The 144179-nt window shown below is 38.6% G+C and overlaps 3 protein-coding genes across 12 annotated transcripts; 1 reads left to right on the top strand and 2 right to left on the bottom strand.

Annotated features, from left to right (window-relative positions):
- Positions 1-33638: 33638 nt before the first annotated feature.
- On the top strand, positions 33639-88399 carry PKN2 (protein kinase N2). Its single transcript, XM_064720147.1, has 22 exons — positions 33639-34064; positions 57659-57959; positions 65679-65830; positions 70027-70144; positions 71734-71879; positions 71975-72188; positions 74975-75160; positions 75447-75556; positions 77462-77605; positions 77744-77819; positions 78143-78317; positions 78562-78691; positions 79151-79287; positions 79380-79455; positions 79538-79629; positions 80618-80794; positions 81373-81435; positions 81532-81608; positions 82779-82921; positions 84162-84269; positions 85842-85922; positions 86003-88399. Exons 1-22 carry the CDS (start codon positions 34017-34019, stop codon positions 86204-86206), a joined length of 2958 nt encoding a protein of 985 aa, XP_064576217.1. The 5' UTR covers positions 33639-34016; the 3' UTR covers positions 86207-88399.
- Positions 88400-90820: 2421 nt separating this feature from the next.
- Positions 90821-113074, bottom strand: GTF2B (general transcription factor IIB). 3 transcript variants are annotated; one of them, XM_064720158.1, is made up of 7 exons: positions 112992-113074; positions 110527-110633; positions 100381-100514; positions 94009-94155; positions 93742-93871; positions 92883-93164; positions 90821-91320 (listed from the first exon to the last, which is right to left on the bottom strand). In XM_064720158.1, exons 1-7 carry the CDS (start codon positions 113006-113008, stop codon positions 91187-91189), a joined length of 951 nt encoding a protein of 316 aa, XP_064576228.1. In that variant the 5' UTR covers positions 113009-113074; the 3' UTR covers positions 90821-91186. The 3 variants fall into 3 exon arrangements, with proteins under 3 accessions (XP_064576228.1, XP_064576227.1, XP_064576229.1); XM_064720157.1 differs by lacking the exon at positions 112992-113074 and adding an exon at positions 112554-112683; XM_064720159.1 differs by lacking the exon at positions 112992-113074 and adding an exon at positions 111958-112074.
- A 290-nt stretch (positions 113075-113364) lies between these two features.
- KYAT3 (kynurenine aminotransferase 3) lies at positions 113365-135173 on the bottom strand. 8 transcript variants are annotated; one of them, XM_064720150.1, is made up of 15 exons: positions 135040-135082; positions 134367-134493; positions 130683-130774; positions 127535-127593; positions 126199-126343; positions 125170-125319; positions 123889-123975; positions 122444-122566; positions 122232-122352; positions 118277-118353; positions 117389-117478; positions 116627-116813; positions 115481-115554; positions 114961-115047; positions 113365-113650 (listed from the first exon to the last, which is right to left on the bottom strand). In XM_064720150.1, the coding sequence occupies exons 3-15, from the start codon at positions 130770-130772 to the stop codon at positions 113597-113599; spliced, it is 1344 nt and encodes a 447-aa protein (XP_064576220.1). In that variant the 5' UTR covers positions 130773-130774; positions 134367-134493; positions 135040-135082; the 3' UTR covers positions 113365-113596. The 8 variants fall into 8 exon arrangements, with proteins under 8 accessions (XP_064576220.1, XP_064576221.1, XP_064576218.1 ...); XM_064720151.1 differs by having other exon boundaries at positions 134367-134429; positions 135040-135077; XM_064720148.1 differs by lacking the exon at positions 134367-134493 and having other exon boundaries at positions 135040-135173.
- Positions 135174-144179: the final 9006 nt, after the last annotated feature.

Below are 144179 nucleotides of genomic sequence, written 5' to 3'. Positions count from 1 at the left end.
ATGACAGTTATCTGATCATTGCTTTGAATAATGATCATTGCATGGAATAATGACAGTTATCTGATCATTGCATTATACGAAATATGCATGTCAGTAAACTTTTAGAACCCTTTGTTGCATTTTGTGCCCTTGTTACATTGCTTCCTCCCTTCTCTGTCTCCATTGGCATATCTTGTGTTTATCAAAATACTTAATAAATTAATGTAGGACCAAAGGACTGTGACAACAGGCACTGTATATGTAGCTGATGAGAACTAGGGACTATTGCTCATACTAATCTGACAGACTCTGGTTTTTTGGCACCTTTTTTTTTCATCAATTCCTCTTCATTCTTCTCTCCCTTCCTAGTTTTTCATTGTTTCTTTTCAGCTGACAGCTCATTGCTTATTTATTTATTCATGGACTCATTTTTTGGTTTTAAGGATTCTTTATTCAATGGTAAGTTCAGAGGTAAAACAGTTTGTTATTCCACACTGCCACTTCTCTGTACTAAAGCCACCAAATGATGCAGAGAACTTCTGTATGGGTGTGTAGCTTTACCCTTCTTGTGTCACAGTTTCCACTCTTACATTGCTTTTTCCCACAAAAGGTTTTAGCTTCTTTTTCACTGTATATGCTCATGTAATGCTAATTTTGGTAACTGCCAATGGTTAACCAACTATACATGAAGCATAACAGACTTCCTGCTGGCTCCTATGGCATGATCACCACCAGCCAGAGTTTGCAGATTATCTTCTTGAAATATTAGAGTAGGACAGTGCTTTTTACTTAGTGACCACAATAGGTCACTAAGATAAGTGTATTGTCAAAAAGTAAGTAAGTCCATGCATCAAACATTCATTAACTTCTGCAGTAGAGATATCCTCAGCTGTTGGAGGATATAGGGATTGAGACTTGGGACTATAGATATTCTAGGCAAAGACAGAAAAGCAGACCAATTTCAAAAAGCAAAAATATTTCCAATACCAATTTATTGGTATTATCACCACATTATTACCAATTTATTTCCAAAATACCAATTTCAAAGCAAACTCAATTCAGATCTAACAGCCCTAGAGAAACATGTATTTCCTTTGTATATCTTGTCTTACCTACATAAAAGCAAGAGGTAGGAATCTAACAAGGCCTAGCACTGAACTTACATTGAGGGGATTACTGATCTTTGTTTACATTTGCTGCTCTGTAGCAAATCATTAGGGACATAGCAAAACAGTGCTTATCAGTACTATTATACTAAATGGAGGTGCTTGAATCAGGTCTAAAGCATACAAACTGCTCTTCCTTTCCTCAAATATATGTATTTCCTCCCAGAGCACAAAGCAGGTATTTGTTAAAACTGCATTTTGCTCACTAGAGATTTTTGAAAGTATAATCAGAACTACTTTGGCAACATGCAGTCCTGTGAAAATATGTACAACAGAGAGAATTACGGTGGCACCATGTATTTTAATGCAAAACTAGTTAAAAAAAAAAAGTTATGAAGATATAAGTCAATAAAAAGTGTGGAAAGCAACTGCTTTTATAATACACATCCAGCTTTAAAGAGAAGGGAAAGATACTATCTTTACAAGTATGTCACTGTATAACTTATAGGAAAATGAAGATTTTTCATTTCAGCTACTAATAGTTTCCAGAACATAAAGCATAAAAAGTCTGAGTACTCCCTTTTTTCAAGCAGTAAAGGTCTCAAGTTTTTACCCTATTCATATTTGTTATCATGTTCCAATCATTTGTATTTCATTGATTTAAAAACAGAGAAAATGGTCTATCAAAATAATGCTTTTTATAGATGTTACAAACTGTATTACAATTCTTCTACATTTTTCACCATGGAAACTACAGTAATTTTCAAGTAATAAAACTTCATGCTTACTTTCTGGAGTTCTAATTCTAAACATTTCATTCTGTTCACTTATCTGGTGGTACCACACTCAAAAGCATTCATTCTTCTCAAGTGAAAAAAGCAGAGTTAGAGATGGTAACTGATATTTGCATGAATTCAGGAATCTAAGCAAAACTAAGATATTGGATGGTTGTTCATTAAGAAGTCAAGTCAGCATTCAACCATCCCTTAAAATATTTCTAATATTAGTAAAAAAGTCTTCAACTCAAACTTATAAGCATGATTTCTTTCCCTAGTCTTTCAACAGATGAAATTAAAAAGGCATCTTAAGGAAAGACACATGCATCAAATCCAGTATGTGGGAAAAAACTTGCTGGATTACTATCAAACTCATAGAGTAACATTAACTGCTTGCCTTCAAACTTCAAAGTGGTCCGTTAATTTTTAGCTCTTTCTTCTACTCCAGCTTTGAATTTCTTCTTTTTGCCTGCCAAAATACCTGAATTGATCTGTGGTCATCTGTGGTCATCATGTGATCTGAAGGGAGGCTGTCCATAAAATCAGTTAATCCAATTCATGAACATACTATAGAGTTTTATGCTGAAATAATTAGAAACTTATTTAGTACTCTTTAAAACGCTCTTGAATCCTGCGGGCGCCCGGCTGATGCGCGGGGAGGGCTCTCTGTGCCCTGGAGCCCCCGCCGGGCTGCGAATGCCAGGGCGGCCTCCCCTGCCCGGCCCCGCCAGCGCCAGAGCCGCTCGGGCACAGCTGGGAACGGCCGGCTAAAGCTCAGCTGGGGAACGGCCGGCTAAACTGAGCTGGGGAACGGCCGGCTAAACTGAGCTGGGGAATGGCCGGCTAAAGCTCAGCTGGGAACGGCCGGCTAAACTGAGCTGGGGAACGGCCGGCTAAACTGAGCGGGGGAACGGCCGGCTAAACTGAGCTGGGGAACGGCCGGCTAAACTGAGCTGGGGAACGGCCGGCTAAACTGAGCTGGGGAATGGCCGGCTAAAGCTCAGCTGGGGAACGGCCGGCTAAAGCTCAGCTGGGGAACGGCCGGCTAAAGCTCAGCTGGGGAATGGCCGGCTAAAGCTCAGCTGGGGAACGGCCGGCTAAACTGAGCTGGGGAACGGCCGGCTAAAGCTCAGCTTGAGAGCAGCCGCCTAAACCTCAGCTGGGGAAGAGCCGGCTAAAGCTCAGCTGGGGAAGAGCTGAGCCGGCTAAACCACAGCTGCCAAAGGTGCACGGCTCTCGCACCGACTAAAAGGCTCTCGCATCTTCTACTAGAAACACTCCCTCTTCATTTTTTCCCAGTGCTAGAAGTTTATGAGTCTTTTATCCAAACTAAATAATGTTCCTAAAGAAAGTTTTATATTCCTTTGAGAAGAAAGAAGTAAAATGAAGAGTTGGATAAGAGTCTCTTACACAAAACAAAGCAAAATATTCAAAATATGCAAATGTGTAACCATCATAAATATCTACTATGGAATTAAAAATGGGTTCATTTTGAGAAACTTCCCCATTCATGGGAAAGCACCCACAACAGAGAGAGAAAGAACAAATGCAAGTAAAAGGAATCAACCAAACACAGAATCTGAGAGAATTTTCAGGGAAAAGCATTTTACCACTTCTAATATGATTGAATATGCATCTTGCAAATAAATAGTCTAAAGAGTGGGAGAAAAAATTAGTAACAATTTCAGATCAAATTGAAATGAACCACTGGATGGCACTGAACTGTGAAACAGGAGAATTTGGATTCTTCTTGCAGAGTTTTGTCTGACTTGTTATGAAATTTCATTTGCTATCCCATCTCCCTCAGTATCCTCCATTCCCTTTCTCAGCTCTGGTGATTTACAGGAGTTATGGACCAGTTCTCACAGTGGACACATCTATGCTAAAATCAGAAGATTGATTGAGGGGGGTGATGAAAACATTCCCAGACTAGCTTTACTCTTTACTCTCACCGCCCTGCTCAACAGACTTTAATTGTCCCAGTAAGTATCCATTATGTCTTTCAGATCTGCATCCTGTGCTGTAGTCCATGTTTCCTGTCAAAGTTCCTTGATAAAGCTTCTTACAGCTATGCCTACCAGTCCTTCACTCCCACCACTTACATACAGTGCACAATAGTGATTTTGAATAGGTGACACCTGGATCTCAATGGGCTCTCTTAAGCACTACTTTATAATGCATAAAACTAGGTTCTGCTGAAATACAAGCAACTTCCTTGCACTGATGATGTGTTGCTGGACTAGCCCTGCTTTTCACCCAGATTGCTTCTAACAAGCATTTCCTGCAAGTCGGGCAATTCATGCCCCTGTGCCTGGAGTGCAGATCCCTGCAGCTGGTGCACTGAGCAGTCCCAGCCGGTGCAAGCTCCTGCACCAGGCCCTGCAGGCAGACAGCCTGGAAATGCACCAGGGAGCAGATGCATCCCCTCCTCCTGCAAGCACTGCAACAGCCACTGCACGGGTGCTTGCTTCATGCCAACTGTATGATGCGTATTTCCTGTGCTGAAGGAAATTGCATCTTTCAGAAATTGCATCAGGCTCTGGCAAAAAAATAAAGCAGCTAGGGAGAACATATTTCAATATGAGTGAGCTAATTATAATTTTGGCTCCTAAAGCTTTTTAACAGCCAACATATAAGGTCCAGCTGGCATGTCCTTCCGCCTGCCTGAAGGAAAAAAATCCCAATTTATAGCATAATCAAAAATCATGTTTTTATATTTTTGGGGTTTTTTTTAAGTTACTGCCAATACATCAGCCTATGGAAAAGCCTCAGATTGCTTTCCAAGTGATACAGTGCCAGGAAGAAAAAGTTTCAATGTATACACATTTTACTGCCTTTACACTGGTTTAAAAAGCACACAAGATTGCCTGGCTGGAAGTAAGGGGAAAAGAAGTATCAGGTAAGTAAGGAATTTGTGAATCACATAGCCCTGTGCAAGTAAGGGGCCATTGTTAATTTTCAGATTGTCATAAAGCCAGTGGTGAATTTCAGACAGTTCAAAACCAGTTACAATAGAAGGAAGAGGGGATTGCACAATCTGCTGAAATGAAATCCAGCCCACAGAAACAAAATCTTGCAAGAACCCAGCACTGAAGTGTGCTGTGAGAATAAAAAATATATGAGCAAGTGTACAGGTATAGTCTTTTAAAGACCAATGTTATTTGGTATGAAAGCAGAGGGTGTTGCACAGCTCTGAACACAGGTTTGCTAAGTATACCAGGCTCTTACTTCTTTCAGTGAATTGTACTCTGAAAACTTTGTAACTACCACAGATGTACAGGGAAGCAGCTGAATTGATTTTCACTCACTATACCTGTAGCAATAAATCAATCACCATCTCTCAGAAAAATACTATAGTACTACTTGCCCTGAAACAGCATTTTGAGTATGCACCTGCAAAGGCAGATGAATTTTTCTACATCTCATAACTGAAACACTGCACTGCAAGTAGCAGTTTGCAATGATCAAAACAGCATTTATAAGTCTATTTTAAAGTGATGTTTCTTTAGCAATATAATTATGATTTTGATTACTTATGCATCAACGTAAACTAAATGAAACATATTCTAGGTTGTATTGAAAAAAATGTAAGTGACCAAATCTAGAAACTTTATTAAAATGCACAACTCTTATATGATCAACAACATAGATTTCAGCATGACTCTTTTTGTATGTAACAAGTTTGTGTAGTAACCATAAGTGAATTAAAGCCCAGGAATGTGATTTTGGTTTGTAATCTTGCAAACCAAGGATAGGGAACAATATTTACTCTTTAACTGATGGCATCTGTAGCATATGAAGGCTGAAACGAAACATTTACCCAGGTTCTGAAACTGGAAGTTGAACAGGGTACACCTCCTACATTCTGTGGTGCATTGTGACTTGAATGCAATCTTCTATGCCTTCCTTACTCATCCACTCTACATTTGTATGCTCAGGTATTCAAATTCCCTCAGTCTAAGTCAATGCTTGTCCAAGCCAGCCTAACAGCAGAATCTAGATGGAAGACTTTAGGTGTCTGAAGAAACAGACCATTTCAGCAATTTTTTTTCCAGTTGTAGAAATTCTTTCAGTAGTTAAACAATATGCAATCTTAAAGCATGCTTGGGATGGAAATGAAGGCAGAATGGAAACTTGCCTCCATATGTTGTCTGTTACTTCAGCCTTTATAACACCAAGCCCTTCAACTGCTCCTGGTGCCTCTCCTCAGCATGCATTCCCTCATTACACTGTAAAGGATGTACTTTGAAGTACCTACATTTTATGACTCCTAGTTCAGTCTGTGACAATTGTCAAGCACCCATCAGTCTCCCAGTACTAATAGCTAGTTGTTTACTAGCAACTACATCCAGAACCCTGATTTTCTCTCAGGACCCCTGAGAATTTTCCTGTCTTATCAGTTAAATACAAAATTCCACACATCTTTATACCTTGTCTATCTGGGTATCTTAACTACATGTCCTTTGGAGGTAGCATTTGGGTTGTATGAGCTCTTGAGGAGAGGATGCCAGTCCTCAGGGGCTGCAGGGATTGCCAGGATCCATTTCTCGGGCCGGGGCAGTGTCCTTGCTTGCAGCAGTGAGCTCACATGATATCTGGTGAAGAAAGCACCCATCATGCTGGACTGTGGGGACACCATAATCAGTAGACTGAGGGAGGAGAAACTCATCACTTGTTAGACCACATCTGTAATAGTGTATTTGGGGTTGGGATCTCTATCACTCAAAAGACACAGGTAAACTGGTGTGTTACCAACACAGTCAGGGACAACATATACATATGTATGTCCAGAATATATGTATACATCCATATATATGTTATTCAGATCAGCAAAAATCCACATTTTCAACTGGCTCAACACTTGCAAAAGCTGGAATTCGAAATTAAATGAAATGTGGAATCCCTTTCCTTAGGGCAACTTTTTTCAGAAGAGCTGTGTAAAATTTATAGATCATAGCTTATACAAACCAACAGTCTACATTCCTGTGAAAAAAGTTTTCAGTACTTTTTCTCATTTTTATATATACAAATACAAAGATAGAATACACACACACACACACACACACACACACACACATATATATATATAAAACCAACCAATTTATTGATTCAGTTGGCTATGTGCTCCAAAAGCACTGAGGTGATATACTTGATGTATATTTTCATATCATTCCCTTTTTATTTAGCTACTACTAGGAATAGGATATTGGGCTAGACAAACCTTTAATGTGATTCAATATGAAAGTTTTTATAAAGATTATTTTCAACTGTTTCAGCAACATTTAAAGTTTACTATTCCAAATATCCACAAAGCATAATTGAAAAAAATCCAAATAGTTTAGAGGGGTTTGGATTAGCTCCTGTTTTCCATAAAGTATGAGGTTCAGGAGAGTGGAAGACAAGATGAGCCACAAGAGAATCAATCTGCAGCCATGGTCCACAAAAGTCTGAGAACTACCAAACCACTAAGTACTCAAAATTGTGTGCAAAATATGAATAAAATATTGATTTCATTAAAAATGTTAAGGACTACTTAATTCAACAACATTTTATATGTTTGCATATTTATTTCCAAATTTGCATATCTGTTTGCATATATCTTGTAAAGCTGAACGTTAATTATACTTTAAAATCATGTATAAATTGTAACCAAGAATGTTGTATGAATTTTTGAAATAAGAGATGCTCAAGTACCATTAATTATAAACTGCCATTTAAAGCACACTGAAGCAGACCTCATATTGAAAAAATATTGAGCCCTTGACAAATAAAAAAGGCAGCAAGAGTTATTAACTGGTCTAGCTGATTAAATGGTGTTTCCTACAAACATAGCATAGATTTTTTTCTTCCTATTTCTCCCTTCAGACCTTTCTCCCTCCTGGGTTTCTTTTACTTAGAAGTGACACATGACAATTGCTGGCCAAGGTAAAATTAAGACCACATGATTCACTGGTTTATAGTTTCTGTTTAGGCCAATTCTCTTTTTGAATCTTTATTCATGTAGCACTGACAGTAATATATAACAATAGACAAAACTTCATGAGTTACTTTAATGAACTAATGTCAAATGAGGTGAGTTGAAGTGATTTTCTCACACCCTAATTAGATCTGTGAAATTATTTAAATTAAACTAATTTAAAAAGCAAGGTCAAATCTCAAGCAGCTTCCAAAAACTTAGACTTGCTAAATATACATGTTGATCTGACTATCACTTAAAGTGGCAATCAGAGACAGTCAAAATTCTAATAGCTTTAGATATAAATCCAAGGTCAGCTGTCCCAGTAATCATTAAGAGCCAGGAGTTACCTAAAAACTGTTTCTTAAGAATATTGCAGAAGCATAATTTGCTCTTGTTAATTTTGAGAAGATGTGTTGAAGATCCTTTAATAGTTAAAGAAAATAATTCAAATGTACTGCTTGCATAGAGAAGGCTCCACAAGTTTATTAGTGCAAATCAGTGTTGCTGCCCTTAAAAGTTACCTATCTCTGCAACAGGCTGTTCCCTGAAGCAAGGACAGCAGAAAGATAAAAGTCCACACCTCTCTCTAGTCAGTCCAACTCTGATATCTTAATTTACATGAACAATGAAGCTGAATTTGCATTAGTCCATCAGGCTGAAAAGTATATAAGTAGAGATGCAAACTCACCTATCTTGTTGTGCTAGCTTTGTCTCAGAGGTGGTAACACCAGTGCAAGGAGCAGACTGACAGCCAGGAGCAGTGAAGTCTAAAACTTCTGCATGTGTTATGCAAATGGGACCATGTCCATCAGCTTTAGTGATGTTGCACTACAGATTGAATTTGGCCTGCCTAGGTCTGGCCTAACATTGGCATGTTATCAGCCATTCACACTCCTTGGTCAAGCAAGGGAACTTTCTTCAGGTCTATGGAAGCTCTTTGCCTGATCTGTATTTCCCACTAGAAATACAGACTACAGCGAGAGGGAGAGCCAAGAGATGCACTATGGAAATACAGCTCTGTGGTTATCTCTATGGGGAAGTGTGGTTACAGGAAAATAATCACACACAGGTGGCCACAGAGCAGCCACCTCAGAGAGAGAAACCTCTCATTTAATCCTGTCTTCTGAGAGACACCGATTCTGCCTGCACATTCTTTCTTCTTCAGCCCACACTTGAGACTGAGCAAGTGGTTCCACTAGAGGACATGCAGACTCCAGCACAGAGGCCTGCTGTTAATATTTCTTCCACCATGCAAACACTGTTCACACTTGCAGAGCTGAGTTAGATTTGCACTAAACTTTAATAGATGTGAATTCATAGTATAATGTGTCGGTGGTAAAAATCATGGCAAATTTTCTTGCTCTCTGTAGGAAAATAATGTGAAACGCTATGAGTTCTGACTTTTGATTTTTCAAGATTTCCAATTTTTTTATTTTCCTTTCCCTTTTTACAAAACAGTCTGCAAAGGAAATAAATGCTGCAATGCCCATGACCCTTCATAACATCACATGTCATTACTTCCAGTAGTAACTGATCCTCAGGCTTGGTTCTTTCTCCTGTATCAGTGTACTGAGAGAACTGAAAGCAGCAACCAGCACAGCTGTGTAGAGCAGGGAACTTCCGCAATGGCTAAAAATGCAATTAATAAGTTACCAGCAGCCATTTGATGCTTTTCTTCCAATGTGCATGCCCTTCACCTACAACCATGGGGCATTTATTTTAAAAAGAGGGGAAAGAAAAAGATGCTTCTGTTTCTTGAAACTAAGACATTGCTACGGCTGTAATTTTCCGTTCTAATGAGGATCTATAAGGAATGAATTACTAAAGCACTAGACAAGCACCAAATAGTTCTTCCTCCTGATTGATTACACTCTAAAGGCAACAAAACCTCATGGTTGAGTCACTAATGAGTCTTAGATAACCCATCTGTTTGTAATAGGAGCATGCTATTGTAGTGCCTGTAACAGAAGGACTTTGTATTGATATTTTGTTACAGAAGGGTCTAGAACTAGATTTTTTTTTAAGAATTGGGATCCAAACAAAGATCTTTGTTGTAAAAATGCCAGTTGCAGGGATAAGCCAAAATCCTGTCTCAGTGTTATGCACTCAAACTTGTATGATTTTAAGTATTTAAGTACTGAATCAAGTTCTTTTGCTGAGCTTTCATGACTAAAGTTATCTATTTAGCTAAACGCAGAAGTAATTTGGCAGCACGATTTAAACACATGCTAAACTAATACAGCTTAAACTTTAATTTCCTCTGTTCCTTTATAATGGTTTGCTACTTTGATATGAAACAGCAATTGTATTAGATTTAGGCTTCAGTAACTAATTAGTAGGTGGTAGTGGAATTAGTTCATAACGGTTCAGAAATGTTAATATAGCAGTTCATACTTTGTGTCACCTTTGTTTCATTTTAGTGCAGGTAGGTAGTTCAGTAATGCTTGACAATAATCATTGTAGTACAGCATATTCAAGACTTGCAAGACTGATACATATAAGCTATTGTCTAACTTATGTATTTTTCTTGATTTTTCAAGTCTAATAATCTTCTCAAGTGCTTTATCAGCAAATTCATTTCTTAACTGAAAGTAGTATACACAAAATATATCTAAAGATGCATCCACCAATTCTTTGTTTATGAAAAAACTACGAGTACCAGTGTAGTTGTTAGAGATTTTCATATGCAGCATGCTTTAGATAACTGCTTTAAAATGGATGAGCTGATAAATGAACTAATTCCTTACTACTTAGCAGCCTATTATCAGTGTGATTCCCAAAGAGAGGCAGGCAGGCAGGCAGGCAGGCAGGCAGGAAGGAAGGAAGGAAATGTAATTTTGTCCTTTTTCAAATTACAATAAAGAATAATTAATACAGGAAAAAAAAAACCCCTGTGAGAACATAAAGGGATTTTTTCAGATAATTGCCATGCCTTGTATTGTAGTCTTACTAACAGACCATATTCTGATCACATTTCATAAAGAACTGTGCAAAAGTAAGTTCCAAATTTCACTTTTTGATCTCATTGGTTTTCATTAAAAAACAAAACCAAAACACTGTACTTTTGGAAATACACCTGTAACCATTAAAATGTAGGTAGCTGCAGCTAAAAAGGAGCTATTACCTTATGCTTTCAGGTGCTCTATCATGTGGCTCCTAGTCTTGGTTTCCCCAAAGATGCAAAAAATTACCAGGGGCCTCAAAAGACAGCGCACCAACTTTTGGACTTGTCTACTGCCGTTGTAACCATGAGAAAAGAGATCTCTGAGCATAACAGTGATCCACAAAGGAAAAATAGGGGTTGTGTCTTTTTGCTGCTTTTATAGATTCTGCAGAATGCCAAGATGAGGTTGTTTTACAAGTTGATTAAAAGCTTACTTTTTGCCTTTTGAAATACAAGGGAGACCAGGTTTTGCTCAGCACTAATTGGAGGGGATGGAAGTACTGAACTTGTGTCAGTTTTTTTCTCACAACTGCTGTTGATTAGCAGTTGAGACATGCTGAATATACTTTTGTTATGCTTGTTGTAAATTTGAAGACAGCATTTGCTGTAGTCTATTATCAATTACTTCTGCTCAGTTCTGTATACTCAGCTTGAGAAAGAATAATACATAGACAGGTTGTGGTGACAGTCCACATTTTCATGCACTCTTACATGCACAGAAAACAGTAAGACAACAAAACCTCATTTGATTATGTCAGGAAAGGAAGTCTCTAACCTTCAATAGCTTGATTTTTGCAACTACCAGGCTAATCTACTGTTACAATACGACTTCATCTTCAAAAACTCAGTTCTGTGTGCAAGCAGTGATGTCAGCACTGCAAAGGAAGGACTGTATGACCATTTTAACAAGCCTATCACCCACTTCCTAGCCAAGTGATACTTTTTTAATGGTTAAAGAAACTCTCACAGGAGAGCCTGTCCAAAATCAAGCAGCAGTCAAGTGTATCACCTGAGATATTTAATTTTGTGCAGCTTTGGGGCTTTTAAACTGGCCATGTCTTTCCCTCTAAGATGATACTAAGAATGAGACTTATGCAGAGAGAGAGAGGGAGAGAAAGATAGAATATGGGCAACAGAAATAATTCATTAACTGGATATATGAAAACTTCTCCTGAATGTATACAGTGTTGGCAGACTGAGAAATTCCTATGCTGAGCAATCTGATCAAGGAAGAGGTAAAATTAATGCCATCTCTGTATATAATAAAGTCCAAGTCTTAACTACATAGAAAGAGGTTTTCCTTCTTTTCTTTCTCTACATTAAAATGTCCACTTAAATGAAGATGAAACCAAAGCTATTGGCTTATTCAAAGTTCAGTCAATTTACTAAAAGAAAAAGCAGAGCTCTCTTGCTTTGAGAAGTACCTGCAATCTGTGACACCAGAGAAAGCACAGAGCTCTATGATACTTGTATTTGTAGGATTGCTTTATTTGGCTCTAAAGTAGGAACACATCTATGCCAATCTAGCTTTCAGATGAGTTTTGCAAGCACAGCCTCATATGACCAAATTTGTACCAACTTAATTAACAGGAACAAAAAATGAAAATTGCTTTTTTAATACAAGACACATTTCTAAAATGATCAGTATATGAACTAAAATGTATCCATCCTTAGAGTAACTGCTTGGCTGAGCTGAAACCAAAACACAAGGAAGCTTGAACGTGGAATTCCTCCCAGCTTTATATTGAAATCCCCAGGAAAACTGTCTTAGCCATGTTCTGAAAATTATTTCAGCTAGGGGGCGTTCAACTAACATATTTTCCATGGCTGCACTTCAGACATCAACCTGTTCCCAGGAGCCGTGACAGCAGCCTCCTGATGAGACCTGTAAGTGCAAAACCCTGATATTGCAGGATTTTAAATTTCTCCCTTACTCTGTAAGCAAGGGCCTCAAAATCCCTGTGAAGCTGTAACCAACACGAGAAAATAAGAATCAGAAAGGTGCCTGCCACTTGCTCATTCTACAGGCACTCCCATGCAGGGATACCCCAGCACTCTCCTACTGTGACTGTTACAGGGGTGTGCACTATACCAATACAGCTGGGCCATAATGCACAGAACAGATTACAGCAGTGTAAGTTCATGTTCATAAAACTCCTACTGACATAAAGCAGAGATCATACCTCATGTCACCCCAGCTTTCCCATTTCCTTCAAGTGACAGCAGCAGCATAACTACAACCTCAAATACTTACCAATGCAACTATTTTGAAATACTGCATTTGGGGTGTTTATGTGGGCAAAAGCTTTGTATCAATTAAAGCTTAGCTTCCCTGGCCACATGTCACATCTGGCTTCAGGACAGCAGCACCTCCACTTTTCCTTGGTGGACAGAAGTCAACCACCCACCAGGGTCTTAAGAGAACATTTATTCCTGCCTCTTCAATGAAGCCAAGACATGAGCATCAGCACTTTTTTACTGGTTAAATAAGGGACACAGCTTTCAAAGCTTTGAACCAACAAAGATAAATATAGATCTATAACCATGGGTTCAAGAAGGGTAGCTAGACACTGAAGGAAGGCTAAAATTTTCCTTCAGAAACTGTCACGTCTTCTGCACTGATGCTTCTCTGACATGTCATAGGCTTAGAAGACTGTGCTGGGGCAGGGGGTCTGGTTAAGAAAATGCTATAATAACTCTTCAGTCCGTATTGCATGAGACTTCTTTTGCTGTTATCTCCCTCTCTGCAGATAAATAACAGAGGAAAACACACATTGCAGTTGGTGACTCATTATATTAGTAGCTGCCCCGTGTTAAACTCTATATATGAGAATTTCCATAATTTCATGGGTGCCTCTTTAAGAAACAAAACAAGCTGAAGTTTCATTGTGCTGTGGGAAGTAACAGCACATCAGCAGTTATGGCATTACATATGGACTTTTGCTTCCTCCTGGGAGTTGTTTTCCTTAGAAGCAAAGCTGATTCCTATTTTCCAGTTTGCTGATAGCTCTGTTCCTGCATAGTTTGTACTACAGTGGGAACTATTATGCACCCTTCCCTCTCCCTCCCGCCCCTGCATACCTACACACTTCCTCTTTCCAGAACAAAAGCTTTTTCCAGTTACTTAAGGAATCTCACAAAATTATACTTCCTATCCTTATACACTGATCTCAGTTATTGGTCCCAAAACATACTTTTGAAGGGAAAAGTATAATTGTTACTCAGGAGCTGAGGCTTAAGCCTCCATTACCTTTGTATTTAATGTTAAAATAGTCATGGGAGAAAAGTTTTTTGGGAAAATGGGATTCCCTGCCCAGTTCCGGTTGCACTACCTGTGTGAAAACAATTTGATTTCAGAGGATTACTAATGCAAGGGTTCCAGAATCCAAACTTACTAAATTCTGGTAACTTTCAGATATTCCTAGTTACTGTTTTATGGAACTACCATTTGGGATTTAGTTTACAGTCTGCAACCAGTAATGATAGAAACTCAAGACAGGTCAGGTTAGTACAGCTTAGCTATCAGACCCCTTGAAAATACACTGTACAACCCTTAGAAAAACAAGCTTCTAATAAACACAAAGAAGCAAGTTCCAGTCTCTGATTAAGAATTCTCTTATCTCTTAGCCCTGGTTCCCAGGCTAATGAGATGACTTTGAGAAAGCTGTCTTTAAGTGTCTCCCCTTTATGCTGTCCAGAATTCTGCAGGCTGTATGGCTCATTACATGTTTCTTGTAATGCTGATTTGTCTCTGCCATAAGCTGTCTCTGCTGCCTGAGTGCAGGAATGTCTCACATGAAATTAAAGGGCCAGAAGCACAGGACATTTCAAGAAGGACAAAGAGGTGGCAAAGCTCACTGATTCTGCAGGGAAATTGCTTTCTTGAGGAGAGTGCTTCGTGTACTCAGGAGGTCTGGAAGATGTACTTTCTGGGAGAAGGTGGCTCAGTGCTGATAGGGGTGCTAATATAAACTGTATATGAGACTATTGTGATCATTTTAAATTAAAGAGATATACAGTCAGTCCTTCAGCCTGTCTGTTCCCCCAAAGTCAGTATTTTATTGTTTTTAAAGCTTTGCGTTGACACAGTGCCGACCAAAGGCAAACACTACGAAATACAAGCACAGACCCAGCGTGTCACTTTGCAAAACAAAAACAGAATGGGGAAGAAGTGCTATGATGCCATGCCAAACATCTCTAGGCCTAATTTTAAAAAAAGACAGTTTTATATGGAATGGATTGCCCTTAACCTAGAAAAAGAAATACATTCAGAGAACTGGAAGAAAAACAGTGCCATACACTATTACATAAAAAAATGCCTTAGCTAAACTGTAGCATTCTATAAATGATTGAATTCAGATTGAATGAAGAACTGCAAACACCTGAACACTGAAAATTACTGTCTTTTGTCACAATCCATAAGAAAATAGCCTAAAACTGGAGGCAGAATTTTTTTTTGAAACTATGATATTTTGGAACTTTGCTTAAAATATTTAGCCACACACAGAGAACAGGAGTGGTGTACTTGAGATTGGAGGAGTTGTGGGGCACTGGACTACAAAACACACAGGGCCACAAACTGATCTGGGATTAGCACAGGGCAGTAGAACAGCCTTTGATAATCAAGCCTCAGAACAGTATCAGACTAAGAGAGAGCTGCTCTTGTCAGTAACAACTTTATTAAGCAAACCATTGACATTTCCCCATATCTAAACAGAAAAAAACAAAACAAAACCACAAATAAACAAAAAAAAACAAAACCCGCACAACCAACAGACAACCTTTTTATTGATTATGCCTTTCTTTTTGAAGAGCAAACTTTCAAACAGCATGGGGCAGCCTAAATAGTACCACTATAAGCCTAGTTCAGACTTGCAGTGAATTCAAGAAAAGAGTTTTCCATTTACATCGCAGTTGGTCTCACTAGGCCAAGTTTACAGAGAGCACATCCCTGCAAACGTAGGCAAGTTGAAAACAATGGCCCTGTTCACACAAGTCCAATTTTGTACAAGTAATGTGGTAGGAAGGAAGGTGTCCAGGATACAGTGCTATTGATAACTTCTGTGGCACAAAATCACCTCAGCAAAAAAGAATCAGGCTGCATGTGCTAAAGGTTAAAAAAGAGGAGAACATACTTTACTGTATAACAGACAAACTAGAGTGCCTTTTTATATTTCCTTATCACACAACCCCCAAAATAAGGAAAAATTCACTCAGCAGTTCCAATCACCCATCCAGCATGAAAATAAGTGTTTCATAATAATTTGTGATGGTTCTGAAACAATAAAGAAAACATGCAAATTACACCAATACAATAAAGACTTGATTATGCAACTGTTTCGCCTCCTTCACTGCAGCAATAAGCAAGCAAATAGAGACTGAATTGAACACAATTTATACTGCAAAAGAATATTCACTTGTCTTACTGCTTCAGCTACTTAAAAGAAATAATTTTGGTAAATCATTATAATTAGGAGACCCTATTTAAAGTTTATATCAATGATTTTGAGACTAATTTCATCATGCTTGTGCTCCACTTCCAGATTTTCAAGACACAGTTGCTTTGCTCTCAAAAGACAGCAGAATACTTTTTACAAATGTGTTCAATAAATTTTTAAGACTGTCAGACTGAGGATTAGTACCTTGAAATTATCTTTCCTAAGTATTTCTACATGAGAATACCTACACATATTAGAATTTATAAGCCTTTTTTTAACCTCATTACAGTAAATGGAAGTTAAGTACACGCTTAAATGTACTCTGCTATTTTTCATCCTGAACCAGGATATTCCATTGAATTTTAGACCAAGAAAGAACAACACTGAAAACTATGTATCAGGCAGCTTTCAGAGTACACATACAGGATATGCTATACAAATCGTGGCACTATGCTAATAAAATCAGTTATTTCTTTTCTCATGCTGTTGTAAGACACCAACAGTGTTGTTTTTGGGGTTGATCAGAAGAGAAAGACTCCTTTTATTCAGCTTCTCAAAATCTAAATTTAAGAGAATGTTTCTCTTTCCTGATTTCTTCTCAGAGCAATGGACTTTGTCACACCACTGTGGATGAGAATCCCCATTTAAAATTTGATTAATTAAAGGTGCCAGAAGCAGCATTAACTCATCCTGCAGCCCCTAGGAGCTGTGTCAGAAGGGGTCACAGAGCCCTGGTGCTGGCCAGCAGCCAGTGACAGCATGGCGAGCAGCCAGCCATTCTGCTATGAACTGGAGGGGGTTCCTGAGGCAATTTTAAAGTTTTTCTGTATTTCCACCTTTATTGCAGCTCAAGATCTCCTGCAGAGTTTGCATCTACAGCTTATGGATACTAAAGGCTATGCTTTTATTTCACTGAATGCTTTCATAAAGAAACCAAATCAACAGTATGATTTTTATACAGCTTCAGGAAGCTTAGGTGCATGAACTTCTTTTGGCCACATCACATCCACATCTAAGACTTTGCAGAATTGAAAATTTAAGGTAATTCACGCTTTCCTCACACACTGAGAAAAACAAATAGAGGAATTAGTAATACTATCTTGTCTAAATTCTCTATTTAGGAGAAAAATAATCTTCTTTGTTACAGTTTCCTGTACTTTAACATTCTTACCAATGAATTACCGGATTTGGTCCTGAAACATTCTGCAGCAAGATTTGGAAAATTTGTACATACCTTATGAAATGAAACCAAGGTACACATGGTTTCTGAGGAAATAAAATAATAATTAAAAAAATAATTAAAGCTTGTACAGAACCAAAAGAGGCAGTATGGGTTATGGAGAAAAAAATGCACCTCAGCACACTACAGCAGTAGGCAATATCACCCACACATCACTTTCTCATACATATTTATAAAGGTCCATACATAGAAGCACCTGCCCACAAATACAAATGCACAACACACAAATCCACAGCTCTTTGGGAAATGGACTTTGTATAATCTGATAGAAAAACTTTACTGCAGCATGCTTGAAAATAGATTGAAAATTATTGCCCCACTTTGAACATTTCCTGAAATACACTGTAATATCAGTACAAAGCTGACTGCATCAATCAGGTATCTTCAGATGTTTCATTTGATTTTTCAGAGAGATGAGAAAGCAACAAAGTGACTAGACCAAGCAATTCCAGGTACTTATAGCACATTAATCAATTTCAAATGAACTCCTTTTGTCTGCTGCTGCAATGGTTTAGAAGATATTTCCTAAACAAATAGATAATACTTTCTTTTCTATTACAAGTGATCAAACTCTGAGACTTCTGTAAGAATTTTTTTAAAACCCACAACACAATACTAGTGCTTTTCTTTTTTTTATTAAAGAGCATGCTTACAATTGTGAAATCATGGTTACAGAAGTTCAAATAAAGCTTATTTTTTAAATTCTATCTGACCTTGGATTTGACAAAATTGTATATGGGTCAAGATTATGAAAGGGCTTTCATTACATGAAGTTATCTAAGTATTGTTCAGACTGGTTTTCAGGATGAAATACTAGCTGAAGTTTGTATTTACTTCATGTGCAATCACTTTAACCTTGCTATTTGCACAGCAGATGTCTTCTTCACAAGACTACAGAAGCTATTGACTATAAATCTTGATAAGATAAGCTGTTCATTCCTTCCTTGTCAGAGCACTCTAAAAAGTAGCATAAAAGAAAACAATTACTGAACTGAGGCAAATAGAAACCGTTGATCCTAGAGTTCTTATGGGGTCTTCTATACAGCAGCTTCTGACCAAGTCAAACCAGCAGAATTAGAATCCTTGCAGGAAGGTCATTATACAGAATTTAACTCATTTGTGACATTTCATTCATATGAACGCCAAGACCGCAGTTACAATTTTTCCAATTGCCACTATTCCTGACATCTCAATAGTTAAAAGAAGATTAAATAAGCATAGTAATTCAGCTACTTCCTTTATCCTTGCATCTTACCCATTCAGTCATCAGTGACACAATGTGTGGTTATAGCAGGAATGGAAAAGCTTATATTCCCCATCCTAGTGGGGAAGAGAGTGGCCAAGGCTGCCAACTCCGCAGTTTAAATTAACAAAAGCCTCCACTGAGTGCTTTCCACTATCTCTGGAAATAGTTTTGGAAAGCAAGTTCCATCCATTTTTCTGATTTGCTGATTAAAAAAGTTTGTTCCACTTACAAAAACAACATCAAATCAACCTAAGAAAGTCTGAGGACCCCAGCTTCCTATTAAGAGCAGAAAGGTAAGAAAAATACACAGCCGGTGATATCTTGGCCATGAGTGTCTTCACCAATAATGGTTTAAAAAAAACCAAAACTGGATAAGGTGAACTGCCCTGCAGAGAAGGGAATATTGTTCCTTCATTGGAGAGAACTATTAACATGTTCTAGGAAAAGTTTCTAATTCAACCCAAAAACTTTGGCATTTTTGAATTGAAATTAGTGGCCTTCAGAGAACTCACTGTAAGGACAAAAGTATTATCTTTTTAATCTATCTACATAAGGTGAAACAAAAAACCACCACTCCTGTTATTTCAATTATCTTCTACAAATGAACCTTCTTGAAATACAAACCTGATTCTGCTTTTAGTTACATGATGCTAATGAGCTAATTAACAGCCAGGTTATTTCCTGTTGACTTTCTGTGGGCTAACAACTCATTGATGCTAAGCAGCAAAAGATGCATTATGACTGAAGTCTTTTTTTTAGATAGGATTCCATGCTTTGACATAAAATATTCTACAACCTTTAGACATCTGGGAATCTCAGAACAAACAGGAAAGTTATCTGCAACCCTACCTTCAAAGATGACTTATTGGATGAAATAAAAAATAATTGGCAAAGCACACAAGAATGCCGTAAGATAGTCCCATCTTTAAAGCACATGTGCAAAGGGACAGGCCTCGAGAAACAACAGTAGCATTACTATACATAAATTAGTCAGATAATCTGTATATACTTAGCCTAATAAACTGGATTTACTCAATTCAAACAGGATTCTGCAGTGGTAAGACCATAGTCACCATTTGCATGCTGCAGTGCAGCCTCCTTTGCCTGTATGCTGCTGTTAAATCTTTCTGAAAAGCAGAGATTCCCTACTGCACTTTCTGAATTAAATGAAACAGAAATTGCAAAGGTATACAACCCTTTAATACTTAATTAGCTTCCCAATCAAGGAGTGAAACCAAGCAAGATTATATGATTATATACTGATGATATGACTGATCCATTTGGATTGTTATTTGTCACATTATTCTTCTCCAAGTGACCACAGAGACTTAACACAAGTAATGAGGAGAGCTATCCTTTGGTTGCTTGGAATCAGTTTAACACATTTGCTGGTGATTTTCCTGGCTTCCCCATCAGCCCTGCCAAATTTCTTTTCAGCAAACTAATACCCAGTTATTTTTGCCAAGTCTTCAAGCTTTTAACTCAGTTAGAAAAGTATGATCTATCTGTTTTCAGAGGCTGAGAATCCACAATTTTCCATATCCTCACATGAGTGGCAGACCCTGTTATTTGAGCACCATAACCCCAGTGTTCTTCCCTAACTGCCACACACAGTAAAGCAATTGTTTTAGGTCATTTCAAAGTCACCTCTTGTGTGGAAGAAAAGAAAATAGTCATAAGATCAGATATGCAACCTTGTGAGGATGGCAAGTTACATGGAGACAAGGTGGGTGAGCTGTAGAATTACGTCTGTAACTGGGAAGCACTTCAATAGGCCTAGAAGCAGCAAACAATAAAGGGGATGGTGCACAGGAAATTCATGATGCAGACCTGTTTGCAGGAGAACATGCAGAGAGTGATTACTGTCTTACAGCAAACATGACATAATACTATGTTTAAAGGAGATAAATTTCAAACTAAGTTCAACATAATCTATCCATTCTTTTTAGCAAAACATCCTTGCACCTTAGGAAACAATCTCATTGCTAGAAAGCCACAGATGTTGTTTCTGTTTCTCAGTAAGTCAGGTGCATTTCCTATAGCCTTGTGGGACACTGCATCCTCCTACAGTTTTGTAATGTAACACAGGCCTGTTACCTCTTCACACACACAAAATTGTATGATCCAGATGCATCAGCCTCCCAGACTCTAAATTTGCTCAAATACAGTAACTACCAAATTTTAATTTTGGTTTGCACAAGACATTCTGATACATATAGCAGCTACATCTGCACATATATCTCAGCTCAATTCCCACAAGAACTTTTTTGGGACCTTTAATCAGAGATTGAATTACTTGTCTTGCTTGTTGTGGGCACAATATACAGACTTTTTCCAGAAAAGCGTTGTTAAATAAGATCTATGTGCTTCAGAAGGAAATCCTGTCTTTCTGTTGGAGCTTTCTACAATGTCCAGTTCTATACTCCAACACACAAATCTAATGCTAAACCCAGAAAGCAGACTGAAAAATGCCACTTCTAGGGAATGTTTGCCTCCATTGCAATCCCTTATTCTTGCATTCTTACAATATGCAAATCATCTCACATATCGCAACCCACTTTTTACTCCCAGGAGAGGAGGGAAAACTTAAACCCCACAATTCTACTTTAGGAGAATAACAGGACAAAATTCAGTTTAGAAACACAGAAGAAAAAAAAAAGGGAAAAAAAGAGAAGCAGTTGAAAAGATAAGAGAGATCTAGAAGTCCTTGAACACCAAAATTTTTCCCTGCTATGCCTGGTTCATATCTCCAGCTGCCAGTCTGTCAAGTCTGAGAAGAGCTGCTGTGACTGGAATCTGGTAAGAAAATAGGATGCTCTGAGCAGCCATGTTTAATTAAACAGTGGGAAGTTCACATTAGCAATAAACAGGGGAAGTATCAGAAGTCTTGGCAAAAGCTAAGTACAGTGTCACTTCTCTGCTCTGTACTTAAGTAATCCTTTTTACTGCTTGTCTTTACAACAGAGCAGAGACAGTCAGGACTTCTACAAAAGGATCCTTAGGTATGCTAATGAAATCCCATGTGATTCCACCTGTCCAGAATAAGAATGTCTAATTCTGTTTCAGATGTTCTGCTTCTAAAGCTTTGATTCCCAATTTCACAGAAACATGGATGCAGACATGGAGAGCTTGATGGACTGAAAAAATGCTTCTCTGTCAACTTCTGCTTTGGTGGCAGTAAATCTGGAAAGAAGCACCCAAATAGTCCACAATCTGTTCTGCAGTCATTAAAGAGATGGAATTAAAATAATTTCAGATTAGCTACAATAACAGGACTGAAATTATTCCTGAAGATCATATGGTATCAGAGGTTAAAAGCCCAAACCTGAGTAGAACAACTGAGTAGAATGTTTTTTACCTGTCAGCATGGAAATATGCAGAAACGAGAAGCCACACGCTGGTTTTCTTTTTCACAGTACATGCCACTAAAACAGACACTATTTTTGATTAGAGGGGAATGTGAAAATCAGTTAATTTCAATTAGCTAAGAGAAGGCCAACCATGGAAATACCACAGAAGTTAGAATATGATAATAAGAATCATAAGAAAGAAAGTTTAAGAAGGAGTTAAACCTGAATGAACTACAAAAATCATCAATGGTAAGAATGTACTGAAAACAAACAAACCAAAAGAAAAGAAAAAAGTGTGGCATTTATTTCTTTCAGGGAGTTAACATCTGTATGATCAAAAAGGGTTGAATAATCAGTAAGATTAGATTTTATTACAATCCCAAATGAAAGAGGTTATCCATGCTTGGAGATCTAGAATCACTTTTTGATGAAAGAGAATAAGTTGTTTGCCCAATTAAGTCACACAATCCAGCACTAAGCTTACGAAATAAGCAATCTCATACAGTAAATAACGTAAAATGCAAAATGCCACAAGACAGATTGACAGAATTAAAACTTCATGGCATTGGTCTAATGAAGAAGGTGCACAAGACCAAAATTTCAGAAACTTAGAAGAAAAGCAAGCTCTTCAAGTCCAGGATAATGCCAAAAAACTCCAACAGTCCAGGATAATGCCAAAAACCCCAACAACTCTGCAGGTCCTGCACTGTCCTATGGAAGTTGTTCAGAGAAAAGGCTCAGATCAGATGGATCAGCACCAGTACTCTCAGTAACCTGCAAAAAGACAAACATGCTCACCATTTTTGTATCCATCCATAACATTTTTAAAAATACCTACTCTGCTAGAAAGCAAGGAAGTTTACAGAAGCAGAAGCAAAGATGAGGCCTAAAGAAAAAGTGGTCAATGCCAAATATTTATTTCCACTGCATGTGGCAAACTGCCAGGTTCTGACGAGTACATCTTGAAAAAAAATTGAGGAGTACACATCAAGTACTGGCTCCCTCAGTGCACATGCTGACTGTTTCCTGGGACTGCTGCTGTTTGGCTCAGGCTTGAAACAATTATGTTTCATTACAAAAACAAGGCCTTTTCGATGGGATGAGAAATAAAATGGTAAAGATGTTTTCCAATATCAAAATCACTACAAAGACACAACAAAGCAACCCGAGAGAGGAGCAGAACTGAACCAGTACCAATCATCACAAGGCATACTCTCACAATGTATCTGCCTCAGGAAACAAGAAAGATTTCATATATGTATTTTTAATTAATTCAAAGAAAATTTCCACTGCTTTAAGATAAAGCACCATTCCATTTCACAGCAATTAATTATTTCTTCATGCACTGTTATCAGGATGTGCTACCTTGTATTTCAAACTTTGAAAGTTAAGCCAAAAGTACAACAGCTGAGGTTAAAATGCACACTGCAAGGAAACTTTACTTAGCATGTAGGGAAGTTACACAATTGTGATATTCAGTGGCCTGGGAAAGGAAGATAGGAATAGCAATCTGCAATTTTAAGTGACCAAGCTAATTGGGAAGAGGAAGTCTGGAAAAGTGCACTACAAGGTCTATGTTCCATTATTCAAGTGAATAATAAAAACAACAACAGTCTTGGAATACAATGCAACTCTTCTAGACTTTCAGAGCAGTTTCTTAATATTAAAGGAGACATGAAACAAGGAGAGAATTAATTTACTAGGAAATTAAAGGTAGCAGATTAACCAAAACTAAAAAATTAATGACAAAAGTAAAGGACAGGGGAGTAAGCAAGTCCAATGCACCTGTTATATTTTCAAGAACAGGCAACTTTCTTTTTAAAAATCTAATACTTAAAATTTGGACTTAAATTATTTTAGTTATCCCTTTTTCTTGCTTTTCATTTTTAAATGTTTTTTGTGTTCTGCAGGACTTCAGCTGCTGGTTGCACAATTCTGGGCTCTGTTCAGAAACTGAAAACCAATACCAATCACCCTGAAAGTGATTCATTGTTCTATGATTTTGCTTTCTTAAGCACCTCAGTTCCCATTAAAGCCAGCTGCATAAGGGATCACAGCAGTGGGCAGCAAGAAATTTACTGGTCTCCTCAAAAGCTCCTTCTTTTTTGCTTTTTCTATTTTGTCTTCTCAAGGTGTTCAAAGGAAGAAAGCATCAGAGATGTCTGGATTAAATCTTTTCTTGAACATTTTTCTTTTGAATTTTTTCCTGTTTTCATAGCTGGGAAACACAGGTGTTTTCATCTTGATTGGCATAAGTTGCTTACAAAGTATATTGACATTAACAAATCATTCAATTATTCATTATTATTATCAAAGGTACAGCATCAGTGCTAGTTAAGGCATTTGGATGAAACAATCTCCAACTGGTATTTCTCTCATGTTAAGACACGAGAGGCATCTCACTATGTATCACCATGCATCTCAGTACATAATTCACGGTGTTTTTTGTGTATTTTAACTCTTTGACAAAGAATCGGACACTTCATCCTTATTGTACTATTTATGCAATCCAGCTTCTCTATTTTCCCCCCAAAAAACCCAGTAAGGCACTAAAACCAAGATTTCAAAAGCAGTTGAGACACTTGGACACCTAAGGTTGCTTCCATTGAAGCAAACAGTACAAATCGTCAGAAGAAACAAGAAAGAAAATCAAAGTTTGTACCTTGTCACATGTGCAGTTCCCTTGGTAGAGAGCTTCCTATGTAAAAGAAGAATTAAATCTTAAATTCTTAAGAGGCATAATTGTTACTAAAGAGTAAGAATCACTACAGAAAAATGTCAGTTTTAGAAGATAGCCACTAGATGGAGCAATTTAATATTAAGATTCTATTTATAAAGATTCTTTTACCTTTCCCATTACTGATTGATTTTTTCCTTTTCATGCTAAGGACACTTAGAAATACTGTGTCCTTGCATATTATGCAAGTAAAAGGAAAACTGCATATGAATAAACACTAATGTTTCTGTGTTTTGCCTGTATTGAAGCAAAGACTGGAACCAGTGGAAGGTAAAGTGCAATTCTAAACTACTTCTGTTAAACTGTAAATTAATCCACCAATCTACATTTCCTAATCTTGAGAAACATTAGGCATTAAGAAATATTGAGCAGTTTATCAGAATACTATGCTCTCTATTCACCAGACACCAGAACTTTTTGCCAGCAGAGATTATTCTATCCTATCCTGAACTTTAGCCCAACTACTATATAGTTAGAATTCTTCTATCTTTTAGTATCAAACTCAGAATTAAGAATATTTTTGACTGACACAAAAGGAAAAGAGACTTGACCTCATTAGCTTGAGTCCCAATTTACATCAGTTGTATCTAAGATGGCTGTAGAACTACAGTGCCTTCTGTCAGTGTAAGACCAAAAGTTGAATCTTTGTCTATTTCTATTTCTAATGTTCTTTTCAAGCAACAATTTACAGTTGTTACTATCCAAAGTATCTCCTGATAACATCTATCTGTCCCTTGTGAAGGCAATGTGTATGTTTAAAAACAGAATAATGGTGTTGTTGCTGAATGCTGCTCTGAGGGACCAAGAAAGTAAATCCTCAATGATTACATGGGTCTTACAATCCTTCTTTAATACTGGATTTGCTGGGAAAAGGGGAAGGAATAAACACAGTTAAGGACAGTCTGTGAACAGCAATCCCCAACTGGCCTCTGCTTTCTTCTTTTAAAAGACTTCTGTTATACCATACTTACAAAATATTCATATTTCTGATTGATAAGTATGATAATCTAGAGCATCTAAAGTCTGCAAACATCATAATACAGTACACCTTTTAATATCCTTCCTATTAATGAACTTTTCTAATGTTAAATCAACCTCTACCTGCATAGCAGGTGCAATTAGCAGGTCCATGGTGAAAGTCCATGCTTTTAATGTCTAGATGTGGTGCTTTCTTCCAAGAACTGTTACTATTATCTACCATGATTAATGATACACAAAATCCAAACACTAGGCTGTTTATACAACTATTAAGGCAATTGTGCACTTCTCTCTTAGAGCAGTCAGCCATGGTTCTAAGGTTTCTGAAGATGCATCATTGACATATCCCCATCATTTCCATCATTATCATGACCACATTTAGCACAGGTTCAATTAATCTAATCTCTTATCTCGCTTATCTCAATCAAATAGTCATTAAGGACATTGCTGTTCAATGGCTTCCTAGATGGACCTCAGAATGAAGAGAAAGCATATAGGACAGGAGGAGGGTAAACTTTATTATTTTGTTTTGAGATTACTACACTTCATTTTTATGCCTTGTTCCATCACTGCACTGCTTCCAAGGGGGAAGAGGGATGTTTGCAGGCAAGAGAAGAAAGCAAAGAGCAAGCCAAGAATGAGCATGCTGCATTCGCTGGAGACACTTCTGGCATTTGTGTAAAAGCTGCCTTCATTAAAGCTGACATGTTAACACTGCAGCACACAAAACCATAAATGAACATAAACAACATCCACATAATCACATTTCAAATATCAAACCAGTATACTTCAGACCTCTCCTCCATTAAGTCCACCTCAGCAATTGCCTCTGGCTGACTGCTCCTTGACAGGGTAGTGACAGAAAACAGATCAAGGCCCCAAAACATTTTCCCCCACATTTTCCAGCGGCTTCTATGCTCATTTTTCTTATAAAGAACAAACAAGTTCACTAACTGCAAACTACCTACTAGAAAAATCAACTTGAAAGTGTTTTAGATTTCATTATGTGATGATAGTAAACAATTCAAAGCCGAGGCCAGACTGACAGTGTGAGATTTCAGTGAATCCATTTCAAGCAACTTAACCCAAACTGATTCAGCTTAGTCCTTGAGACCTCCAGTGTTTGCCTAGACCATAAAACCCATGACATAAAATCCTCACAAGAAAACACTTCACACTTTAGGAAAACACTGGCACCTATGTATCTAAGCATATTAAGAGAAGCACAAGAATTTCATTAATCTCTCAAATGCCAAATCACTTCACTTTCCAGTCAGAAGAGTCACTCTGCAAGTAACTTTGTAACTAGGCTTCAGTACAGAAATCTAACCTAAGAAATCTCACCTAAGCCTTTCTACCTTGTGGTTTTTTTCAGAAAACATGAAAACGCCAGCAGATGCTCTCACACAAGAGAAAACACCTTTGAAGAACTTGAAATGTGTGAAAATTACAGCTAGTTAAAAAGGTGATAAGTGTAATTAACTTCCCTGCTCACTTGTGTTACAACCATCCCTCTCCAGGGATGGGGGAGAAAGAAGAAAGAAAAAGGAAAAAAAGAAGAAAAAAAAGAAGGGAGGGAGAGAGAGAGAGATAGGGGGAGGGGGGGATTAGTCTTACTTCCCCTTATGTTTAAATAACACTTAATTAAGGGGAATGCACTGTAACAAGCCATCTCTGAACCACAGGGCTCATAAGCAGAACATTAATGAAAGCAATGTAAAGTTGCACTAAATTACATGACAGCAAGTTTGCTACAGCCTAAGAATAAAAAAAATTGAAGGTGAGGGATGTAAGACAAGGAAGAGTGAGGAGGAAGTTCTAACATATTTGGTATCAGAACTTTTTGGAATGTTTTTCTCTTTATATTGTTTAATGCAATTGTCATTTTCTCAGAAAGTTTTTAAGCTCTCTCCTCTCCTGGGGATGTCCATCCCAGCAGAGCAAGAACACAATTAGAGCCAGCTACAAACCTGCCAGGTAACTCTTGTTCTAAGTGCTCATTAGATGAAGATAGATCTGCCCTTTTAATTCAGAGACATTGCCTACTAAGTACAAGTTAATAACTACTTAGGACTTCAGTCCCTGACAGAGTTACATAGGCAGGCTACTGTCTCTGAGAAGAGATAAAGACATGGAGGAAAAAAACCAGCCATCAAGTTATTCATGACCAGAAGTCATTACCATCTAAGCCTGAGTGTCTGATGAAGTCTGTTTCAGGACTATTCAACATAGTTATTTATGTGTCCACAAACATATTAGAGCCAAGAAAACACTGGTATATAGATGCTGTATCACCAGACACGTCATACAAAGGACTCACTTCCTGGTTTTGTCAGTCTTTGCTGCAGATTCCAAAACAGCAAGTTCAAATTGGTTGAGGACAACCAGAAGTTCACAAGTCACACACATCAACTTCCAGAACACGAGGTGAGACAAGTCTGTTGATAGCATGGTGCAGAAGAAAATGGACACAATCTTCTGACTTCTTTATACCCTGCTGTAAGCTGCTAGCAAATCTGCAGCCTCATATTTCTGGAAGCAACAGACTGCCCATAGGCAGGTCAAACCCCACATCACAAACATGCAAGAGACATCCCTGCAGCAGCTTTTCAAGCACAGATCTCTTTTGTAAAGATTTCTCTGGGTAAACCATGTCTGACTCATCCCTTGTAATACATTTCCCTTTCCTCCAAATGCAGACTGGGATTTCAGCTGAAGTTGTAAAACTCTTTTTTATTTGAAAAGCTTTTTGGAGGACTTGATTTTCCTAGGATCATAGGAAGCTGCACACCTTAGTGCTGCACAAGAATGCCCTTCAATTATCTCCTGAGCCTGAATTTTCTGATGTTTATTCATAACAACTTTAGGTCACAGCCAGCCACCTACATTCCTTCAGGAAATCAGCCTGCTTCATAACAGGATGACATATTTGTCATCTTGCCTTGTTTTTGTAACAAACGAAGATATTTTCCCCTAGTCACCATTTGAAGTAATGTGCTTGCAATTTACAGAAATAAAGCAATGAGACCAGGAACTACCCAGAGGTACAGCTACCTTGTTTGGACTGATTTCTTATCTACATTGCTGAAAATAAGGTCTTGATGTTAGCAGTGATGCACCAGGCCCTATTCACTTCAGCAGAGTCAATGAAAGCACAAGAGTCCATCTGGGCAGTTCATTTGCAGAAACATCATCAAGTATAATAAGCTGGATCCTACAATCAAGATAAATTAGAACCACTGGGACTTAGCATAGGTGTAGAGATCAATAATGTTGATCCACTTGTGGGCTCATAGCCTTAATGTAATGACATAATGCATTTTGTTATTACTTCAAATAATCCAAGCTGATCTCCTCTAGGGAAATGAGGTCTGATCTGAACAGCTGGTTGTGCACAGGTAGGGCTCTCCTCTCCTCAAGGTACCAGTGACATGCACTGGCATAAGGCAGACTTCTCCTCATAAGAGAAGGATAGAAAAGAAAACCAGCAGGCCATAATGAACAGGAATGAACCTCCTTCCCCTGGAGCACTCTTTTATCACTGACTGTAAGTCTTCCCAGGGTCCAGAATTAATAAAACAGATAGTAAGATAAAGTTTGTTGCACTCCACACCTCATAACATATGCCTACACTTAGCCCTGGGTAATAGTATATAAACATAGAAGACAAATTTTAAGCAGAAAGTGTGCAGCAATTGCTAGCAGGGTTATGATTACATCACAGTAATCCACACAGAAGTTGTAAGATTAGTTGTGTAATTAAAAGAGTAATAAAGGAATAGTTTACGTATACAAGAAATCTGCAAGCACCACAAGAGCTAAATAAATGTAGGTAATCATTTTAGTTTTCTGTTTCTGACATGCCATAAACTCATCCCCTTCACTGGCACTGGTACATCATCATGCTCTCAGGAGCCTTTTCTTACACAGATTTCCCTTGGAGAAATCTGAGGGAAAGGCAGGTAATTAACTCCTGAGAAGTGCTATGAAAGAAGTGAGTTTTCAAAAAAACAAAATTATCCACACTTTTAATTTTTTTTCAATTTTTTATTTTCTCCTTTATGGCATTTTCTATAATAAACACCAGGAAATTGTTGATCTAAGAAACATTATTATATACATTTATTTCTTTGTCTCAAGTTTTAACCTGACCTAGACATATTTATTCCTAAATCTACTGGAAAATGTAATATTGGAAGCTTTATAAAACAAGGATTACTCCTATTTCCACAATTATTTGCAAAGCAGAACAAGAAGATGGAAAGTACTATTCTTCACTAATATGCTATTTTTTCAACGCCGTTGGGCTGAAGTAAACAAATAAAGAAGGCAAAGATGTATACACTCTCCATCTCATTTTTCTGTACCTCATAGTTCCAGAATTTTGTTTTTAAAAGATCCAACTTAGAGGGTTAACTATGCAAGAGTAACATTGCTTTGTCTAGAAGTCAGGGACAATTAATGGTTCCATTATTGAAAATCTGTTGTGGTGGTGGTAGTGGTTTGAAGTTGTTTTCTTTTAACTAATATTGGGGCTACATTTGTTTTATATAGTTAGTTGTCTTTATTCCTAAGTGAAAGAACTTTAATTCTATCCCAAACTTGAGTTGAAGTGTAAATTTTAGCATTCCTGCTTCATGAGACAAGGGATTCCTTTAACAGGTATCAATATTACTTGCAAAATCAAATAACCTTTACCCCATCCCATTAACAAGGTCACCAATTCTTAGAGCTTGTCCTGTGCTTAAAAAGGTGGTGAGCTGCCCTACTATTGCTCTGCCCCACTCATCTATTAAGAGCATATGTAGCACCACATCCAATTTCTCCTTTCCAAGAGTTTAAATTTGCCCATATCTAGGCACACCTCTACGTTGTTGTCCCTCTAGACCTACATCACTAATTTAAACAAGCAAGATTAACCAAAAGCCTAAAAAAGAAATTACATTTCTTTCCTGGTAGAGTTTTGCCAGTAGTAAGTATAAGCATACAATTAACACCTATCTGGTGCTCTTCACATGTCAATCCTCATTTCTATATGCATCACTAAGTGAAAGTAACTCTTTCTTAGGTGATACATTGGATTAGTTAGAACTATCCTAAAAATACCCTTGATTTTGCTTACAGTATCCCAAACATTTACATAAAGTGTTCTGTACTGTGCTTAAGGGTTCACAAGGTGTGTTTTGTACCAGGAACACTGAAAGTCTCAGCTATTCATTTTTCCAGGTCTTTGTGACAAGACTTTTATAACACAACATGAAGAAACAATCAAAGGGTTTAGCCAATATATGGACATCCATTTCATTCAGTTTGCTTTTCTAGCTTGCTAATTGACTGCAGGGATGAGCTAACAGAATAATGGCTGAAGAGATTGCTCTCAGATATTTTAAGGCACAGGCTGAACTCAGGATTCCATATAATGCTAAATTCTCAGAGTTACATACTGAACTGCCTTCTATTTCGGGACTCACTCAGAATGTTCCCTCTTGCTCAGCAATTCACTGTCACAGCACTTAAATGCAGAGCTACAGTTGTTCAGGACTGCCTCGTACTTTCCAGACTCTAAAGGAAGAATTATTAAGAATCAGAGCTTTAGCTAAGCTAATATTGTTTTACCAAACCAGTTTCTCTTTAGATTCCTGTGCCACTACACTTCCATCAAAGAATCTAGGACTGTGTCCTCCCAGGCTGTGCAAGTAACATTTGGAATACAAAAAAAGATTACAATGCCTTGTCTTGACAGGAGCAATAATATGCTCTAGGCTACACTCAATAGGCAGGCTAGGCCAAGCATGAACCAAAGCCAGCTGCCTTGCCTGTTTTAGAGAGAACCTCAAAGCTTCACTAACTTTGCTGACACCCACTCATATATCTATGAATTTTCTCTGGTGCACAATCTGTGTTTCCCTCTGACCACATCTTGTAAACGAGACACGCAAGCACATTGATTCTTTTTCCTTTGCAATGGGACCAGGCACGGCGAGCTGCAGTAATGGAGCACATACGTGCTGACAAGTATATGAAGTCACCAAGTCACAGCAATCCAGTGATTTCTGATTACCTCTTTATATCCTTCAACATTTATTCTCAAAACCAGTTCAAATGAAGTTTAAACATTAGGAATCATTCTGTCATGGTCAAAATGAAAAATTATTATATAAAAGCCTTTCTTTCCCCATCCCACCCATCCCATTTGTACGCACTGTGTGCCACAAGTCATGGCATGGCTGTGGACAGGGGCCCGGGGAAACAGCACTGATTCATCCCACTGGCACTGAAGCTGGGCCAGCACACATCTCACTGGACAAGAGCCTTTCCAAAATAGTGACTTTAACACAATCAGCAAGTCAAGTTTTCATATGAGCCTGTAATTGCCTGGCCACACAGGACAGAAATTAAGCCATTGGCTTCACGTGGAGTAAGTCTAGACATAAATATGTGTATGTGAAAGATTATGAACTGTATCAAACAGCTACTTACATGCAAGTCAGTGAAACTGTCATTTCAGTAAATATATGCATTGTTACTGTAGAATTATCTTAATATTTCTTACATGTGAAACTGTGTGCATGTGTTCATAAATTCTTTTCTACTGCATGGTAGTACCTCAGATTGCCAGGTTTGTTTGGTGCTCAACAGTGGAAGTATAAGCACACTTAAAATGCTTCAAATTTGCTAGGAATAGTAGTGATAATTTAATGTTGACTTCTGCCATTCCTAGTTCCTCAAGAAAACAAAACACGCCAACGCTCCAAAGTTTAACTTGCATTCCTAGAGCAAACAGACTACTATTGGTCTGTAGCCATACAGAGATGCAGTAGCATATACAGAGCCAATGCTGATGATGCTTGCATGAAGTTGAATCTATTGAAAATGTCTCAGCTTATAAATTTTACATGAACTGCATAGAGGAAAAAAAAATACAAGAAAGAAAAAAAACCAAACCATCAAACAGCTATAATTGCTTCCACAGAGCATTTTGCATTAGTCCAATCAGCCGAACGTAGCATCAAATATTAGGGTGAAATGAGAAAGTGCGTGGGTATAGAGTCGACAACAGAAAGCACACGTTTAATGGATAGGTGAAGAAAACCACCAACCCTCGGCACGGCAGGAAGCTGAAAAGGTCTTGTCACATGGTGCCACGAGGAAAGAGAAACCATTTCCTCCAGACACTCTAACCGATTTTGAAGCTCTGAGAAGCTTATTACTCTGCACATTAACTGACCAGTGCCAACCCCCCAAAAAACTCACCAAGCATCCCAAGTACAAATGTTTAGCCCTTTAAACTGTTAAAAACGGCATTTACAGCCCCCACTCACCACAACCTCCTGGGCCACTGCTCCAGGTCCCCAGGGCGGCAGGTGGCTGCTTGAGACAAGCGTGAACTCTCCTTCCTGAGCTACCTGCCTTCGCTACCCAGCAAACTGAGGGCTTCACCTGTCTCCTGGGCCCGGGAGAGCCGAGCCCCTGCAGCCCCCAACACCAGGAATGTGCCACACGCCCCCCAAACCCCACCACCACTCAAGGAAAAGACATGATTCCCAGAGCTGGAGCCTGACGGATGGGGAAGCGCAACCAGCGGAGCGTGCAAGGAGAGAGGGGCGAGGCGGCCGCGGGGCTGAGGGGAATGAGGGGCTGAGGGGAGTGAGGGGCTGAGGGGCCTCGCGCCCGCCTTCCCGCGCTCGGCGCCTCGCGCCGCTCAGCCCGCGCGGGGCAGGTGGGGCGGGGGGCGCGCGCCGCTCTCCGCCTCCGAGGGAGCCCGCTCTTCCTCCCCGCTCAGTCACGTGCTCCGGGAGCCGCAAAGCGGCGACGCCTTTGCGACAGGGTGACAGCCAAATGGTGCGACATCGGCGGCGGCCGCAGGCGCAGCAGCCGCGGCGGCCCCAGCGCTGCCAGGGCCGAGCGCCGCGCCCGGGCGGGGAGCGCACGGCGGGCACCGCTCGGCGGGGAACGCACCGCGTCGCTCCGCGCCGCTCCCAGCGCGCCGCGCCGCACCGCGGGGAGCGCGCCGCTCCGCACCGCCCCGCGGGGAACGCGCCGCTCCGCGCCACACAGCCCACCGCGACCCCCATGAGAGTAGAGGGGTCGGCGGCGGCCCCCCCGCGCACCCCCGCCCGCCTGCCCGAGCACGGAGCGCTCCCCCCGCCCCCGATGCGCCCTTAGTCCCGGCCCCGGACCCGCCTCCCTCGCTCCCCTCCCCGCCGGCGGCGGCGGCAGCGGCAGCAGTAGCGCCCAGGTGCGGACTTCAAACCCCGGCGAAATGGCGTCCAACGCGGCCGAGAGGGAGATCCTCTTCACCGAGCTGCAGGTAAGCGGCGAGGGGCGCCGCCCCAGCCCCGCTCCCCTCCCCTCCCTTCCTGGCGGGGAGGACGGAGGAGCCGCCGCGCCCCGCCGCCCCCTGCCCGCCGCTCGGCGCGGGACGCCCACCCCAGTCCAGCCCTGGCCGGGGGGCCGGCGGAAGCCCGTGCCCACCCCGGGCCTCTTCCCGCTGCTCTCCCCCGGGAGCGGAGGCGCCGCCGCCCGGTCACGGCCCCACCCCGCCGCCGGCCGCGACCCGCTTTTGTCTGCGCTCGGCTCCCTCCTTCCCCCGCCGAGCGGCCGCGTCCCTCCGGCGGGGCCTGCCCGGGCCGCGCCCCCGGCCCCGCCGCGGCCCCGCCGGGATCTCCGTCCGCCCGCCCCGAGGCTGCCCGCGCCCGGAGCCCCTACGGGGGCCGGAGCTCTCGCCCTCCCCGCGCCCGGGGCACGGCGCTCGTCCGGGCCGGGCCCAGAGGGCTCCCGGTGGCCACCCCACGCCCGCGTCAGGGTCAGGCAAAGAGCCTCTCTCTCCTCTGGACACGGCACCGCGCAGGGGCCGAGCAGCTTCCTTCTTGTAGGCCTTGAACGCTGAGCTTGGGAAGAGGAGAAAATGGTGCGATCGACTTGATTTGTCACACGGCAAGGGTTCTTGTCACTACGAAAAAACAATCCCAAAAGACCCCGCAACACTGTTAAAGGTTGAAAGCTCGAGGCTTAGAGGTTTCCATCGCTGTAATTTGACCGGGTTTGGTTCCCTGTGCAACTGTTACTTTTCTTCTTGCCAGCTGCAAGGTTAGATGCAATTCCGGAGCTTCACTTTTGTGCCCTTATCTTTAAATGTCAGCACAACCTGCTGCCTCTTCAGCTTCCTTGTTCTGAAGAAAGCTTGCTTTTCTTTTTCCTTTTTTTAAATTTTAATTATACATCACTTAATCCGTGCAAATTGTTATGTTTACCCAGGCAAATAATGTGTCTCTGAATTTATTAGTTGGACAATGAACCAAAGTAAGAAGTCCATAAATGGAAAGTATTGAATTTAATGGTCAAATAAAAATTAGAAAGGCATGTCTTAGAAAAAAGTAATTTTATTTATGTAATGCTGTTAAGTTCTCCTGTAGTTCTGAATGTTGGAGGTGTGCTCACTTGAATAGCAAAGGAAGAGAAGGCACAACAGATGTAGGAGTCTATTTAATATTGTAGCACATGAGATGGCTGAAGGCTAAGAATCCATCTAAAATGCTGAACTTTAATCAGTGGCTCATAAGTGCCTAGGAAGAATCAGTATGTTAATACAAACTTGATACGATGATATATAAGCTTGTAAACCTGTTTGAAGTGGAGAGCTGTGTGAATAACTAACCATAGCAGTGTTTCAAGTAGGCTAAATGGAAGCAACATTTCTGTAGAAGTACACAAAGCAGGATTCCAATTACTTTAAACAGAAATGAGTGGAGATTTTTCTTTGGGGGGCATTGGAAAGTTGGTTTTGTTTTTGTTTTGTTACTTTTTTTCTTGAAAGATGAGATTGACAGTGACACTAATTAAAAAAAACCCAAAACTAAAATACCCCCAAAAAATCAGCCAACCAAAAAACCCACCAACCAACCAAAAAACCTAGGATGGATTAGATTCTTGGGTTGCACTATCCGTTCCATTTTATATGAAACTTCTGTTTTAATAAATACAGCTTCTTGCCCAAGACAGAAAGGTTAAGTTAACATGGGAATGCCAGTAGTGTTTAAGGTTTGTGAACTGCTAACTTGAAGGTATTTTTGAGAAGAACTTTCATATCAGAAAGAACTGCTGTAAAGATAGTGTTGTTTGCCATGCTGTATATTAGCAGTGAAATACAAAGGCATCAATGTCGTTCTGCTTGGGAATACCTCAAAACAAATTGCTTTTCATATACCTGTACATAAATAAATTGCTTTTAAATACCTGTACATCAAAGTTGCTTTAGCGGTATGATCCGAAAGTAAAGGGAACTACAGTGGGGTGTGAGATACGCCATTTCACTCATGTTTCTTCAGGAGGGAACTTCCTCAATCATAAGAACTCTAACTTTAAAAGTGCTTATATGTGAAACAGACTTTTGCTTGCATATTGCAATCCTGCACAGAAAGAAGAGGAAGTTGAAGAATTCATGGCTACAGTAAAAGTTTAAAGGGTCAAGTCCATAGGTTGATCTAGATCATGGGTGATGTGTGGTCTAAGTGTTTTCTTAAAAATTGTGAAAACTTACTGCAAACAAGCTAAAGCCAGTGTAAATGCCAAGCTTGTTCCTGCCACGGGCTCTAAAGCATCAGTCAGTGATCAATATAACACGTTGCTTTGTGCTGTGCTCAGGGCTGTGTGCTCCTGGTTATGACAGCCCTGTGCACTCCAGCGTGCTGTAAGGAAACTGTTAGCTTGGGGTGAAGTTGATAGAGGCAGATCAGTAGTTATGAATCAATTGAATGCTCCTGGCAGAAAGATTAGCAGACTGGCACAATTACTGACTAACAGGATGTGAAGTGGATTCTGAGAAAATATGAAAAACGAAAGAGCAAAGTAACTAGTTGCTAATAAGCAAGTGGTGAAACATAGATGCAGTACGTGTCCTTGTTTCAAAGGCTTAATTAAACAGGCCTTAAATAGACCCTAGATCTCAATTCTCACAATGAAAGTTTTGTATTTTAAATAAGTGATGCCATATCAGATAGAGCAATTGCTTATAAATCTCTGCTAGCAAATATCCACTTCATATTTCTGTTCTGCTTTTTCTACAAAATATTGTATCCATTCTTGTATATTTTATTTTACTTTAAACATTTTCCAGACTGATAGTGGTATGTAGAAAGTATATCTTGCCACTTAGCAAGTTTTAAACTTAAGCCTGTTCAAGGTGAAAAATGCAACGCTTATTTCTCAGTAGTTAGCAAATGCAAAGTACAAGGTAAACTTGGCAATAAGCAAATCCTCTTTTTAGTTTGTTCTGGTAGCTTCACCAACGAAATTGCCTGATTACTAAAGATTGAAAGATTACATAAAGCCAGATTACCCTTTTTTACCTCCTTTTATCTCTAGTACAGGTTCTTTAGTAGGAGGAAGAATGAGCTTGGGTAAGAACCAGTATTGCTGATGTTGCCTTCCCTTCCAAAATTCTGCTGTCCTTCTGTGGGCTTGCATCCCTTAGAACTTTGTACACCAGGTAAACTAGCCTCTCCAGTGCTGGCTCTCAGGTTAATTGCACAGTCTTTAACTCTTTGCGTCCTGGTGGAAGTGCCAACTCTGTTTCTTCAAAGAAATTAAGCTCTAACATATGGTGCTGTAGTTTGTTAAATAAGGCATCCACAAAATAAAATATTTTAAAGTTTTTTATGGAAAAAGGTTTGGTTTGTTTTTTTCAAATCATTATTAAAAATTTAATTTTTTTGGTGAAAAAAATATGTATGCTTTCTTGGCAGTGATGGTAGATGTCAGCATAGTAAATTGGTATGGCTGGGTTAACAGAAATTATTGCTTAGAGTATTTAAATGAAACCAGTGTGTATGCACAGTGATTACACTTGTGTACTTCTAGATGTTCACTACCACTTCTTTTCTAGACAGTACTGTGAATCTTCTAAACTTGGGGCATTTATGGTTAATGTTAATGGATTTATTTCATAAAAAATTTCACTTCACTCAAAGTTGTGTTTTGCAAAGCAATACTGGTTTAATATCAGGAAAAAAGTACATTGCTTGCGTTTATTTGCTTATATGAAATTGTTTGGTCAAGATAGAGAACTTAGGCTATGCCCTGAAATGAATAAGCATGTAACAAACCCTCCATTACTTCAAATGGAAATATTAAAGTCTCTTCCTGGAATTAATTTTTTAAACTCAACCATCATACATATTTTTGATATTACTGAACATTGTGAAAAATGTCTTTATACTGGTCAGCATATAGGGACCTTTTTAATGGATATTTTGTGTTAATACCCTGGTCACCTAATTTCCTAAGGTGCTGTACTCAGAGATCATAAAGCATAAATTTCCTGACAGAATCATGTTCAAAGGCCATGGTATTTTTTTTTTAATAGTGATGAACAGTATCACAACTAAAATATGTAAATTATGATTATAGGATGGTACATGCGGTATAGGTTTTGGTTTATTTTTCCATTTCATATCTAGGGCAAGAATATATGTTAAATTAATGTGACTGAACAATGCTTAGTATTTTATTGGTCTGCATGATACAAATTGGACAGTTGAGTCTGAGGTTGTACAACTATGTTTTGTATATAAATGTGTATAAAATTGGATGCTTGTACTTGTTAAACTATTAGCTGGGACTCTGAAAACCTGTATTTCATTCCTGGCTTCTCTGCTCTCAGCTAGGTGACATTAGGCAGATGGCTTTGCTTACTCATGTCTCCATTTCCTCATCTTTAGAATAGAGGTAATGATGCCTGCTTTTTTTAGAGTTAGAAAGTACTGGGTATTTATTATTAGCTGTGGTCAAGTGCCTAAGGACACCGTAAAAAGGTATAAGTAACCTAATTAATCTGTTTTGAAGAAACATTGTAATTGGGCTGAACACTCAGCAGTAAGACTGCCTTCAAATAATATTCAGCTAGGACAGATTAGCTTTAAATAATTTTGAATTACGCTTGTTTCTTCAGGAGGAAAGAATGTCACATTCAGGTGAAAATATCCTGAACTAGTCAATTGCAGTTTAGAAAGGATGTACAGCTGCTTGGGACTTCTTAGGTCCCTACAAATATTTTCACAATTGGTGGATTTAGAAAAGCACTTCAGGTTTTTTTTCCATTTGTGGATGTATATACTCTTTAAACATTCCTGTGTTCAAATATTATATTAGCAAAATATGCATCCTGTTCTCACTGGAACATAAACAGTCCTTAAAATACCTTTTGGTAGGTGGATGGGTGGAGTTTTTTGTTTTGTTTTGGGGTTTGTTTTTTTTCTTTTTTTGAATTCTGTTCGTCTTCCTGTTAACACAGGAACTTGTATATCATTTAGACTTGTATACATTTGACTGAATTTTCTTTATCAGAGTAGCTGTCTTTTTGGGACCTAGATCTGTTACTTTAACTCAAGATAAATTATTAGTGATGGCTAGTAGAAAAGTATTTAGTTAACTATATGTAATAGCTCTTCTGGACGAGTTTTATACATTGTGAAGGTCATTCATTACAGTGTAACCTAAAGCCTGCAGTAGAATAACTAGATAAATATGTCCTTGACATTGGGAAACAGTGGTTTGAGGGTTTCATGTTGGGATTAGGATTTTTTCATCAGTGCCTCAGTGCTGAATTAGAGACTAAGACCTCTACATGGATTCAGAGTAACAAAGTCTCCCACGTGCAGTGGAGGGCTCAGTCTTTTTTTTTTTTTTTTTTTTTTTTGTACACACTTGTACAGCTGGTATAATTTGGTTGATGGTAGGCTTTTTGTTTGTTTTGTTTTTTCACTACATGGGCCAGTAAGTGAAAGGGTTCAGGAACAGACTGAGCTGAAGCATCTCTCATGAGACTTTACTGTAGCATGGGCAAAGCATTTGTATGGTACTTTGAAGCTTCAATTATTAATGCTTGGTCTGCAGTTCCTGACACAAGCAAAAGAGCATCTTTGCTAGTGTTTGGTGTGGGTGGGGGAGTGTTTGGTGTGGGTGGGGGAGGTTCTTTTTAAGGAAATGAGATTTATGTTGTAAAATTGAATCCATGGCTTCTGTTACTTTGAGATATGATTGAGAAGTAGTACATCAAAACAGAAACTAATAATACATTAGCTAACAAAATGCTTTAGGCCTGTCCTTACAAGTACCAGCAGATATGATATGTTTGTTTATTTGAACTGCAGCAATACAGTTATGTCACAGTTACACAAATCAACACAATTTTTGTTACTGCCATTTTACAGCTACCACTTACTTACTGTTTGACACCTTACCAGTGAATTAAACTACTTGCATGGCAGTCTGGGAGTACATCCTTTGGAGCAAAGTACTGCTCGGTTTTCTCATGATTTTGTGGGATGATTTTCCAAACTTTCAGGAATTTGGTGACTGTATGTCAAACTAAGGAAGTTTTGTGGCATCCATCAGAATTGCCATGCAAATTCTGGTATCTGGTGAGGATGAGATGGCTGAGGTTTCTGTGGTGAGGAGACACATGAACAGGATAGCAGTGCACATTTGCAGGCTTATGTTCAGCTCAGTGAGCCAGCTTTGCTGGGAGTTCTGCTGCTGTCCTGCTCTGCTTAGTAGAAGAGGCTGAAATGAGGCTGTTCGAGGTAGTGCATTCAACTTCATCCCTAGGGTGAGCTGAGAGTGATCAGTTACTATGGCTCACAAGCAGGACCACCAGCTGGGTAGTGGTGAGCTGATTGTTTTTTAGAGCAGGCCACGCCTTACTTTTTCTTGATGTTAGGTATAGATACAGTTTCCTATGCTTTGTCTCAGCATTATGCCCACTGTGGCTGTGCTTCCTGTTTACTGCTGCTGCAGTGTACAGAGCGCTTCTGGAGGGAATGCACAGAGATGGCAAGGCTGTGGTCTCAGTAATAGAATTTGTTACTTCCACTGGACAGGGAAAAATAGGAATATTAGCAGAAGTGTATTTTCCTAGGCCAAGTATATCCCTACTGAAAGCCTTTGTTATTTTACTGTAGCTACATCTGTAGCTATCAGATAGGTACCAAATAAGAAATGATAACTGGAAAAGGCTGGGCTGTGAAAGTTTAGTATATGCAGCATTTCCCTGTTCTTTTTTGTGCCATGAAGAAAGGCTGATATGTGACAAGACCCAGGGACAGTGTGCTCTGGCCCAACATACAAATCAGGGTTAGTAAAAACCTTAATGTGAATGTGACTGAATTAGTTTGCTTTTTCTGCCTCCAATTCCTATGGATTCCTTTAAGCCTTGTTTTCTTCACTGGAGATGTATTGCTTTTTAAATGATAGGGAGTTTCTGACTCCTTCTCTAAATAAGTGCAGATCAGAGAGCTTGAATCAGAAGCCTTTAATACCTGCCTCCTGTCTTAGTGCTACGTGTGGGAGTCTGGTGTTGAAGAAAACTGGTTTTATTCTCTTGAGGTTTTTCTGACATTTGTTACCTTGCAACATGGTAGTAGTGTTGATACATTTTAAGTTTCCATTAAATACAAGAACATATTAGCCTGAAAATTAAACTAGCAGAATCAGTTCTGTTTCTATTGAGAAGAACCAGGGAGTTTTCCACTAACTTTCCACACTTGTTATTAGGATGTAACAAAATGCAATAGGCAGCAAATCTATAGCCAAGGGAAGGCATAATTAAGTCTGCAATACCAAGCAACTAATAGATTATACTAAAGTTATAAGATAAATCTCAGGAATACTGTGGAACTCTGTTTGTTACTGTGATGAAACACTTCCAAGCAGATCAGGTCAGAAGGGAGACCTTTTCTTGTGGGTAAATGCAACAGTAGTAGTTTTCTGAGCCCTAAACCCAGAGAATATTACTCAGTTCTTGGAATGTGGGTGCCAATACACCTTGTGGTTGACTTTTTTTTTTTAGCTCTTAATACTCAAAGTACTTGAACATCTCTACCACATAAATTTTCTCTAATGCAACTTAAGAAGTAAATACACATATGTGAACTTCATAAATACATATGCACTATCCTGTGTACTCATATTTGTTAGACTGTTGAAATAAATAGGTTATTTAAATTAATAAGAAGTAACAGTAATTTTAATTGTTATTAACCTGAAATAGTACTTGTAAATAATACCACTACATAGGTGTTTTGAAATTATTCTTCAGCTGTGTGTATGTATATAATTTTTTTATACAAACTTCATGTAACTTTTGAAGAGAAACTGAGAGTTGATGTTTAAAACATCAGAAAAATGTCCTTTTTTTGTTTTTCATTTCAAAGTCCAAAACACAAACCATCTAATTAACCAGGTAATCGTGATGTTGTTTAGTATATCACTGGTGCCATAGTCGGCCTGTGAACTTAGGAACTTTAACATATGTATTTTTGAAAACTGTTAAAAGTATATTCAGTTTGGTTTTCTTTGTTGCAGTAAGATGTAAGACACGTCCATAAATTTAGGATGGAAAAGTTCTGGTTGGTTCATTGATGGTGTCATGTGCTGGAGTTGGAAGCTTTGCCCGTACAGAATTGAGTCTGTTGCTCAAAGAAAGTGTCAGACTGTCAGCTGGTACCACTGCTGAAAGTGAGCATGTGCCACATTATGTCGCTGTACATTTGCACAGGCAGCTATATGGTGAACAGATTTTGTTGGCTTGTTTTGGTGGGATTTTTTCACCCCTAGATTAGTTTTCAGCCAGATCAGGTTCAAAATTGCAGTTCACTGTGTGGCCATATAAAAGTTTGTACTGCATATATCAGTGAGTGGTCTGGAACAGGAACAAACTGTTAGGGGAGGTCAGGACTGCTTGTTCTTTAGGATGCTTTTTATTGCCTGCAGTGGTGGTTCATGCAGTAAAATGTTTATGGGAATACAGATCCACAGCTAAGGACTGTGTGGAGTCCAATTCTGCTGCAGGTGAATATGCTGATAATGAGCAGTCCAAGACTGTCTGTGGCAATTCTCTTCTAGCTTGACGTTCTTCAAGCAGAAAGTCTCACAATATGCCTGTGACACTGAAAACCTGTTTGTCTGAAAAGGCATTAAAAATAGAATTGGTTTGGACATCATGCATGCATGGAAGATATAGTTACATTTAGTTTGATATTGAAGGCTGAGAACAGTGGTAAGGTTTGGTAGCAGTACGAGGCCAGTGTAGGGCTATAAGCCCAAGTTTATTAGCTAACTTTTAGAAGTGCTAAGTCTGCTGTTAAACCTTTTATGCACTCAATGCAAGAAGAAATTTTGTAGAATCTTGAGTCTTTTTGTTATTTCTCTAACTGAAGTGGAAGAAAAAGTGAGTGTACAATTGAAATGGATGGGATTGAATTTTGCAGTGAAGACAAAGTACTGTGCAAGTAATACTATAAATGTACTGCCCATAAAGGTAATGAAGAGACTGAGGTATTATGTACAGCTTGGTATGAATACATTTGTCAGTTAATGAGTAGCTCGATAAGTGTGAGACATTTGAATATTCAATAGGGAAATAAATCCCCTACAGTGATGAGTTGAATGTTTGCAATAGGAAAATATCTCTGAATGGTCACATGAGCATCAATTAAAGCACCACTTAGAGGACTTTGAACTACTGTGTACAAGATTGATTCTGTGTTTCAGAGGTCTAGCCAAATTTGGGGGAGAAAAGGCCTAAAAATCTTGTGCAGAAGTAAGAAGTTTGAGGTAACAAAGTGATTATATGTTTTCAATGTTCTTGTGTTGAATTAATTCCAAAATTATAAATTCTTATTCTCCTTGTACTTGCAAACCCTGAATGTATTCTTTTGTATTTGTGCTGTTGAGGTGAAAGATTATGTTTAAAATAAACAAGGAGATTGTTTTTGGTGATGCCCGGTGTTCCAGAGCTCTCTAGTAACAACAAGCTAATTTATGTAATGTAGGCAAGAAACTTTATGCCAGTCCTTAGAGAAATGGAAAAACACTTGCTTGGTTCTGTTTTTCTACCTTTCTTACTTCTCTTCTGCAGGAAGAGGAACATAACCACTTCCTTTTATGATAGATTTTAGGACTTGCCCTATTTGCATCACTGAGCTTACTAGATATGAGACTGAAGTTTCTTTTTCATCATTGTAATACATGTTATCACTTGGATTTTTGAGTAACATAAGCCCCAAAGCATCCAAATCTATTGCTGAGAATTTAGAAGGAATGCAAATTGACTGTGTGGCTTGTTGCTTTTTACAAGCACAATATGTAAAACCATCCACTGCTTTTCAACTCCATATGTTTATTTATATGGGAAGACACTGCAAAACAATGAAATGGAATATGTTTTAAGAGGATGTTTCCTTTATAGATGGATCTGCATATGGCATGACAAGATTCTTTCTTTCCTAATACTCAAATTGTGGAAGCTAAAATTATAAGATAAATTATGACAAGGAAGTGTCAGTTTTTCTGACAAGTGTTATTAACCTCTGCAGTTGTAAGGGTATGTGCTGCCTGCTGCCCATCCAGAGCATGTCGGGAATTCCATGGGCACAATCGGATGGGGAGACCCAATAGAGTGAAGCAGATGCTAGCAAAAGGTTACAGAAGCCAAAGTCAAAGTTTCAGAGACTTGTATGGAAAAATACATAAACAAGCATACAGATCTACAGAAGATTTAAAATCAGCAAGGCCTTTTTGTAGACATATTCTAAACTTAGTGACAGCAGCAGAAAAGTAAAAGTACTGTAAATCGTACATGCCTGACTACTCATGTAGCATTCTTGAACTGCTGCCCATTTGGGACTCAGCAATCTCCTTTAATGGAAGCATGTTTTCTTCAATATTTGAGTTTGTTTGTTGCTTATTTATAAGCTCATATGAAGCCCTTGTTTTAGGCTGAAAATGCCTGGATGTCAAAAGTTATGAGTTGCAAATGATAATATCCATAACTAGGGGTTCTCAGAAAGATTATTTAAATTTTGTTATTGAAACTTAACTCATTATTGAGGGAGTTTTCTTCAAGTTGCTATGATTTGCATCTTTGGTTTCCCAAGAGATGAGAACATGACATTTTGAAAATTAAAGCAGACAGTGCTTCAATACTAGAAAAACATAATTTCTATCAGAGGGTTTTTTAATTCTACTCTACTTCTTTATTCAGGCAAGTTAGTGTAAGTAAAACTAAGTATTTTTCTGTTGGGTGAAAAATTTAGTTTTAACTATTCATTTTTATCAAACTGGTTCATATATGATTCCTCAGCATATAAGCAAGCCATTTCACAAAGAAACATCTTGATCTGACTTTTTTCCTTTTCATTTTGTATGCACATTTTTCAAATGAGATATTAATCTGTGGCAAAGTACATGGCATTTATCAGCAGTTAATTTTTTGTTTTGGGGGCAACCTCCTTTCTTGAATTCTGCCTTTACTTGTCACATGCTACATAATGCTGAAACAAATTACAATTGTAAATTTAATTGCTTTAGAAATTGGTCTTTATCTGTATTGGGATTCTGCACAAGAGAGCAAGTGAATATATTCTCAAGTTTTAATTAAATTAATTCTAACAGGTTTTTTTTAAATCCTTAGAAGATTCTTAAGTGCAGGAGGGGTATCCAGTATCATCATCTATTTTTCAGGTTAGCAGCCAGACTAACTAATTTGAAGTGTTTCTTTTTGGTGGCAGTAACTCAGTGACACTGTCAGGGCAGTAGTTTCTGTGAAATGGAAATTGATGTCTTTAACTCCAGTGACATTCTTGAACTAGATGATGTTGGATATGAAAGAAAAGCAAGGGAGATCTAAGTTCTGCTAATGATCTCCCATTTTTGCAAATTTTTATTTCTTTCTACAATAGACTATACTGTTTTATGAGCTCAAAGGTAGCATTTCCTTTCTTTAGCATTTGCCTTCCTTCCCATCTGCTACTTTAATTAATTTAGTGTCAATTTAAGGTTTATACAGTATTTGAAGTAAACAGATTTTTAAAACTTAACTACAGGCATCCATAGATGTTTCTTTACTGCAATGAATATACTTAGTACAGAGTGAAATTCAACTGCTGAGAATTCCTGGAAACCTGAGATACAAAGGCAGTGAGCATTTTAGTGGCATATACTGGGAGTGAACAGAGCTGCCTCTTCCTCACTTGGGTTAGCTGGCTGTGGTTCTGGCACCTTCAAAAAATGGGGAGGACCTGTGCCTAGGCAGAAGCATTGGCTGCTGCACCCCAGAATGTTCATAATAATGCTGGTTCATTGTGTCCTGGCTGGGTAAAGCAGTGCAAAGGGCATGAAAAAGAAACCAGTAATGCTCAGAGAGGTCAGAGATGTTTAGAGTTGAGAGGATGGTAGCCTGACCTAAATATAGTATCTTAGCTTAATTTGGAAAATGGTGTGTACAGATTAGGACTGTACTTTACTTTTGTAGTTAAAATTCTTACACACCCCACCCACTCAGAATCAGCCCCTTCCAAGTGCAGTTAGAAAATAGCCACAACCACATAACACATTTCAGAATATGAAAATCTATTTCATCAAGTAGGAGTCATCTTCCTGCTGGTATTTTTCAGTCAGAAGTTAATTTGTGTATTTTTGTCTCCTAAAGATGACATGCTTTAGATTAGACAGGTCATTATAGAGGAATACATTGTAGATACTCTGGGGAATGCAGCAGGTTAACCATAAATAGCTTCTGATTGCAGTAGTTTCTTTCCTTAGCTTAAGGCAGTTCTTCATGAAGGTTTTGCTCAATGTCATATCTAGAGTATTTTTTGGTAGTTCTTAGTTATTAATAAAGCAGAATATTCTACTTTTGCTTAACGGATTTTTCATGCTACAGTTTCTAGTTTTCTACAGAGAAAATTGGAAGATTTTTCTCAGGCTGCTAAATGAAATGCCCCTGAACTGGAATGAAGTGGAAAACTTTTAGTCTTGAAGAAAAATGCCTCAAAAGTGATGAGCCTACCAAAATCAGATTCACATTAGCAACAAGTATTTCTAGGATGTTTTTTGAAATTGTGTATATAAAAACTGCTGTTTATATGTGCCCTGTAAAAATAGGGTGAGGCTTTTAGTGTTAAAAAATTGATCAATTTAGGATAAACATGTAACATACCACATTCAAGGTTCCATTCATATGATTGTGGCTGGAAAACACATAGACTGCATATGTAACCTTACCTACTCTGAAAATGGAGGAGTATTGAGATCACTAGCAAGTATGTCTTGTGCATTTTCTGAATACTCAGCAGTATAAAAAACAACTAATCTAGTGCCCTTGTAAGGTGAGACCTTTTTACCATTGTTATGTGTACATGGGTTCATGGGATATCCTTTAAGATTTAGTTTTATATGTATGTCTATACATGATGCACTGAAAAACTTGTTTTGTTCTGCTTTATTTCTGTTATGTTACAGGTCTCGTTGGTGCATTGGTTATTCTGAAACCACTGCTTCCCATTTTCTATTTAACTGATATTGAGCTGTGCTGGTAGCAAGAGCTAGGTGGAGAGGCATCCTATGCAAGTGTGTGTGCAAAACAGGAAACAGCTTACTTGGGAGATGGTGCTGAGGCTAAGCATAAAGAGTAACATTTGTTCAATATGCAGTAAGACATCCCTTGCTAAAATCCTAGGCTTTTATTCTACACTTTTCACTGTAAACTTCATATGTAAGTCATATGTTCATTTTAGGTCATAAAAAAGTAGATTTACTTAGAGTACTTATTACAGTCAATGGAGAATCAGGGCTCCTAAAAACTAAGAAAATGTAGAAAGGTTTTACAATCAAAGCTTTAGGCATATTTGTATTTAGAAATGTACTGAGAATTTTTTGCAATCCATGTAGGAAGTGAATTCACCTGCCTCTTTTTCGTTGCTGTTGCATATAGAGCAGTTAAGTCAGGCAATTTTCTTTTGGCTTCTGTTGCAGGTTAAGACAGGATACTATTTCTTCATTATTCTGTAATGCCTAGGGAATTCTTAAATAGAAAATGGACATTAAGAGCCAGTGAGAATCTTTCTACCATATTGTAAGGGTCAGAGGAAGAAGGGTTGCAAAAACACTATTTAAATGTATCACAATGTGCATCAGTGATGCTCTGTAGAAGTCTCAGACAAATGGAACATGAAGTAATGCTTCTATAAATAACCCTGTGTTCATACGTAAACTTTTACTGGAAGAGCATGGAATGAGATGCCTGAATCTCTACAAGTGGAATTTTGGGTGTGGCAGTCCCAGTAGGGAAAAGATCACTTTTCTACTGACCACCTGTAAAAGATGAGGAAAGGATTTAAGAAGACTTTCCAATTCTCCTTTTACTGGTGGAGGTGAAAGCAGGAGCAGGATTTCCAGCTGGTTGGAGTGTAGGCTGGGAACTTGAGTAACTTCAGATAAAACAACCTAAGCTACTGTGAGAGAGTTCTCAGTCCTAGAGTAGGAAGACACAGATCCTTAGTATAAATACAAGCATACATCCCTTTCCTGTGTAACAGACTCAGCTACCAAGCTGGGAAACCCATAAGCTCTGATGAAGCTGCTGTTGCACACAGTCCTAGAAAGCAAAAAATCTGGTTCCTTCACCAGGATCTAGTATTTAGCCACTTGGCCTCTTGCCTTATAAAACAGATGTTAGTATTATCTCTGATATGTATTGCTGCATTTATAATGTACAAAATAGTTGGCTGCTAAAGATGATGGCTTAATTAGAGTGGAATGTAGACTCTCAACTCTTCCATTAGTTTTGAAATGGCTAAAAATAGCTCCTGTAGAGCATAGTAAAGTAAAATGGACTAAGATATCAGTTGTTTGTGCTGAAAGTTGGAATTGCCAGAAACAAAGAAATTTGAGGGTTTTTCTTTTCAATTGCTAGTTATCCATCTCAGAAATTGAGATTTTCATACAGAGACCCCTTTATTGTACTTTTCAGATTAAAGAAATTGTGTATTGGTCTTCAGCAGTGTCCTGATGCTTGTTATTGAGAAATTCCTTTTTATTGTGAGGATTTGTTTTGCATCATTTCAATGTTTAAGATTTTTAACCTCCTCTGAAAGACCACAGAAGTTCCAGCTGTAATGATTTGTTTCTGTAGTAAGACATTTTAGCTTTCTTCTCTTGCAGTTCAGTTAAAGTGTGTTACATTGAAGTCCCACCACTTAACAGATGTGGCAACAGGTGATACTGTGATTTGTGGATGAGCAGAATTCTCAATCTGTTGCATTACCTGAGATAGATAATAATATCTTTTTAGTGGTAGCTATTATCTAATTCATTTTTCATTCATAATATACAAGAAAAATACCTTACCACTTGGGATTGGACCTGATTGTCATTAAGCATTAATAAATTAGAGTTTGGGTTCCTTGAGGTTTTATTTTTGTATTTCTGCATAGTAACTAAAACTCCTTCACAAGCAGAAGTTTACCCACACATTTTTATCTTAATGTTAACATTACAGCTGTTGAAAATATATGGTTGCAATAAATGGTAGCTTCTCTTCAAAGTAAGCATGTTTTTGGATGCATGCCCACCAAATTATCACCTTTGTACAGTGTGCATTGAGTATGAGGAGGAGTTATCAAAGTCATAAGACATGATTTTGACTCGTGTCTGTTGACTTGACCTTTTAACCTTTGAAAATCTCTTCTACCCAATTAAATACCACATCCTGTAGTTTGGATAATGTAGTGACATTATTTTTTCAAACATCTTGAGGTACATGTATAATATTACTCTACTCTGAATGTTAGACAAAAACAGGTAAATGTTTTGAATGAAATAAATGCAATAAACATATTTATATTGGGGTTACCTGGAACAAAATTATGCTAACTTTCAGTAGCAGCAGAAATTTTTGACTTTAGGTGTTTGCTTTAACATGCACTTCAGCAGATCCCTTACTGGTTGAGATGGAAGCAGCATGGGGAAGAGGGAGAGTGTTTCTCCCTGGTGGACTGATTAGTTTCTGTATTACTTATACTTAGAGGCAAATTCACCACACAATATTTGCATGACCTTACCTTCATCTGAAATAGTTCTGTTTCCTGAGTAACTTATGGTATACTTCAAGCACTTCAAAGCATTGTAACAAATGCTTGCACCAAACTTGAGCTTAATGTAACAGAGAGATCAGTCAAGTCAAATGGAGACAAATCTTGTGATAAGAATTTCTCTCAAGCCCCCTTCCTTGTTCCAGTCTCTGGCAGTAATTCAAAATGAGTGTATGAATTTCTGAAAGAAATGGATACCATGGATACCCCTATGTAGGGTTTGCCAAGTGTATTAAAATACAATGTATTTTAAATACATGCTGTATAAATTAATAAAATAAATTTAGGCCATTAGGATGAAGTTGTTCATTTATCTATATAGTAAAGAAAACTGCAGGTGTTCTCATGAGAAAAACCCATGCAATTCTTATGGGATTTTTGAAAGTGTATAAATTAACAAGAAAAGAAAAAAACCCCAAAATTCACAAATACCTAAGTCCCTCACAATACATAGTTTTGCTATCAGTTTTAAAATTTAAGGAGTTTTTATTTTAATGAAGCCTCAAGCTGTCAAAACACATAAGAATCCTCATTTCTCTGCTATTTACTAGTTCATATTTTCATATATTTATGTCAGATTTTTATGGGATCTAAAGATTCTTTTCACCAAGACATTTCTCAAAAGAACACTAAATTTTTTAGTTCAAATTTAGAAAATGCAGAACAAGTTTGTGCATGAAATTCCTGTGTTGGCAGTAGGAGGTAGGACACAGATACCTGTCTGTTTTTGCTGCCCAGTCCAGTGCAGTAAGTGTACAACTCCAGCATCTGTGGCTGAGGGACTTAGTCTTGCAATATTTTGTGCTCCTGTGAACTTGCCTCTCTTTCATTTGTTCAACTGTCACTTAATCCACCTGTTTTCCTTATCTTTTAAAGGGGAGTGTATATATTTACCACATTATTAATATATGATAATGTTACAGGCATTAGATGAGAAATTATCATTTCAGTGCTTTGATTGCCTGCATCTTGGTGAGGCTGCATTTTAGGGGAATTACTTCAGTCTTCTTGGCACGGTTCTATGATACATCATTATTGGCGATATTTTCAGCATGCACTATGGTATTAACATTTCATAAAATCTTGTTCTCTGTACCTTGAAAGGGACTGTTTGTATTTTGGCATTTAATAGAGCTTCACCTACCATATGTGGTCTGCTTGAAATCATACTGTTTACATAAAAAGCAATTTTCTTCTGAGTATGTTATTCTCATATTTGATGAGAAGCTAAATGAAAACTAAGCAAAGTCTCAGAGAATGGAGAAGTGGCATTATTATAGCCATAATTTCATATCCTGATCTTCTTGGGCACATGTTAATAAAGGTTGTGACAGCAGTCCCTATTGATGGGAACTAGGATTTTGCTGTTTCTTTTGCACATCTGAAACTACAGAGGGGAAGTTTTGTTTCCACTGTACTGGGCTCTATTGGAATTTTTTGGCTTGGAGTCGGAACTTCAAGTTAGAGATAGAAGTTTGGAAACCGCTGAAGTGTTTGTACCACGCCTGTTGCCAGAATATGTGGTCATGCTTCTTGGATACTGTAGCCATTTGCTGGCCTCCCATCTGAGTGCTCATCACCTGTGTCGTGCCATAGCCTCCATCAAGCTTTTTCATTGTGAGGAACTGGGTGAAGTCATTGACATATGACACGTGAAGTCATATGGCATTGAAAGAAAATCTTCAGTGTGAAGCTTTTCAGTGTGAAGATTTTCTTTCAATGTCATATTTCCTTGGAAGCCTCTTTGCAAGTTCTTCTCCTTGTGTAAAACTATCAGGAGCTCCTGCAACAAGAAGCAGCTGAAGGCAACATTTCTTAAAATGTTTTCTTTCCCTTCTGTAGCAAAGTCTCTCTCTCTTATGTCCCTTTCTATCATTAGTGTTGGCACAGCTCTGCATGGACACAACTTCTAGTTCTGTAAGCAAGTCCTTACTGCAGTTAGAGTACCTTTGGGTGCCATGCTCTTTGTGTTAGAAAATTCTGGCTGAGTCAGGGATTTTTTGATGGTTGGAATGGTGGACGATAGCAAGGACTCCACAGGGAATTTGATTACCTGTTTAGATGGGGTGTTTTGGCTGAGTCAGGCCGCACAGGTTTTCATTCAGGAGCTGTAGGACCAACTGCTGCAGCCCAGCACCTATTGTGTGAGTGAAAGCAAATGTTCCCTTTAAAGTATTCATCAGGACAGCAGTTCAAACTGGGAGAGCATAGCAGAGGTGACCAGCTGATTGAGGACTTCCCTATTTAAGGAACACATTTTTCCCTTTTTTAAAATCAATTTAATCTCTTACAGATGCAGTTGGGCACTCGCTGTTTGTGCACAGGAATTGAACCCCATTTAATCAGTGTCCTACTTGAATTCATCCATGTATAATGTAGTGGACTGTGGATATTTCTGCCTTAAACAGCCTCTTGTTACAAAGCAGAAAGCTGTGACTTAGATTAAATTTAAATCCTGATTTGTGACATGTTAGCACAGCAAACTAATGCCAAAATCTATTAAGCCTCCAAGTGGGGGGTTTTTACAGTTCTTGACATTAGGTGAGTGCTGAGATCTTGACCACAATCACATTTGCTTCTGAGTAGGAGGAAATAGCCCATGTAGTTCCAGTAATGCAGACAAGTCGTCACATCTGGTTTTATGAATGACTTCGGGGGGAAGCGAAGTTTGCAATTGATTAACATTGTTTGTAAAATAAAAGACTACTCTAGTCTTAGGAATTAGTGTAGAGAACTTTGGGAACCTTGGCAGTTAGCTCAGAAAAGCAGCTTTTTTCCTTTTTTTTTTTTTTCCTAAAAATTATTCAGAAAATTATTATATTAAGATACCTAGTAGTTCCAAAGTTATACTTCTAGCTCTTCAAAATTAAATTACATGTTAATAAACATTTTGTCTTTCTGGGTAATGATAACTTTTTAAATCATACATAAGATGAAAATCCTATTTTTATATAGCATTTTTTACTATATTTGTCAAACAGGTTTTTAATTGTCTCATTGTCTATTGAAATGATTGCTAAAATTCAAGAGCATATAAAAAGAAATGCTAATACTTTCAGGAAAAAATGTAAGCAGTTTTACTGGGAGTTTTGATATGGTCTGGTTTGGGATTTTTTCTAAATGCAGGTTTAGTGTGTGCTTGTAGCACATCAGTGTAAAAGGTAAATAATATTGTGCATGAGCTCTCATCAGCTGTTAAGTGTGGTTTGGTTTAAGACTCCACTTAGCTTTCTATAACAACTTCTAACAGAAATGAGCCCTTGTAATTCTTGCTCTAATCGATATTCTCTACAATGAATATATGGTATAGCACAGTCAAGTTGTACTGTGATCTTTGGAACAAGTCTTCAGGAGTTACTAATGCCCAGAGTTTTAGTGTTATCTTCTAAGAGGGAGCAGTTTGAGAATCTCATTTAGAATTCAAAGCCATTTGGTTTACACAACTTAAACAGATTCCCTGCTATGTTCAGCTTCATGGTACTCTCTTCAGCAGTACCATTGCCACTGCTGTGCAGTTTGGATGTTTTATTCTTAAATAGGATTTTGGTGGTAAATGCAGTATATCAAAGCACCTGCTTCACCAGTTGTTCGGTTCAGAACTGATCTGAAGCAAAAGTGCAAGCCCCACATGGTTTTCATAAACAGTATTACTACTCTTTTTCACCACACCAGCCAGAATCAACTGTATTATTAAAAGACATGCTCAGACCACTACTCATTATTTTCAGCGACTATACTTAAAACATTTCCCAGAAGTACAGAAGTTGAAGGCTGGCATCTTGAATTAATCTATGTAAATAGATGGTCTTTGAGCCAGCAATCAAAGTGAGGTTAAGCCCTGTGCCATGGGAAGTCTGCATAAATGGGCTCTTTTTTCCTTCTTTTTTTTTTTTTTTTTAATCAAGCAGTAGTTTCTTATGTGTGGTTGTTGATAGTTAATTGTGGTGAGCATATCTTGAGTTTCATTACACACTGAAATGTTTCAGTGATTTGCAGGGCTCAGAAGCATGTATTTAGCAGAGAGGTGTGCAGTGCTGCCTCTCAGTGCTGTCTGTGCCTCCCATGGTGGGTGGGTGCTGCTGCTCAGGCCGAGAGCCAGGTCCCCAGCAGCTTGTGTGGCACAAGGGGAAAGGATGCTGTGCTGGGCTGTCCAGTACTGGCAGCACCCAGCAAAGATTGGCCCCTCTCTTTTAACCAGCAGTCAAAACACTACAGAATTTAAAAAGAAACTGAGAATCAGTAACTGGCTGCCCATTCTGTTGCCTTGGATTGTAAAGCAATGAGGCCTGTTCTCGCTTCTGCCAGCAAGAGTGGTTTAGTCATTATCTGTTCTAGAGCATTTCCACTCTTAAGATATTTTATGTTCAGAGGGAGAGTAAAGGGAAGAGTTGTGCAAAAATTCATTGATAGCTTCTTGGTATACAGAATGTGAATGGTTTCTTCTGTTTTTGCACACTGCCTGCTTGAGCACTGCAGAGAAAAGAATTTGGGCCTTGTCCCTAATTGTTGTTTCTTTTTACACTTAATTTTCAGGTTGAGTGGGCAGAGTACCTATAACCTAAAGGATGTGAGGTTTATCATGGGAAGAAGTTTATCCAAATGAGAAAAATCATTTTTTGAAAGAATATTCAACTCTAAGCAGAGACTTGGTAGTACATTCTCATCTAACAAAACTGGAATATGCTGTATTTTAAATAACTTCAGTTTAAAAGTATAGTTTTCAGTTTGGCATTTGGGAGGTGCTTTTCTTAAAGAAAAAAATCCTACCTCATTTCTACTACTGACTTACTATTAGACGTTAACTATTAGACTGATTTAACTATCAGACGTCCTGTCCTGTGCCATTGTGGACATTATCTTCATCTTAAACTGGAACACTTTTGAGGCTGCTCATCTTTGCAGCATGAGGCTCTGTCTCGCAGCTTTGCTGCATCTCAGCAGCAAAGCACGTTAGTGCAGGGCCAGAGCAGCTTCCCTTGCAGAACACAGCGCTGCTCTGCCTTCACAGTGACCTTCGGGGCTCACCGAGTGCACAGGTGCCTCCTTGCAAGAATTTATTTCACTGTGACCTTTGTGCCAGGTGACACATCTGGATAACTAGGTGAGAATACTCCTTGCTCAAAAGTGTAATTAACTCTGGATGACAGGAGAGACAGAAGGAGTATCATCAGTGGCTTTTGGGGGGATTTAAAAAAGAATGTTTAAGTGTACAGGCAGTGTGACCAGCTTGCAGTGTTAGCACCCACACTGTTGAACTCTACTGTCTCAAAAGCAGATTGAAGAAGACAGGTCTGTCCTGAAACCCTTAAATCCAGGGAGAAAAATGCTGCTGAGACTACTCAGGCTGAGGAGAACTTCAACTCAGTACTGCAAATTCCAAAGGCAAATTACTAATGATCATGGAGATTTAATTTCATTGAAGGCTTACTAGGGACTCTGTCTGGAACAAGGGCTCCAAAAACCTTTTTATGGGAGAACGTAACAACATTTTAACAGATGGGATATAGGGCTTGTAGAGGGATAAAAACCTCCCCTGTAACAAAATACATTATTGTTCAATGGATGAACAATTAACTGAAGTCTCTTTAGTAAACCCCAGTGAATAATATTTCTGAATTATTTATATCTTAATTACATTGTTCTGTTTGAGAAGTGTGCATTCTTGGCATAATTTTAGCAAACTTCAGGTGCTATTACAGCATTGAAAAAAAGGTTTTCTTTTGGGTTTTGGTGGTTATTTGATTTGGGGTTTTTTACATTTTTCATTTGTCTTTCTCCTATGAACTTTAGAAAGTATAATATCCTGCTTTAAGAAAGCACGTGATACATAAGTTTATTTCTAGAAAGCTTGCAGAACAGGCATGAAAATTGTGGTGGAAAAATAAATACTTTTTATTCACAAACGTTATTTAATATCTCTTTCTTTAAAGGCTGACTAGTAGCATACAAATCTTGTCTTTTTTTGATGTCCTCAATTTTTTTGTGTTAGAAAGACAGGGAAATCTTAATCTGATTTGGATATACTTACTACTTAAATAGTTTGCCATACAGTTGTTAAATCAATTTATTTTCTGTTTCAGTTTTCTCAAAACTAAACACTCAACTCATGGTGGATGGCTTCCTTCATTTCAAGAACCTTTGGACTAGTTGCTCATTGCTATTGATTATTCTATTTTATTTTTTAAAAATCAATTCTGTTTTATGTGCCTATATATGGAAACAATGCCATGTACTTCCCAGTACAGCTATAAATAGCCTCTCCACATATGCATAATTATTTATTTTAATCTGCACTGACAGAAAAGCACTCACAAGTGTACTTTAAGTAAATTTGCATGGTTTTTTCCCTTTCATTTCTAACTCACTTTGCCATTTCTAAATTGCTTTCTTGTTCTCTCTTTTACTGATAGTCAAATTCTGTGGCAAGATGGTGGTTCTGACTACTTTGAATATTTAAGAATCTTTGAGTTGTTAACTTTTTGTACTAAAAGTAGAATCTGTGGGTAGACAAGTTTTAATGAGAGACTCGGGAAACATGGGAAATTGTAGTTGATGACTAGTAGATAGGATCTTGCTTATGGAAGGCAGTATTGCTGGAATATGCAGGGATTGAAATAGTTTGACCAGCATTGTCTGTTGACATGTAGGGTCCAGGCACAACCTTCGTGATACAAATTGTTTTGAAAACCAAGTTACTGTAGGGTGTCTGTAGTAGTTTTGTGTTCTGGACATTCTTCAGTTTATTAGCCTGGTGCTGTGCTCCATGAACTCCCTCCCAAAAGTTTTCTTCTGTTTACTGTGATACTAACTGATTTTATGACAAAAACTTTCTACACTTTAATTATGCCATAAAATGCCTTTTGTTCACCCTGTTTTTCAGAAGTCAAGGCAACTTCATCATAGTGTTTAAGAAATTTTGGTGGAATTTTGGTCTTTTGGGTAGTTACATGCAATTCAGGCCAGACATTTATTAAATAATTCTGAGTTAGGATGGGTTCAAATTCAAGTTCAGGAGAATCTTTCTTTGATCTTCACTCATTTACCTCTAGCTGGAATTTTTTGGGTAGGAGCTAATGTCTGCTCATCGTCTGGGGTCTGTGCATAAGGCACACAAATCTTGTCACATATGTAATTAATTGTATATGAACTTCACTGCTGTAGGTTCTATAATGTGCCCGTGTGCTCCTACTTCTCAATGATATGTGAATGTAAAGTAGGCACAGTTATGACCCCCTGTGTACTGGGGCTCTGAAGACTTTTCATCCCCTGCTCCCTTACTACAACAACTCCTGTTCCATTATTGCAATTTTTTTTTTTCATTTCAGCCTAGCTTGCCTGCACAAGAAAATAAGATTTGGGGTTTTTAATGATTATTACTTTTAAATGAAATTAATTTTTATTTTGAAATAAAAAAAATTCTTTACTTGAAGGATTAAAAAGACTTGATAAATGTCTTTCCAGTAAAAGCTTGAGAAATCCTTATAGATATGCCAGTATTTCTTTAAACAACTGCAAGTATCACTACTTTTTTAACAATCTTTAAAATGAACCTATTATAAAGAATGAATAAAATTTCCCCATAGATTATAATTATTAGAAATTAGTCTTCTTTCCTCTATCCATCTTGTCTATTAAAACACAAATTAAATCTATAAAATCACAATCATGACTCATTAGCTCTGAGGCATATAACTGCTAGGCAAGCAGCCATGACAAATACAAAAGTATTTAAATCTCTTGCTGTTAAAAATAGGCATAGTAAAGACGTCGCTCAATTTAAAATACATCTGTTGTAAAATGTAGCTCCAGTTAACATCGTATCTTGTGCTATTGTTGCTTTCGGTCAATGTGAGTGTAAGCTGAGGTTAGGGAATGGCCTTACAGGGTTAACTACAGACCTGAGTGCTGGGCACTGTAAGTGTGTGTTGTCAGAAACAGTGTTGCCTGGTGATTATATTACTGTTTTTCTTCCTAGGGGGATGCCAAAGGCCTTGTAACCTCTGAGAATGTGAGCACTGGCCAGAAGTTGGACTTCTCAGATACAATGGTACAGCAGAAGCTGGATGAAATAAAGGACCAAATCAAGCGAGAAATAAGAAAGGAACTTAAAATCAAGGAGGGAGCAGAGAACCTCAGGAAGGTCACAACGGATAAAAAGAACTTGGCATATGTGGACAACATTTTGAAAAAATCGAATAAGAAGTTAGAAGACTTGCATCATAAGTTACAGGAGCTAAATGCACACATTGTTGTAACAGATCTCGAAGATGTTGCAGGTACCACACATTACTGTGAAATCACTTTTTCTTTATAGCTGAGATAAGCTCTCCCCATTTCACTTGAAAAATTTGCTTTGTGAACGAGCAAATCTATAGCTAGTGAGCTTGTTACTTATGTATGTCTCTTTGTTTTGACTCACAAGTCAGTATCCAGTACCTTTGAGTTTAAAATTCCTTCCCAGGGAACAGTGTCTTTTATGGATTATGAGTTCTTCACTTTCAGTTCTTAGCATACTAAAATATTTTCTCAGTCATTGTAATGTTTCCTAGTAACTTTTCTCTGTGTGAAAGCAAATTTCATGAGCTCTTCCAGTGACTTTCTCTGAATTACACTGTAGACATCAGAATTGATGCACCACTTTATTCAATGCAGGAAAAATTACAACATTCATACTTAAAAACTTTTGTTAGGTTTTGGTTTTTTAAACTTAACTTAGAAAATGTTTTTCAGTTGTGCTGTTGTTTAACTTAACAAACATTTCTTACAGTGACAATTCTTAGAATTTATTTATTCTCCAGTCTTTTCCACAGCAAAGCTACTATATTAAAGACAGTTTGAAATTGTTTTCACAGAATGGTTGTAGTTGATGGTTTTAATTAGTATTTTCTGTGGCATGGCAGCGACTCAATACTAATTTTGAATGTATTTTTTAAAAATACCAGGATTGGTATTTTAAGATGGAATGTTGTGAAAGTAAACAGTCCTCTTTGAGCTTTGTGGAATGGCCTGGGAGATACTGCCAGCATGGTGATTTCACATTGCACAGACTCTTCTTGGCAAAATGTTAATGGTGTGCTCAAGCCATTGAAGATTCATGTGAAGTGAATGCCAAGCCTGAGGAAGCTTGGGCAGTGGAATAAAGGTCTGCAGCATCCTTGTGATGCAAGGTTGGTCACAGTGAGAATTTAGGAAACAGTGGTAGGTGATGTCTGCAGTTCATAGTCTGGCCCAGTGACACACTGCAGAGGTGTTCAGGTGGCCATGGTGGCCTGTGCTGGATTCTCTTTGGCATTTCATCTGTGTGAGGATACAAGAGGTGGAGCAGGGACACAGCTGGAGCCAGTGAGGCTAAGTGGTTGCTGCAGCATGAAATGGAAATGAATGCAATCATGTATGCTTCCAGATAGCCACTGGGCTTTTGGTAGGCATGAAGCATTCTGTTCCATGTCAGATCAAGTTTATGAAAATCTGCTTCAGTGTTGACAGGACTGTGGCTTTTAAAGAAACAGGAAGAGTGGAACAGAAAGAGAATTGTATACAAACTGTGTATAGACCAAATATTAAAAATCTGTGCAGATACAACTTGCAAAATTCATCTAGCAGTATAACTTGAAAAGTGGATGAGCACAGAAATGCTCTTGTTGGAATGCTTCCTTCCAGTGTAGCATTTTTAAAAGCCTTATCATAATGAGTTAATGAGTAATATTGTCATTGTGCATGTCTTGGGAAATGCAGGAGGGATTCAAAGGACAAAAGATCATGTGCTTGATCTTATGTGCTTCTACGTGCTTTTGATGTGTGCTAAACTTCTTAGGACTGTTTTTAAATTCCATTCTGTTCTAGGTGTTAGTGGTAGATAGATTGTACAGTCTTAATCATGGAAAGATGCAAGAAAAAACTTGAAAATTTGGTTGAGATCTTTATATTCTCTGTAAAGTATTGCATCAGGTATTCCCATGCAAGGCCCATTTAAATAGACTATTTTGCATAATCTTCATGAGGGGGGGAAGAAAAAGTAATCTTTAATTCTGTTAATACCTCTTTTTAGATAAAGATTTGGAAGCACCCACCCTCTGAAGTTGAAGTGCTTGAGTTTTTTGTAATGTTTGCCTTGTATTTTAAGTGCTTGTCTCCTTCCTCATTCATGGTCAGTAGTACATGGAGGGGGAGCACTATCAGTAAATGTTGTCTGTCTTGAGACAAACGGATGCAAGTCATTTTGGTGATATTTTGATTTTTAATACTGAAGCCTTAGGCTTGACTTAAGGTATTGGTGAGCTTGACCTTCACAAAATAAAGTTGGTAACATAAAAGTTATGGCATGCCAACTGTGTGTGTGTGCATGTGGATATATGTGTACACACACACACACATGGTATTGAGGAAGTACAGAGATACATAACCCTAAAGGTGACTGCATCTGACATAAGATACCTCAGTGGACAGGTCACAGATACCTCACTTGGGCAATTCTTGCTTTTGCTAAAATAGGCAGTGAATTTAATAACCATTGACTGGTCAATATGGGAGCTGCCCAAAAAGTCCACTGAATAAAAAGGTTATCTTTATTCAGTGTTACTGCTTTTCACTTTAACTTGTGTTTGACCTTCTTCTGGTCACTTAGTAACAAGTTATATAAAAGAGGTGGAAATATATGGGAAATTTTTAGACTGTGCAGATCATGAATGCTGGAAATAAGGTAAAGAAGGTTCAAGAGCTGTATGAGTCAAGGTCTGTCTTCTCTTTGTGTACTTTAATACATTTCAGTATTAAAGCCCTGTGTTTTTCCCTGTGTGACAGAATATTCTGGGTAAGTTTTTTCAGGTTCTAAAGTCAGGATTGAGATTCACTGAACTGATCTCTTTGACTTGTCAGGCCTGAACTGTAAAGATTTTTTTGACTTTTTTGTTGACTGGTTGAAAGACCATTTTGGTAACTTAGAACAGTCATTTAATCTTCTTGTGTTCCTGTATCTGAAAAGTGGGTGTGAACATATATTTGTGAAGTGCTCCCAATATAGAGCTGAGAAATGCTACACAGGCTGTTGTGGTTCTTTCTATTGCTTATGGTATCAAGCAGTAACTTGTATTACTTTTTAACAAGCCACTAATTTTTATCTGTTTTAATAACATTCCATTCCAAGCAACTTTAGATGTTTTTGTGGTAGTTTGCCTAGAGCTGAAAGATCACAATTATTTGAAGAATTGGTACTAAACTTTAACCAGAAAGTGCAGTTTGCCAAACAGCTTTATTAGAGCATGTGAGGGTAGATTTGACAGTGCGTATGTGATTCAGAAACAACTTTTAGCACAACATAGGTGTACTTTACCTTATAGGGATTGCTGATGAATCTAAGTTTGTTTTAGAAGTGGGACTTTGTACCCAAGTCTGCCCTTGTTGTGCAGTGTATTAGTCATGCAAGAATGTGGAATTCTAAAATTTGTAGGTCAACACTTAAAAGTGAAGCAGAATCCAGCAACATAAAAAGAGTAGGACAAGCATAGCAACCATTATTGCTGGAAGTCTGAGAGATGTAATGTGTCCCATGGGGATGATTACTTCTGTTTCAGAGATGAGGAAATGTTGTGTCTAGAAAACATACTTCTATACAACAGCAAAGACTGAATTGGTGGATTTGTGTTTGTGTCAAAAGCAGCAGTACAGATTGTGCTCTCTAATATGACTCAGTGTAAGACTGAAATAGCTTACCTACAGCAAGTTACTGATTTAATTAGACATGTAGCTAATACATAGAGAACCTATAAATTGGCAAATTGGTCTGTTTTATAGAGCTGAATTTAAGGGGGATAGAGAAGTGTAGTGATAGGAAAACCTTTGAGTGAATTGATAAAACTGGATAAAATATGGACAAAACTAACTCAAAGACAAGTTAATGCCTTTTCTTCCATCCTCCTAACTGACATGGAAGCTATCCACTTTACATCAAACTTGGCTGTAGGCATTGCAAAGAAAATAAATTATTTTTTAAAATAATATGATTAGCTGGCTGTTTGGGGGATTTCTTTGTCCTTACAAATGACTAGGTTAATCTGTTGGACACCAAAGTATCCACATAAGACCAATTACTGGAAACTGGTAGAGGTAGCAACCAAACTGATAATAGGTAGTGACTTTTTAGATAGCAGACTCCACCTACAAACTCATATCCATTGGAATTTCAGATAACTTTGGGAGCCTTAATAGAATAATATTATCTATGCAATTTGAAAGAATCTCATGTCACTTTATTAGTAGTTAAAATTAGCTGCTACCTAGTGGAAATTCAGCTGAACTTCAGAAGTTTCCAGGAGGTCAGCACTGGATGTTTTCTGAGTGCAGAATGTCCCCTGCTGCCTGGGGCCTACTGATGACTTAGTTCCAGTGCTGATCCAACCTTCTGACTGCCTGAGAAAAGCCTGGCAATGCATCTTCCTTCCTCCCTTCAGCAATGCCTAAATGCATTGCAGGTATTTCTGTGGGGTATGGCACTGAGGAGGCTAACTGCAATTAAATATCCTCAAATAAGATTAAAATTAACTGTTTACCAAAGGTACTTGCTGCTAATTGAGTACTTAAGCAGCAAGCTGCAGTACCATCTGGGAACCCAAATTCAGAAAGTTATGTGGGATCCTCGATTTCACACTGAGCTTACTGAAGAAATACTATATGTAGCATCTGGGGAGGAGATCCCAAAAGAATGAGCAGCAGTCTCAGAAGAGTTGAGTTATGTAACTGCTCTTTATAAATATAACTTAGATAGCAGTGATGGGTAAATACGATTTAGAAGCAAGAAGTTTTTGCTGGTGAGCACTGTACAAACTCAAACTGAAAAGGTTTTCAGAAGAGCAAAGAGCACTGTTCATATGAGCATTTCAGACTGAAAACTGCAATTGTCCTCATGTAATCCAAATATTAAATTAAAAATCATCCCTATTAACTTATTTTAAGTTTGGTGAGTATATTTTTATGAAAACGGTATTTTAGATGCTAGGGAAGCAGCACTGTAGCTCTTCCAGCAGCCTGCCTGTGTGCTAACAAGTTGCACAAAACTCACTGGTGTTAAGCAACAACATTGATAGTTGTTGAGCATAATAAGATGCCTATTTGCTTGAGGTTGAGTTCACTTGAAATGCATCTGTTGCTTCACTCCATACTCACTGTCAAGAACAATATTTGGGTCTGGGAGCCCGAACCGTACCCCAGCAAAGCCCTTGCTGTCCTATGCAAAGCTGTACTTGAATGTATCCAAAATGGCAAGTCTTGTACTGCCCTTATTAATCAACAAATGGGGCAACCTGGAAAATCTCTTCTGTTCCCCAGTCCCTACTTTGAGTGAAATATCAATTTGGTATTAGTACTTAACTCTTGTATAACTTTAGGAGTATACATAAATTCCATTGATTGCAATTACCTGGATGAATTTATTACTTGTTTGTACTATGAAGATAACTAAATGCTTTCAGAGGAGATATGACTCCCTCTGTAAAGTGCTTTACATAAATAAATCTGAGATAACTAGCCATGCAAAGTCATTACAACCTTCCAGAACAAAGAGAAAAGGAAACAGCTAATACAGATGTAGCTTGTAGTGTTGCTGCTGAGACTGTCAATGCTTTCTGCAATAGAACCGGTTTGTCTGGCTGATTTAAAAATTAATCTGAATTCTATAAGAAGCTGCCTCGAGCTGCTTACTGAGTAGTAATGGGGAGATTGGTTGGGGGATGGTAGAAGGAGTTCCTTGGAAAGCATCTCTGAAAAACTATTATTTGTTTTGGTTTTTTTTTAACATAATATATTAAGAAGCATGTTGTTCCAAATTTGGGAGTTTAGTGAGCAGCCATGATGCCTAAAGGCAAAAAATTACTTCTTCCTAGCAATTAGTCCCTATTGCACAAAAGTTTCCCTTGCTATTAGTTACTAACAAAGCACATAGTACAACAATTTTAACTAAGTAGTAGAGGGTAGGTTACACCCACAAGTAGAGACCAGCTCTTGCGATGACCCAGAAGTGGTGTGGTTACACCTTCGCAGCAGAGACATGCAAAGGCAGATAATGACAGCTGCCTGGGCAGCCTGAAACATGGTATCTCTAATTAGTCCTTAACTTGCAACTTGCATGTTGTTTTAATGCAAAGAAAGGCTGCTTGTGTACCTCCTTAAAAGCTGTGAAAACAGACTTCAGGAGCCCCACAGCCTTCACAGGGATCATCAGAGGGCTGGGATCTTTAAGTGGGAGAGGCTTGCATCATATATCTAAAGTTGGTAAATATTTATTTATATGATGAATCTACTTTGCAAGGAGACCTGACACTGTGACTTTCAAGTTCATGTTTGTTCTCATTTTGAATAGATTATTAGATGAGGATTAGTTGAAACTGAAGACATAAGTGATAGGAAAGCATTTTTTTAATCTTTATTTTATTAATAACAGATTTTAGGTAAAGCTGTTCAAGTGCTCTTCCACAGAGGAACCAAGCCAAAACACTGAGGAGAGGATCAATGACAAAACAGCTGAGGAGTAATGCAGATTTTTTTTTTTAAACATCTGGTATTTTCTGTGCTACCTTTAAGTAGTGAGGATGCAGTAAGAGACTTGTAAGTGGCTTGAAGTGAAGAGTGAATTAGCAGCAGAGGAAATTAAAACTCCTTACTTGAAATCTGTATGTAGCCTCAGCAAAGATTGCCATTTAGGAGGAAATTACCCAGCAAACTTGGAAACAAAATGTGTTAAATCTCCAGAAGTAGTTATCAGAAACTTTTACAGCAAAAGTATGAAATGGGCAGATAAAATATCTCCCCTTGATATCTCATAAGTAAAAATTTGTAAGTTACTAGTGCACTGCCTCTGTTTTCTGGTAATTGAGGATTTCAGCATTCCTCATCCTAGTTTTAATGCAAGGAAGATTATTACAACTGGAAAAAAGATTCTGTGGTTCATATTCAGTAAATACTGTTTTCGAGGAAACCAGAACCGTTTGTCCACAGAGAAGGTATTCTCTTGGTTGTTGGGGTAGAAGAAATTTATTATTTTTTTTTTAATTATTATGGTGGAAATGATTTGTCCTCTTTTACCAAAAGGTAGGAAGTCATTGGGACTGCTCTGGAGGATAGTTAGCTATAAGGACAGATGTGTTGGAAATAGTCCAGTCGCCACTTATTTTCAGTTTACTAGCAGTTCATGTTGCAGAAGCTGAAATATGAAGTTATACAATAGACTAGTTAGGAAAAGTTAAGGAGCTTGACTTTATAATTTAATTGATAAAACTAACTTGCATTCCATGAAATAAATCCAACAAGAGGGAGATCCAAACACAGTAATACTGTCAAGTGAAAAAGCTTTCTCCTTCCCATAGATCAGTGAGTTGTTCAGTAACTTATCTGACTATGTATCCAGTTATCCCAGATTTCTGTTATGACTGCAGAGCAGAATACATTCAGCTTTAGAATAAGAAAAAGGCTTATTTTTATCTGTTCTTAATTTTGACATGAACAGTGTCTGCAGTATTCACACTAAAACGGATGAGGGTCTACTCAAGAGCTGTATTCAGACAGTGCTCATTAGTATCTATTACTATTATGCAAGTTTGTTGTTAAAACACTTTGATTTCAAATCGGGAGTATAAGAGAGCTTAATGGAAAACTGCATTTTTTAATTGACTGAAGACATTTGAGAAGAATTAAATCTCCTTTGAAATAAAAATAGGCTTAGCTGCAGACCTGCCTGTTTGCCCAGTGCCGGAAGTGATTCATGTGAATTAGGGCATGTGTAGGAGTCACAGGGCTCTCGGGAGGCTTTTCATGGTAAGGCGCATTTGCAGTCCTGTTGCAAAGTAGCTCTGGACAGGAGGGTCGCTTAATTCTCAAGTAGGATGTTCCAGTTCTGTTCAATCTGTAACTTCATAGAATAGAGTGTAAGGTGGGTTTTGGGGGAGTGGTTTGGGTGTTTTCTTCCTGTTTTTTTTTCTGCATGCTTATACCTTTTCTTTAATTCACAGATTGTCCTAGCACTCCTGATACTCCAAATAGTGATCCTCGGTTTTCTACGAACAACAGATTGATGGCCTTAAAGAAGCAGTTGGATATAGAACTGAAGGTAAAACAGGGAGCAGAAAATATGATACAGATGTACTCAAATGGCTCTTCAAAGGTAAGGCTTTGGAATGCTTAAAGATCATTAAATGAATGAGTTTTCACATTGCTGTAATGTGACTGTACAATGTATAAACAGTATGCGGCTTCAGTATTTTTAGTTTGGGCTATATTTTTGTTAAACAGTTCCATCAAATCTGCTACAATTTATTATACCATTTTTTGTTGTGGTTTGATACCCACTGAAGTGATTGTGTTATCAGTTTGTGCAGATGCAGTTCAACCTAAATAATAAATCCGGCTTACTAAATTTAGTACATCTAGTAATCTTTGACCACGTGGGATTCACTTAGCAGCAAAGCTTGGTAGGACTGACTGGTGTCTGGTGTTTTGCCTAGCTCCACAGAAAAAAAAAAAAATATCCATTAGTTTAACATTGTAACATGCATGATAATTGCAACAAAGGCAGTATTGCCAAGTATATTCCGAACTTGTCATCTAGTTGTAGTTAGCAGCAAAAAGATCTGTGCCCAATGCTTCAATATGCTTCAATAGAATGTGTGTAGTATTCTGATAGAGATGTCATAACCTGCACTGATACACATAAAATACACATTGAAATAAATTCTTTTTAGGGAAGTGTGGTAATCTAGAGGTAGCAACTGATAGAATAAAGTGAAATTAAAAATAAAGCCACACTTACTATTATATCTGAATTTTAAGTACTTGCACTCACTCTCTCTTGATAGCACCAGAATTTTTCCAAGGAGGTGAAAGGCAGTTATAATTCTCAAATGAGAAAAAAGGGAGGGAAGGATCCTCTACTTACATTCCCCTTCGCCTTTCATTCATTACTCATTAACTGTTCTTTACCTTTATTAAATCATTAAGGAGATTAATTTCAAGACTAAGGGGAAACACAAGAGTAGATCTAACAAATAATGTGTAGTAGCTTGGTTAGATGTTTTTGTGTCCAGACAGTAGTAAGAAGAATCAAAATGTTTTAAGATCTTAGCTGAGCCAGCACCTATCTGGGTCAGTCAACTTACTAAAAGGAAGTGGTTTGCTAGAAGAGAAGGAATCTGGAAATTACATTGCTACCCCTTAGAACTGATTTTAACTAGAAATTGTTGGAAAGGAACTTCATGTTTTTGACTGAATTTGGGCTAGGTGTTGGTGGAGAGGCAGATCACTTTGTATGTCTCTACTGTATGACTTCCTTATACCTTGAACAAATAGCAGGGAGCGCTGCTTTCTCACAGAAAATGAGTTTAGACTCGATGGACCAGAGGTGCCATCAAGTTCCTTCTGTCGCAGGCAGCCTTATCTGAAAGTGACCTGTAACATACTAGCTGGGGGCAAATAGAAGAAATAGCTGGAGTGCACATTATGACTAAGGTCCTGGGAATGCTGTCCATCCACCACAGTCCCTCAGCTCCTAGAAACCCTTGGAGTCTACATTCTCTGGGGCCATGTACTTAACATCAGGTACACTTAGAACTAATAATTAGCTAACCCAAATGGATCAAAAGACATACACGAATTAGGTTTCTAATAAACCCTTGGTAAGTAACCTTATAACAGGCTGAAAAACTTAACTAAACACTCAGGCTGTAATATTAGACATTGTTAGCAGGCTTTGATCAGACTAGGTAGAGAAGATAAATTCTGGTTTGCTTTAGATTGAGGTATGTAATTAAAATCTCTGATTGAATCTTGTATTTGTGATTGGTAAATGCTTAAATGAGCCTACCACATTGGGAGTATATAGTAACTGGGCTGGAGAGAGCAAGCTGCAAAGCACAAAAGCATTGCCAGCCACTTCAGCAAACAGGATGGAAATGGTGGGTATTCATTCTTTTTTTCTTTTTTTTTTTTTTTTTTTTCTGCTCAGTAGTGAGTTATTTGGCAAGTTTGAACTGTAGCATTGAGCATGCTGACTATGTTTTAAAAAGCAGAGCTTAAAAGAATCCAACCATCTGGATGGGGTGAGCAAAAGGGGCAGAAAATCCCCAGTTTGAATCCAATCCCAGTAATCCAGTAGTTCTTTAAAAAGTAGTCATAGGCCATCTTTAAACATATTAAACTCATTTGTGACCTTTCTGCAAGTGTACTATATGATCTAATTTCAAATCTGTTGTATTATTTTGAGACCTAAATTTAATGGAGGGAAGTTATAATCTGTTTTCTAAAAATGAAAAAGCAGTCTGTTAATAAACCCATCATCTCATGGGAAGCTTTTCCCTTTGTACTTTACTTGCTTCAGTAACATTCAGCTCAACCTATTTGGACTTGAACATTTCTGAGATAACGATCATCTTTCCTTGCATGTGCGTAGGTTCTCTGAGATCCCATGACAGCTCTGCAGATCAGTTTTACAGGCACTGTCAGTTCTTCTGTACTCAGAAGATGCATTGAAATACTTTGTATTCAGCCTCCAACACTAAGAGAGCTGCTGAGCATTACACATACATTTTGATTTGGAAGATGTGATCTTCTGTCTCTTTAAAACCTAAGGATATCTCTGTAACGCTGGATTGCCTCTGCTCTACACACTGAAGGGCTAATGCTGCTCCTGAGCAAGCAAATCCATTCCAGTAAGAGACTATGAGGGATAATCAAGAGCAGCAAGATCAAAAATAAGATAAAAGGGAAGATACAGACAAAGAAACACTTCCAGCATATTTATACATCAGAATGATGCATGGATAAGGTTTAATACAGGATTTTAGAGTAACTTGTAATCTGTTCCTTAAACCCTGTACTCTGCTAGAGTCAGTGATTATTCCAAAATTTCACATCTGTTTGTGAGAAAGTATTGATTTAGGAAAGTCAGTGTGATCATTAATTGGATAAGTAATATGGAATCTTAAAATATGAAATCTGTAGTATCTCCCTGTAATGTTGATTAATACTAAAACTTAAAATTGAGAGTTGTGAAACTATGGTATGCAGAGGGGGCACAATTTCTTTCCACAAAACCAAAGTCTTTTTATGTGTAGATTTTGGTATATCTACCCTGCAGAACAAAGGGCAGCATTAAAATATCTGAGTGAGTAGTAAGTCAAGGGGAGAGGTCATAGAGGAGCTCCATGAAGGTCAATTTCTCAGCATACAGATCTTTCCTACAGTGTGCTTCATGGCGCAAGTATTTCCAGCTCTGGGACCTGGCTGCGCTGCAGGTCTTTCTCTTGATTATAGCAAGGGAAGAATTTACTTTCTTTAACTTCATTATAAAATCAAAAATACAATTATAAACCATGTCCATGGGAAAGTAACTTATTAATGAGGTTATAGAGTGGCTACAAAATGAGCTAACCAAAATACCCTTTGGGTTGTAAGGCTGGTACACGTCTGCCCTGACTGCTGTTAATTACTGTGATTGATTGGTACTGCATGGACAGGACAAATATACTGCCTTAAATTTCCTTAAATTTTCTCATACCTTGTTTTTGTTGTTGTTCGTACTGCAAGTCAGATCACCTTTAAGCTGTCTGGTAATTGCCAGAAATAGAGACAGAGCCACATGGAGCCATGGAAATTTATGAAACTTCATCTTTAGGAATGTTCTCTTCTAAACAGCTTCCTATGATACTGCTTTTGAAAATGAAGCTTGGTTATCTTAGTTTATTTAGATAAAAAAAGTACTGTACTGTACTTGGATTGCTGATGAAATTGCTAATGAAGTAGGCCTTGTTTATTACATATTTATTAATGCAAAAAATTTTTAGCTTTCATTTGTTCAGAAAAATGTTCTGCAAGCTTAATGAGCTTTGTAAGCAACATCATATTTCTAATTTCAGTATTGAAAATCAACTCAGGTTAAGTAGTGCAATTACTTTTATATGGGTTTAGTCCAGCAAATTTGCCTATTACAAGAGTTTTTACCATACTTAAGGTAAATTGGAGACAATCTACATAGTTTTGGAGGTATTTTGCACTTAATATCTTCTCCTTTCTTTAGTATCAGATTACAAAATATTAATCTACATATGTAATGTTTCTAGATCATGCCTCCTTCACTGACCTTGAAACACAGTTTCCCTGAGAGTGGCTTACAGTCTTTAATCAACCAATGCCTCTGTCTTAACTTAATTTTCACTAATATCTTTATGTGGTTACTTTGCCTAATGCTATACTAAATGAAATGCATAGATTTAGTTCCTGTTCCTAAGTATGTGTGGTTTGAAACTTCCAGTGTGTCATGTTCCATGAAGATGTTTCTGATTTCAGTTTGTCTCTTTGTTTCAACAGGATCGAAAACTTCTTGCCACAGCTCAGCAGATGCTTCAGGACAGCAAGACAAAAATAGAAGTTATAAGGATGCAGATTCTTCAGGCAGTCCAGACCAATGAATTGGCTTTTGATAATGGTGATGGTGTAGAAAGGAAATATGAATCCTTAATGTCAGAATGTCATATAGATATATACCCATATGCACACAGACTTGCCATAAATTTCTGTTAGGAACATTTGATACAGCTTGCATGAACCAAAAATAATCAGAGGCTAGGGAAAACTTTGTGTGTCTTGGAGTGCCAAAAACATCTGAAGGAATGTGAAGGAAAATCCCTTCATTGTAATGAAGAGAAATACCATCTCTCTTTATCATCTTTTCCATACATTACGCTGTCCATTTTTGCTTTCTGGTCTGCCTTCTCATTTCATGCATGCTTTCTTTTGTCTTAATAATTAGTGATTTTTTAATAGCATATAATCTTTATATTGTGATGCTAAAAAAAATCTGATGCCAGTACAAAGCCTGCTTGTCGTACATACTTTAATAGACTGACCTTATTATTTCTAGTGGTAGGACAGATGGAGGAGAATTTTTCCTGGTTTTATAGGTATTTAGGCTAGATTGAGTGCTAAACAATTACCTTTAAAGCAACCAAAAAAAAGTGTTATTTAAATGACCTGGCTTGAAATACTCATGCTGCATTTCAGAAGTATTTTTAAACTTTCATTTCATTGAAAATCTTCAAATAATTAAAAAAAAAATTACTCTTGAGCTCTAATAGCATGAGTGTACTAGAAACTTACAGGCATATGGGTATATCTCTAAGTCTTGAACTTTATTTGTGTGCATTTCTGAATATTGACATTGTGTGACAATGCTTGTAGTCAGGGCCTGTATGTATCCTAGGTAATGAAAAATGTATGTTCATATTTTGTTTTGTGGTGTGTCAGGTGTTTGGTTTCTGTGTTTGTTTTTCCACACTACTTTTTAACACCCATTTTAGCACATGGATTATGTATATAATTTGTTTAAAAGGAAAAGAAATTAATGCTAGAAAGGGCTTTCAAATGCCTTTTTGTGTTCCTACTACTCTTAGTGCTTTAAGCAAAAAGGAATATATTCAAGAAGTGTTCTGGTTAGGATATCTAAGCACCCTGAGATGTTGGACATTAGAATGGTTGACCCAGGCCATTTGGCAAAGGCAGTGTATGGAATCTCTCACATTTCTCTGTGCTGGCAGAAGCCAGATTCCATGGGATTTCCAGTGAGCCAGGGAGATTATCAGAAACTGATCAGGGATCTACTTGGCTGCAGAGCAGTATAAAAGATAAATGCTCATGGTGTAGTTCAGAAGTGTTGAAGTCCCAAAACTTCCTTGCCAGTTGAATATTGGGGATATTTCAGTTTTGTCCCTTAACTCCCCTCAAGACATTTTCTTTTTTTAACATCTTCAAGCAATTATAGCTCTTCAGGAAGTAGGAGCTGTTTATTGAATAGAGGCCCTGATCAATTATTTCTTCATTCAAATGTAGATGCTTAAAATATCAGTTTTTACTTTTATTACATACTTCAAGTTTCTCTTTGGACTACCAAATATGCACCTCTCCTGTTTTTTTCCTTTTTCTTCTCCCCTCTGTTTATATGGAGGAGGGGTTGATACTAAAGAAATTAAACCTGGTTGTTATCTTCAATGAAGGTTGTTTGTTTATATCTCTTTGCAGCAAAACCTGTGATAAGCCCTCTTGAACTCCGAATGGAAGAATTACGGCATCATTTTACGATAGAGTACGCTGTAGCGGAAGGTGCAAAAAATGTGATGAAATTACTTGGATCTGGGAAAGTTACCGACAGAAAGGCACTTTCAGAAGTAATTTGTCATTACAATTTCTGATACTTTGTTTTAAAGATTCTTTAAGGGGAAAAAAAAATTGAACTATTTCAAATTCTTTTTGTTTTAAAAAGGCGCAAGCAAGATTTAATGAATCAAGCCAGAAGCTGGACCTCTTGAAGTATTCACTGGAACAGAGATTGAATGAACTTCCTAAAAACCATCCCAAAAGCAGTATTATTATAGGAGAGCTTTCATTAGTGTCTTCACCCACATTAAGTCCTCGTCAGAGTGTAATATCTACTCAAAACCAGTACAGTACACTGTCCAAACCAGCAGCTTTAACAGGTATGATTTAAAGAGCTTTTTTGGTTTTCCTTTTTTGATCTTAATTATTGACTTAAAATAAGCCTTTAATGCCAATTATATTTCTTACTGGACATATGTAATTGTTGTTCTTTTCCTAGACAAAGGCATTTAGAATTTCCCAGTGTCTATACACTGCAAAAAATGCAGATAAGTTTCTTTGATTTATTTGTTTACCTTTTATAATGTTATTGAAAATGTGATGCTCTGGCATTAAATAGCTCCCTATGGAATGATATTTCTAGCATTTACCAAATGTCTTTAATCTTGAGATTATCATGTACTTATCATCAATGTGTATAAGTATCATTATACCCATTTTACAGATAGGGAAGCTAGGTTGCAGAAGGGTTCAGTGACTTGCCCTGATCATACAAGAAGTAGGTGACAGAGCTGGAGATAGGCACCCAGCTTTTCTCCCAGTTCCTATTTTACCCACTGGACCTCAATGGTTTTCTGGAAGGTGAGATTTATACTACCAAATCATGCATTATATTTGTAATCCAAAGAAGGAGGTCCTAACAAACATAGATGAAACCATGGGAGACTCTTGTTTGTTGGTGCCAACTCTTTTCCTTGCAAATAAGATTGGAGTGATTTTTTTAAAGAGACTTGGCCTACTGTGAAGAACCACATTTATATATAAATGTGAATTAGGAACAATCTCATACTTTGGGTTCACCTGGAATTGTCCTTCATTGAAAGTAAGGTTTCAACAGAGAACGATACTTTAACAAAAGTATTGAACATTTGCCGCACAGCATTCTTAAAGAAAAACATGCTTCTGACTACTTGGGGGTATGTTGCTGTTCTAAAGTTTTTTAGCCAGTGGTCTAGAATTCCTAGGACAGATAGGTTTGACTTCATGTTTTGTTTCCTAACACATTTGGCATGTAACTATTAAGCCTATTATTAACAGAGTAAGTTTATAAGAAAAAAAAAACAAACCTGGAATTAAAATGTTACTCAGGATATACATGTAGAAATGAGACAGAATTTAATTCTGAAGTACTGTGGGGTTATATTTGAAACAAAAAGAGGAACTTTTCTGCTAAGCAATAATAATAATAATAATAATAATAATAATAATAATAACAATAAATGGAGCAAGTCTATTTCTCTTGCATTGTGAAGCAAGAGAAACTTGCTGAGAGTCTCTCAGCTGAGAGTCCTTGTAAAGTTGTGTGGTAATAAAAATTTTTTTCATCAAATGAAAACTCAAATGATCAGTGACTGTAGGCAGGAAGTATAATGCCTTGGGTTTAAAACAACTTGCTTTTTTTTTCTGTTTCCTGTAACACCTAATGAAGAGCCAGATACTTTACAGTGACTATAATTTCTCTTTAAACGTGATTTAGTGATACATATGAAATTTTTTTAATAGAAATTGACAAAGCTACACGCTTGTGAAGTTCTTAATAGTTTCACTTTCATATTGCCTACACAAAGAGCTTTTGTATTGAGCAGGATTTAAATGAACAGTGTCTCTGTGTTTTGCCTCTAATGCTTTGTGAGAAATAGAGCAATGCTACTGTCATACATCTTTAAGTGCATCAACATGACTTTCTGATTTGCATCCATTCCTTATACAAGAGTATAGCTTTTCTGCTTATTAATATCTTTTTTTTTTCTAAACAGAGTTTGGGAATGGAGTATTCTTTTACCTTTTAACCTGTTTCGGAAGCCAATAGCATCTCTTTGTCTTCATAGCCTAATGCTTAGCTGTCACTTACGGCTGTTAGCTTCCTACAGGTTGGGATTTCTTCTTAGACTGGTTTCTTGCTGTCTGTTCTGTGGGCTATGATGTTGCCAGATCATTTTTAGGTTAAGTCTGACTTAAGTTTCTGTTACAAAAGAGTACTTTTTAAGTGTCATGGTTAAGTACATTTGCTGTCAAAAGAAGACTGCCTTTCAGAGCTGCATTTCTAACTGACACTATTATGAACTGGCTATTTTCACCACTTCTAGTAGTTGATTTTGTCAGTCAGTGCTGTCACAGTTTCATAGATGTTATCTTGTACAGGATGAAGCCTACCATTCTTGTAACCATCTGTGGTATTCAGATGTTTTTGTGCTGCTGGAGGAAACTCTTCAATTTGAACAGCAGCCTTATACCTCATTTGGTTAAAGATGCAAAAGATTTGGAAGAATAGCTTGTTGAAGAGTAGCTTCTTGTCTCAGCTTTTATAAATCCAAATTCAGTCAAGTTGGAACAATTGAATGATTTTTAATTACATACTGATACAAATTTGACTTTAGCAATGCACCAGGAGATGTGATTTCTGGTGTGTGATTTCTTACACAAATCTGTAGTCTCAATAGTTCGTTAATTTACCCAGTATTAAGTAGTTATATAAAATTCATTAAAAATTGTTATTGCTCCATCTGCAAGATTCATTGCTTTAATAAGAAACTTGAAATTTGTCAGTCTTAAAAAATGACGTTGTTTACAATTTGAACCCAACTCAGTTAGGTTCCCAAATGAAGAAAACAAAAAGACTTCTGGAACACAACAAAAACTTATTTTGTGTTATCTTGGTGAACTGTTGCTCTTTTCTAGAAGGCTGAGTCCCACATAGTTGACTTTTAATGCTTTTATTTTCAATATATATGTGTGTCCTGGATTTGTCTTTTGATTTCATCTGATCTTTCTGTTATGCCCTGTGGGAGTCAGAATGTGAGCTATTGCCATCAATCAGTCATTAGTCATTCACTTGGCTTACTTAAGAGCAGAAAACTTTCATCAATCATTGTCCATCTTCTTCTAGGTACCCTGGAAGTGAGGCTCATGGGCTGCCAAGATATATTGGAAAATGTCCCTGGTCGATCAAGAGCCACACCAGTTACATTACCTGGTTGGAGTCCAAATGAAGCCAGATCATCTTTCATAAGCAGACCCAGTAAAAGTAAAAGTGGGAGTGGCAGAAACCTTCTGAAAACTGATGACTTGTCCAGTTCAGTATACCCTTACTTCTCTTATTTTTATGCATTGTCTTTTATTTAAATTTTCATGGGCATGATATGTTCTGTAATTTAAAATATTAAATTGATTCAAAGCTTTAAACTTTAAATATTTCTTTACTTGTTAAGCTGTTAACAAAAGCACAACCACACTATTATGCCCATAAGAACCAATTAAATATGAGATTACATTTCTAAGGGAAATTTACTGAAGATTTTTTTTTGTTTGTGGAAAATCCTCTTAAAGTTTTAAGCTGAGTTTGTGTACTTTACTTACAGATGAAGTCTGTGCTGTACTGAAGCTGGATAACACCGTGGTTGGTCAAACTAGCTGGAAACCGATTTCCAATCAGTCATGGGATCAGAAATTTACACTGGAACTAGACAGGGTAAAAATGTGGCCTGATTTCCTCAACAGCTGTACTTGATTCTTGTATTAATTTCATGTTGCCTTTTTCCCCTGTTGCTGTCATTTTATTCAAATTCTGTAAGTGCAGCATTCCCATCTTTACTAGAAAGAGCTCTCTGGGCTTAAGCTGTTGTGCTGGGCCAGCATTCTAGAAATCTTAACTTTTCTGACTTACAAACTGATGTAATATTTTTGTCAAGATCTAACCCTTAGTGGGTTTTCAAAGATGGGAGATGGGAGAGATGGTGCTTACTTTTTTATTTGGATAATCAGCTTTTAATTATTTATCAGTAAAGTGTGATATCAGATCAGTTTGGATGTTTTGGTAAAACTACAGCATAGAATTTTTAGTGTTTTTATAGAAGTGTTCTCATGTAAAGCTGGTCAGTTCTTCAGGAATAATAAATTCATTACTTGTTCGTTCTTATAATTTTAAATGTTACTTAGAGGGCACAAGTACTGAGTTGCTATTTTTGAAGTAGAATTTATGTTATATAGATTTAGCCAAGTATTTTTTTAGATACCTGATAGTCCTAGTATTTTAAGGTATAAGGTTTATTTTTTTATAAAGGTTTATATTTTAGGAGCTTAAATTATCTCCAGTGCATGTTTACTCCAATACATGCTTCTCACATGAGAAAAAATAACAGCCACTTTCCTGGTTTTTTTGCTTTCTCCCTGCCAAGCCCCAGTCCAGATTCCCTCCATCTAGGAAGGAAGCAATTTTAGACTTGCAAGTAGAGAAATTCAGGTTACAGTCAGGAGTAGTGCAGAAAAAAAACAAAAAAACCAAGCAGCTGTGGAGCTCTGAAGCCTCAATTTTTTTCAGATTAAGACTTGAACTACTCAGCATAGTAGCTGCTCCTGCCAGCCTCATATGTGTTGTGGGCTCTATTTAAGAACTCAGGTTTTGGTGCCAGAAAAGGACTTTGCTTCTGCTGTTGCTGGCCACGTATCTGAGACTGGCTCAGAAGATCAGAGCTTGGTGCCAGTGACACCAAGATGTGGTTTCAATCCCCATGTGGGTCATTCACTTAAAAGCTGGACTTGATGATCCATGCAAGTCCCTTCCAACTCAGAATATTCTGTGAATCCTTCTGTGCTTGAAATGCACAATCCAAGCCCCGTTATTCTTTAATCTGGTGCTTCTTGACTTTTACTTCTTTTAAAACATATCATAGCTATGGTAGACAGTAAAATGATGTATCATGATGGAACTGAAGTAGTAACATGTGATGGTGCTGTTACATTGCAGGATTCACATGTATTGCAGGATTCTTCACTTTTGGGACAGGTTTTGTAACACACATATAAGACACTCTAAGAATACATAAATCACATCAGCTAGATAGAGCAGTAGTTCCTGGTAGTTTAAAGTTTTTGGCCCCTCTTTACAACCATATTACAAAAGGTGTATGCATTTCTAGAGATAGTCTATAAAGTTTTGCATCATCATGGATATCCAGGTACGAAAATGTTTGCAGGCATCAGATGAAGTTGGTACTTGTAAAAAATATGGAAACTACCGAAATTGAGGTTTCTAAGCATAAGGTCAGCTTTGTTGTCAGAGCTTGAGCTAAAACATCTTGAACAAGCAGTGTTGTTAGACTGACCCAAAAAGTCTGGTTACTGTGGCTCTCTGCTTCTACTCTCAGGGAAAATTTTACATCTGTGCTTTTGTTTGTACACTGGAGATCTCATGTGAACTGAAGTGAAATGCTGTGATCATCAGAGCTTCAGTCTGACTGGTTAGCCCTGACAGCCTTTTAAAATAACAGCTCTGCATCTTGATCCTTGAGTTCCTTGATCTTACAATTGTACTGTGGTAACTCTTGCAGAACAATTACTAATAAGTGATTTCCTGTGTCTGTGTTTCCTGTCATAGTCACGTGAATTAGAAATCTCAGTTTATTGGCGTGACTGGAGATCTTTGTGTGCAGTAAAGTTTCTGAGGTTGGAAGATTTCCTGGATAACCAACGGCACGGCATGTGTCTCTATCTCGAACCCCAGGGCACTCTGTTTGCAGAGGTAAGAATGTTTCTTTGAAGCACTTGAACATACTTGAAAGTATTACATGGCAGAATAGTTTAACAAGTTTTCCTTGAACTTTTAAGAATGCATTTTGTTCTGAAACTTGAACTATAACACACATTATTTGAACTGCAGGTTACGTTTTTTAATCCGGTTATTGAAAGAAGACCAAAACTCCAGAGGCAGAAGAAAATTTTTTCGAAACAGCAAGGTGATTCTTTCATATAAACATGTAAAGCTTAAAACTTGTATAGATCTGTAAAAATTTTTATACAGAGGTCTAATGTTTGCCTGCAAATTATACTGTTGATAATGAAGGATTTGGCATTGCATTTAGAAATCTTTTGTATAAGAATTCCTTATTATGCATTAGCATTTAATTGTGGTTAATTAGAAATTGCAAAGGAAAATTATAAATTTTGTTTGTTTTTCATAAACTATAAATTAATTAATATGGGATTTTTTAATTATTGGTTTTGGTAATGAGTAAGAAAATTACTTGCATTCTGTTTTCTTTTTTCATAATATCTATAGGCAAAACATTTCTCCGAGCTCCTCAGATGAATATTAATATTGCCACTTGGGGAAGGCTGGTGAGAAGAGCTATTCCTACAGTGAATCACTCTGGCACCTTCAGCCCCCAAGCAGCAGTGCCTGCCACGGGCCAAGTGGTGGATGCCCAGCTCGCTGAACTGGCCCTGCCAGCCGGGTAGGTCACCCCTGCAGCTCTGCCGTGCCCCTGAGTGCAGGAGGGAGCACTGAGAGGCTTCTGCCCATGTACAGAATGTGTGCACAGTCTGCTTATCCTGAAAGGCTGCACACCTTTCCTTCTTTTAGTTGTGGAGAACTATTCTGTAGCTAGATCCAGACACACAATGTTTAGTTTAGGAGAAATCTACAAGTGTTAAAATAGTCTTTGCTATACACTGAGGAGTTATTTGTTTTCTTGCCAGTGACTCTCCCGTAGCCAAATTGGACTTTGAACTTGAGCCTGAGCCTCCACCTGCTCCACCCCGTGCATCTTCCCTTGCGGAAATTTGTGAATCTTCCTCTGAGATAAAGGCTCCTGATGTGCCTTCTCAGGCAAGTAACTTTTAGGAATCTTGGGTTATACAGTTTAACATGGTTGTAGTATTGGCATCTTTATGATGGATTTCTGCCTTTATAAATCAGCACGTGCTCCCTTAACTTCCACACACAGAATTGTGTCAGTAGAATGCTCCAATTGCTCTTGATGGCAAACTGTTTCTGTGGTTGGTGTGTTTAACACTCCATGTAATTAATTCCAACACAGAAAAAAGCCAGAGCTCCAAAACTATTAGAGTATTCAGGATAAAATGGTTTTATTAAGACAGAGGAAAATTACTGGAGCAGTAGATTTCATCAGTCTGCTAAAATCTTACTTAGCTGAATCATCTGGAAATTTGTCATTTTATCCTAGACAATGGGTGTATTAAGAATTTCATGTGCTTTTAGTAAAATTTCTGCTTTCATTTGCCTTCACAATCAGTTTTAAATTTTCAGGTTTCTTTTTCTTCACAGGATGAAGTAGCAACTTTTGATTTTGAAAATGGCAGAAATAGTATTGTTCCAAAACACCAGCCTGAAATAATCTGTCAGTCTGATGTTCCAGATTCAGACATGAAATACACCAACACCAGAGAGTCTGAAGATAGAAGGTAAAAAACCAGTGGTTTTCCTGTTTTGATCTGAATAATATTTCTTAAAGCTAACAAACTAGAAACTTTGTGACCAATTTTTATTTACATAGATCACAACAAAGATTCCAGTTCAGTCTGAAGGATTTCAGATGCTGCGCTGTACTGGGCAGAGGACATTTTGGAAAGGTAAATGTCAAAAGGCTGTTTCAAGTGTCAGGGCTTTATCAAGAAGTAGATATAGCTCTTAAATTTATCTCCTCTGTTTTAGGTGCTGTTGGCAGAATACAAAAACACAAATGAGATGTTTGCTATTAAAGCCTTAAAGAAAGGAGATATTGTGGCTCGTGATGAAGTGGACAGGTCAGTTTGTACAGTATAAACATGTGGATTCCATAAACCAGCTGTGTGCTCTGCCAGGGAGCTGCTGAATTGAGTGGAAGAGCAAAGTCAGTTGTCATCTCCCTGTGGAGCTGGCTGCTGTGGATGTGTATTCTTGTTCGGGGGCAAGCAGGGAGCAGAGTAACCCCTGGTTTGTTTTAGTGTCCTTCTTATGCCTGAACTACAGCTCTGACTTAAAGCTGATCCTGTTTTTGATTTTCAGGTTCTCTTGCAAGTATTTATTCTAATTACTTCCATCACATTAGGGGAGAACAGTGACTCTTTGCTTTACTGGCAGAACCTGTGTTGCTATTTCTGAACCTGTAACATACTGTCATGCTCTGTCCATCATATTTCTCTTTGTATACTCCACTGTTGGGTGTTTTTCAATCTTTTTGACCCAAAACTCAAGTTCTGTTTTTTTTGGTTTTTTTTATTTGCCTGGATGTGAAAGAGCCATTACAAAATTGTTTGGTTTTAGTGCAAGAAGGTGTTTTTACAGTTGCTTAAGAGTGACTGTGTTCATTTGTAGGAAGAAAGATAGCTGTATTAACAATAACCTACAACTTAAACAATTGGTTTAAGGAGAAATAACCAGGAATTACTATAGAGAGATATCTGTAATACTGTCACTGGATTTCCTCTATGTCTTGAAAATAATTAAAATAAAAATTGATTGAAATGAATGTCACATGATAGCAGTGCATAGTTAATGCAATCCAAGTATTTGGAAGGAAAATTGTTGGCACAATTTTCATGGACTGCTAAGTTTTCTCTTTTCATATTGGAAAGCTAAATAATAATTCATGAAATCCTGATATTAAAATCTCTCTTGAACAAAAAAAAATGTTCTTATCTTATCCAGAGGAACAGAGCAAAAAACATACCATATAAAATACCAGTAATTTCTGAGAATTGAAAAACTGTTGTTCAGCACTGAGCTTTATGTTGTTCCTGATTTTGTTTGCAGCTTGATGTGTGAAAAGCGAATATTTGAAACTGTGAATAGTGTAAGACATCCCTTCTTGGTGAACCTTTTTGCTTGTTTCCAAACCAAAGATCACGTGTGCTTTGTAATGGAATATGCTGCTGGTGGGGACCTGATGATGCACATTCACACTGATGTCTTCTCTGAGCCCAGAGCAGTGTGAGTATCCCTCCCTTCCTGTGGCATTAAGGGAAGGCTTTGCTCAGTGGATCAGAACTAAGGGCTTTATCACCACATGCCACCACATTATGCCACTTCAGTAAATGCTGCTTAAGGGTTGGAGATTCTAACTGATTTTGTTGTTAGAAGACGACATGCAGGTTTAATGTGCCTGAATCTACACTGAATTCTACACTGAAAATCTATATACAAGTATTTAGTTTTTATAATACTTTTTTTAGGATCACATTAAAAATGTGAATGAAGAGTTAAAATGGTAGACAAAGCTAAAAAAGGAAAGAATAAGCTCATTTAGAAAACCTTCAATGCTATAGCGGTGAACACTACAGAAAATTTATCCTCCAGCCCAAGCAAACACGCCACAGTTTGAAAGCTGCAAGTTTAGGTGTTCTTGCCATCTGGCTTTAAAACTCTGGCCTTGTAAAACTAATCTGTACCCAAAAAAACAATTGGTAATCTTCAAAGGATCGCTCATAAAAAATCAATAATAATGGACTTCACATTCTGAAAAGCAAGACAAAATTCCATTGAAATTTTAACTTTAACTTTTTCAACAGATTTTATGCTGCGTGTGTGGTTCTTGGACTTCAGTATTTACATGAGCACAAAATCGTGTACAGGTAAGCAGCCATTTCCAGCAGATGAATTTCAGCTGTTCTGAACAGTACTAAAGAAACACATCAATGATGCAATTTTGTTCTCAAATGTTCATTTAGAGATTTGAAGTTGGATAACTTATTGCTGGACACGGAAGGCTTTGTGAAAATTGCTGACTTTGGTCTTTGCAAAGAAGGTAATGGCCCTTAAATTTTTTTTCTAGGGGAATTCCATAGTCTGTCCTACTCTTGACTGTTCCTTGAGAGTTTTGGATGCCAGATATGCTCAGGCTTTATTTACATTTTACGAGTAGGAAAAACATAGGTGGTTTCCTCATTCTAAACATCTTGACCCTGCACAACAAAATCAAGTGCCATTATAATCCATCCTGAGTTCTTGTTTTTTTACAAATGGACTGTCTATTTTTTTTAGCTCAGAAACAGTTGCAACTCTGAGTACATGGAAATGTGATTCTGTGTGTGACTCTTAGGAAAATGATATGCAAAGTATATACTGCAGCTAAAATTGAGAGATTGTCCCAAAAGGGAAGCCTAGAAAGTTACTTTCAAGCATCTCACTACTGGCAAATACTAAATAGAGGTAGTTATTACAGTGTTTTTCTAAAAACCCATTGTGTGGGCAAAGATCCTTTTTCAGTTTTTCTAGCCTGTGTTCCATATATTTTCCTTTAAGGTAGCCTAAGAGGAAATTGGGTAAACTCAGTATGTCTTCAGACAGGAGTGCCAGGGCAAGTCCTGTGACTGTAGCTACAAATAAGTTCTGTAAATGACAAAACAAAATGAGAAGGAAAGTTCTTTCCTTTACTGACTGCTACAATTAATGGTTTTCCCAAGTTTTCTGCAGCAGCTCCCCTTGTCATGTCCCGTCAGGCCTGGTGGTGCTGCTATCCCAAACTGTGCCCCTCTGGCAAATCCACAGGGCTTATTTTGCTCCACGTTCTCTCACTACACTCCATGTTTTATCTACTATGTGTAATTTGCACTGCAGAAGCATCCAGAGGGGCACATTTGGCTAAACTAGTGTGTACTGCATTTTCTTGTGCTAACTGGTAGAAATGGAGCATAAGATTGTATCTTTCCAAACAAAGATAACTGGGTAACAGAGGTGTAACTGGAACATTAATCTGGCTCATTGCATATAGTGAGGGATAGAAAAATTTGAATGGAAGCACATGTGAAACAAAGGCATGGGAAGGAAGAAGGAGGGAATGTTTTATCTCATTGGCCTGAGCCTTCAGGTCACAGGCCTTGGATCTACAGTATTGGTTGAAGTTGGTTCTGCTTGGAGGAACAGGTTGTGGAATGGCAGAAAATACTGCTTGCTTTTCATCATCTGTAACTTTCAGGAATGGGATTTGGAGACAGAACAAGCACATTCTGTGGCACACCGGAATTTCTGGCTCCAGAGGTGCTGACAGAAACCTCCTATACAAGAGCTGTAGACTGGTGGGGTCTTGGTGTTCTTATCTATGAGATGCTGGTGGGTGAGGTAAGTTCTAGTGAGGTACAGTGGAGTCATAAAAAGCAATGTTCAAAGGTTACAAACCTCAAGATACCAGCCTGTTAACATTTCATATGCCCTACCTGCCACAGTATCAGTATTCATTATACAGCATGCATAGGCATACCCAGCTTTACAGTCAGCATCTTAATGTGAGTCATCAAGAAAAAGAAGTGTGAAATACTGAGCAGCCACTCACCTGATACTGGCTGCTGTAACGCTGGAGAAGTTGGCAAGTCATGTCTGGAGCTTGAATTATCAGCAATTGTAGAAGCCAACAAGTTGTAACAGATTTTTGCTTTACTCTATTTTCAATTACATCATTATGTCCTAAATCAAATTCAGTAATGGTGCTGTCTCTAAGAGTACAGTACATCTGTACATACAGTTTGGGGGAGCTAGGTTTCCAGGACACATCTGTTACCAAATCTAGATGTGCACAGCAATATCAGTCTTCTGCTTTCAAATGCTTTTGGGGAAAAAAATAAACTTCGTAACTCTTCTAGCTTGAATGAAAGTGAACTTTAACACATAAAACTGGATAGCAATGAAAGATTATGCCAAACACACTAAAATATAAAGCCTTCCACGTAAATGAGCTGGTATAAATAAATTACTGCTGAGAAGTTTATTTGCCATTGCATATACTGCTCTGCCTTCTGGTCCATTCTGTAACAGTATCTCCCAGGTGGCACAGTGATAGTGCACGTGCTAAAAACTCTTAATTTTGTTCTTTTTCAAAAAAAAAAAGATGGTCATTCAAATTACTTTCACTTCCTTTCAGGTAAAAAAGGACAAAAAGCTTGTACAGTATCACCTACATCTGTCAGGCCACTTCAGAACAGTTTGAAAACACTTGAGCTGCAACATGCTGAAGATTTTACTAAAACAAATTTGTCTTGCCCACATTATTTGTGAATGGTAGCTACCCCAAAGAAGAGCTGATAGATAATTTCCATGTACACCCACCCTAAGTTCAAAGAAGATCCCAGTTTTAGGTGTTTCTACCTCTAAAAGCACATTTTTAAAACATAGTCCTGAAGTAGGTATTATGGGATAATGCCAACTTGCCTTTTCTCTCTTCCTTATGGAAAGCCATGTATCTGTCTCTGGGAAGGAAGACTTCATTTCAGGGTGTCTAATTCCAAATATTCAGCTAAGTTTATGTTGTTTTCAATAGTGATTTTAAGCCTGTTTATAGTGGGGGTTTATTTCACTTTCATTATAGTCTCCCTTCCCTGGGGATGACGAGGAAGAGGTGTTTGACAGCATTGTAAATGATGAAGTAAGATATCCACGATTTCTGTCTACAGAAGCCATCTCAATAATGAGACGGGTAAGAACATTTTACTGATTATTACAGTATCTCCCTCTTGTCCTGTTTCCAACAATTACTTTTGTGAGGAACAAAATAGATTAGGAACTTGCACTTTGTGGGTTTTTTTGACAATTAAATTTCAGACTTGCTTCATTTATGCTCTGCCTGTCACCTTAAATGAAAATAGTCTGTGCCATTCCACATTATTAGGAGCAAGTTGTTCTTTTTAAAGTGTAAAGCACTTAAGGCTCCATTTTCTCTCTGGACTCAGTTTCCTAGTTTTACCTAACTAGAATAGTTCAGCTCTCTTTCCTTAGCCAAACACTGCTGCATTGACCTATCTGGTGGATTAGCATTGTCACATGAACATTTTAATTCAAAGACTTCTAAATCTTTTTGGTTACATTCCAGCTGGGGCAGGGAACACTGTACACATGGCATCTGCAGTCCCATTCTTGGCAAGGAACAGCTGATTTTGGTTATGGTAGTTGTTAGTGCTATTCCTTAGTGAGATGTGTCTGCTTATCAAAGGAATGCAGTTTAATCTAGCTTAGCACCTTATCACAATTGATAGAAAGGCAGTATTGGAGGTGGTTCCAAAACCTTTGGAATCAGCCTCTCCACATAAACGCCTGATGCTATGTATCAGTTTAGCACTCAATTCAGCACTGTGCTGTAGCACAGTAACTACTGTGACAAAACTATCTAAGTAATAGCATAAATATTGGGGAACTTAAAACAAGGGCTTAGTCTCAGGGAGAGAGTGTTTGCCTAGAGAAAGCAAGCAGAATACAGATTTAAGGCAGTACCTGGGGAAGGTATTTTTGCTGTGAAAATTCATGCCAATATCCACAAGCCACAGGGTGCTGCTACACTGCACCCACAATACAGGTACTAGGAACTTTGTACTGGCAGTTTACCAGTTGGAGCTCTCTGCATGCTCTTTCCATCACAGAATTTCATTCAAAATATGCTAGACATTATTTTTTGATGGCTGCATCTGAATATCAATCCAGCCTGCTGCTGGGCCCTGCCTGGAATAGGGGGCTGCTCACAGCAGTACAGTTCACAAGGGGGAACATCAAACTTCTGGGGGTAACTAGGAAACCCTTTCCATTGGCTGAATGTATAAAGCAGCTTGAACCTGCTCCTGGTAAATCAACTGCTGTGAAGGAGCTGAGCACTGAGACAGCAGGGTTAATCAATCTCTTCTCTGAGCTGAGCAAGAACCACTGGGTTATGTAAATCTGCGCCCTCACCAGCAAAGAGGAATTTTGCACTCTGTGACTTGCCCCAGATCACCTCCAGTACCACGACATGGCAGCACAGCTCTGCAGGGAGACAGATGAGTCTGCTCTGGCACTGGTGCTGCCTTAGCTGCTGCTGGAACTGTGCTGGCAGGCTGAAAGAGCACTGCTAAAAGCTTTCTCTGTCCATTCCTTCAAGGGGAAAGGACTACCCACAGGTCAGGCAGTATGGCTTTACTGTCCACCTTATCCTGCTGTTGGCTCTTACACAGTAACACTCATCCTTCCTCCTTCCTTTCCCTGCCCCTGAATTTCTCCACTGAAACTCTGCATGTTTTGGCAGCTGCTAAGAAGAAATCCAGAGCGGCGTCTTGGGGCTGGAGAGAAAGATGCTGAGGATGTGAAAAAGCATCACTTTTTCAGGGTGAGTACAAACTAATATTATTTCTAAGAACCCAAAGGAGTAGAGATGGGAAACTAAACATCAATTCATTTATTTTACAGCAAATAGATTGGCATGCTTTACTGGCCAAGAAAGTCAAGCCTCCTTTCGTCCCTACCATTAGAGGAAGAGAAGATGTCAGTAATTTTGATGATGAATTTACCTCTGAAGCACCTATCCTCACTCCACCTCGGGAACCAAGGATACTTTCAGAAGAAGAGCAGGAAATGTTCAGAGATTTTGATTACATTGCTGATTGGTGTTAACTTCCACACACTGTGAAGCCCCAGCTGACTGGCTCACAAGAATGCCTCTCTCTGAAGAATACTGACCCTTCAATTGCTTTCTGTGCCACCTGCAGCTTCTGGGTTTTTTTAAATCACATGAAGATCCTTTTAAGTACTGTTTTAACACTCTTTTGAAGAGTGGCCTCTTTGTATATTGTTTTTTATCTGAGCACTGGAAAGCAGGTCTATGGCGTTCCTAAGCTGAGTTGGTGAAGCCAGGCTGTGTTGAACTTCCCGCACATGGGCGCACGTGGATCTGTACAGCTCCTCTCACTCTTCCACAGCAGATAAAGCCGCTTTTTACAGTATCTGCCTTACGTGGGAAAAGCAGACTTTGAGCTAGGTAATCTCCACTCAGCCACACTGAAGTAAGTTGGGATACTGGTGACACTCACACAGAACCTGGTTCTAGTCGGAGAAGGCAAATGATTTCAGCTAAACATTGTGCAGTCTTTAAAACTACACATTTTTACGTACACCTTCATCTTGTGTTCTTAAAATAATGCTATTGAGAACAGATATGCCTTGTTTTGTAAATTTTCTATGGTATTTATTAGGAAAAATGTTAAACACCTTGCCTTTGAGATAACAACTGTGTAAGTGCTTCCATTACAAAGAAAAACCCAGAAAAATCCGGAGAGTTTACCAAAGTCACTTGCCAAACAGTTTTGCCTTCAAGCTCCTTGAGCACAGCTTAAGGCCCTGGTTGGGATGAGGAATGTAAGGAGGATGCTGCTCAGTGAAACCCCAGAGTGGAGCAGCTGCAAGGCCCAGGCCCAGCCCCTTCCACACTCACCTCGAGCCTTTCCCACAGCCCGAGGGGGCAGAGAAGTTCCCAGTCCGTATCTAACCCCTCCATCCTCCTCTGTCTGCTGTACAGTATCATATCACTTAGGAAAAGTAAGCGTTTTCAATGTATACATGCTGTGAACATGTATATTTGGAAGTTGTAATGTATTCTTACCTCCAGGCAAGTTATTTAACTGTACCACTTCACCGATGTTGCATAGTGGCCAAGTGAACAAAAAAATGTATCCATGTAGGCCACTGAGCTCCAGCCCCTGGATTGGCAGTTACTGAGGGTAAAAAGCAATATGTTGTAATAGAATGTATAAATATTTTTGATAAAAACAGTGTATATTTTATAAACCCCTTAACACTAAAAGCTGTACCTCAAAAGTTGAAAAGTAATTTAGACCAGACACTGTGTGTATTTGTAAACCAAGACCTATTTTTGGCATCTGCTGTTCTGTGGGCAAACATTGACTCTTGGAAAATAAATTTTCCTCCTGGTCCTTACCTCTAGCACTATTCAGCACTGTAACCTCACAGGTTCATCCTGGCCAGGAGTTTGCTGTTCATGGGCTAAGGCAGTGAGCATCACACTCGAATTTAAAACTGGTAATTTTATTAATTCAAAGAAGAAACGCAAACCACTGGAGTATGCAATGCTAAGGTGGTGGTTTAAAATCAAGATGCTGGACAGACCTACAGGGTTAGGCAGGGGAGAGGCTTAAGGGATAAAAAAATAAAAAAATCATTACTAGGTCTAAATCAGACCAATCCCCCACAGGAAGGGGGCAGGCACCGTCGCCACTGCTACAAATCACGTTGGAAAGAGTGAGTCAACTCCTCAGCATTCCTTGTTTCCAGGTTCTATATTGACTAGAAACAAATTATGTTCCTGTATCTAGCTGAAACCAATACTTTTGAGGTACAGTCAGCTCGCCCTTTTTGGTTCCCAAATATATATATACACAAGCATCTCACAGGGTGCTTAATACTTACGAAAGTATCCTCAAACATACCTTTTTGTAACTACATCTTGTACAGAAATCTTTTTTTAATCTAAGCAAATCACTAAAAAAAAAAAAAATTAGAAAAAATTAGAGGGCAGGGTATGTTCACCCAGTTAAGCTGAAAAAAGCACTAATTTTATCTCTGTAGTTTTTTAAATATTTTTAGGCAGATTAAGATTTAAACCCTAGATTGTAAATATATTTTGCTATACTTTATCTGTATGTGGCTGCTCAAGCACTTTGTAAGGAAATTAGGATATTTTAGAATGGTACACTATGCATTAAATGAAATGTGCCTTTAACAAATGTCATTCTAAGTGTTTTGCAGTCATTAATATCACAAATTAAAGGTCTAAATAGAGTAATTTGTAAATTGTGTCGCAAACATGATTTTGCTGTCCCTTGAAGTAGCTGGTCATGTCTTCCCCACAGGTAACTTCAGAAAAGATCTTAATGCCAGGAGGGGACACAGTCTCTTGGTGGCAGCTCAGTAGGCTTCCTTTTTTTTTTTTTTTTTTTTTGAAGAACATTAGAAATTGCCTCTGAGCAGTCTCTGGCTTGGAGCAGTCAGGACAGCTGGAGTCTGTCTGCCAGGCTCAGCAATTCTCCCTCCCAGGCTTCCCCTGAGGGCACAGGGGAGACAACTGAGCCCTGCTCATCGGTACTGCTCAATTACAGTCACCTTCCTACCACCATTCCTTAGCAAGCTGTGTAACCAAACCACGATCTGTACCTACCTACCCCTCACTGAGCTCGTTCTTTGGACAGTCTAGAGGACGAAGCTTTCTTCTGAGTGCATTTAAAAAGAAACTCTTTACTTTTAGGAGCCACATGGAATTTTAGGCGGCCATTTTGCCCCGAGGCAGACACTTCACACCTGGCTAAACAATCGTTCCAGAAAGGGCTGCCTTCAGCATTTCAAGGATTTAATCTGAACTGCTGTTGAATTAACGCTTGAAGATGTTCCCCACACACTTGTGTATGGGGAATCCAACCCTTCATCGTCCTGTCCGGCCTTCTCCAGGCCGGCTGCTGAGCCGCCCCCTCAGGCGCGTCCCGGCTGAGCCGAGCGCCCGGAGCCCGCCCTCAGCCTGAGGGCAGCAGCGCCTCTCCCGGGCCCCGCCCCTGGGCCGGGCTGACACAGGCAGGGCCCGGAGCTGCCTAAAAACTCAGGCCGTATTTTTTCCTGCTATGCTTCACATTAACTAATATACTGCAACCAGTAGTAAATGGCCTTCAGAATATACCTGCCTCTTCAAGCAGATTCTTAGTTCTGCCTCTTTGTGCTGCACTGTTACTCACACACCCTGGGAGATACAGGAACTGCTTATGGAACTGCAGGGTCACGGCAGGATTGCACTTCCCTGCCTCCAGCTGCTGCACTTCAGAGATTTGTACGGATGTATTTAAATTCCTGTCTAGGCAATCTTTGCTGTTTGCAACAATTTCAACTGCAAACACTCACCCATCACATGTCAAGTGCTCGTGCCTAATGCCTGAAAGGATTTAAGATAAGCATTATGGGCAAATGTACATTTCAGTCACTTTCAATCTTCATGGAGCAGATTTAATCCACAGATCTATGCTGGAAAGCAGCAATTGCAGTAAAAGCAATTTCCACCTTTGCATTCCCAAGCTGTAGCAACGCATTAACGGTCAGGCCCAGCCCATTCACAGCATCCCCCTTTTCTTGCAGAGGGTGCAGGCAGAATAGTACAGACCAAGAGCAGGAATGCCCAGATAATAGAAAATGTTGCAACAAAGTCAAAGGCAATACATCAGACAATGAATACATGCCCTGCCGACGACTGAGCGTACTCCTAACACCTGCACCAGAATCCTTCATGGCAGCAACCAACAGCTCCTGAGGTGTAACAGGAATGTACAACCTACAGAAAAAAATGTTCAGTCTCCACATTTCCAGTATCTACTGGCAGAAGAGGATTAAAGCTCAACTAGAAAACAAACAGTAAGGGCTACTGGCAATTATTGAGTCCTACTAGCACTGGACACAGCCTTTCCTCCGGCTGGCTCAGACCAGATGTGCAGCAAGCTGACCCCTCAGCTGTTATTTGTGTAGTTAAACTGCATTTGCACCTGTGATACAAAAATCTCAGGAACCAAAAGACTCCCACTTAAGCACATTTGTTGTTTTGTACACAAAGGGACACTGTCAGGAGGCAACCAATGTTCAAAGCTCTCAGTCTGGGCAAGGCTGAGCAACTTCAGGCCTTCACTCAGCACCTGGCATATCAGTTCAAACAACAAATGCTCACTTGGAACAACCACAGGCCAGCCAGACTGCAGGGTCGGCTGGCAGGACAGACATTTAACAAACGTACACTATAAATATTTTTACTTTTCTTTGTACAGTACTAAGCATCACAAAGTTACCAGGAATTCAACTAAATTGAGTCCTCATGCTTCTCAGTAGCTGCTTTGTCATTACCTCAAATTCACAGCAGAAAAGCAGAGACATTGAGAATCAGGAAGGCTGTGCCAAGGATGGGATTAATCCTTTTGCAACCAGTTTGGAAATATTCTGCAGCAGTTGTGCAAAACTCGGAACAGCTTTTCAGCAACTGTTTACATTCTGGGTGCAAGCACCCACACTACAGCTCCCTACAGCTACCAGAGCACTCCAGAGATCAGAAATTGTCCACTAATGAGCATTTAAGCAGCCTTGTGACCAAGCCCACAAGTATGAAGCTCACTCCACCATTCCATGGACTGCATTCCAGTTCTCAGCATGTACAACAGTACATGCATGTCACACTGCAGTCATACCACAAGATGGTGTTTTTGGAAAACAGTTTATTTGGGAATTACACAATATTTTAAATTCTCCAAAATACATCTTACTAGATCCCTACAAAAGAAATCTAAATAAGTACAACAGTATCAAATGAAATTTGTTGCAACAGATATTAAATATTTACTTCCACTAATATATACATACAAAATGCCACACAATCAGCTTGTTTACCCTTGGAATGTATGCTGCCTTCCAGCAGTTATGCTCCATCTCCACATCCTCCAGTTCCACAACACGAAGACCCAATATTAACACTTTGTACATCCTTTATTATAGGCAAAAATAAAGAGTTTGTTTTTGTTGGGGTTTTTTGGGGGGGTTAACAGAAATTAACCCTCTGCAATCTCACAGCTGTGGTAGTTTGTCTACTGGGGTATCAAACTTGAAGTCTGCTGGGAAAAGATCTGGAGCTCGAGGATAGATCAGCCTGTATGACTGTCTAATCGTAACATCAGCCACACCAGCAATATCACCAATTTCTACAACAAAAAGCAGAGAAGTGGTTAGTTTTTACTTTTGCCATTTATATTCAAAAAACCAGCAAGCATAACTTATCAAGAGGCACTGGACACTTGCTTCACTTGCAACTCCCCGAAAGCCTGGTAGAAATATTGTTAACTGTGGTGAGTAACATTTTGGATACTTAAGTCTGTCTTCTTATGTGCTACAGTTCACCTTAACCTATAAATTGTGGAATAACAAACTTCAAATTGGAAGAGGGTAAAAGTAGTTAGAAACATGTATTACATATGACCACCAGTATTTTAACAAATCATCATCAACTTCTAGAACTTCATTTTTATGCTTTGATTAAATATAAGCAAAAACAAGCAAAAAACTGAGCCACAGACAAAAACTGATACCTTCACTTAAGCATGAAATACATTTACCTTAAAATGCACCAAGAAATAAGGCAGAGGCACACACCACTATCTAACAAGCTAAGGGAACACTTGTTTGAGATGCACAGAAACTTAAATTTATTCAAGAGTTAGTAAGAAAAAAAAGTCAGGAATTTAAACCTTGAACTGCATGAGAGCCTTCAGCACTGTCCAAAACCACTGGAGCCGTGTGGAGCTGTGGTGTCCATGGCAAGCAGCTGTATTTTAATTATCACTCTTAAGAGATGCAATCTCACAACCAGCAAGGATGAAGGTACTGAACTTCCTGGGCTACAGATCACTCATAGGCCCAGGAAAGTGCCAACAGGATGGAAGCTCCAAGGACATAAGCAGTTACAAATGCAGAACAAACCACAACCTGACAGATAAAGCTATTCTTTATATGGAATGCTCCATTAAGAAATTGCTACATTTTCAACATCTCTGATCTGGACTGGACAACTCAGAGGAACACTTGAATCCATTTCTCACATCAAGTTCTACCCCCTGCAGCCTTAGTAAACGTCTTTCCCCATACATCACTGCCCTGTAGCCTCATGCCCTTGAGCCCCAGGGGCTGATCCATGCTGCTCTGCAGCTCAAAAGCCCTGAACTCCTTACTGGCTCCCCACAGGCCACCCTATCTGCCCTAGCTGATCCACAGCAAACCTTGCCATCCCACAGTTTCCATCTTTACCACAGGCTCACAGTAAGTCAAGGACCATGTACTAATGCAGGCGATTCCCTGGCTGCAGGAATGATTAAAGATTTGATGTAATCCAAAGCCCAAGTACTCCCTGCAACTGCCATCAAGTTCCTGTTTGGAATATTTTAGAGCAGAAAATGGACACACAAAAATATATGTGAACTTAAAATATTATGCTCATGTGAATGCACTGGTCCACTGCATTCAAGAATCCAACTCCTAATACCAGAAGAAAATGAACTCAGTTTACACTGAGTGTAGCCAATTACTCCATGTTCATTCTGGGGACAGGGAGATCCTGGTTTGGTCCTTGCTGTATGCAGTTAGAATGAGCTTATCACTGTTTGCACAGACCTCATCCAAGTTTTACAGCAATACTGAAGTTTCTTTCAGGAAAAAAGACATGGCAAACTAAAAACAAACCAAAAAAAGACCAAAAAAAGTCAAGTTTTACCTTTTTGCGTCCTTTTCTCTGAAGAAGCCTGTGATGCCATGTAAATAGCTGCAGCTGCTACAGAGATAGGGCTTCTCCCAGGAACCAAATCTAATTCCACAGCTTTCCGGGCAATATGGGTGGCTGCCATTTGTACTTGTTTGGGAAGACCCAGGTTAGAACAGAATCGTGACATGAAGTCTCCAGTTGTAATCAAATCAACGCTGGTTTCCAGAGCTTTCAAAATAAGTTTAAAACACCGGCCTATTTCTTTCTTTGAAATCCTGGACACTGCACATATTTCTGGAAAAAAGAGTATAAATTAAATCTCAGGCTTCACAGCATTTGTTGCCCCCAAAATAATCAAACTTGATTCTCAATATATTAAGACCCACAAAGAAGTACAATGTCCTGAAGGCCACCATCACGAAATAAGCTCTGACCATTTGTGAAACTTCAGTCAGTTCACATTTATCACAAGGCACTATTAATACAGCTCACTTAGTAAGGGAAATTTGGTACTGAATGCTAGAGAATTGTACCTCTGTTACAGAAAAGTTGCACTATTCACTACAGAACTGCTGATTCAAATTCAGTTAAATCAGTTACAACAGGCTCCACCATCCTCTGATTAAAGCAATGCCTTTTGTTTCACCAACACTCAAAATAACTTCCAAATGCTAAAACCCCCATGCCCTAGAGCCTATTCCACAAATACAACAAATTCTCACAGACCCTTCCACCCTCCCCTCAAAGGTGAGCTACAGCTGAGAACAACCAATTTGACGAAGTCTAGGAATAAGAAAACCAACCTCCTATAGTGACAGAAACGAAACTTTTCCTTCATAGAAAAATTGAATCTGTATCACTGAAAACTTACCTTTAAATGTTCTTGGAACGCCCTCTTGCCTACAGGCTATGTAGAGACAAGCGGAAGCAATAGCATCATTACTTCTCCCCTTCAGGCTCTTTTGCTCATACACTTGCTTGAATAAATTATTTGTTCGATCCTTCAACGCAAGAAGATGAAATTTAATTAACTCTAGGGCCATTTAATTAGCAGCAATATCAAAAATTCATGTGCTCATTATATTATGCTAACTAAGTCAATGCCAGAACAATTTAAGGAAAAGAGACATGAACTTACAACTATATTTCTAGGGAGGTTGATTCTGTCTGCCATGTTCGTAATTTCTTTAAAAGCATTCATCATCGCACGATCAGAGCTGCTCATAGTTCTGCGATTTTGGTACTTTGAATTCCCAAATTCATCAAAACTTGCTGCACCTGTGCCCTGAAAAGAAAATTTTGTCTTATCAATAATACAAGTATCTAAGCAACTTCCTGCTCACTTCAAGAGCAAACATCTTCCAGCTTTATACATTTTAATTCAAGACATCGGTTCCAACAGTTGTGCAAATAAACATCACTGAAAGTAACTCATTCAACCAAGCATCATTCCACACAACAAGTTCTACACTTGGCACCAGTCTCAAATAATGAATTGCTTCCCAGAGACTACAGATTACACAGTGCTTTTTCTTCCCTTATGTAACAATAGTTACACAGCCAAAAAGAGAAAGAATATATAGCTAATGTGTGCATCTTGCTACTCCTGTCACCAGTGCTGAGGTCTAGGATAATATTCTGTGCAACCCTGGTGTGTCCTTTAGGCTGCATTTGTGGCAGACAGGTTGTAGGAGCATCAGGGGTAGCACAGTTGGGACGGACAGAAATGAGAGATCTCTGCAGCCAGAGGAACTTACAGTTTATTGCAAAGGGCCTGGGTGCAGGGCCCTGCTGGGAGCTGCCAGCTGCAGCTCGGAGCAGGCCTGAGAGAAAAGAGGGGTAGAGAGGACGAGAGGGTAAGAGAGTGAAAGGGGTAAGAGAGCAAAAGGCAAGAGAGCCAAAGCATAAGAGAGTAAAAGAGGTAAGAGAGTGAAGTTCCCCGTACAGTACAATAAATCATCTTCTGTGTTGAATATTCTGATTCTCACTAACCAATCTAGTACAATATACAAATCCTATAGCATTTCCATACAGCCTATAAGAATCACTATATTACCATATTGTGCTACATTTTAAACCCTAAAAACTCCTCTTTAGATCCCTTCTGCCAAGCTGACAGGGTCTGCTCTGACCCTTGGACCTGTCTGCAGGAGAGGGTGTTGTTTCATCAAAAGGGCTTTACCTTCAGCGGCCACACTGTTGCTTTCCCGTTGCTCAGTAACTGAGGGATCGCAAAGCTTGCTTTCATTTCAATCTTGCTTATAGTTTCCATATTCTCAAAATCTTTTGCCAGGCAATCATAAGGCTTTCCTGTTTCATTCTCCCCAACATCAGTGAGCCAGAAAAACATTTTTATGGTCAGCTGGAGACCAGTTGTTACAATGATAACCATCACAGAGAAGGCATGGGCAAAGAGAACACACAAACCAATGAGCCAGTCAAACCCAACCTGACACCGTGCCTGTTAGAGGCTGCAAGCCTTTATCAGAAAATGGAAATATCCATGTATTTTGACTTTATGGAAAAATCATTGGCCTTTTAAAAGAAAAGCTTGAGATCTCCATAGAATTAAGACCCTCACACTCAACCTGGCAACTTCAAAACAAGCTTCCAAGGTACCATTCTGCTTATACCTTACAACTTACAGAGCAAAATGCATACTTCTATTAAATATGCAAATATGCCCAAGCAAAAGGCTCTAAAATGTTCAAAGTTTTCAATTTACCAGCAGTCCAAAACAAGTCTCAACCAAATGATGCCATGTCAGATTAGTGATAGCTGATAATGACGTCCTGTAAGCGAAGAGCAATTTATAATCTGTAATTTATATTGTCTACATACATATGTTCACTGTCACAGCATGCACAGGGCCCCAAGTTCCTTCAAGTGGAAACCATTTCTTCATCATTCCATCATGTGTAGAAACATGGATTTCCTGAATCTGCAAGCATTCATTCCTTGCTGGTACCTTCAAACAATTTACCTGGGATGGGGCATCCAGCTTTCACTGCAGACAGATTTGGTCATTTAAACAAGCCACCAGAGACTACTGCACTGTCATTTTACCAAAACCAGTAAACACAAAGCAGGTCTTGATCTGTGGCTGATTGATAACTGGCTAAGCACTTGCACCATCTGTGGTGCTCACACACCTTGACTCACTGCAAGAACTGAGGACTTTGGCACAGAACCCTCCTCACAAGTCTCCCTAGCTCCTTCAACAGCTCTTTACAACAGATTCCAGAACCATTCATGGCTTTTTCCTCCTATTCCAAGCATCCTTTAATATAAAATAAGCACCCAGACATGATCCTGGCACCAACACAACAGAGGGCTGCTCCAAAGACAATCCTACTTCCTTGGCTGGATGAACACCTCCAACTATTCAAAGGTTCCCAGTAAGATGAAAAGGTAAACAAAGAGCAAGAATAAAGTACAACAGACTTCAGGCCACAAAGAGCAATACTAAGCCTTCCATTCAAAAATTATGTCAAAACTTCCTTTGGCCCAAAGTATACAAGTCTTAGGTCAAAAGGCTCCTTGCTGGCCATCAGTTATACCCCTGTTCCCTGCAGGGTGTTACATTTGTGTTTATCGTCGCCTCCCAGACCAGTGTATGCACACATGCTTACATGGAACTGTGTGAGCTCAAACTCCTGGAGATGCCAGAAGAGTGAGCACAAACAACAGCAAGTCCCCAGGTCCTTGTCTAGTCAGGCTTTTATCAGAGACTAATCTACCAGGAAATATTGCTCTGTCCTGGAGCCACCAAGGATTCCCCTTCACCAGAGGGATTTTCCTTGGTATACTGGTTAAGGAGAACAAAAAAAATTAAAAACACCAAGCAAAAAACAACCCACATCTATTAGGTGCTGTGGAGTGAAAGCAGACAAAGATTTTACCCTGCTGATGTGAGCCCTCTTCAAGAGCCATGCCCAATACACAACTCACAACTATAAAAAGGGTGGAAAACTCTCTTCCACCTCAACTGCTTACATAAACCACAGAAATTCTCCCTGCAGGTGTTATTTAAATGCACCATCTACTTTCCTTCTGGAGCTTTGAGGGACAACACTTTATTGATTTCAGTCCTTGACAATCATGTGAGGAGATCCTTTCTCTTCATGGAAAAAGACAGAAGCCACACAGTTTTAACTGAAATGAAGTTAACTTTATGAATCATGTGGTTTACTGTTGTGGCCTGAGTTGGGAGTTTCAAACAGAACAGAAATCTCATAGATACAATCCTGAAAACACTCTTCAAGGTAGCGAAAGTGAAAAATGCAGTCAAGTAAACAGTGACAATCTCTGAAGGGGCTCAGTGGAGGTCAGGTTTACAGTGCTGGCATTCAAGAGCTTTGTACCCCAGTATTTCCCCAGAGCAGCACACAGTATGACCAGTATCACCCACAGCACTGATTTGTGGTTAACCGCAGCACCAAGGCATGCCCTGATCCAGCAGTCTTCTTGTCCAGTACAAACAGCTCACATGGATCAGTCTGATGGATCCTTTCCCCTTTTTCATCAGCCCCTGGTACCTTCTCACTGTTTATCAATAGAGCACTTCCAGATTCAGGCCACGCAGTTTAACAAAAGCCAGCTTCTTTCAAAGATATCTGATCAAAGGATAGAAATTCTATGCCAAAAGATTGCATTAGATCTTTGTTCAACCAATATACATTCTCTTGGAGTTGCAGTTAATACAAAAAAAGGAATCAATTAACTAGCAAAGGTGACAGAAGACTTTTTCCATAAGATAGGAAACAAAACCTGCAGTTTTTGCTTTTAGATTCCTAGAAGAGAGCTCCCTATATCAAAGCAAAACTAAAAGATGCTTGTTTATTTTTCTTTAACTTTATGTTAAGAGTTTTAGAAATGACCATAACATTCTGGCAGTCAAGTCACAATTAACGTGACACTTCACCATGCCTCCAATTGATCTGCATTGTAATCAGATCAACTGCAGCACACAGTATCTAATTTCAGAGTTACAACACTGTGCCAGTATCCTGAAGACCTGCCTGTGGAATTTAAACCACTTCCAGCACCGCCAACTATGTTATTCACCCTCCTCTTTGGAGGCAAACTAATCTTTGTTCCAATGCAGGCTGCTGCTGCTGCCTCAGACACATGGGTTCCTCACACATTAAAACCAATTAGCAATTAATCCCTTTGCCCAGGCAGAGCAGCTAACACATACAGACCACACATCCCTGCAGGAAGGGGCCCCAGAGCAGCACCTCCTGCCTCCCAGAGGAAAGAGACACAAACCACTCTGTGAAGGAGAACTGATCCTCTTCCTCTACTGTTACAAAGCAATACTGTTATAACTGGCTGAGACTCGATTTCCATCTCTGTTCCCAGGAGTCTACAACAGATCTAACATGATGTGCCATGAGAATTATCAGTGTCCTTCTCTTTTGGATTTCCCACAACACAGGTTGTGTTTTAGGGGTTTTTCTGGTGAGAGTGCTTTTGTGAGGGTGGAGAAGGTCAGCTGTAAAGATTTTATTATCTGCAGTCCTACCTCAAGCAGAAAGAAATAGCCCTGATCCTGTCCCATATGAAAGGTTAAAGCCATCTCTGGCACACAAACATGGGATCTACTCCAGGCCCTTCTAAATCCTGCTATTAACTGGGAAAATAATAATCTTACCCTGTTTCATTCTCTGGAATTCATACAGGTTTTCTGCACTCTGTCAGATGCTACTTACCCTCTTTCATGACTACACCAGTTTCACCCTTGCTCAACCACTGTGTCTATCTAGTTAGTGTTCAACCACTGTGTCTATCCAGGTCAAACCACATCCCAACCTACTGCCAGCAGGCACTTCAGATGACTGCTTGAGACATGTACCACTTCCTTGCTGCAAAATTCATGCCCTTTCTGCACTGACAGGAGATGTCTTCAGCATCTTCTGATAAAAGCCATTCACTTCCTTCCAAACAACTGAAAAAAAAAGCAGTCCCTTATACAGAGCTCACATCAAGGAACTGACATGGCAGGGCTCCTGCTTACGAGCGAGACAAACACAGGAACTCCTGTGCAGAAAACATCCTGGTTTGTCACAGGGACTCTCAATTTCCCATAGAAAATAATGCACCTCTGCAAATAAAGTACCCACAGTTGGACTGACTGCCCCCTCTACAATCCCAAACACAATCCAGGCAGCTCCAGCACTTGTTACTCAGTTCTCATAGGTTAAATCATGCCACACTAGAACTCTCATCTTGTCTTTATGCAATGGCACTCCTTGCTACAGCAAGTTTGCTCCTGCCTATTCTGGGATGTTCTGGTTTACAGCAAAACTTTCATTAGTCAAATGTCCAGCTCTTACAGTTTTTTAGTTTTCATGGGCAAACAAACTTTTCATACAAGTTCCTATGTCTTTAATTCTCTCACTAAGGTTCCTATCCCTCTTAGAATTCCAGTGACTTCTACAACACTGCTTCTAACAGCCCTTTAGCAATGCCAATGTTTTAATGAAGCACTGCAGAAATTTGTTTGTCTGAATGTACTCCAAAAGCCACCTATAATCATGAAATGTGATAGGCAGCAATTCTTAGAATTCTCCAAAACATAATAATCTACTTGGACATTTCCTCAAAGAGAAGATTTCTTTTTCACTAATGGTGAAAATTAGCTGCCCATCAGTATTCACTTGTTGACTTTGTTGCTTTTAAGAATTCTTGGATGAAAAGTATGCTGCACACTGCCCTATACATATATATTTAGGCACTTGATCGTAGCAACATCACTGGGACAAAAACTTCTGAGAAAACACGTAAAGCGGCAAAATGTTCTAATCAGCAACTTCACCCCTTTTCATGAAACATTCAGGAAATCCACAAAAAGTTAATTTGGATCTTGCAGTAAAATATGAAAAAGAAAGTACAACAATTAAAACTTACCTGTGTGGCTGCTTCATCAGAGGGAATGCATTTGTGTGACTAGTCCTGCTTGCTCTCAAGGGGAAACAGCAGGACATGACTGCACCACAAAATTTCAACCCAAGTATAGATGGGCTACTTTCCTTTGAGGCACTCACACCGTGAAAGAATTCTACATTTAGTGCTTTAACATTAATTGAAAGAACATGTACAATGTGGTCTCCAGGTCTCCAATATGAATCTGATACAGACTTTACTACGAAAAAACAGCAGCATTAACTGTTGAGATCTCAACATTAATTTCAGAACAGCCTCAAATACACTTGCTAAGTCAAAGTATACTTCTTTTAAAATTGCAACATCAGCTTTCCTATTTATAGCAACATATCTAAGTATAGCAAGTAACTCCACAACACTGCAAACTTTTTGGGTTTTTTGCAAAGGTTGGCCCTTTCCTTCTATCCTAAGGAAAGGGCCACATTTTATAGACTGTTGAAACATGCAACTTCAGTTCAGGTGAAAATCTCTTCAAAAATACATGCTGTATAGTTTTTCTATGGAAGTATCACCTGGTACTTGAAAAAAAACACTCAGTAAACTTTAGTATTTCCAGTGTTACCTTGCCAATCATTGTACTCAAGTCACCATCACTGAGCAAAGGATTCTGGGTGTCCCCAACTCGAGATGGGTCTTTGGTGGCTTTGTCATTGCTGAACGTTCTCCACTCGGAGCCCACGTCTATGACCCGGTCACCTGGGAACACAGGGCAACACAAAGTCTGCATTGACACAGTGCTTTAAAATATTGCAGGAAACATTAAGGCAGGCATCTGAGCTCTGCACTCCAAGGAGGCATTGATGGGAATGCTGCCATTCCCAAACACAACAGTAACTGGCAGGACAACAAACAGGAATTCTCAGGATCTACAATGGAAAAAAAATGCAACTAGAGCTGCACAGAAGACATAAATAACTTAAGAAATGCATCCTGAAACCAGAAACTGTCACCTTTATGGATTATCCATTAAGAACATCATGGCATTTCCAATACACAAAAGGAATCAAGATCTCAATTTCAAGCTGAAGTCAGGACTGCCTGTGGATTGTTCCCAATGAGTCAGTTGCTGTAATCACACTTGCCATGTGTTAATAGTGCACACATGAATTACCTATCATGCACAATCCCATCAAGCTATAGTAAATTACTTCTCTTGAATAATTTCTAGCTCCTTTGTACCCTCAATTTTGTAACTCCTAACCCACCACTGATGACATTTTGCAGTTCAGTTTTTGTTCTTGAAGACAGCTGTGACTCTGCTCAATTTCATGATGCTTGACAGTTTTACATAAAATATATATACTCAACTACTTAAACACAATCAACCCTGTTATAACTGGAAGATTTTCAGTACAGATTCAGAATAAACAGGAAAAGCACCACATTTTCTGAATGAAACAACTTTCCTTGCAGTCCTCTCTTAATTTCACATCCACCTAAACCTTTCCTATAGCAACGAGAGGAAACAGCAATGAGAATTATTTCTCAAAACCTACCAGTTTGAGAATTAATTCTCACAAACTCTGTGATGCAGGCAAAAGCCCTACAGTAAACACAACAACAGAAACTTGGGGGAAAAAACGAAACACAAAAGAAAGCACAAACCCCAGCCCCAAACCCAGCACAGTTCATTGTATTCAAAGATCTGATAAATGCTGCATCACAAAGGTGCTGCCTCCAGAGCAATACTACAGAATTTTTAAGAACACATGCACAAAATAACACAAAAGGAACACTTCTCTCAGTGTTCTGCAGTAAAGCAGAATACAGCTCAGAAGAAACTTCAGAATAATTGGTACCCTGAGCTAAACCTGAGGGAAAATTCATCACCTTTATCAATGTTTAAGTTTGTTGTGAGAGAAATGCCTGCAAAAAAAAAAGCAGAACTGACTGCACAATTTACAGTATGGAAGTCTTAGAATGAAATCACAGAGGCTGATTTAACCTGGTGAAAACAGGCAGAAAAAAGCACTCTGCAAACAATACAAGATCTGAAGCTGGAGAAAATGCAGAAGGTGTGGACAGAGTGATGCAACTGCAGAATTCCCTGGGGGATACAAGGGGACTCTATTCTGACAGAATAACTCAATTTTTAACATAAAACCATGCAAGGAGGATGCCTGAAACTGAAAGCTGTGAATGAACCAAAAGAAGTTGCTACAACAAAAAAAAACCAAAAAACTTTAACCTAAAGGTGTTCTCATCAATACCTGTCAGACCTGCTCATAAGTATGGCTCCACCTTTATTTACTGGTGTAATAAAAACCAAGAGGGAGAAGAAAAAAAATCAACCATGAAAAGCTACAGGGTTATGGATAGAATGAATCTGTGCTGCCTTTTACTCTTTCTGCCACAAAGGTCAACCCCCACACCCTTGGCAAGCTTGACTTTGCAGACAGTGTGCTCCTCTGACTCCTGGACTCTCTGTAAATATTTGATTCAGTAATGCTCCTTCTATGGCCTAGCAGTAACTTACTTTTAGACGAACCCCCAATACTGTTTACAGCATCTAAAAAAAGCAAAATGTACTTAAAATTCTGGCATGGTATAAATAGAACACTGAGTACAGAGCAATGATGTAATATTTTTCCACACAAGTGGGAATGACCTAAATGACTCACTCAGGGATCTGCCTCTTGTGAGTTATGAACCATTCCTGCTCTAACAAGAAAGTTCTACATCACTGCCTGCTCTGATAAACACATCACAAACAGAAGACTGAGACTACTATGACAGAGTAAGAAAAGATTAAGTAGAACAAATCACTGAATATAAAGCATTTGTGCAATTAAGATGCAGTATGCAAATATCTTCATTTTGCCAAGAAATCTGCTACTACAGAAAAGAAGTTTTTCTGTATACTGTCAGTGTCGCAGCACCGAAATCCTAGGCAGCACATTCCATCTTTCAAAAGGCTTCTATAAAAGTGTGACACAAGCTAGAAGTATTACTGAAAATCAAACAAATAAGCCCACAGGTTTCCATAGATGGAAAACATATTCAGCTACAAGCATGATAAGCTGAATCATCCCATTCAACAAGAAACTAAAACAAGAAACAAAATGCAGCATTTGTTATCTTTAGTTCTTCAATACATAAAAACCACTTTGGAACTGGGATATTAGTACAGATGCAATTAAGCCCCACCCTAAGTGGTCAAAGCAAAACTTTAAAATACTACATTTAGTCTTACAAAAAGACTAAACTTAGTACTGAGTTAAGATTTTTTGCTGACTAAATTAGACTGAGTTAAGATTTCAAGCTCTAAACTCAATTTGCTAGGTCATGCCCTACTGACTGACTTTCCCAAGCTGGAATATGGATCCAGCAGTCCAACATGAGAGTAAAAAAGCTCCCAGTAAGTACACCATACAGTTGTCTCTGCTTGCTCACTTATTCTTATATTGGTTTGGGCAATCTTATATTGGTTTGGGCAACCCTCTAAAACTGCAATAAGGATGGGAGTGGCCACATATTCCTTGGCTACTCCCTTTCTAAGCAGTCAGTTTGAACAAAAGGGCTTCACTGGATACAGTCACATTAGATACTCCTTTATTTGATTTTCCTCTAACAGAGGAGTTCACCTCCTCAGCTTCCTCCTCTGAAATACAGACAAAAACAACAGTTTAGAGGACCAAATCCTTGTGAAATGCATCTCCAGGCTGATATCCCAAAGCATCTTGCTGAACAGACTAATTTTTCTCCATTGCTCCATTTCTTCTCATGAACTACTCTTCCAGGATTCAGTGTAAATACAGTCTAACACACAGGCTCCAGTGCAAACACACACTGCCAACTCCCCTGGTTGGTAACCAGATTCAGTTTACTCATCATCTGAAAAGCTCATTTAATAAAATGCAGAAGTGCTACTCAGAACAGAAAACCTCAGGCCAAGGTTACTTTTCTTCACAACTGACACATGCAAAGAACACGTGCTACAGAAATGCAAAACCAAACTCAGGTCAGACCCAAAAATTAAAATAGACTTTTGAGTAGTTTTTAAAACTTAGTTTGAAATATCTATACATCAAACTTGCAGTAACTCATAAGACATATGTATTCTCTTCTCCTACATTTTGCATTATCTGTTATAAGAAGACAAGATAGCTTAAAACTGAACCAAAACTAGAAATATAATGACATTCGTGAGCTATGTAATCTTCCATATCCAGTCTTGAAACACTGCTCAGAAGGCATGCTCTTAAGTTATTTTCAGAGGAGCTCTAATGTTAGCTGCACATTGCATTAAGTTCTGCATATTGTTAACTAATATTTTAATTTTACCATAAATACAGTATTAAAAGTTGATTTGCACTCTAAAGATCCAAAATACCTACTGCTAACAGGGAATGTTTCATTCTCACAGTTAGTTAGGGAATCTGCTGCCATCTAGTGAGCACATACATTATATTTTTAATTAAAAGCATTTTACAATGCCAAATTGAAATGTAGATATGTGTGTATAAATATATAGGATTACACTTAAGTTTCAGTCAGCTCCTCATTAAGCAGAGTAATGAGGTGCTATGACAAACTACAGTGAAAAACTAAGGAGCAGGCTACAGGCTGGGGAGAATGAAGAAGACACGAAACTGCACAGAGCCAGGCTGAACAATCAGATCAAGCTTCAGCTCTCAAGACTCACCTAACTTCTAAACCACTTTTGCAACCTTCTTCTGGACTTGCTCCAGCAAGTCTCTCTCTCTTCCTAGTACGCAGAAGCCCAGAGCTGGACACAGTACTCCAGGTGTATCTACTCCATATTCTATTTATTAGCTTACATATTGCCCCACATGGGAACACAGGACCTTTTCTCCATTTTTCAGCCTTAGAACTTCTATTAAGGACCAGATGTATTAAATGCTCCACAGAATAAACTCATGGAGAGGGGAAAAATAAATGAACATATAATTTTAAAGTCACCACTATTTCTAGCCCTTAGTAAGGCATTTGTATTCTTTGTAAAAGTGATCTTGTTTTCAATGAATTGTCACCACCACAAATTTATCATCACAACCAGCAACACCAGTCTATTCGCAAGACAGTTAAAGTAACTAAAGCAGGTTTTCTGATGGCTAAACAAAACATAAAACCCCCACAAGCAAACAAACAAAAAAGCCAGAGATGACTTTAACTAGTTGCCAGACGTCAACAGCATCACAGCAGTACCAAAAGGCAGCTATGGATTGAAACAGACAGTACAGCACCGCAGGCAAATGACTGCTACAACAACAAAGGGTTAGCAGCTCCTGCATATCAAACTGATGACAAATCTAAAAGGACTTACAGGCTTCCAAAGGCATCAGCTTGCATAATAATTTTGGAAGAAGCAAATGAAAGTAGAAATGTTAAATGATCAGGTGGACAAGTCTGGTCAACTGAAGTTACACCTCCCCAGGACTTGAGACCTTTAAAAGATCAACAGCTCTAATACTTGTGTGAAGGATGCTCCAAACTACAGAATCTCAATTGAAAATGTTGTGCCTGATCTACCCTACATCACAATATTTGAGACTCTTTTTCCATCCGAGTTCAGACTGTTTCCAGCCCTTATTTGCCTAATTACCTTGTCAGCCTGGCAAGGAAGCAAGTTAAGAAGCACTCCCTAAATAGAAGGATTCAAAACGTTACTGTTACTTACTAGAAAAACCTAGTACTTCACCTACTGGAAGTAGCAGTGGCCCTCAAATACCTTAGGTCTGCAGCCAAAAACCCACTAACTAGAAAGCTTCCTGCACCCTCCAGGAAATCTCATGCTAAGAGCAGTGCTTATTACAAAGGCTGACAAAAGATGCTGACTTTCAACATCTAAAGTCTGTTCCCACTCTTACAAGCATCACTGCCAAACACTTAGAAGCATCACCCTTTGCCTTTAAAACTGAAAAGGGTTGGAATTAAAACAGACTGTTTGAAATGCCGGCTGAGAAAGGCAAGCAGGTCACTTTCTTCTTATTATAAATTTCCTGTATTAAGTATCTGTGAAAGTTCCTGCAAGAGTCAACTATTCAGAATGTCTTTAAGCATCAGTATCCTTTATAATTAGCTTTCCTCTAAATGCAGAGAGTCTTTTTCCAAGGGCCAACTTTTGTCACACACTTTTTAGTAGTCTAGACACAAAACATGTAAAGGCTGCTAATTCACATCCATATCTAAAGATTTTTGCCTACTTTTTAAGCAATACTTTGAATCAAGAATTAATATTTTAAAGATTGGCAATACTTGCAGAAAGGAGTAAACCTGGATATGCAGCCAAATATTAACAGATTTTCCCCCTATGGATGTAACTGCCCTCTACTGGATGCAAGTCGGAAGTACTCAAGCACCTTCCCCACCTACTGGATACTACAAACAGCTGAAAAGAAATAAAAGATTTCTTCGGTTTTCAGAAAAAACAAGCAGCTATACAGAAGCAAGTAATCTTATCCCTAATGACAGATATCCTGACTAATGCACTGGCCAGTAGAGAGGCAATTGTGAAACTCCTTCCTACTTGTTTATTTTACTGCTAAAAAAAAAAAAAAAGAAAAGAAAAGCACCTGTAGTATATTCAAATCTTACCTCTTTTTCATGGACCAATCTGAATTTACAATGCACCATTTTGATCTCAAACGTGTCAGAAGTATCAGCCAAACAAATCCCCAGATTGTTGTAACAGCCTTAGTGCAGACCACAGACTACTGACTATTTTTCCCTAAAATTCTTCAACTGAACACCCAAGTACACACAGAACACAGCAGAAATATCTGAATATTGGTCATAATCTGATTCAAAGCTTTAATGAGTTGATATGTGTCCAAGGATCCTCATCAGCTGGAGACAGACTTCTGCTTTTTTACCAAAGAAGGCTCTCCAAAGCAGATCCACACAAGAGCACTGTTCCTTTGAGCCACACCTGCCTCATGAAGCAGACAGAGCTAACCAGTTTGAGAAAATCACTTACTACACACTGAAAATAAATTCATCACTGCTTAACTCCTGCACACTAAGACAACATTTAATGAAGCTATCTATGTAGATATTTAAGGAATGTCTTCAAAAGGTGTTCCTAACCTGAGCTATTCCTTATACCTGAGATACTACCCAGCAGTTCGTGCCACCAGACTTGTTCTTATCCTCCTCTGAAATTCACATCACCACCTTGCTACATCAAGAAAATTCAGTGCTTTGTCTTCCACTTTCACTCTGCTCTCTTCAGCCCCTTCTGGCATATGAGCTGATTCCCAGCCTTTTTTACTGCCTATAAGGTAGTAAGCAAAATAGCTGCCTGTCAGAAAGAGGATTTTCTAGCCTTCTGTTCTTGAACAACACCCTTTTCCCCCACCAACACTGTCTGGAGAATGAGATATGATGAATGCTTTAAATGAACACAGAACTGTCCATGAACTCTTAGTGTAGCACATAGCTTAGAATGACTGGAGAAAGGTAGGGATAATAAAACACTATTCTTGTCACAGCAAATAGACCTGGACAGAGTTGTTAAGTCTCAAATGCAAGTCAATCCACACTAATATCAAAATTTCATGGATGATTATAATTTAGGTCTCCAAGCGCCTTTCAAGTAAAAAGCAATTAGCAGAAGGAAAAGTTAACAAGTTGGAAATAATTACCATGAAAAGACAGAACACAAACTAATCCACAAAAAGTAACAATGAAAAGGCAGATGAGAGGTTTTAGGAGAATGAAGCAGTATTTTGAAACAATAATACTCTCAACACCAGCTTCAGTCATAATGACATTACAAGATTAAATTATTTTAATACTGCAGAGCAAAACACCAGTTTATTCAGAACACATGGAAAATACTATGTTAAAAAAACCCAGCATACTAGATGTAACTTAAATTATTGAACCTGTAAGTAGAAAACAACTCGGAAAAAAAACCTTCTCAAAAATCCCTTTAAAAAGTAGTACTTGCAACATACAGGTCTGCCTAAAATACAGAATTCACTTGATAAAGAGATCAGCTTCTCTGTGTCCTGGCCTCCTGCTACCCCAAAATTTTCTACTGCTTTACCCTTTCAACTGCCAAACGCAAGATAATAATACTGATTTAATCTCCTATTCCCAGAAAATTGATTACAAACCTGAAAATTATCTGTGCACCAGCTATTTTATCCTACAATACAGTTCTACATATAATAGTCTTACACTCTTTTCATAAATAAGCAACTTCAGTACTTTACCATAGCAAGCAAGAAAAACATCAAATACAAATACTCTTAGTTAAGTCAGAGACTAATAGCTCTGTCAACAACTAAACTGCACACACACAAAAAAAAATTTAAAAAAAAATCAGTGAACTCACACCAGTATGTGCTTTACAGCAGTAAAGTAAGAGCACAAATTCAGCATTTACCATTTATACCAGCAGTGCCCTGCAGACACCAGTATTTTTAAATAAATCCATAGCACTTCTTCAGCTACAAGATATATTGATTTTTGCATAGGGAGGGTTAACTGATCCCCTTCACTGAAAGATCCTAGTAACTTTTAGTCCATCTCAAAATATATTTTCAGTGGGCTCTGCTCACATGTGATGACGATGCATGCAAGCCCTGAAACAAAACTTCCCTAAGTAAAAACAGGAAATGAAATCTTGAGTCTCTTAAGGGGAACGTGTCTCATGGAATCTGCTACAAATACAGGAAAGTTGTACTTAGAATACATGAAACCTAAATTTTGTCTTCACTCCTTTAATCTCTACTTCACAAGCATCTCCAGAAAACAGGCATCAAGGACTGGATCTGGTTTACACCCTCTCTAAATTTCTTATCAGACCAGGTGAGAAAATATTTAGTGCTCTCACTTCTCTTTGGTCACTTATTGTCACCCTATTTAACTGGTTTTGAAATGACCTGCAGGACAGCCTAGCTAAGGAATTGGACACAGAGGCAAGCTAAATAGCTGAAGGAATGCAGCACAGAATGAGAACAATCAGCACAATGCTGTTAAAGCCTTCTGGGGAGACATCCACAGAATGCTTACCTAAAAAACAGTATTTATCCTACCAGTAATGTTGGTGGTAAACTGCACTAAGACAATTATAAACACATTAAAAACTCAATTCAGAAACAATTTCTATTAATATTCTAATGATCCTGCTCATTGAAACTGCTAACATTTTGAACTAAAGAATGCACCAGTGCTATTACTTCAGAAAAAACAAAGGATAAACTCTTCAGGCAAGAATTCCTTGTGACTAGGTAACAGAAGGTACATGTTGTGAAACTTGTGACAAATTCCAAGTTCCAAAAAATTACATTTATGAAGAAAAAGCTTTTCCTCTTCTCCCAAAACCAGAACTATCTTAGAAGTTATGAACTGATCAAGATGGGCTTTTCTAAACTTTTGCTCAATCTCTGTGACAGCCACACAAAGAGTTGAACTTGCACCAAAATATTTTTAAGCAGTAACTTAAAAGCTTACTATCATATTTGAGTAGGAAGTACTGCTGTGGATATATGAATTTTTAACCAGCAAATTTATTCTGATTAATTGACCTTTATGCAATTTAAACCACCCCTTCTTTTTAACAAAGCAGTTATAATCCTTCCTTTAGAGGTTTCAAATGGTTTCATGATTTTAAAGGAAACTGGCACTCAAGTTTAAATGTTTTAACATTTACTTTAACAATTTATGTGGAAGCTTGCTTTTGCATAAAAAGACATATTTTAGTTGCTTGGCTGAATTAGTACTACCTTCACCACAAATTCCTTAACTTTCAGCTTTTAATACCATTTTTAAATTCAGCAAGGCAAAACAAAACCAGCACCGTCTAGGAAAGATAGATATAAACAATTTGAAATATTTAGCAGCACTGAATGAATCACACAAATATGTACCCTCAAGGAGGATTTTTTCACATAATGGCCAAAAACAAATTATCAGAAATCAATGAAGTTTAAAGGACTATCATAATACAAGCGTGGAAAGTTTCCCATGATAAAATGAATAAAGACAGTAAGGTGCACGTAAGATGTTTATCCTAGAAAAGATAAATAAAAATGTTTATGCAGCAACTTCCTCTTTCTCATTCAAACAAAAGACAAAGCCTAACAGGCCTTTCATTTTAAATATTCCATTATACTCAGGAATACAGCTTAATCTCTGGAAGTTGCTGCTACAGAAACCAAGTAAAATAGCTTCACAAAATTCCAGTGGAAAAATGTAGGATAGTCTTAAAAGCCTTGGGAGAAGTGATTAACAAACACACATGCTAGCAACCATATAAATACAAATCTTTCAGGGCAGAAGATAACATCTAGCCTGGGAAACTGAGGTTGGTTGGGGCTTGGTTTGGTGTTGTGTTGGGTTTTTTTCTTACAAGCAAGTTATTTCACAGAGAGCTTTTATAACATCTCTTATACTTTCCTGAATGAAAGAAGAGTCATGAATAAAAACAGAATATGGGACTGGACAGCACAACACTCTAATTCATATTACAGCACATTTGAAATTTTCAGTGTTTAAAGAGAGTTTGATTATTTTTGTAGTGCAAGAAATTACCAGAAGACAGGCTACTCAGAGCAGTAAGCTTTTAGCAACAGACAATCATGAAAAAAACTTAAGCCCCACACAAAAAAAATCAAAACAAACAAACACACACCCCATCAAATTTACCACCCACACTTCGGCATCAAGAGGGCACAAACCTACACACACCATTTAGGTTACATGGCAATTTATAAAAATATGAATAACTACTTACCTACTACTAGCCCACACTCAGAACAAATCATATCACCAGCTCTGTAATCCTCCACTAAAATGGAATCTGGATGATTTGGGCAAGTAACCCTCGGAAGCACATCCAAACTAAAAAAAAAAAAAAGCAAAAAAGTTCCTTGATGATAAGAACACTTCAGTAATACAGCACTTAATGTTTTAAATTTTAGAATATTAACTTGATTATCTGAGCTGCACTTTTTATATGAATGCTGCAACTACATTTGACAATTAAGACTTTAAATCCCCTAAATTCCAATTTTCTTGTAATGTATCTTGTACCAAAATCACTTCAAATCAAACACTAAAAATCTACATAACAGACTTGATTAAATGCAGTGTAACTCAAACTACTGCTAAATGAAATTTCCTAAGAAGTTAGTGGTGATTTCTTCATTCCAAATGAGCATTTTCACTCCTTCTACTCAGAACAGTATTATCTACCAGGTCCTTAACTCAGAAAGTTACACATACAACATGTATGCTTGGAAAATTCCCAATTCAGACACTGATTTATTTTAAAGTATTTGAAGAATGAATTCCATTTTAAATTAAGCAATGCATAGTGAAATCTTAACAAAAAATAATCAGCTCCTAAGGCAATTACATGACTAGAAGTTCTGAAAACAGGGATCTCTTTCACACTCATGGATCTTCAGGAATTACAACTTATCATAAAGCATTAGCATTATTTAATAAACAGCTTTTAGTTACTGACTAAAGTAACAACCAATTGCTTCTAACCAGATGTTTTAAAAGTAAATACTTCGTATTAACAATATGTTACATAATTCTACTAGAATTATTTCAAAATGGGAGTAAAAATTGTTTACAATTGGGATCCATATATTCCACAAAGCCATTTTGCTAAAGTTTAAAAACACAAGAAATTGATCTCAAAAAATTTATCATAACTACTACCTTCTATTTGAATAAGCCAAAAAAACAATTTGTAATCCATTCAATTGTAAAAATTTTTCCAATAGAATTACTCTGAGTTACCCCATTTTTCACAATTCTTTCTGCCATTAATTCAGCCTAACCTACACTCCCCATCTTAATTTTCATTTTTTAGATATTTCCAATGAGTCTAGAACACAAAAAATCAGAACATTTTAATCCACTGACTCTTCACAAAAATGTCTGCAACCTGAAACTAAAACTGAAAATCAACATAACTATTAATATTAAAACCTCCAGACAGCATGTCAACACAAGATGTTCAGATGTAAATTATGTTCAAAAGAGTACATGAAAGCTCTTTAGACTACTTTCCTTCTATTCCCAGCCACAAGTTTCATATGACAACACTGTTGACAAAGCATTCACAATCATCTGACATTTGGCATTACATAAAAGGCAGTGACACACCAAGCAAAAGGAAAAAAATGCAGATGTCTCAAAGAATACCAACCATGTTTTGTTTCAGACTTTAACTTCATAAAACACTGCAAAAATTTGTCTTCCCATCCCAATTTAACTCGGTTTATCTACCGACACATATACGCTGTACTCCTTGCAATGGGTTCAATTTACTAAGCCACCTACACCCAAGGAAAATGCATGGCACGTGTGTAAAGGCCCATCCCAGCAAATAACTCCCGGCTTGCAGCAAGACTACTCGGAAGCGCTTCCGAGATCCCAGGACAGGTTTAGCAGGCGCTACAGAGTCACTCCGGTCTGCTCCGCGGGCTTTCAGACTAGAAAGGAGAACTCGGAGTGTCTCCAGGAGGAAGGAATTCAGAACCCGAAACCCGTCTGCCCGCTGACTAGCGCCGGTCCGGATTTAGGGTGGGAGCCTGAAAGCAGTTTGCAGGCCCCGATAAGGTGGAGCCAGGCCAGGGAGCTGCACTCGGCTCAAGGCACCGCTGAGCACGGGGGACACGGGGGCCGCAGCTGCCGGTGCCCGGCCGGGGGACACGGCGGGACGGGCTCGGTGCCACCTCAGGCCCGCCCGGCCCGGCCCCAGCCGCGCTCGGGGGACAGACCAGGCCGAGCCGCCGTTCGCACCGAGCTGTGGCTGACGAGGAGCTCCGCACGCAGGACATCAATCCCCCAAAACCCTCGGCGTCTCCTCGGAGCGCTGCCCAGCAATAGCGACACGAAGACGCAGAGGCGGCGAGCTCGGCCCCTTAGAGGCCGCTCAGCTGTGGGCCGCCCGGCGCGGCCCGGCCCGCACGAACAGGCGCCCTGAGGCCCGCCCGCCCGCCGCCCTAAGGAACGGCCCCGACAAACAGGGCACCGGAGAGGGGCCGGTGCGCCGCGCACCGCGAGAGCCGTGCTAAAACGGCAGCACCGGGGCCGGGCAAGGGCGGCGATGGCCGCCGCTCAGTCCCCAGGCGGTAGCGGGGGCGACGCAACCATCCTCTGCCCGTGCCGCGGACGGGAGCGATGTCGGAGCCGGAGCCGCTCCTCCCTCGGCCCCCCGCGCCCAGCCCGCCCCCGTACCGGCTGGTGGACGCCATGTCGGCGGTGCCGCAGCAGGGCCGGATGGCGCGCGGCCCAGCGGCCCCTGCAATTAAATCCCGAGAGCGGCGGGCGGGGCCGCCGAGCGCTCCTACGGGTGCCGCGAAGGGGCGGGCGCACGCTCGGGGCCGGCTCGGGCCCGGGCTGCGGGACGCGGGCTGGAGCGCTCCCCTCGGGCCGAGCAGCAGCCCACAGACCCCTGCACAAAGCCCACCGTGCCGGCCCCGGGCCGTGACTCCGCTTCAGCTGCTCTTGTGCACACTCTGCAGTTTCGGGAATTCCCACAGCAGACAAGCGTGAGCAAAACTGCCGCAAGTTTGCGCAAAGTACATTGGGGTTTCTTTAAGAGAAAGACTGAAAATTTTAATTTTTATTTTTAAAAGACTGAAAATAACCTCTGAGTTGCATTACACATATTTCAGTAAATCCTTGTTTTAACTCCTCAGCAGGTATCAGGAAAAAGTTATTTACAATGTCATGTCAATTCTGTACTGTATTAAGTAATTTTTTTTCTTACATTTCCAATTTAAAAAAACCCTACTATTAGATAGTTACACTATATGGAAGAGTTAATAAGATAAATCAGTCTATTTGTTCCAGTTCTTCAGGATCACTTCAGCTGCATCTAGTGTGCTGTCTTTCTGCAAAACAAGAAACAACACTATTACTGCAAGTACTGAGTTCCTGAAAAGAGCCAATCATGATTATATCATCTCAAATCAGTAGTTGGTTGTTTCAGCTGCATCCTGTAAATTTCTTTTCAGCCAGTTTTTCATTGACAGTTGTTAGGTAGAAATCTGGACAATACAAAGAATTCAGTGCTGATTCTTTGAAAACATTTATTAGATATATTTAAAAGATACCATCTCAGCATTCATTTAATGAAAGCAAAACTTACATAAATTCATGGCATTAATGCAGTGATGTAACTTAGCAGCTCTGGTTTGGAGACAAGCTAGCACACTTTCCTAATCCCTGTGAGTACAGTTGGGATTTTTCAAACTCCCTGCAGCCTGGTTATGCTGTGAACTACTTAAACATAATCCCTCCAAACTGTGTAGCTTGGCTCCAGCCTGGTGAGTCATAGAGGCAGTCTAGCTTGAAACCATTAGTGCTGTTTGTCAGCCACAGGTACAACCAGTAACTTCATCTTGCTTGTTTCTGGCTCAGTTTATGCCATAGACTTTACACCTCATCAGAAGAAGTAACACAAGGAGAAACTCCCCTTCATTACTGTTTCAGGCTAAGGCTCTGATCTTTACACAGAACAGCTCAGGATTTGCACATGCTCCATTATGCTGACTCTGTTACACAACAACTGGGAAACATCTCAGGGCTTTGGCCTTATTGAAGTTTACATACCTGTCCCCAAACCTTCCAGCCTTTCAAGAACAAACTTAACAGGGGAAGAATATTTGCAAAGAAGGTGCTCACAAAATGGCAAAAACCAGCCAATTCACAAAAAAAACCATGTTTGCTTCTGTAATTTGGAGCTCACATGAAGTCTGTGTATTTTCAGGCAAGTGAGCTAAATTTGAAGGTGTCCTCTTCACTGTTTTTTGTATTGGACACTGAATGGACATGGGGCACACACTCTGCTATACAGTTATTCTCTGCTCTGGATTATGGGTATCACATTAATTGATAGCTTACCTGTCTCAATAATTTTCACTGTCACCACTGGTCAAGAATGTTTTTTGAAATCAATACAATAAGCTTAAAAGGGCTACCCATCCAGTTATTTTCTGCCAGTTGCCCTTCCTGGCCATGCCACCTACACTGATGGTGTAAAGTCCTTCAGCAAAAAGACAATTGAAGATACTTTGTGCTGAATTTTACATCAAATAAACTTTATGTTCCTAAAAGCTTTCAATACAAGAGATCCTGGGAAAAATGTAGGTCAGTCTCTTGCAGATTCCTGTACTGCATTGATTTCAGGACACAAGCTTACCTTAATGAAGCAAAACCGTATGTATTTTTCAAACTGTTTCTTTGTCTCAAGAGCACAGAATGCTGAAAGAGGAATTGCTGACAGCTTCTGAAACACAAAACAGAAATAGCATTTGCTTATTTAAATGTGTATAAGAAATCTGGTTTAAGCATGATGATTTTACTATTCTGTTTCTAGAACTCTCCCTCCCAACACATGAGGGAAAGACAAGGTTCAGTTTTGTATGCACTAGCTAGGCTTGTACTAAATTCACATTACTTTTTTTAGGCAAAATATTTCACAGGTACTTTTGTACAACTAACACTTATGCTTCCTGAAGGAAAAGTGCTGGGATGTAGCAAAAACCTACAGTGTACATTTTCAACATACTTACAATATTTTAGTCACACCATTATCAATAACACCAAATAATATTTTGAATGGAACATCTCTACTACATTATTTAATAACTACAGTTGCACTGCTCTTGCTTTCAATAGAAAAGCATTCGTAAAACTAGAGTATGACTAAGACATCTTACCTTAGATGCTATCATCCATTTGACAAATTTATAATCATAAGGTTGTTTCTCATCTACATCAGAGAGATCCACATCTAAGTGTAAAACAAATATGTTGTAAGATTTCCTAGACTCCAATGGGAAGGCATTCATTAACAGCATATTATTACAGTTAATACTTGAGAATGAAATTATATGTGTTTTTTTTAATTTATAATTTTTAAATTATACTCTAAGAAGTAAAATAGGCCAACAGATTGAACCTTTTCCTTCTGATCTGAGCACTTGTTTTCCATCCAAAGCAAATTCAGACATGTAACTTGGAGGAAAGCCATGTAATACTCCAAAAGTCCTAATGTCTGGACTATTGGGGATCAGGGCTATGGAGGGTACTGAAGAGTGCATTTATTGCATGGACAGCAATAATCCCTGAAAACGCAGTTTTCTCATCTGTGAAACTGAGCTACCTAAAACTTCCTGACACATGATTAAACTGTGATATCTTTCTGTGTTTAAACATTTCTGTCTAAATGACAAATGCCATTTAGACTAGTTAGTGAAAAAATGTGGAACTAAAAAGACCTTCCCCTGTGTGAATTCTTTCTCTGAAGCTACCATAGCCTGAATTTTCAAAAGGTTTGTAAATTTTGGTAGCATTCAGTGTTTAGAGATCAGAATGCTTCAAAGAGCCTTTAGGGCGTGACTTCAGATTAGGAGAAAACAAACAAACAAACAAACAAAAAAACAGAAAAAAGAAAATGCAAATGGTATGAACTCAGTATATTATCCAGGTGCTTGGCTCTCATTCTCATAATCACAGATGTTTTGAAAATAGGAAAGTTTATCTACCTCCTTTATCCCCTCTAAAAACATGTCATGGCTTTGCAAAATAGGAAAGTTTATCTACCTCTTTTATCCCCTCTAAAAACATGTCATGGCTTTGCAAAGCATGGACAAGTTAGGATCACAAATGCTTTGCTGAAGCTCATAAAATCTACCTTACCAGCTAAGGTGAAACTGAAAATTTCAATCCCAGTTAGTACTCCTGATAATGTTATGCACACATATGGGTGCATATGAGATGAGAATATAGTTTAAAATGAAAGCTGAATTTTCCCATTAACCAAATTTACTTTCCACACACTCTTTAATAAACTTCGTACTGACTTAACATGGAAACATCGACGATCATGAAGTATCCTCCATCTGGAATGATAGGCTTCAGTCCAGCCCCTTTCAGTAGCTGAGCCATCCGATCACGTTTGCTCTCCAGCTCTCGAGACAGGGAGTAAAAATAGCAGTCAGGGTGATCCATGCGCTTATAGTCCGTCCAAAATGCCTGTGCCAAAGCCTCCTGGAAACACAGGGTAAGAGCACTCATTGACACTCAGTACCCTCACAGACACTCCCACTTCCTGCTGAAATCGTGGAATTTTGTTCAATCCTGGCCCATATTAAGCAAATCACCACACAAATTACACAAGATACATCTGTAATCTGCTAATTACTTTGTGCTGTGGCATTGCTCAAAACACCCAATCTTTTGCTAGGCACTAATCATACACTGAAGTCAGAGTCCTGGACACAAAAGTTTACAATCTGAATTGAAGGTAAATTTAATTGTTTCATAATAATGGACCATAGAATACTGGACACTAGTAGACAGAACTTTCATTTACATTTGCTAGGAAACCATTAAGATTTCATGTTTTATGCAACACGTAGTTTGTAGGTACAAGATGACAGAATCCACAAGAGTGATTTTTTTTTAAAATGTCTGGTGAGCTGATCAAATTTGTTTCCTCCTCTTACACCCTAGAATATGTATCTTGACAACTAAAAGTTCATTGTTGTGATTACTGTTTTATTACATGAGGCCAACAGCTTTCTTACACCAGAAAACAATCTCCTTTGCCCATCTGTACCTACCTGCAATGGAGTTGGGCAAGTGTAGAGTGTATTTTGGTGAACAACTTGCAAATGCTTAATCAGGTGCTCAGGACCAATGGACCAACCAAGCTAAGGGAGGAAAGGGTGCATATATTACACTTACAGGCAGTGGTGTTACTAAGAGATAACAAATACTAAAAATTAGCCAATGTCTTGAGTTTTTTCTATTTTAAGCACTTGTTTTGATTAATTATTAAGAAAAAGCTGGTTTACACAAAGCTTGGTGTATGACGCCTTTAAAAAATGGTAGATTTGAGACAACAATTCTATTTTCCCTTATCCCTATCTCTCATAGAATACTGAGTAAACTTTTAACTCTTCATAAAACAAGAGTTAGAAATCCAACTGAACATTTATTAGAAATGTTATTTCTAATTGGTTTAGAGCCTATCCATCTCTTAAGCTCCTGTGTCAAAGCCAGTTTGAATATAAATCAAAAACTACTGCATCATATATGCTGTGGTTCACTTTGAACACATGCTGATGAACACATGGTGATGAAAAATTTAGTTGCTAAAAATATTTTTTTTCACTTTCTGATACATATTTAAAGTAAGGGAAAACTGGGAAGTTAAAATATTACAATATCCATGTTTTCTCCAAGAATCTTTACTGATTTTGAACAAAACATACTGTGGTGTTTTTTAGTAATTTATGCTCACGAGAGCTTATCAGTTAAGAGACAAGAAGATAATTAAGACATGGGTGTTAAAAATAGGTAATTGCTCCAACTGAATGGTATTGTCACATTTGGAGACATGAAGATTTGCCAGAAATTTTCAGAACACAGGTCATAAAAACAGAGGTGTTTTTAGAGTAATAAATGCATTCTATGTAATTTAACTAATTCATATTGATTCTTCTTACCTTCCAGCCAGTTACACTGTATGTTTTTCCAGCACTTCCTATAGTTACTGTTCTTTCCCACATACCTGGCAATGTAGCTGTACATAAAATAAAATTAATTTGGTACAGGTGCACTCACATATTCCATGTAATTTGAAGAACTGCAGTGGCCCTAGCTAAGAGCTGTATGTTCATTGCAGCATCTTAAGCAAACAACAAGAATATTCTGAAATTATAGGAATTGTAACAAATAAAAAAGGATATATGGGCCAGTGCTTTTTAGCATGAAAAGAAGGTAAGGATTAATGAAAAGAGAAAGAAGAGACAGAAAATTAGAGGTACAGTTTGAAAACTACATGTTAATTATCCTCAGCAAAAATGCACAATTATCCGTAAGAAAATTATTATCTAAGGCTATCCATTCACCCCAGGACAGGTTATTTCTGATGCCTGGTAATAGTACTATACACAACATTAACTCAGGCACTGCAACCCTCTTTACTAGAATTGTCCAGTTCAGTGTCACTGGCTGTCTCAGACATCAGAAAAAGAAACTAATTACTAAGACTTCTAACCCAGAACCTAACAACAGAACACCAGAAAACTAGCAGAGTGAGTAAATAAATTATGCTGTATTGTACAATTTGAACAGGCCTGAGACTGACTGACAATAGCAGTTAGCTAAAATGTCTGGAAGGATTAAGAGACTCACAGAGGCCTGTCTCTGTCTTTGCAGTTGTATCTGATAGGAGACCAAAATCCTTTGTTCCCTTTCCAAGGAGATAAGAGAGCAAAGGTCTCTTCCTGTAGTTTGCAATTTTTTTTTCTCTATACAGCTTCTGCAAAGCTCTGCTTGGACTCTAACTTAATTAATTTCAAGAGAAACAGACAAATCCAGACACACCTAAGTCTGAGACACAAAGCCAGTCAAGGCTGCAATTACAGTAGTCACCAACATCTGACTTCACCTCATTTGCATACTAGAAGCCCTACCAGTGAATCTGTCAGTTGTTAAATCCCCTCTCTAGTGAGACCAATGAACAAAGACTTTCCAAATTAAACTCCTGAATTTCACGAGGAAGGTTTTGTGGCAGTTACCAGCATTAGACATGGCATAAGTCTTTCAGCTATTTGAAAACACGTATTGCAATTTTTGGAGCAAACTTACCAAGAAGAGAAACCAAACAGCATGAAAGAAACTGATTTTTCTATTAGCCTAGCCATACTCAACTACTCTGTGACCTTGAAAAGAAAAAGTTTGAACAGATGTATCTTCTACCAAGCTAGGCCAACAGTAGAGATCATTTCCTAGAGACACCCAAACCAGCTCTCACAGACTGCAACAAGAATTGCCTTTCAAAGCTAATGGCCTCTAGCAAGCCTGTTTTGCCACATAGTCACAGGAATTCAGCCTTGGAGATAGAATGTGACAGCTTTTCAAACAATAGCAGCAGTACAAGGGCACAGAGAAAGAAGCAGCTCCATTGCTTTCCCAAACAAGTTTTTAATAGAGAGGGAAATTTCCCCGTGGCAACCATATATGACATCACATGACACCATAACCAAGTCTGACTACAATTTAAAAACTAATGAAGTGCAACTAACATATAATAAGCCTGTTACCTGGGATAGTACTCAGCTTATTGAGTGGCTTGCTCAGAATCCTCAGCTATGAGGTGTGATCTCTAAATCTGTCAGTGCAACCCTAATCATTATGCAGAGGAAGTCCACGTTTTCACAGAAGTCAGATGATGGGAAACATGATGAAGTGTTGTAGGCTACAGAAAACTGCTTCAGTGGCAGCACAAAGACTGTAGTAATTTTATGAGCTGTGGCTGCTAAATTGTATGAAGGAACAACTATCAGATCCTGTAAATTGATGCAATATCCATTTTGTATCTCCCACAAAAAAAAAGTGTCACTGCATTGGATAGAATATATAGAAGTTATTATGGAAGCACAAGAGTTTATAAGTAGAGAAATAACACACTCATTTTTATTGTATTGTTTTTGTAGACTTAAAATTAATAAGGAATAGGAGAAACTTAAGTAAAAAAAGAGCAGAGTCTGTTTCTTTTACTGAAATAATGCTATTGTTTACAGTGTTACCCTGAAAGTTCTAGAGTACTTTTAACACTAAAGTTAATGATCTCATGGAATGTGTTAGAGAATCCATACCTAAACCTAGCTGACTATCTTTCTGGGCTTTAATTTGCATTTTCTTTATACAGTACTTTTACATTTTATGCTAAATTACAGAATGTCTGTGGTTTGGTGCAATGTTTTGGTTTGAAGCATTAAGGTGCTGATGACAATGGAGATATTTCATCTTAAGAATTCACCACCTGTCCATAAGATGAAGTGTAGCTGACAGTGTGATTGGACCTGCTGTTGTTGAAAAGGAAAAGGGATTACCTTACACCACACAGAGATTTTGATTCTGAAGACAGCCTTGCATGAAATGCTAAGGCCATGAAACACCTGCTAAGCCCACACAGAAATCTTTAATCTAACTGACTTCACTTTGCAGCTGGGACACATGATCAGTTACTGTTAGGTAACCTGTTAAGGTGCAGTGATTCAGATTACTATCACATTAATGTACCCAAAGTGTTCTCCTTCCTTGTCTTTGAGACTATCACTATCAAGGTAACCACTACAGCCAGGAATTAGGTCACCCTCAAAACAGACTCACAGCCTATGCATGGCCAATATAATCAATGTACTGCAGCTGGATGATCAGCAACTGTGCAGCTCAGCTAACAAGTACTGCAAGGTCATTTAGATATCATTTTCTTTCTGTTACTCATAAGATTCAATTTTCACAATGATGTAGCCCCCACCAATGGATTTTGTTGTCACTCTACAAATATGGAGTTGAAGCCTAGAAGCAAAGTTATTCAGCATTCAACCAGTGGCAGAGCTAGGGAAAAAGGTAAGTCTTTTCAGGTCTAATTTATACTTAAGTGTCTTGATTTCATTGTTTAATCTAACTGTATGCCTCTATTGCACATGACTGAAATGTGCCTTCCATACAATAAGTACATCAGAACAGGTGGCTCATGCAAGATGCTACCATCAGAAACAAAGTATCTGTACATATGAGAAGGAAGTTTTGGACTTTTCAAATACATCAGCAGAGCCAACCCAAGGCCACCAGATTAGAAATTTTCACAGAAATACATAGCTGTAGCATTATAGAACTGGAAAAGGAGTTCAGTAACCTTAGGTTAAATTGTTCTAAGGCAGTGGGAATGATTCTACTAACTTCAGTGAAACTTGGATCAAGTAAAACAAGAGGATCAAGAACCTGGCATCATTATTTGTTTTTCTGGTTTGTTCTTGCAATGTTGCTTTACCCCTGTAACACTACCTGCAGATTTAACAGGCTGTCATACTGCACTTGCAGGACTTACTTCAATGAATTCAATGTCTAATATTTAATCCTGTCTCCATCCTTGGGAGGGACAGTGCTCATGCACTATCTCCACAATGACTGTTATACTGTTTTCTGTTTTTTTATAATTAGTGGAGCAAAAATAATTGTGTTCCTCATTGTCCATTTCCCTCATTATTATCTCTACAAAGCTTTGAGAAGAAAGTTCTAATTCCTGTTCCTTCTATATCTACTTCAGCAAAGCACTGTCTAATATACATAGAATAACAGCAACTATACTAGTCATGGCCAACAGAGTAACTGAATAAGGATGGTAAATTTATATGATCAGCAAGCATCAGTCCCACTGGTTTCTATGGATATCTGCTCCAAAGTCACTTAAGAGCCTTGGAAATTCTATTTAGAAATTATTCTTTAACATAATTTTTAGAAAAGAGAGAGGATTCCCTCCTAAGACCCTAAACACTGAAAAATTTCAAAGCTTGAAATATGAGCTTCTTCCAGCAAGCATTATCCTTGGGAGACAAGTTCACACCATCATTCCACTACTACTTCTAAGATGCCACAAAAAATCAGTACCTATTTTAATGTGTTTATTCCCTTTATACACCAGCCATTCATACACCTCATCACTGATGCACAGGGTGTCATGTTTAATACAGAGATCAGCTATTACTTGGAGCTCTTCCAGGGTAAAAACCTGGGATACAGGAAAAGTAAAGGAAAATACATTAATCACAGTATTTAAGGCATTCTTTGAAATTAAAGTGGTGTTAAAGCAGGACTCTTACCTTGCCTATCGGGTTGTGTGGAGTATTTAGAATAATTGCTTTTGTTTTGGAATTAAATTTATTGGCAAGTTCAGCAGGATCTAAGACCCAATCAGCACTAGATGCAGTGTTTCCATCCTTTTTCTAAAAAAAAAAAACAACCCACAATAAATTTATATGTGACTTTAATACATGTTGCAGCCTAAAGTTGCTCAACTTTTCATGCTCAAATACTTTCATAACCATATGTGACAACCTATCCAATCTGTCTTGCTCACCTAAGAGAGGTTGTTCTAGGAACAGGTAAACTATAGTGACAGTGGCTGTCCTCCTCTGGCCACTGTCTGTCCTAAAGCCCCTGCAGGAATTGGTTTCCAGGATCTTGTTGCACACATGCTGATTATTATAGTGTGTAATGCAGTCACATGGCAGGAGAGTTTACAGACTTGCCACACAGTAGAGCAAGTGTGTGCTTGCTTGACTGAAAAGACTGATCACCACTGGGGATTCAAGGTCTTTTCCTTCTCCTTAAACTAATGAAAATGGCCAAAGAGCTAAAAATCTGCAGTACTGAGTCTCTGGAGTTTATATAGTACACAATACAAGTACCCCTGAGGTATTACAAATGGTTAAGGAGTTTGGGCCAGTAGGTACAGAGAACAGCAGAGCATGGCCACACCACCCTTGTGACACCTGCAATGACTGGGAGAGGGCCAGACCGAAAACAAGAGTGTGAAACAGAAAATGCTTGGAGGTGCCCTGTCATTCAAAACATCCCTAGAAGATGGACTTCCACCTACTCCCACTGCAGTCCTGGAGGTTTTGTCATTCTGTGTTGTTCTGATTTCATGGTGTTCCTGCAACAGTGCTGCCCAAAGAACCCCTCAGCAAGGCTGCCAGTTGCACAAGGCACAGCTGGCATACAGAACAATCCTTGCAAGCTGTGGGCATAATGCCAGCAGTACCAATTTGACAATTAACCTATAGCCTATTTAACAATAAAGGAAACAGTAATTCTGTATGTATATCAAATACATCTACTACACGATCAGTCCTTATTTAGCAAGCATACTTTGGAAAATAAACTGTATTCTGTCATTGTAGGAATTGCCGTAGGGATCAGGAACCAAACCTTTTGAAAACCAGCTGACAGAGAAATTGCACTGATACGTGGATCCCCCTTCCATAATTTGCACTGAAAACTGAAGAAAGCAGTTTTAATCAGCTTTCAGAATGCACAAATTAAAGCAAATAAGAAACATTGTCACACCTTCTCCAACACTAATAAAATATTCTCTTTTGGATTATCATTGTCTCAGACTTATACTCTAGCAATCTATCTCATTTTTATGTAATTTGACATTATGAAAAACTATACAGAAAAGCATCATACAGGTGTTCAGCAAACTGCATTGAACATGGATAAGAAACTTTATATAATTAGTAATTTTTAAAAAGTTACTCACACATCTTAGTGGGATAAAAACAGGCTTTGCACCCGCCATCTTTACCATTGGTTCGTAACAGTCATAAAATGGCTCTATAATTATTACCTGAAATGACAATCATCAGTATCAGAAACAAAGAGTTTACTGTGCATGATACATCCTATTTCTACATTTACCTTGGTGCCATAGGTTGATAATGTTTCTGGCACTCCAGGTTTAATGTTATAACACTGCAGAATATTCCTCCTTTTAGAGTACAATACAACAATCCCCTCAGGCTAAGTATGATATGCACCACTCATTTTTGACAACACACAGAGGCTGTTTTTCTAGTTACACATTACAGCTATTGAGCTCTAATAATAAGAGTGTTTGAGACCTACACACAGATTTGAAGGTACAAAGCAAAGATGGGAAATAGCAATGGTAAATTACTGAACCACAGAAGAGCTGCTTTAATTATGCCCATGAAATTCCAGGATTTCCAAGTATATAGAAATCTGAAAAGTACAATTAAGTCTTCAAATTTTATCAATAATTCTCAGGTAAAGAAAGAGGGAAAACTCAAGAAAAACTGCACGGAGGCTAGACAATAGAAAAACAAAACAATCAAAAAAAACCACCAAAAGCAAAGGCTTATAGAACTATTCCAAACAAAAGAGAAGTGACTATCAGAGCAACAGAAAAGCAAGATGAGAATACAATATACAAGTGAAATGAATGAAACACTGAAAGCAAAATATACAACAACACAAAAAGGTTTTATCCACTATGGATACAAATATTCCTGTAAAATGACTTTTTATTTCATTGTCCAAAAGGCAGATATCAGTAATAGTGAAGAGCTGAGCCATCACAGCTAGTACGGTAACTAACTAAGCTTTTCTGCGCCCTACGCTCCCACCATGCAGTGGCCCAAAACAGAACCTGACACATAATGGTTACCCAAACACCAACAATTCTTTGTGCCCTCTGTTGCAGACAACATCCCACATGTTTTCTCAAATAAGAAATCAGTCTGTATTGTGTCACAGTAACAATGATAAAGAAACTGCCACAGATACCCTAAGTGTGAAAAAAGGTGTTTGTAAATTGATGAGTGATAGGAAGACATCCAAAGGATGGTCTCCTAATCACAGCTTCTGAAACCATAAGTCAGATGTACAACTGTAAAAAATCAAACCAATAGGGACAGAAAGAAGCCCCAACATTAACTTATATTTAGAAGCAGACAAATAAGAAAAAGAGAAAGATTCTCAGGTCTGTGAGTATATGTGAATATTTCCAGTAAAAACTTACTTCATCTCCCTCTTCAATTAGTGCCTGTATTGTACTAAAGAGAGATCCATAAGCTCCCACAGTCACCAGGATATCTGTGAGAGGATCAATCTTCCTTCCACAAACTTTCTCATAGACTTGAGACAAAGCTTTCACCAGTGATGGATGTCCCTGTTCAAAACAAAAAGAAAGTACGCTGATTCAAGCATGCCTGACAATGTATAAAGCCTGAGTTTGGGCTCTTTTCTATGTGTATCAAACTATTACATTTTGAAATAGAAAAATACAACATTAGCCCTCAGTGTTAATGGCTGCTATGAGGTAACAGGGTTTAAAGTTTTTGCACACTAGGAAAGAAAAGCTTGTTTTCAATTTATTTGTATCTACTTGGGAATTTTTTTTTTCTATCTGGTGCTTTTTAATTTCTTTGATATTATCACATCTCAGAGTAGGTCCAGATAGCCTATAACCCAGCTAGGACAAGAGACAGAAGGAGAGAAGGGAATACTCTGACACCAATTCATCCTCACCTCCTCTCGAGTCTCTTTCATCTCCTGTTTCCTCTCTTATCTTTCAACTAAAAGTATTTGGTGCAAATCTTTTTATTGTATTTATTTATTGCTGATAAATAGCACTTGTGATCAAAATACTGATTCATAGAGAGACATCCCAAATCTCAGAGTACCATTCACCATTTGTGTCCCCTCCAGGGACATGGCAGCAATACAAGTATTTCTTTCTCATTCTCCCATTGTACTGTCTGATTCATGTTCCCATGACTAAAGTCAGAGGTAAATAACCTACACTCTTTAAAGTGAATCAGCTCCTCAGAGACCTCCCAGACCTGCTCTACCATTCTGCTCTTGCTGAAGGGTTCTGTCTTGAAGAAGCCTACACAGAGAAAGTTCATTAGTAACAGACAAAGCTACTAGATGAACTTAATTTGGGACATAAGACTATGATCTGTAGATAAAACTAATTTAAAGTCAACTTTTTTCCCTGTGGCACATTTTCCACTGAACTCGGGTCCTGGAGTTCCACAATACTTACAAAGCCTCGGGTGTACTGGTTCAGTCTGTCAACTGCTGCTACCTTTGCCAGCTCCTCTTTAACATAGCTGGGAGGGGATATATCAGGAAGGCCTTGGCCGAGATTAACAATTGAGGGATCTGCTGCCACTTTTGTAAATTCAACCCTGGAGGGAAAAACATCTTAAAGTTAACATACCAGATAAAATTATCTTTTTATTCATTAGCACTAGAAGGCAAAACAAAAATATTTCAGTTTGCCAAATTCTCAGCAATGGGAACAGGTTTAAGTAGAATGGAGAGCTGAGGGCTGAAACAATGTGATCAAAGAGTCAGAGGGCACTCAAGGAAAGACTGATGTTCTGCATCTATAGAATAACATTTCTGGTAGAAGTGTGCTCAGATGTGCAGATACACAAATGCACAGTTACTTTGGATATATGCAGAAATTGTCCTAAAGATTAAAATCAATCAATTGAAGGTGTCATTTAAACTACCCAGTCACCTCAGAGTGCTGTAATTTTTTAAAGTAATTTTAGGCAACAGACTGTTTCAAGTTGCCTATCAACTATTTCTAATAACCTGAGGATCCTTGAACAATTTTTCCTTCCTCCCTTCACAGATCAGCTTTACATTTTACTCTTTCCTCCCTACTGAAATTTTAAAAAAATTTAAAAAAACAAAACAACCCTCTCCCCATCATTACCCTCCCACATAGCATCACAGTCCTGTGAAAAATGAATACAAATTGCTAAAAATTAGCTTGAGGCTGAATAATCAAAACACCTTGTGTATATGTACACACAAGTAATGCAACACATACATACAACTAAGGTAAGCCCAAAATAGTCTTTTCACCAACTAAGAAGATTCCATATTTATCAGTGAGGGCAATATTGCTGTAAGATCAATGTAATACCTAGAAAAAGATGTATTAAAAATAATGAGCCAAATTATAAAACAAGTATAATGGCTTATTATAAAACAAGTATAATGGCTTTAATAAAAATCTGACTTGTTTGGTAAACACAAATCAGGTGTAATTGAAACACATTATTCAACAGAATTAACATTTAAATTTGAAAATCAGCTATACTACCATGCCCATAAGTTATATTTGTCTTACATGGTTTTATAGATGAAGAGAAGCCCAAGCCTAATATTTAAAGCTCAAAAATAAAAATTAATCACACCTTTAATTGAATTTAATTCACTGCTTCTAAACAGGTGCCAAATACATTCCAGCAGGGATAGCAACTGCCATGTATCTTATTATTAGCAATAATTCTCCTTCTGGAAAGAAAATACATCAGCCAAGGACATTTTCTGACACTTGCAGATATTTTCCTCTTACTTACCACACATTGCTATCAAGGCCTTCAATCCGTCTTGTATTTTTGTGTCTGAAGGGCATTGTCTGCAAGATCAAAACATACAGACAGAAGGGTTTTGTTAAGGAAGACAAAGTATGATATTGTTGGATTCAGCATGAAAACCCTCCCTCATGCTTTCTCAAATACACCATTGCCAGCTGAATTCGGTGGCTACACAGAATTACAGACATGTTCTTTCATTAAAGCTTGCATAATAGCTTGAATTCAGACTAACAAAAATCTCCTAAATTCTCATTCATCTTTATCGAAATCCACTAAACTTTCATCAGCAAGGATGGAGGAGGGGCAAAATTTAGCTCCATAGCTTTAAAATGTGATCTTAAAAGGAAATAATTAGTGTACATACTTTCTTTTTCGTTTCTATGATATGGTAACAGCTTAAAGATTATGCTATTTCTAGTCCAATTCCTGCTCAATCCAGTTTGGAAAGTATGCATTTGCAATGTAATTTTATTTGTAAAATTGATGGATAAGAAAAAAATAGCAAAGACATTTCCATTTTTGTTCAGATTTTTTAAGCTTTAAAGTATTTACCTTAGAGCACAGCAAAACCCCATCAGAATATGGGTTTTTTTATGTCTTCAGACCTTAAATTAAGGTATTGGAAAACTTCCATAGAATAGGTTTGTAATAACTACTCTATATGGAGGCAGAGAAAAACCTACTGATAGTTGTAGTATTTTTAAGCTAAAACTGGAAAGAAAATTAGGAAAAATAAACTCAAATTTATTTCTATAAGATGCAAGTTCATATCTATCTTTGCAAACTAGCTTGATACCAGAGAAAAAATTACCTAGTTCCTCAATACTCCAGACACTCCTGTTTCTTTGAGTCAAGCTACAGATTTTTAGCTACTTTTATCACTGCCAGCTGTTGTTATTACCAGAAAGATTCAAAACCATTTTCTGGCCAGCATACTCTGAGATGAAAATGTCTGCATTACCATTAGACTCAAGTTTCAATGACTGCTAGTTGACACAGGATGCAGCAGGGCAATGCTGGCACTCATCCTGCTTACAGTAATGGTGCCATCTCCTGTGTTCTGATATGAAGAATGGGAAGCTATAAAATTAAACAGAATCTTCTGTGCTCCTTTGTCTTCTCAACAGATCTGATTCTGACCTCATTGTGTGACACAAACTCAAGAGGAATCAAACACAGAACACCTTTTAGTTGTCCTCAGGAAAAAAACCTCTAAGATCAGTAGACAAGTCAAGTCAGATTTCTTAACACAGAACAAGAGGGAGTTAAGGGAGAGTCCTGACTATGTCATCTGTATTGGATTTATTTAAAAACACACATATAGTTTCAAAGAATTATCTGATTTGACAGTGTATGTTTTGGTAAATATGATCAATGTTTGGCTGTACTTTAAAAATACAAACAAGACAGGTTATACTTACACTAAGACACATACACGTCTTTTTTACATGGTAGGCTCCTTCTTGTAGAGGAGGGAATAAGACTCACCTCAAATCTTGCTAATTAACAATGACAATTCTGTATGCTGCATAAGTAAATTTGTTCCATGCCCTGCCTCTCTTTAAATTGTTTCATTTTGTTTAAAGGCTTATCAACTGCAGGACTTTTATAATTGACTATAATGTAAATCTTAACTGCATTGAGTAACCTTCCCTAGCTAAAAATGTATTGACCATAAAATAAGCCTTCACCTTACTGTTTCCTACTATACAAGTTAAAATATATTTAACAATTCAAGTCTTTCTATTTCTTTCTTTCTTATATCCTGGAACTAGTTTTAAAAGAGAATAGCAGGACTTGCATTAGTTTTCAGGTTTTTGCAGATTCAGATTACAGTGGTGTTCAGGTCAACCTCACTAGTTTGGGCAAGCCAGCTAATAAAGTGAGATTTTAAGAAGAAACCTTCATTGGCATTCTTTTTCCAGAAGGCCATGACAAATCTTAAGAATCATTTTTTTCAGCCATCACCTGATAATCTCCAATCCACTTCTAGGTGCAGGGGTAGGGTTTCCAGGAGTCAAAAATGGGTGTTAAGCAGGAGACCCATGTCTTCATCAAGCTCTAACTGACCTCCTACTTTCCCTAACACCCTCTAACAAGGGAAGCACCTGATAGAAAGCCAGGTGCTGCTTGTATTTATCTTTTTCTTAATTCAGAGAAACTTGTCATGAAATTGAATGTCAGTAAGTTTAATGATGTTGGAAGCAGACAGTCTGACATGGTACATAAATAATTGTAGAATATGCTCTAAAGAGCTACAACTTAAGCCAACATCTTAAGAAAATTAAAAATTAAAAAAAAAACCAACCAGTATTAAATTTGAGGACATTTAATGAATATCCAGCTCAATTAAACAGAATATAAATACATATAGCATGTGAAAAACTGACTCAGGCAAAAGCTGACCTACAAAGTGGCTTGCACTTCTCATATGGGCAAAATATATTGCAACTTCTCAGTATAATGACTCGAGCATCTGTTTTGAAGGATCTGTCATGTGCCTTAGTTGACCCAATGTGTCGACTAGATGAACTGGGAACACCATTTAGATTCCAGTGTTCTCTATGGAATGCAGAGTGTCACCTCCAGCTGCCTGCCATGTAGCAAAGCTGTTTGCTCTGAACATAACTGGAAGACTTAAAATGAAGTTACACAATCTCATAAGCAGTTAAGCTGAGAAACTGAAAATTTTCTATATAAAATTAAGTTTAAGGTACTTATAGACCCCTTGTTGTTGCAGCATCAAGAAGCAACATTATTGTCATATCATTAAAGGAAAAGTGAGATAAAAATAAATAAATTGACCTACAAAAAGCCTGTGATAAAGCTGAGATTGAACCTGTCTCTTGTATCTCAGGCTTCTCTCTAAAAGCTAAGGAATCTTTCTGGTGTGATATGTGCTAGATGTGACTTTAAAGTACACAAAGCAATAATCACCAAATTCTGTTACGCTAGTCTGTTAATATTTGACTGATTCAAATACCTTATTTTGTTCTTGGTAGTAAATGTTTTTTATCTATAACAAGAAATAAACCATAGCTAAAGCATATATATTTGCAACATTGCAAAATTAATGCATCTCTAAAACACTGCATGAAATATTTCTCTATGCAGCTGAAGGAGTACTTACTGCAGAGGTGGAATGCTTGATGGATCTGGAAAGCAAATCTGCTCTTAGCTTAATGCCACGGCAACAGACGTTTCGTGAAGCAAGAAACATGCCTGCATAATAAATAAGTGACCTGAAAAACCTTACAGATTCTAGGAAAGAGTTCCTACACAACACTAGACAATTTTAAGATAAGATCCTCTCCTCTTCCCTCCAGTGATTTTGTTTCAATTAAGTGCTACTAAATGATTACCTTGTCACAGCTGTAAGCATAGAGGATGAAACTCTGTAATTGACAGGGCTGAAAAATGTTTCTGAATGTCATCTCAAAGGAAGGTTTCCTTTATTTGACAACACTGATCTTCTTTTTGAATAATAGCTAAGACTAAATGCAATTCAAGCTTCAAAGTCTCTGTTAGAATTCGTGTGAAAATGTGTTTGTGTAATAAAAATTGTATTAAGATTGCTAATATACAATAGAAAAAGAGCCCAATTTTTTAAAAGTTACACATCTTTAAAACTTGTCTCCATTTCCAAGTGTTTCAAATCAGGTATGCTGAAATCAGGATAATTGAGATGACCAGTCACACTGGAGAGAGAGGCCTAGGAACTTTATGTAACTACAATAAGTTTTGTCACAGTGACTTGGCAAACATTAAATATCTCCCAGAGCTGAAAACAGCTAGAAAAGACACTTTGTGTAGAGTAAAATCATTCACAGAGTGGAGAAAATGTGTCCTGTTAATTAATAACTATCAAAAAAGAAGTAAGAACTGGTACTTCATGCAACTATTTGCAGAAGATACTTTAAAACATGTATGTTAGATTGCATTGCCACAATGACTGAAATGTGTTAGACACATGAAACCCACAAATCTAATGTCAGAAACACAGTAGCCACAGCAGTATAATTATTAACTTTGCTTTCCATCATTTATGCATTAAAGGGTATGGAACTTCTGTTCCTCCCCTGACTTTGCTACCTGAGAAGGGGAAGAGAACAAAAAAAGAAAAAACGATGCCATTTGTATCAAGAGGAATGCCATTGCCTCTTGAAACAATATCATGTGAGCCTCATGAACAGAAAGGAAATGGTAAATCAACAACACAGTAAAAGATGATGTTTTCATTAAGAAGAATGCTTTTAGTCCAACAAGAAAGTGTCCTTTACACTTATTAACTAATAGAAAAGGCCAAAGATGACTCAATGCTCAAGTTTTAAAAGTATGCTGATTTTGCCTTTCTCTTACTCCTGTGCTACAAGCTCAGTCTCCCTTCTGAAATTAAGCTCTTTCTCACACACTACTGAGTTGTGGCTAACTCAATTACACCTTCAAAATAGCCCCATAATCCCATTGCATGTAGCAATCTGCAAGTAAACAATTTATGTTCATTTACAAGAAGAAACTCTGCTAGTCTGAGAACTAACAAAAGTAAATAGCAAGAAAATTGTTGACATTAGTCAGCAGATACTCTTAAAGACATAGAAGAAATACATGTGCTTTAAAAAGACCAGAAAATCCATTTTAAGTGATTTCTAATAATACCACTTAGCATATTCAGGGTTATCTTTGAGAATAACTATGTAAAATAAAAAATATTATTCAGGTCTTTATTGCTCTCCTTGTCTAAGGTTACAAAAACTACTTGTGTAACCTACTGATGCTATCTTAAAACATAACCATGACATTGGTGCTATTCCCCAGGGTCAGACCAAAGACAGACAACTCTTGCAGCCCACTGTGAACACTTGCAGTAGTTAATGCAGAAAGACAAACGTGCATGCCTTTGCCTGATTCATTTTGTATTGAGAAATAGAAAAATTAAACAAAAACCATGCAAGCCTTACATGCAGAACTAATTTGCAAATAAGAAAAATTACTGACAGCTGTAAATATTTCCAGCATTAGTGCCATGGTGCACCAAAAACCAGAGCCAGTATTTGACATGAGGCAATCACACAAACCCACCACACTGCATGAACAGCAGCAGACCTGTGTAACTGTGGTGTGGTCAATCTCTGCAAGTGCCTAAAATACCTGAAGAAAAAATTATATCCACCTTTAATACCACAGAAATGTACAAACTGTGAAAACTTTATGAGGAACATAATGGAAAGGACTTGGCTGAACAGCCTCAGTAAGAACAGGCACTGGCATGTAACACTTCTCCCACTGTTTCTATCTTTGTGACACTTTAACACTGAAAACTGAACAGCATTTGTTCAGACTCAAGAGACAAGATTACTGGGCATTAAATGAAAATGCCTCCTATAAAGTACTTTTATGACTTCTTTTATTTCTGAGTACCTCCACTTAAGACTTCAAGGATTTAAAGGGAAAGGCCTCCTTAATATAACCAGATACTCTCCCACACACTGATCTGAAAAAAAAAAAAAAAAAAAAAAAAAAAAAAAAAAGCAGGGCCTACTCCTACTCTTTTTTTCCAAACACACACATTCCCCCCAGTATAATTTTATATGACATGTTAAGACATACCACAGGCTCAAGAGAATAATTTCCTGTTACTTTTATGATGAATGCACTCTCAATTATTACCCCATATATGTAAGTATGTGTAAGGCACATCAATGAGATGGTTTTTATTGTCCTAAGCTGAGTTTTTATCATTGGGATACAAAGTTTCTTCCAGAGGAGGGAAGTTACACTCCAGGCAGCTAGAGAAGTACTGCAAACCCCATTTCAACCCTCTTCAAAATTTGTAAGATTCTTCAAACACAGAAAATGCACTGATCTTTGTGGGGGAATTAAGAGGCAGTATTAATTTCTTTCTTAGTCTTATTAATGTTTCTTTTTCCAGTCTGGGAGTCAGACATCAGCATTTTGGCCAAGAGTCATGTCTGCTAAACCCAGAAATTAAATTAGGAATTCTTTTAATCCAATTTTAATTTTCAGTGCTCCGAAGCATTCATGTAGTCAGTCCTCCTGGAATTCAGGCTTGCATATCCATAGAGAAAACAGGAAAATTAACATGTTAGAGGAAAAGGGATAACAAATTACTACTCCTACAGCTTTCTATATTTTTAGGGGAGTGAGAAGCAAGCAAAGCTACCAGAAAGGTCAGTGCCATAAATGTTTTTTAGTGGGACTGGTAGCAACATTCTGGTTGCTAATTGGGTTGAAACTCAGGTTTGGTACTTAAACTAGACTGGAAGATATAATTGGACTTGGTCATGGGAAATAGATGAATACATTTGTGTACTAACAATCATTTAGTTCATGCTGTGCTTTGTAACTGTTCCAGCATAGATACAATTTCTGAGTGGTAAACTCTTCTGCTCCCTTCAAGGCTGCCCAGCCTCCTGGTCATACAGCACCCTGACACTGGGATGTTGAACCTTTGGGGCATTTTTAAAAAGTTACAATTTTGTAATTGATTCATTTTTCTCCTTTGAAACAAAAGGCCAAATGCTGGTGTTCCTTCATTTTTGAGCTTCAGTTATTCCATCTCTAAAAAAATCCATGTCACAGAGCTTGAACGACACTTGGTCAGACCCCTTAAGCTGCTGCATTTTTTCAGGTAACAAATAGTTTCATTTTACTGTGGAGCCTCAGTGACAAACATTACTATAAACACTGAAAGCTTGTCTGCCACCACAGAAATGTCGTAATGTAAATATAATCCCTGTTATATTTGTCCTGGGCTTAATATTTTTTGGATACACAAATCTGGAAAATGTTATACCTCAGCTAAATGCTGTCAAGACTTTGCAGGACTGTTTCTTCTTATTGTCTAGAGGATGAAAGCCTCGGAGAAAGAAAAGGTGCCATTTTACCAGTGGAGGGCTCTCCAGGACTTTTTTTCCTACCACCTATATGCAATAGATGGCTTATTGAGCCAAAGGAACTGTTGCCAAATCACTGTAGTCAGGGAAGTTGGGCAAAGACACTAAACTTAAAACCTTCTCTAGGAGAAAGATTTATCATAGCAGTCAAATTTTGTCATTTCTTCTTCCATAATCTACAAGGAATGGAGCAAATTGTGCGCGGGGAAACAAATTTTACAATATGGATTAAGGAGCGGGATGAGATTGTGGGGTTTTTTCTTTTTTTTTTTTTTTTTTTCCCGCTCGTAGAGCAGCTCTACCATGCAGCCACTCCACGCTGCGCTTACGCTCCCACTCACGTGTTCGCAGCCTGCAGCACGGGGCTGGGGAGGCCGGAGCCTGCCGGCACCGCCGCCGCCCGCCCTCACCCGCAGGCCCTCGGTCAGAGCCGGGGTTCCCCGGGCCCGGCCCGGCCGCTCTGCGGGAAACAAGCGCGGTCACCCCGAGCTCGGGCTGGAGCCTCCTCCCCCGCGGGCGCTCGGCTCAGAGAGGCCCCGAGGGCAGCGGCACCGCCACACTCGCCACACTCACCACCCCGACACCGCCTCCGCCGCCCGCCGCGATCGCTTCCGATGGGGCGGGGCTGGGGCCGTCCGTCCCGCCGCCCAGAGGGGCGGAGAGCGCCCATCCCTCCCGTTCCTCCAGTCCGAGGGCCGGAGAGCGCCCATCCCTCCCGTTCCTCCAGTCCGAGGGCCGGAGAGTGCCCGTCCCGCCCGTCCCACTGCCCAGAAGGGCGGAGAGCGCCCGTCTCTCCCGTTCTTCCAGTCCGGGACCGGAGAGCGCCCGTCCCGCCCGTCCCGCCGCGCGTGTGGGGAGCTGCTGAGGGAGGGAGGACTGCGCGCAGTGCGGAGAAGCGACGGGGCAGAACCATGGCTTAGAAATGTCTCCCCGGTACATGACTCCCCGTGTGCAGTCATGGAGCTGCACACACCCATGTCCGTAGCGTCTCCCAAACATCATAAAACTTGGCGCTTTCTTTGGAAAACTGGGCTAACTGGTTACCTGTCTTGGGCTTTGGCCTTTCTGGAGGGAATAAAGTGTCAAAATAGTAAGAAATTATCTCATGCCTAAGTTAACCACTTATAAGGAAAATAATGAGATTTTCCAGATTTCTTAAGGTATTCAATAAACTCACAGAATTTGCATTTTTAAGGTTTCCCTTCACAATCAGGACAGAGACTTACCCAACTTGTAAATGAAAAAGTTCCCTTTAATCAACCTCTCATTGTCACCAAATTTGATTACTAAGTTAGAAATATATATATTGGCAGTGTCTTTACAGCCTACTTTTCCTGCTCTTATAAATGTTTATAAAGCTGGTTATAAAACCCTTAATATCAACACCATTGTACTGATCATTTACATCATTGCATATCATTGTTTAAGAGGCCATATAACTTCAAGCAATTTTTTATGCTAAGTCCCATTGTGATTCAGCAGAGCTGAAAGAACCCACGAATCAGATTTTACAAGGGCCTGGCATGACATAGTGTCAAATACATTTCATGTTCAAAAATGTTTAATAATATAGATAAATATTTTTGAAAGAACTGGACAAGCCAGTGATAAAATACTTTTTATAGCAAGTCTTTATTGTTTCCTTTTAATGTGGATACTAGAAAGTTCTCTGATGTGTCAGTAAGTATCACAAAGATAACAAATACAGGCAGAATGCTGATACAAAATGGGATATATACACTATTTGCATATCATTACCATATGTATTGTGTTATGTATATAATCATTGTGTATATTCATAGAAAATGAAAGAGTAAGAGCTGATTGAAGAGAACCAATTTCATAGAACAAACTAGAACACTCTACTTGGGTGTAGAAATACTCTGACAAGGCCAGAACAATACAGCAAAATTAAGAAACAAGTCCCAGCAATTATTTTAGGTCCTAAATAAGACACATAAAAAATTTAACAATTTGTTTGTTTGTTTGTTTGTTTGTAATGCTTCTTGAGAATTCTCTTGGTCTCCAAAGAGGACATCTGCAAGCATGCACTGGAGGGCAGCAGATCCCAACCTCTGCTATGTCATGAGGCACTTCAAAAAGGGAAAAAAGAAACTTTAGCCTACCATTGGCCTTTTAGTTCCACTGATGCACGCATTTTTCAGAGATTTGTGTACAAAGCAGATGTCAAGGGGTAATCCATGAATCCCAGGCTTCTGCATCATCCTGTGTGCTCTAGGCCGTGACACAGCCAGCTGAAGGGATGTTGGTAAGTCTCCTGATTCATCCTCAGATGATGAAGCAAGCACTGTTTGAGTTCTCACCCCCAGTGCTGCTCAGTGTTTACCAGATCAGCAGAGATTCTGCTGGAGTACAGGAGATTGTGAGTCTTGTCTGCTCCAGCTGGCACTGACATTTCCTCTCTTGCCAAGACTGTGACTCGTGTAGGTGTAACAGAATCATTTGAGCATGTGAGTTAATGGCATCCACTGCAGTTTAACTAACGTGGCAAAGACAGCAGTGTCTGTTCATTTAGTTACAATTCTGTAGCCAGTGGTGCAACAGTTTTGGTTTAAATTTCAATGGAAGTAATATGAAAACCATATAAGAGGTCCAACTTCTGCAACAATCAAAGTCTGCTGTAGTTGTGGACAACTATGAAAACTGTTGTTGCTACCCATGTGCAGTAGCAATTTTCCAAATTCTTCCCCCAAAAGGAAAATTTTTTAAATGTAAGGATATTTTGTGCTTTAAGCAAGAAATCCTCACCTTGCATATCAGTCAGATGGTCTTGAAGGAGGCCTCATTAGTGTTAGAGAAACTGAGTAAGCTGTCCAGACTTCCTATACTTTCAGCAGTGTGAGGGTCCAAAATTTCTTCTTCAAAGATCACTAACTTAAGAGAATTTTACCAGTTCAGGCACAGCAGGGTAAACAGGAGTACTGAGCCTAATGATTAAATACATTGTCTGATGAATACAGCATTCAACAGTTTTCATAAAATTAAATCAGTCCTGAAACCCAGGACTCAGCTAAAGTAATAAATTTAGGTGTGGTGAGGCATTTGCTCTTTAAGATTTATCTTTCATACATAAAAATAATATCTATTTCTATATTTTAAAAGTAACTTTGCCATCACCCAAATTTAACTTTCCTGACCCTTTCTAAGGACCCCAAGTATCTTGTACTGAGGTTCAGTTTGGAAGCATCTCTCTCGTTTTGTAACTGCTTAATAATGCCTCCTCAATTTTTGATAGAAGTCTGCCATGGCAGCTTAAGATATTCTCATTGGAACTAAGAATTAGTGCATTTTTAGTCTAATTTCTTTTTATATAATCAAGCTCCTTTTTTTTTTTTTTTAAGAGGAAAGGAGGTCAGGAGTTTCTACACTTCAAAACTGATTAGTGAAGCAGTTGAATTGAAGAGGACAAAATTACTTGGCAGAATTTGGGTGCCCAAGCACACTATTAACAATCCATAAAAAAATCAGCTGACTTCAACTGTGTTTTGTCAGTTTTCTGCCCTAGCTGCAGTAGATAGGACTCTAATAAATCTGTATCTTGATCAAATCAAAGTAGAGATGAAAAACATAAATTTTAAATCAGCTTTCCCTTGGCATACAGCCAACACTTTCCAAAGTGGTATTTTACAAGTCATAAAAATATAACCTTATATGTGGCTGTTCCAAAAGGCAGGTATATGTGGTAATTTCCTTTTTATATGAATTTAAGGCCCTAAAGATTTTTTTCATCAACAAGAAAAAGCATTTAATTACTGATGGTACATACAAGGCTTTGTCACACACTTGTTTACTAACAAGAAATGGACAAAAGCCTATTTTTCTCATTACAAAATCCACTGAACAGCAGATGAGAGAATCTCTTTGCTCACAATTCCTCTTCTCAGTGTCATCCTCTATGGCTTTGCTCCCTCAGAATTGCCCAGCTATGCTTTTCAAGGCCTGCTTTTCAAGCCAAAGCACAGAAAGGCAGGCTGGTGTCTGAGCAGCTCAGTGTCCTGCACCCATGCCTGTGCAGAGGGTGAGGCAGGACACCCACACTCCTCTCAGCCGTGGATAATTTGGAGTCTCTTGGGTGGGAGGGACCATCCTCACCCCCAGCCCATGGCCCTGCTGCCACTTCACAGTCTGCCATGCTGTGGCTGCAAGCCCTGCTCCAGAAACAGTGTGAATCTTTTGCAAATCCTTATTTGAGGAGATGAGGAATTAGTGTGCCATCTTGGAAAGAATGCAGGATAATACAGAGGAAGAAGTACAGCCCAAATATCTCTCAAGCCCAGCTTTATTCCTAAAGGCTGAGTCCTGCCAGCATCTGGATTGGAAAAGAGGATGTGACTCTGCTCCCACACTGTGTGACTAACACTGCATTGCATAAGGGAAGTCTAGGAAGCTGGAAATACTTCAGTGAGAATTTCCCATATTACTCAGAGTATGGAATAATAAACAAATGCATAGGTTTTTTCAGTCATTTGGGGTGAGCTGTATGACACATATCTGACTACATTGTTTTGTGATTAAACATTCCAAATATATGCCAAGGAACTCCCCATAACAGGTTGTGCTGTAAGCATTTATTTTGATTCTCATTTTAAAATAATGAGTTTTTCTTTTCTTTCCTGGTAGGCTGCACTGTTACAATTTGCTTATCAGATAGTAGTTACTGTATAAGCTTGGCATTGTTTTAAAAAGGGCATAATGGCCAATTAATGTGATCCTGGAATTCAGATTATACTTGCTTTATTGCCTCCAAAGATCTAATCTTAGAAGGTGCTGAGAGGACTCCAATTTTAAATGACCTCATACATTTTTAATGAAAGTATGAGAAAGAAAATTGAATGCAACTGCAGAGAGAAGCAGGTGTTGGAAAGCTCTAGCATTTCTTAGCAGTACCCACAAACAATTAATTTATTATTTGGATATTTTTCATACCACCAATGCTGATCTTATATTGTGTCTATGTACTTTTGACTTCATTATAAAATTAAATATTTTTTTATTGTGAGGGTTTGTGGACAAAATTACCTCTCCCCCCTGTAGAATAATACAATTAATAAAAATGAAAGAGGGTATGACAATGAAAGTATTTTCTGACAAATTCCAGAGGTACCTTCCTTGTATTTGAATTGAGGTAAAGATACTTCGGTGTAACAGACCTTCCTGTCTTATTTTTCCTATGCTCACTAGAAAACTTAAAGCAAGTTTCTGTTGAGATGTAGCAGAGACATTTTTTCCTTATGGGTTCCTCAAGTTAGCAGAAAGTGATTCTGTGACATTTTTTCTGGCATGGGCTTCAAATAGTAGAGAACTGATGTGTGCACTCTCTGGAGGGATATTGGGGATAATTTTTCCAGATAAATCACTGAACAATCTCAAAATACACATTCAGAAAGAAGACTGAAGGGAATGAGGAGATGATCCAGATGAAATGTGTGCTGAAAGACAAATAATTTGCCTTTGGTCTTTTGATCTGACAGCTTCCCTGAGGATCCAAGACTGCAAGGTGAGGAGCAGATTCTGGGTTTTTGTAAGGCCAAGTTAAATGGGAAAGAGCCTATACTGGTAGGTCCCAAACTGAGTGTTTCAAAATGATGCAAAGTGAAACCTTGTAACTAAAAGTGTTTAACTGATCCACTTAGTTTGGATAACCCCGAAGTGGGGAGCAACACCACACCTAAACCAGGCTGCAGACTGAGGCAGCAGCAACTGATGAAAAATTAGCTGGGGACTATAATCAGCAACAAGAGAAAACTTGAAGGGAGTGACCCTCTTGGGCTGTCCCAGTTGAAATCAGGGCTGCATGTCTGAGGCCTAACAAGGGCAGGAACAGCGATGACATTAAATAACAATCTGCCTTTTCAGAGTAAATTTCACTGTCGGGGAATTTTGTTTTAGAATTACATCTGTATTTTCTACTCCTCTTCTTCTATCTTCAGCTTATTCATCTTCTTCCTATGTTTTGAAGTCCACTAAAAGCCTTCATTCAGCAGTGTATGTGAACAGAATCTTTGTTCAGTAAAATGCTTAATTATGTTTTTCAGTGGTGTTCTTACAAATGAGTTAGGAGCATGTGTAGTACTGCACTGGGACCAGTTCCTGTCCTTGTGAAGGGCAAGAATTAAGCACAGTCTTACTCATGTATCTCTGCAGTTCTTTCTCCCCTTCCTTCTAACACTCATCCTCAGCTGAGGACAATATTCCAACCACTGAATGACTTAAAGGCAAGACCCCTGTATCTGAATACAGTAGCTTCCATCAACCCCCCTGTAAAATGTCGTACTCTGGGTGTTGCAAGCAGTTTGGAACAGATGGCCAGGTAGGAAGTGTGGCACTCAAATAAAATTCACTGTAGCACCATCTTAGTTTTCAGAGAGTCACAAGAGGTGCAGGCAATTCTTGACTGTCTTTTTTAAATTTTTTTCTCTGCATGGCCCTATAAAGAAATAAATACCTGATGATTTGGGTAAAAGGTATTTTAAAATATTGTTCTAATTTCATCTGGCATAAAGCTGTCAGGGTTTTGGAGGGAATATGAAATGGCAGACTCTGAGACTCCCAGTTTTCACATTATCTATGGCTTTGAGATACTCTTGTCTTGAGAAGAAAGTACATTGATATTTCTGTCCAGTTGATACTCGATGAAATTTTTATGACTATCCTATTCATCTGATGAATTATTTTGAGCTTTGCTAGTTTGGCACGACCCGCGCAGTCCGGGAGGAGCAGGGGTCTCGTCGGAGCGAGAGGCAGAGGAAGGCGCGCAGGTCCCTGCGGGCAGGCAGAGTGTGACTGCCCACGGGTCCGGCAGAGGGAAGTGTTGTTCTGAAATACCTCCCTGCAGGAGAGCCTTTGTTGGTCACTGCGAGCCACGTTACTGCACCAGCAATCAATGATCTGGAGCGCATGGAACATGGGATTTATAAATTGTCAGTAGAAGACAAAGAAACTTTAGCAAATGCCAGAAGGAGCAAGGAGCAATGATCAGGATGTGCCAGGAAATTAAATGAAATCATATTAATAACTTGTTATTAATATAATTTAAGAGAAAAAAAATGGGGTTTTTTTATTCTCTTAAGGAGAATAAATGATAGTATGGAATTTTAGGAGTTAAAGAGTTGTGGTTCAATAATTCATGCTTCAGCTAAACATGCAGCTGTAGCCTTTCATATGGAAAGACAAGATCCTGAGAATCAGATAGGCAGAAACTCACTTGGTGATCACAAGGCAAGTTGTCATAGGGTGCTTTATTTACAGAGCAGGCTCAGCTTCAGATACTGCTGCCAGCATGATCACTGATGAAGATGCTGCTGCTCCTGCAACCCCAAGCACTGCTGGAGGGTTAAAAGACAAGAGAAATATCATCTCTGTAATATTAAAAAGAATTTTCAATAGAAAATACTTTAAAGTGAAATTTTTACTGTATTAACCTTTAAAATATACAGCACTTTCCTATATAGCTTTCCCTTTCTTACTACATGGAATTTCCCAAAATTGTACAAGAGAAGGGGTTGAAGCAGATGCTCTGGATACCCAATAGTCACACTGAGCATAATATTTGAAACAATTTTTTTCATATATATATTCAAAATTGTGTTTGTGACATCTAAATAGCAAGTTAAAAAAGATCAGGGGATGGCAGGATGTGTGAAAGGAAGCTCAACTTTCACAGTATTGTCAAGCTGTTGTTTTTCAGTATCTTTTAGATGGCTGTCACAAACAAATAGAATGAGTGTTGGAGCTTGAAGAACATTTTCCAGATAATGTTGCTTGAAAAACCCTGGAAGAAATTCATCCTGAAATAATTGTCACTAAGCTAACTTTAAAGGTGAGCTTGATTGGCTGGGTATACAGTGAGTAGTTGCATGGATAAAACAGGGCTGTTTTTGAGTAAGATGTTAACAAAAGATTTCCTTTGCTCAGAGATTGGTGTGGTGTGACTGATGGGCTGAGTCCTCCCCTTGTGCTTTCCTATGAACTACTCAGTATCAGAGTAAAGAACTAAACCTAGATAATTGTGCTGCAATCTTCTGCTCAAGCAATGATGAACCTTATGAACATTAACTTCCTTGTTCTGACTTAATTCAATACTTTGATTCTTAGTGCAAATAGTTATTTGTTTTATAATTTAGGCAAATGTGAATTTGTCTTCCCAATATATTGCTGACAAAAAGAAAATATGGCAGATCCCAGAGAAAGACTTTTAATTTTTGTCTTAGTAGGAAACAAGATTATAAAACAAGATGTACTTTTATTTATTTTGCTCAGGGATGGGGGAAATAGTCCCTGTAAAATGGATTAAATAATTCCTCAGGGAAACCCTAATAGAGCAGAAAATTTGTCTCGCTGATACAGCCAGCTAAGGAGGCGGCAGATCATGAGACAAAAGGGAATTGGTCTCCTGGGAAGAGACTGGCCTGCTCTCTGCTGTTTACCAAACCTCACCAAGGACTCTTGGAGCGGTAATTGCAGACAATGCCACGATGTTGACATCTTTGCGGTGACAGTAGCTGTTTCTCTGAGCTTAGATTACTATCAGCATACATAGCCTAAGTAGAAACTGTCAGCCTAAAACAAATACATTCCCTGCTAGGCTACCACCGGGACTGCAAACTAGAAAAACAAACAGTCTTTTTTTTTCAACACACCTCTTCACTGGTATTTCTACAAGTTTGGATTAAAAAGCGAGGCTCCCTTTTGTTTTAATCAGTTTCACTTTTGGCTCCAGTGCAATGCTTGTGCTTCCTCAAAAGCATGATGTCTCTTTTAAATTGAAACTAACACTACTAGCTAAATGTGTACTGAATACATATTTGAAAACTGTGAATACAATTTGAAAATTGTTGGCTTTTGTAAAATTTAGTGTCTTTGCTATTTAAAATGAAGGCGGTTTTGTACAGCTGCAGGGAAAAGGATTTTTGTGTTTCACGGAGGAAAAGCAATATTTTGAAAATAGTCCCTTTTCCCACGAAATTGATGACTGGACAGAGAATAAACATTACCATAACAGAGCCAGTGTAAGGAGTGTGATTATACTGTAAACAGAGTTTAGACTAGGTCCTTGCAAAGGTGTTACTAATAATGAAAATATGTCAGGACAATTACTTGAATAGAGTGAGCTGTTTGCACGATTAGGAGGAGGGAAACAGAGCCCGTTTGTCCCAGTTTTTGTAGAAATCTAGGTAGGAATAAAAATTTTCCTTCAGGCTTTCCTGCCTTTGCCCAGCAGAACTGCCCTCTTCAGACATCTGGAGAAGGGAGCTTCACTGCCTACTGGAGGAGGTGCAGAGGAAAGTCAAATCAATTATGACTTTTAAAAAACGTTGTGTTTATTTGTGAACTTTATAATTTCGATATCAGTTTTTTAGTGGAACTAAGTGCCACAAAAGAGTCCAGTCGCACAGACTTTTGACTGTTCCTGTCAGAAAGGGTGGCCGGCGTTGGGTGTCCCTGGCCCCGGAAGGAGACCCCCGGTGCAGCAGGACATTCGCAGCGGCGGGGCCGCGCCTGGGCCGGGAGCTCATCCCGAACGGACCCGCGCGGCACCGCTCCCCAGCATCACCGGTACCGCTCCCCGGCATCCCCGGCCCCGCTCCTTCCGCCCGTCCCCAGCGGGGGCCGGGGCCGCTCCGGGATCCGCACCCCGGCCCAGCCGAAGCCTCCGGTGGGATTAAATTGCATTTCGCGAGTGTCACCGTGTC

The sequence above is a fragment of the Zonotrichia leucophrys genome, chromosome 8, assembly GCF_028769735.1.
Source record: "Zonotrichia leucophrys gambelii isolate GWCS_2022_RI chromosome 8, RI_Zleu_2.0, whole genome shotgun sequence".
Lineage (NCBI taxonomy): Eukaryota > Metazoa > Chordata > Aves > Passeriformes > Passerellidae > Zonotrichia > Zonotrichia leucophrys.
This window is presented reverse-complemented; position numbering and strand designations above follow the sequence as displayed.

What these genes read in the sequence shown, in the direction of transcription:
- PKN2 (XM_064720147.1), top strand. Translation starts at nt 34,017, where the DNA reads ATGGCGTCCAACGCGGCCGAGAGGGAGATCCTCTTCACCGAGCTGCAG. An exon ending in GAACTGGCCCTGCCAGCCGG is followed by an intron (nt 78,318 to 78,561) that starts GTAGGTCACCCC and finishes TTTTCTTGCCAG; the next exon opens with TGACTCTCCCGTAGCCAAAT. An exon ending in CTCCTGATGTGCCTTCTCAG is followed by an intron (nt 78,692 to 79,150) that starts GCAAGTAACTTT and finishes TTTTCTTCACAG; the next exon opens with GATGAAGTAGCAACTTTTGA.
- GTF2B (XM_064720157.1), bottom strand. Translation starts at nt 112,591, where the DNA reads ATGTCCTGCGTGCGGAGCTCCTCGTCAGCCACAGCTCG. An exon ending in ACCTCCCTAGAAATATAGTT is followed by an intron (nt 93,872 to 94,008) that starts GTAAGTTCATGT and finishes CTTGCGTTGAAG; the next exon opens with GATCGAACAAATAATTTATT. An exon ending in CGTTCCAAGAACATTTAAAG is followed by an intron (nt 93,165 to 93,741) that starts GTAAGTTTTCAG and finishes TCTTTTTTCCAG; the next exon opens with AAATATGTGCAGTGTCCAGG.
- KYAT3 (XM_064720148.1), bottom strand. Translation starts at nt 135,136, where the DNA reads ATGGGCGCTCTCCGCCCCTCTGGGCGGCGGGACGGACGGCCCCAGCCC. An exon ending in GAATAAACACATTAAAATAG is followed by an intron (nt 118,354 to 122,231) that starts GTACTGATTTTT and finishes TTTTATGTACAG; the next exon opens with CTACATTGCCAGGTATGTGG. An exon ending in CGTCGATGTTTCCATGTTAA is followed by an intron (nt 115,555 to 116,626) that starts GTCAGTACGAAG and finishes TTTTACACTTAG; the next exon opens with ATGTGGATCTCTCTGATGTA.